General features: G+C 42.3%; 3 protein-coding genes, 1 long non-coding RNA gene and 1 pseudogene across 7 annotated transcripts in view; 2 read left to right on the top strand and 3 right to left on the bottom strand.

Moving 5' to 3' along the window:
- Positions 1-20,430: 20,430 nt before the first annotated feature.
- PATL1 (PAT1 homolog 1, processing body mRNA decay factor) lies at positions 20,431-52,214 on the bottom strand. Its single transcript, XM_060606754.3, has 19 exons — positions 51,935-52,214; positions 49,918-50,029; positions 42,569-42,786; positions 42,197-42,277; positions 41,357-41,551; positions 40,322-40,423; positions 39,061-39,150; positions 38,629-38,846; positions 36,753-36,842; positions 34,208-34,388; positions 33,030-33,153; positions 32,471-32,568; positions 31,873-31,932; positions 30,476-30,624; positions 29,038-29,197; positions 24,708-24,863; positions 22,672-22,763; positions 22,423-22,572; positions 20,431-22,107 (listed from the first exon to the last, which is right to left on the bottom strand). Exons 1-19 carry the CDS (start codon positions 51,947-51,949, stop codon positions 22,086-22,088), a joined length of 2,313 nt encoding a protein of 770 aa, XP_060462737.1. The 5' UTR covers positions 51,950-52,214; the 3' UTR covers positions 20,431-22,085.
- LOC144612970 (uncharacterized) lies at positions 51,086-86,280 on the top strand. Of its 4 annotated transcripts, none has more exons than XR_013550232.2 (6): positions 51,086-51,524; positions 58,244-58,338; positions 64,186-64,262; positions 65,167-65,252; positions 84,555-84,718; positions 84,942-86,280. It is a non-coding gene; the product is annotated as an uncharacterized LOC144612970 (long non-coding RNA). The 4 variants fall into 4 exon arrangements; XR_013550229.2 differs by having other exon boundaries at positions 51,090-51,524; positions 84,837-86,280; XR_013550231.2 differs by lacking the exon at positions 51,086-51,524 and adding an exon at positions 51,774-51,873 and having other exon boundaries at positions 84,837-86,280.
- LOC132660710 (olfactory receptor 10V1-like) lies at positions 60,915-61,641 on the bottom strand (annotated as a pseudogene).
- A 5,664-nt stretch (positions 86,281-91,944) lies between the features above and the next one.
- Positions 91,945-95,741, bottom strand: LOC132661808 (olfactory receptor 10V1). The gene has a single exon (XM_078433510.2). The coding sequence runs from the start codon at positions 93,520-93,522 to the stop codon at positions 92,593-92,595; it is 930 nt and encodes a 309-aa protein (XP_078289636.2). The 5' UTR covers positions 93,523-95,741; the 3' UTR covers positions 91,945-92,592.
- An 18,914-nt stretch (positions 95,742-114,655) lies between these two features.
- The window catches only part of LOC132661809 (olfactory receptor 10V1-like), a 5,674-nt gene continuing 3,072 nt past the window's right edge, over positions 114,656-117,257 (top strand). Inside the window, exon 1 of the mRNA XM_081790256.1 lies at positions 114,656-116,802. Coding sequence (XP_081646382.1) covers positions 114,771-115,286 — 516 coding nt within the window. The 5' untranslated portion in view covers positions 114,656-114,770 and the 3' untranslated portion in view covers positions 115,287-116,802. The remainder of the gene's footprint in view (positions 116,803-117,257) is intronic.

Genomic DNA, 117,257 nt, shown 5'->3' with positions numbered 1-117,257 from the left:
CAACTGTTAAGAGGCCTATCAACAGAAGGAGAGTGGGATATTCAGTGATCTTGAAATCATGATGATCTCGGCTCCAAGGGATCCATCCTGGGACATCAGGGTTAATTATCAGGCATCATTTCATTTAGGGTCGTCCGGAAGGCTGTCACTCTCCGGATGGCAGATGCCAGGAAGAGACGTGCGCCCTGGGACACCAGGGCTGTTGTTGGGTCATCACATGGCATGCTGGCCACAGCCATGATGACCGGGTGAATGGACAGCAGGCTGGGGATGCCCACAGTCCACTCGCCTTTGGAACTCTCTAGAAGAGTTCCCAATTGAGATCCTATTAGGTTCCAGAGAGAGAGAGCTCACTTTCCTCAGGGAAATAGTACTCCAGGCTTCTAGTAGTGGGAGGCCTGGTTTAGTTGTTCCTTTTCTAGTTAACAGAAGTCAATTCTCTCCCTGAAGACAATGGGAGATTCCACTTCCATACCCAAAGACTTTCTTCTGGGACATATTTTGAGACACTGGGATCAGTTCCCATTAGAAAGCCTAAATAGGGGCACCTGGGTGGCTCAGCAGTTAAGTGTCCAGCATCCTGCTCTGAATTTCAGCTGAGATTCTTGGATTGAGCCCTGCATGGGGCTCTGTGCCACAGTGTGGAGCCTGCTTGGGATTCTGTGTCTTCCTCTCTCTCTGCCCCTCCCCAACTCATACTCTTGTCTCTCTTCTTTCTCAAAAATAAACATTAGAAAGAAAGAAAGAAAGAAAGAAAGCCAGCCTAAGTAGGAAAATGCTCGTTTTCTTTTGTAACATTCCTTGGCCTCCATATAAGCTAGAGATCTAGTCAGAAAATGATAGTCCTAACTATAAAACTATATTGCAACTTGATCTCTCCAGTAAGAGACAAGAAAAGTGGGTAGGGATCCCTTACATCCAGGCCTTTATGGCCCTCAGGGATGACCCTGAGAAATGTAAAACATGCACAGTGGGAAGGGGTCATTTACATGTTTGGCCCCAAGAAAGAAATTCTCCCTGCAGTAGCTCCCCTCAGTAACTCCCCCTCGAAACAACCCAAGACCAGATTAACACCCCAACAGCCATTGGCTCCTCAGCCTAAGCAACTAATCTCCCACCCTATCAATCCATCTACCCTCCATTACCAGACTCAGGCCAAAAGAAAGAGCTTCTTTGCCCCCTCCAGGAGATGGCAGGTGGACCTTAGGGGACCACAAGAGTGTATGTTCCTCTTTTTGTTTGGTTTTAATGTTTATTTTTGAGAGGGAGAGTGCATGCTTGAGTGGGAGAGGGGCAGAGAGAGAGGGAGACAGGATCCAAGGCAGGCTCTGTGTTGACAGCAGAGAGCCCAATGTGGGGCTAGAACTCACAAACCCTGAGATCGTGGCCTGAGCAGAAGTCCGACGCTTAACCAACTGAGCCACCAGGTGCTCCCCACCCCCTTTATTTTGTTAAAGTTTATTTATTTTGAGAGAGAGAGAGAGAGAGAGAGAGAGAGAGCATACATGCGAGCAAGCCAGGAAGGGGCAGACAGAGAATCCCAAGCAGGCTCCACTGAGCATGAAGCCTGATGTGGGCTTGATCTCATGACCGGGAGATCACAACCTGAGCCAGTATCAAGAGTCAGATGCTTAACTGACCGAGCCACCCTGGTGCCCTTCTATGTTCCCTTTTCGATGTTCGATCTCAGGCAGTGCCATGAGTGCTTAGGCCAGTTTTCTGAGGTTCCTAGCAAATTTACTGAGGAATTCTGGAGCCTGACTCTAGTCTTTTGATCTAACCTGGAAGGACCTTCTGGTCATTCTCTCTCATTGCTGCAGTACAGAGGAGCGATTCTACATCTGGGCAGATGTCCTTCATGCTACCTAGCCTAACAGATGTCCCATTAGAATGACAGCTGTCCCTCAGATAGACCCTTATCAGAATTATCAGCCCAGGTAGCAGGGACTAGCCTTCAGAGACCACATGGTACTGTGCCTCCTGGAAGGCATGAAGAGATGTATCATCAAGCTAGTAAACCATGATAAGGTGAGGGAGACCACCCAAGGACCTGATGAAAATCCTGCTCTTTTTCAGTCCCGTCTGGTACAAGGGCCACAGAAGCACCCATGTAGATCTGGATACCCTAGAGGGACAGTTGGTGCTGGGAATTCATTTTATAAGCCAGGCAGCCCCAAATACGTGTAACAAGCTCCAAAAGATGGTTTTAGGGCCCCAAACTCCCAGTAGAGGTAGCTTTACTCCTTCATGGGCCAATCCTCCCACAAAGGCCCCAATATACAAAGAGGGAAATAAACTGGGCTCAGCAGAAAGACCACCAACTACATCTGGAGGGATGGCGGACACAAGACAAAAAGGTGATGCTTCCCCAGGCATTCCAATGGAAAATCATCAAGGGACTACGTGACTCCTCTCATGTGGGAAGAGACACATTAACCTCCTTAGTTAATCGAGTCTTTTCAGGAATTAGCCTGTCATGGGTGATCAAGGAAGTTACCAGGGCCTGTAACCTAGGTCACAAGAACACCTCTGGGGGAGGGCTTAGACCACCTCCACTCCTCCAGACCATCCAAAGACAAGGCACATACCCTGGAGAAGATTAGCAGATAGACCACACTCAGATGCCCCCATCAGGGATATAAATACCTCTTGGTCTTTGTGAACACCTTCACTGGTTGGGTAGACGTTCATCCTGGTAGAACAGAAAAAGCTCAAGAGGTAATGAAAGCTCTACCAAAGGAAATCATCCCACACTTTGGGCTCCCAAAGTCTCTGTGGAGTGATAACAGCCCATTCTTTACTGCAAGAGTGACTCAACAAGTATCTTCTGCCTTGGGAGTTCATGACCACCTCCATGCTGCCTGGAGACCCCAATCCTTGGCTAATCAAACCCTTTAAAAAATCTTGGCCAAAAATCTTTCCAGGAAACCTTAGAATCCTGGACAAAACTCCTGCCCGTAGCCCTCTTGAGATTGAGAATGGCCCCAAAAAGGAACCTCCAACTCAGCCCCTTTGAAATTCCTTTCTTAACAGCAGATCTGCTACTTGATTCAGAAACCCGCGAATTTATAAGACATTTAATCAGTTAGGACCGGTCCAGTAGATCATCTTTACCTGTGCCCAACCCAAGAAAGAACCTGTCCCTACACAGATCAAGCCAGGGGACATGGTTTTATTAAAGACCTGGAAGGAGGATTTACGTTCAGCTCAATTAGACCCTGAATGGTAGTGACCCTTCCAGGTTCTTCTCAGCACCCCAACAGCAGCTAAGCTCTAAGGTATAGCTAGGTGGATTCATTTGTCGAGAATAAAATTAGTGGCTCTAGACTACCCACAAAGACTGAAGACATTCCATCCTATTCCTGTGAGCCAGTGGAAGATCTACGCTACATCTCCAAGAAGATAAGTGATTGACATCTTACTATGAATATCTGCTTTATAATGTTAGCTATTGACTGGATTTTCCTTATACTGCTTCTCCTCTTTGCAAACCTTTGTCTACTTGGACCTCTGAGTTGCTTTTCTTGCTACCTTTAAACCACCTCCCTTTAAACAAAGCAAAAGTAAACAAAACAATGACATCTTTCTGTTGGGTCTAACCCTCCGATATGACCCCAAAAGTCTTGTTTTTGGTTTGTTTTTTTTTTTTTTTCCTCATTCTCATTACTGTTCTAACCCACTCAGGTCCACAGAATGGTTCCAACATAACCTCCCAGGGAAATAACTTTTCCAATTGCTAGATTTGTCATTTATGTTCTCAGAAGGACCTTTCTTACTCCCTATTTTATCCCACTCATTCTCCTAATACAATTCTCCATCAGAAAAACTACACTGGACCACGTTCCCCTTCCCAAGAAGGGATTTTCATCTGCCCTAATGGGACCTGTGTTGACCTATCCACTCCCACCACCCATCTTAGGGATTTGGACCCCAATTATTCCTAAGCTCCAAGTCCATGCTTCCAGATAACTCCCAATAATTCAACCCATAAAAACAGATCCAGAAGATGGGTCAGCTGCCAAATAGCATCACCTCTGGGGGCAGTCTGTACAACTTTGCCAACGACCCTTGGACCAGCAGACAGTTTTCCAGTGTCTCAGTTCAAGGCTCCAAGCATGGAATGAGGCATGCCTGCTTAGGAAATCTAAATGACACAGATTATAATGCCACCCACTGGGTTGGTGTGCTAATCTCACCCTTTCAAGTAAAAACCCAATAAACCCATGTTTTGGATCATGGCCTAGCTGGACACCACTCAGCATTACTGTTTAATTTTTCCCTTCACAGCCATTACTTTCCAGTTACCTAGGATACGGAGCCATGGGGAAATCTCTATTCCCCAGCTGCACACACAGTAACTCTTGCAGGTGGGCCCAATAGCTCCAGGAGATAGGAATAGTAAATTACCCCACAAACTTTTGTGCTCCTCCCAACTGTCTCCTTATCTGTGTACGTCCTTCTCCCAACCTACAGGGACCAGTCTTTACCCAGCTTGTATTGGCCCAAGGATTTCAATGCATTGATAACCTCAAACATCAGGCAGTTGTACCCCAGGATATGTGGCTCCCCCAGGAGTCCATGTATATAATTCTGCCCACTCCCACAACCAGAACTGGAAGGACAATAGGCTTTATACTGGCTGGAAGAGTAGATACCATTGGTGCATTAGCTCTTTGGGGGGGGGGTGGGGGTAAGGGTGGGGGTGGGGGGGATTTGCATATCAAATTTGCATGTTGGAGAAATCTGATGGGAGCATCGGATAAACTAGCTTTCCCACCTCATTGTATTTCTCCAATCTCTCCAAAGTCCTTTCCATCTTTGGCCAATGTGGTTATGGCTGGCTTTAAGGTGGGGTGTGTGCTGTCATTAACAGAGCATGTTGTACCTACATCAACACCACTGGACCGGTGGAGGAAAACATCCCAAAATTCTATGATCCAGCCACACGGCTACGCCAAATGGGCAAAAGGGCTGATAGCTAATAATATTTGGGATGCTGTACACGAGACCCTTCCATCCGTAACCTGGTTCTTGCCCTTTTTAGGGCCACTAGTGGCTATATTGTTACTTTTGCTTTTTTGGACCTTGTTTGTTTAATTTTCTTGTCAAATATTTATCTCCCAGGGGTGCCTGGATGGCTCAGTTGTTGAGCGTCTGACTCTTGATTTCGGCTCAGGTCATGATCTCACACCGTGAGTCTGAGCCCCATGTCAGGCCCTGCGCTGAACACTGAGGAGCCTGCTTGGGATTCTCTCTCACTCTCCCTCCGCCCTTCACCTGCTTGCTCTCTCTCTCTCTCTCAAAAGAAATAAACTTAAAAAAATTTTTTTTTTAATTTGTCTTTTCCAGACTCCCAACAGCTTCATTAATAAGTGATGGTTGCACCAGGGATTCCAATCTATCTGCCTTGAAGATGAAACCTACCAACACCCTCTGGACCAAGCCTGCGACTTCCTTTTACTCCCCACTGCCCATCAGGTTTCCTAAAATTCAGATAGCAAGGACTTCTGGAGCCCTCAGGCAGAGTCAACATCCCACACCAAAATAAAGTATTTACAGAAGATGTACCATCGCCCATTTTCCCTGAAAAGATTTTAAGGGCCCAGAGTCCATGGTGGGGGAGGGGAATGTTAGAGTAGGCAGCTAGTTAGTTTCTAACAGGATACCTGGAGACCAAAAAAGGGGAAGTTGTGGCCAGCGCCGTTATAAGAAGGTCAGAGGTGGGTCCTGGCCCAAAACAAAGCCACAAGAAACCAGATCAAACCAAGCCGGCTGACAAAGAAGGCTGGAAAGCCCTCACCAAATAAGGAAGAAAAGGTATGAAATCCTGCTTCCAAGAAATCCCCACCTCAAGTAATATTCCACCCCTAAGTTAACAGCTGTCAATAAAAGGTAGACACCCAAACCCCACAGTGTGCAGCTCTCCCTGGAGCCCAGAGCACAGTGTCATTGTGATACACTTTCCTGCTTGTGCTCTTATCCACTGTGTCTGGTCCGTCCTTGTATTCTTTCTTATAACGGGACCAAGAGCCTCCAGGAACATCCTTGGGATGGGCTGGGCAGAGGCCTCAGGGCCCAGGGTCTCCCTAGTTCACCCGGCAACACTCCTACTTCCATCCCACGAGTTGCTGACGTTGTGGGGAGACAAATAGACTTGAGAGGACCTGACTGTGTGTGTTCCTCCTACCGGTGGGTGTCCCTATTTCTGAAAGTCACAGATTGAGTAACTCATGTAACATTTAGATGTCTCGGGGTTGCCTGGATGGCTCAGTCAATTGAGCGTCCGACTCTTGATCTCAGCTCAGATTTACTTGATCTCAGGGTCATGCGTTCAAGCCCCATGTTGGAGGTGGAGCCTACTTAAAAAAAAAAATTAGGGGCGCCTGCGTGGCTCAGTCAGTGAAGCATCTGACTTCAGCTCAAGTCATGATCTCACAGTTCACAAGTTTGAGCCCCGGGTCGGGGGTCTGTATTGACAGCTCAGCCTGGAGCCTGCTTCGGATTCTGTGTCTCCCTCTTTCCCTGCACCTCCCACACACTCTCTCTCTCAAAAGTAAATAACAAACATTTTTTAAAAATGTAAAAATTGGATGTTGTGAACTGTTGTTACAAAGGGAGCTTTGGGGAATCCTGCACCTGTTACATTTTGCTAATTTTATTTTTATTTAAAAAAATTTTTTTAACGTTTATTTATTTTTGAGACAGAGAGGGACAGAGCATGAACAGGGGAGGGGCAGAGAGAGGGAGACACAGAATCCGAAACAGGCTCCAGGCTCTGAGCTGTCAGCACAGAGCCCGACGTGGGGCTCGAACTCAGGGATCGCGAGATCATGACCTGAGCCAATGTTGGCCGTTCAACGGACTGAGCCACCCAGGTGCCCCACATTTTGCTAATTTTTTTTTTAACGTTTATTTATTTTTGAGACAGAGAGAGAGCATGAACAGGGGAGGGTCAGAGAGAGAGGGAGACACAGAATCTGAAACAGGCTCCAGGCTCTGAGCGGTCAGCACAGAGCCCGATGTGGGGCTCGAACTCACGGACTGTGAGATCGTGACCCCAGCTGAAGTCGGCCACTCAACCGACTGAGCCACCCAGGCACCCCGCATTTTGCTAATTTTAAACCCACAATAGAAACAGCTGTTAGGACAGTGTAAAACAAATTGCTTTTGCTTGGCACAGCCTCTCTGGTATCAAGTAAGTAAAGAGAAACACTTTTTCTTTTTTTTTTTTTTTTAAAGAAAATGTTGATATAGGGGCACCTGGGTAGCTCAATCGGTTGACTGAGCGTGCTTTGGCTCAGGTCTTGATCTCGTGGTTTGTGACTTCGAGACCCACATCGGGCTCACTGCTGTCAGCCTGTCAGCACACAGCCCACTTCAAACCCTCTGTGTCTCCCTCTCTTGCCCCTCTCCCACTTGTGCTCTCCCCAAGACTAAATATTAAAAAATAAGAAGAAAATGTGATACATAAAGGAGAGAAATATTTATTGAATTCTGGAGAAAGGATACACTTTGAAACAATCTGCAATTAGATGTAGGCTGTGGTTTTTTAAAAACTGAATTAAAGTGAACTCCTTTATGCTGAGTCCTGCCTCTGCTACTTATTGGCTCTGTGACTTTGGAAAAGTCCGGTAAGCACTCCCAGCCTCCGTTTTTACCTCTGATAAACAGGGATAAAACCTTACCGGGATGCTGTGGTGATGAAATGCACTTGAACATGTTTGCTAAATTAAACAGCTACGAAAATGTGAGCTGGGTGGCCAGGCACGGCCCTCAAATTACTTGCCAATCACAAAGGAGAATTACATTCTGTAAATCTGGCTGTTCCCACCTTCACCCAGTTCTCTGACTTAGCATCATTCATCCTGGGACAAAATGTGTTTTTATGAGGTTCCTGGTGTGCTGAGGCATGAAGCAGACCAGCATCCCTTAATGAAGTTTTCTTGCCATACATGTTGAAAACTCCTGAATGCAATCGAGCCCTTATGTCTAACCTTCAATTTATAGAGGCCGAGGGAGCAAGTTCAACAACACCCCCAAGGAGACCATCAGATCAATCAGGAATGTGAGGCATTCTGCAACACAACAGGTTTTATAGAAGACATAAAGATTAAGGAAATGGATGTCAATAAAAAGGGTCCAGGGTAATTGTTTTAAATTTTTAAAAACTTAGAAGACACAACCACATGCTTGATCAGATTCTGGTTCTGAAAAAAAAAATACCCCAGCTTTTTAGACATTTTGGGGTAACTGGGGAAATTAGAAAATGGCTGGTATTAGATGATGTCAGGCAGTTATATTTATTCAATGTGATGCTGGTATGATGGCTATGAAGGAAAACATTTAATATTTGGAGAAATGATTAGGAGGAAGAGTTCTAATGTCTATAATTTCCTTTGAAATGATCCAGAAAAGGAAAGAAAGTAAGCAAGCCAAGAAAAGGTAATACATACTTTGAAATATATTTATGTGTCTGTATATATATAAAAGCAATATGGCAAAATGTTAATTGTTGAATGTTGGTGAGAAGTATATGGGTGCTTTTTATACTATTACTTCTACTTTTATTGTATATCTGAAAAGAATTTTTTTAGTTTAAAAAAAATTTTTTTAATGTTTATTTTTGAGAGAGAGAGACAGAGCATGAGCAGGAGAGGGGCAGAGAGAGAGGGAGACACAGAATCCGAAGCAGGCTCCAGGCTCTGAGCTGTTAGCACAGCTCAGATGCAGGGCTCGAACTCACAAACCCAGAGATCATGACATGAGCTGAAGTTGGACACTGAACTGACTGAGCCACCCTGGGCACCCCAAGAAATTTTTTTTAACGTTTATTTTTCAGACAGAGAGAGACAGAGTGTGAGTGGGGAAGAGGCAGAGAGAGAGGAAGACAGAATTCAAAGCAGGCTCCAGGGGGCGCCTGGGTGGCTCAGTTGGTTGAGCAGCCGACTTCTGCTCAGGTCATGATCTTGCACTCCGTGAGTTCGAGCCCCACGTCGGGCTCTGTGCTGACAGCTCAGAGCCTGGAGCCTGTTTCAGATTCTGTGTCTCCCTCTCTCTCTGACCCCCCCCCGTTCATGCTCTGTCTCTCTCTGTCTCAAAAATAAGCAAACGTTAAAAAAAAAAAAAATTCAAAACAGGCTCCAGGTTCTGAGCTGTCAGCACAGAACCTGATGCCGAGCTCAAACTCACAAACTGTGAGATCATGACCTGAGTCGAAGTCGGAGGCTCAACCGACTGAGCCACCCAGGCGCCCCAAGAAATTTTTTTTTTAACGTTTTCAAAGGAGTCGTTGTTTCCCACCACTGCCTCCAGAATACAGCCCAGATTTTTTTGTTTTTTTTAACGAGGCTCCACGCCCAACGTGGGGCTTGAACTCAAGAACCTCAGATTAAAAGTCAGATGCTCTGGGGTGCCTGGGTGGCTGAGTCGGTTAAGTGTCCAACTTCAGCTCAGGTTATGATCTCACGGTTCGTGGGCTTGAGCTCTGCGTCGGGCTCTGTGCTGACAGCTCGGAGCCTGGAGCCTGCTTTGGATTCTGTGTGTCTGTCTCTCTCGCCCCTCCCTGGCTCACACTCTGTCTCTGTCTCTCTCTCTCTCTCTCAGAAATAAACATAAAAAAAATTAAAAAAAAAAGAGTCAGATGCTCTATCGACTGAGCCAGCCACGCGCCCCTACAGCCCAGATTTCTTAGCCTCACAAATCAGGTCCTTGACAATCTGGTGTCACTTTTCTTTTCCAGCCAGTCTCTTACTCTTTTGTCTTGATGTATTCCATGCTCCAATTAAATTGGCCCACACGTCTTCGTCCACATTTGCCCTGCACTTTCCCACACTAGTGGCTTCGTATATGCTTTTCCTTCTTTCATTGCCCAGCACAATATTCTCCCCCTACAGGGTCTCCTGATTTCCCTGTCTAGACGGAATGCTCCTTCCTCAGGACGTAGAATTTCCTGCGACATTAGTTGTCTCTCCTTAAGTCATTTATGTTCCTGACATATCACAGCTACCAAGGGGTGCGTTCCCCCAACGTGTGATCTGTAGCTCTGTATCTGGTTCAGCTTCGGTTCCCTCACACAGCCTAGCCTATTCACCCATGTAACAAATATTTATAAAGCATTTACGGGAGCAGCATCTCCAGGCTTGAGCCAAGTGCTGGGGACAGAGCAGTGACTGTACAGATAGGTTCTAGTTCCTCATGGAACACAGAGGACCTTGGGATGAGTATTAAACAAGAAACACATAAATGAATATATATCGTATTCGCATAGAGAAAATATGTAATTATGTACATACATACAGTAATGTGGAAGACAACCCAGGTGCTATGAAAGAGAGTAGCAGGTGTAACCCATTTCAAACACGGATGAATTCTAAAGAGATCTGGGGGCTGGGGAGGAGTTAGAGGAGGAAAGGATGGAGGTAGTCATTCTTTTTTTTAAAAGTTTATTTATTTATTTATTTGTTTGTTTGTTTGTTTGTTTGTTTTTTGAGAGAGAGGGATCATGGGGGAAGGGCAGCGAGAGAAGGGGACAGAGGATCTGAGCCTGATGTGGGGCTCGATCGCATGAACTTGAGATCATGACCTGAGCTGAAATCAAAGTCAGACGCTTAACCAACTGAGCCACCCAGGTGCCCTATCCTAATCTCTTATTGTTTTAAAATTTTTTAATGTTTATTTATTTTTGTGAGAGAGAGAGAGAGAGAGAGAGAGAGAGAGAGAGAGAGAGAGAGATGGGTAGGGGCAGAGAGGAAGACAGAATCCAAAGAAGACTGCAGGCTCTGAGCTGTCAGCATAGAGCCTGACACGGGGCTCCAACCCACGAACCATGAGATCATGACCTGAGCTGAAGTCAGATGCTTAGGATGCTTAACCGACTGAGCCACCCAGGCATCCCGCTCTTTCCTAGTCTCTTAAAAGGACAGTCATATTGGGTTAGAGCTCACCCTAATGAATTCATTTTCACTTAAACTCTTTAAAGACCCCTCTCCAAATACAGTCACATTCTGTTAGGATTCCAACATGGGAGTTTTGAGGGACACATTCAGCCACTAACAGACACAAGATGCATGATACGTAAAAGCCATGAAGCACGACAGTAAAACTAATGCGCACCAATCTACCACCCAACATAAACACAAAACAACCATTTCTTGTATCTTTATCTGAATCCCATTCCCCTAAACACTCCCAAAGGTAAGCGCTGCCCTAAATCTAATGTTAAAAAAAAGGGTCCCTCAGTCACTTTGCCTCCTCAAGGCCCAGCCTTCTCCTGCAGACCAGGAAGCGTGTTGTGAGCCCTCCCCCTAAGGGTCCCCTTCTCTTGCCTATTTCCATTTCCACACGGCAGTGATTTTCCAAAGCATAAATCAGATCGTGTTTTGTGCTTTTTTCTGAAAAATTCTTCAGAGGCTTCCCATTACAACGAGAGCAAATCCCTTTAAGGCCCTGGGTGGTCACTCCACCCCCCACTTTGTTCCAGACACATTAGCCTTCGTGGTTCCTCAAACTCCTCATTCTCCTCTCAGGGGCTTGGGGATCTTCTTTTGCCTCGCGATGCTCTTCTGAGCTCTTTGCAGGGCTGTTCTCCTTATTCATGCACCTGCTCACAAGGTACCTGCTCATCAAGGCCTTTCTGGACCGCAGCCTGAAGGGCCGATCCTGCCATCATTCTTGATACCTGTAAGTGTCCTCCTGAGACCACAGGCTGCACCAGAGCTGGGCCTTCGTTCGTCTCTGTCAGCACTGCACCTGCAGTAACACAGCGTTACAAGTGCTTGCCTGCTTTATGTTGTCAACTTGCTCCTGGCCTAAGAGATGTTGGGATGCAGCAAGTGACAATGTAGTTTGAAACAGGTCCTGCACAGGCAGATGAATTGATTACACTAAGGGGCCATACAGATGCTTGATCTTTATGTAATGCAATCGGCTCCGATAATTACAACCTGAATCACCCCCTTTTTGACACAACTGAGAGGCAACTGCTTGATTTGCCTACTGAGAATGAATGCATTAAGATCCCTTCGGGAGACTTTGTGGAAGTCTACAAGTCGAATGCTTGTAGCTTTTCAGCTGCTCCCCCATAAAGCAAGGACCTGGCGCAGGAGGCTTCTTGTGGCCAGGACACTACACGTGCAGCTTAAAACTTAAGGTTTAATGTTTATTTATTTTTGAGAGAGAGACAGAGTATGAGCGGGAGAGGGGCAGAGAGAGAGAGAGAGAGAGAGAGAGAGAATCAGAAGCAGGATCCAGGCTCTGAGCTGTCAGCACAGAGCCCAACGTGGGGCTCGAACCCACAAATTGTGAGATCGTGACCTGAGCCGAAGTCGGATGCTTAACTGACTGAGCTACCTAGGTGCCCCTAAAACCTAAGGTTTAAATCCCAGTGTGGTTAGCCCTTACCAGCCGGCAGTCCTCTGGGCTACATACGGTTTTGGTGCTGCACCATCCAAGTGCGCCATCCTGCTCCAAAAGGTCACAGAGAGGACAGATTAGGAAATGAATGTGAGTGTTCTTTGTACACTACAAAATAGCTATAAGGTGATATTGGGGGTTTATCTTTGTTCACTGTTGGATGAACAATGGTTGACATAAAGTATCTTAAGATGGAATCCTATTAGGGGCGCCTGGGTGGCTCAGTCAGTTAAGTGTCGGACTTCAGCTCTGGTCACGATCTTGCAGTTTGCGGGTTTAAGCCCTGCATTGGGCTCTGTGCTGACAGCTCAGAGCCTGGAGCCTGCTTCGGATTCTGTGTCTCCCTCTCTCTCCGTCCCTCTCCCACTCATGCTCTGTCTCTCTCAAAAATAAATAAACATTAAAAAAAAATTTTTAAAAAAGATGGAATCCTATTAGTAGGGGAGCAGTTAAATAAATTATGGTACAATAGCACACAGTGGAACAATACACAACCATTAAAAAGGCAGGGTAGCTCTTACACAGTGACAGGAAGATGTCCACGATGTACTATGGGGGGAAAAAGGTAAAAATAGTTATAATTCTAATTGTGTATGCATATGTATAGAGAAATCACTTGGAGGACAATACACTAAACTGTTAGCAGTATGTTTTCTGGGGTGTGGAATTCGAGATACTTTCCCTGCATGAGTTACATGTAGATTTCTCTGCTTCTTTAGACTGGTTTAACATCTAAGCAATTTAAGATTGTGTATTCACAGCCAAGTACACACATCACTGATTCTACCTCACTCCCTTCTGGATGTTTCCCAGCCCTCAGGTCTGATCTAGGGTAACGTCACCTTGGAGAATGAATTTGGCTGAGTTGGGAGCCTGCAGAGTCACACTGAATAACAGGCGACAAGCTCCTCAGGACAGCCTTACGTGCAACATTTGCAAAATAAAAAGCAAAGCACAGACTTCAAGCTGTATTACAAAGCTGTAATCATCAAGACAGTATGGTACTGGCACAAGAACAGACATTCAGATCAATGGAACAGAATAGAGAACCCAGAAATGGACCTACAAACGTGTGGCCAGCTAATCTTTGACAAAACAGGAAAGAATATTCAATGGAATAAAGACAGTGTCTTCAGCAAGGGGTGCTGGGAAACCTGGACGGGAACATGCAGAAAAATGATCCTGGACCACCTTCTTACACCAGACACAAAAGTAAACTCAAAATGGATGAAAGTCCTAAGTGTAAGACAGCAAGCCATCAAAATCCTTGAGGAGAAAGCAGGCAAAAACCTCTTTGACCTTGGCCGCAGCAACTTCTAACTCAACATGTCTCCAGAGGCAAGGGAAACAAAAGCAAAAGTGAACTATTGGGACCTCATCAAAATAAAAAGCTTCTGCACAGGGAAGGAAACAATCAGCAAAACTAAAAGGCAACTGACAGAATGGGAGAAGATATTTGCAAACAACACATCAGGTAAAGGGTTAGTATCCAAAATCTATAAAGAACGTATCAAACTCAACACCCAAAAAAACAAAGAATCCAGTAAAGAAATGGGCAAAAGACATGAATAGACACTTCTCCACAGAAGACACCCAGATGGTCAACCGACACATGAAAAATGCTCAACAACACTCATCATCAGGGAAATACAAATCAAAACCACAGTGAGATACCACCTCACACCTGTCAGAATGGCTAAAATTAACATCCCAGGCAACAACAGATGTTGTCGAGGATGTGGAGAAAGAGGATCTCTTTTGCACTGCTGGTGGGAATGCAAACTGGTGCAGCCACTCTGGAAAACAGTATGGAGGTTCCTCAAAAAACTAAAAAAGAAGTACCCTATGACCCAGCAATTGCACTATTAGGAATTTATCCAAGGGATACAGGTGTGCTGTTTCGAAGGGGCACATGCACCCCCATGTTTATAGCAGCACTATCAACAATAGCCAAAGTATGGAAAGAGCCCAAATGCCCATCGATGGATGAATGGGTAAAGAAGATGTGGTACACACACACACACACACACACACACACACACACTGGAGTATTACCCAGCAATCAAAAAGAATGAAATCTTGCCATCTGTGACTACGTGGATGGAACGAGATAGAGGGTATTATGTTAAGTGAAATTAGTCAAAGAAGACAAATATCATATGACTTCACTCATATGAGAACTTCAAGAGACAAAACAGATGAACATAAGAGAAGGGAAATAAAAATAATATAAAAACAGGGAGGGGGACAAAACAGAAGAGACTCATAAATATGGAGAACAAACTGAGGGTTACTGGAGGGATTGTAGGAGGGAGGATGGGCTAAATGGGTAAGGGGCACTAAGGAATCTACTCCTGAAATCATTGTTGCACTATATGCGAACTAACTTGATGTAAATTTAAAAAATAAATTAAATAACAATTAAAAAAAATAAAAAGCAAAGCAGAGGCTGTTAAAAGACCAGCAGACAATTCACAGCCGTCCTCCTGCTGGACAAAGAAAAAATGTCAAATACAATGCTGTAAGGTGGCTTTAAGATACTGATTCCTCAGATTAAAAATTTACTTCTTAAAAACCCACATGGTAGGGATGCCTGGGTGACTCAGTCGGTTAAGCGTCTGACTTCATCTCAGGTTGTGATCTTGCAGTTCATGAGTTCGAGCCCCATGTCGGGCTCTGTGCTGACAGCTCAGAGCCTGGAGCCTGCTTAGGATTCTGTGTCTCCCTCTCTCTGCCCCTCCCCTGCTTGTGCTCTCTTTCTCCCCCTCTCTCAAAGAATAGATAGATATTAAAAAAAAAAAGTTAAAAAAATCCACATGGTAGTTTCTCAAAAGTCACAACGTTAATATATTTAAAACAGAGTTGGGCAAAGAAGAAAAGTGTCCGTTGCCTTCAGCTCCCTGCTTTGACTTCTCACACAGTGGACTTCACCGCTCTCCAGACGCAGATGGTAGATGGCATCCAGTTCTCTGTATCAAATTCAGAAAGTCAAGTCTTGGCCTTTCTAATGATGGACAGGGCAATTTCAGTGCAAGCCAGCTGGCTGACACTTAGATGAAAGCAGATCCTTTTTTTAATTTTATTTTTATTTATTTTGAGAGAGAGATAGAGAGCAAGTGGGGGAGGTGCAGAGAGAGAGGAAAAGACAGAATTCCAAGCAGGCTCTGAGTTGTCAGCATACAGCCTGATGCGGGGCTCAAACTCATGAACCATGAGAGCATGCATGACCAGAGCCAAAGTCAACAGAGCCACCCTGGTGCTCCGAAAGATCTTTCTGGAGATGGAGCTGGGATCCTTCTTGATCCAGGGTAGTTTGGAAACAAATGCACTTTAGTGTAAATCTGGAAGCTTCCTGGGAAATAGAGCTTGGATTTATCAAAACTGGTTCTTGGATCCCACAATTGGCAAACCATCTTAATTACCGAGCTACGTTAATACCTGACCACATTTTTCAGGGTAACTACCCTGCTCTCACATGACTTTTTCAGACCCCTCACGCATTCATCTGCTACAAAGTCAAATGCTTTGTCTCTAAAGTCAAGCACAAGTAGATCAGATGCTTTTGCCCTCTGTAACTTATTTTCTCACTAGAAATAGAAAGCTACTACTATTTTTAGTTTAGAGAATAATCGCCCTTTTGGTTATAATAGCAATACATGCTCAATGAAGACAATTTGGAAAATATGGAAAAAGGAACAATTATTCCCACCCCCCAATGCCCCACAGTCCTCCCCTTAAAGGTCACCATTGCTAATTTGTTAGCAATGGCATTGTTTGATGGCATTGATGATGGCCATCATCAATGATGGCATGTTTTTCCTACTTTTTCCCTCCATAGAGATTGTCACATACATACATATACAGAACCTATTTTATGGTTAACATTTGTATTCTTAGTATTGATGGCATTGTTTTTCCTACTTTTTCCCTCCATAGAGATTGTCACATACATACATATACAGAACCTATTTTATGGTTAACATTTGTATTCTTAGTATTTTCCCATGTTAATTAACTAAACTCTCCCAAAGCAATTTTTCCTTAGAAATATTTCTCCTAAGAATATAAGCAATGTGTTTTCTCTATGGAAATTTGGAAAATACTGAAAAGCAAAAATAAGTTTCCCGTATTCCCACCACCTAAGAAATTTTTTTTTAATGCTTATTTTTGAGACAGAGAGAGAGAGAGAGAGAGAGAGACAGAGCGTGAGTGGGGGAGGGGCAGAGAGCGAGGGAGACAGAATCTGAAGGAGGCTTCAGGCTCTGAGCTGTCAGCACAGAGCCCAATGCGGGGCTCAAACCCATGAACCGCGAGATCATGACCTGAGCCAAAGTCAGACACTTAACCTACTGAGTCACCCAGGCGCCCCTGTATTCTCACCACCTAGAGACAGACACCAGTAACCTTTCAGAACATACCCTCCCCTCCTGTTATCTTTTTTTCATTATATATACAGTTCCTTTAAAAAATAATTTGATTTGGGGGGCCAGGGTGGCTCAGTCAGTTGAGCATCTGACTCTTGGTTTGGGCTCAGTTCATGATCCCAGGGTCATGAGTTCAAGTCCCAAGTTGGGCTCTAAGCTAAGCGTGAAGCCTACTTAACATTCTACTCTCTCTCCCTCTGCCCTTCCCCTGCTTGCATGGTCTCTCTGAAATAATAATAAAAAAAAATCTTTAAAAAAAAGAACTGGGTTTTGGGATGAGCACTGGGTGTTGTATGGAAACCAATTTGACAATAAATTTCATATATTGAAAAAATAAAAAATAAAAAATAATAAAAAGAACTGGGGAGCGGCGCCTGTGTGGCTCAGTCAGTTAAGCCTGGGTGGCTCAATTGGTTGAGTGTCTGACTTCGGCTCAGGTCATGATCTTATGGTTCATGGGTTCGAGCCCTGCATCAGGCTTTGTGCTGACAGCTCAGAGCCTGGAGCCTGCTTCGGATTCTGTGTCTCCCTCTCTCTTTGCCAATCCCCCACTCATGCTCTGTCTCTCTCTCTCTCTCTCTCAAAAAAGTAAACAAACCAAAAGAGAACTGGGGTGAGGGGCGGCCGGTGGCATCTGGGTGGCTCAGTCAGTTAAATGTCTGACTTCAGCTCAGGTCATGATCTCGTGGCTTGAGTTCGAGCCCTGCATCAGGCTGTATGCTGACAGCTCAGAGTCTGGATCCTGCTTCAGATTCTGTGTTTCCCTCTCTCTCTGCCCCTACCCCACTCACATGCTGTCTCTCTCAAAAGTAAATATTAAAAAAAAAAAAAAAAAAAAAAAAAAAAAAAAGAGCTACCAGGGTGGCTCAATTGGTCGAGTGTCTGACTTCAGCTCAGGTGATGATCTCACAGTTCATGAGTTCAAGCCCCACATCAGGCTCAATGCTGTCAGTGGAGTCTGCTGGAGATCCTCTGTCCCCCTCTCTCTGCCCTTCCTCGGTCATGCTCTCTCTCAAAAATAACAATAAAAAAATGAATTAAAAATTGCGTTCAAAGCATATATATTTTGTTTTCCCATATCTTTCCGTGATTAAATATTCTGCTTTTCTAATTGTCTGCGACACATGGATGATTATTGACCTAACCATCATTGTGAGACTGGATGTTTAGGTTATTTCTAATTTTTTTATTATAAATAATGCGTTAGTATCATTCCTTTGGAATCTTTCCTTAGATTTCTAGAGCCCAGTGAATTAGTCAGAGGCTATGAATACTTCTGAAGCTCTTCACATTGCCAAAGCACTTCTAGAAATGTAGTTTAGCCTAGCAGTATGGGTGGCTGCCTCAAATTCTCACTAGCATTATTTTTAAAGATTTTGCTACCTTGATAGGTAAAAAAGTATTTTGTTATCTATGACAAGTGGAGGTGAACTTAATATTACTTGCATTTTCTTTTGTAAAAATTATTTTTTAAATTTTTATTTTTCAGACAGAGACAGAGCATAGGTGGGGGAGGGGCAGAGAGAGAGGGAGGCAGGGAATCCGAAGCAGGCTCCAGGCTCTGAGCTGTCTGCACAGAGCCCGACTGCGGGCCTTGAACTCATGAACCATGAGATCATGACCTGAGCCGAAGTCAGACGCTTAACTGACTGGGCCACCCACGCGCCCCTTCTTTTGTAAAAATTATTGTTCACAAGTGTGTGATCTATTACTTAACACGTTTTGTTTACTTTTGAGAGAGTGCAAGCAGGGGAAGGACAGAGAGGGGGGAACAGAAGATCTGAAGTGGGCTCTGTGCTGACAGGCTGACAGCAGCAAGCCGGGCGTGGGGCTCGAACTCACCAACCGCAAGATCATGACCTGAGTTAAGGTCCATCGCTCAATCGACTGAGTCACCCAGGTGCTCCCAGGGTCTTCTTTTCCTTACAGGATTACATGCACCAATGTCAGCTTTTAGCTCTGTGCCCCATTGTCATAAATTATTTCAGTGCATCATGTAATCTGATTATTGTTGACATACATTAACACGGAGGTTAAGACCTGCTTTTACTGGTTACTCTTGAGTCTTAAAAATGACTTTCTAAGCACCTAGAACAATCTCTCTCACATACACTATGACTTAAAAGTCAGGAGTTACTGTAAGCTATTGTTCCATTCGTAAAGTAGGAGCACATTTCTTAAACTCAAGTCTTTCTCTCAAGAAATGCAATGTCTTTTCTGGAGAAGAGCCTGCATCTCTGACTGGGGACTGTAATCTGGAGAGGAACAGGCAGCATACAAGCCTGAGCTCCTTTCTTGGCTTTTCCACTAACTGCGGGGGCTCGGAGGCAAGTCCCTGCCACCTGGGGGCTTCAGCTGCGGGCACGTGGGCCACAAGCTCCCTCAAGCCTCCCTTCCCACATTCTGGGTTGTCTTCTGGAACGCGAGGGTGCCCAGCCTGTAACACCGCGGCACCATCAGATGAGGCCTCAACGTTCTCTTCGTAAGACGGGAGAGGAGGTGCTCCCAGGAAGACAGCCTTAGTCGGTCCCGGCAGCCAGAACATCCCAAGTCCCCTGCTCCGCGGCACACAGGCGACATCGGCACAGGCAAGCTCGTTCCCCTCGAGGAGCCTGTCTTGTCTGCTGGTCAGGAAACATTTTCATGCAAGTAGGTGCCCAACAAAGCTAAAGATCTCCCTCTTTATCCTTTAAAATTGTTATCCTTTTAAATGTCTTTCTTGTTTGCTGAGGTCTTCCCCGCAAATGAAAGGTTTCTAGTTATTGCCGAACCAGGCAGCTAAGCGCAGAAGCATAGAGACAAAGAGAAAAATCATTTGCCCGGGAAGACATGTGCAGCCGTCCAGATGGTGGTCGTGGTTTCAGCCTGGTGCCGCACGCACGCATGCACGCACGCGCAGGCCGCCTCCCTGCAGGTCCTCGAGGCCTCGGCCTGGTTCTCCGACGGCTCCTGGAGCTGCACGTGCTTTTGCTACCAGTTCTCACACGAACACAACAGGGACTGGAACGATTCTGCTCTTGGTTTGGGCCAGAAATCGCTTGATCCTTAAAGTTTTGTGAGAAGATACGGTGAGGGAGAGTCTAGCGCTCACACCACGAGGAGGGGAGAGAGGGGTGACAGTGGCCTCTCATCCGGGGCATGTTAGGGTAAAAAGAACACCCGAGCCTGAAATAATTAACACAGATTTACTACAAAGAATCGTCGACTCTTCTCCATCTCTGTTGAGCAGGCGAACTGTGCGATGTAAGAGCTAACGGCTGCAGCAGCTTTAGGCCAAACTTGTCTACACGGAGCCTCCAGAAGTCACAGGACGCAGACGGGCTGGTGTGCCTGCTGGTGTGCCTACTACAGCGCAGAACCTTGGCTTGTAGTGAAAGGGTGCGCGGGGGAGGACTCAAAGCACCTAGGTTTTTCAAGATAAGTTACCACGTAAACATAAGCTCTTTGCTCTGTGTCCCTTACAACATTTAACAGGGAAAATCCTCACCGGTCCCCAACACCGAGAGCTTTGCCAGTCCATCTCAATGGGCCGGAGACACAGGTGATATACAAATTCAGACAAGAAGTAAAACGAAGCAGAAATGCAGGCACACGGTTTTTCAAGTATACAATTTGTTTTTATTTACAATACCCTATAAAAATGTAAATTTAGAAACTTTAATTTTTATTAATTAGAACCAAACAAAAAAGAGAAAGCACAGAAAGGAAGAAATAATAGTCAAGTATTCACTTGATCAGTTGTGAGGGGAAGGGAGGAGAGGCGCATGGTGGAAACAGTCAGTAGGTGAGGGCAGAGGGAAGCTAGGTCATGTCACCGCGGAGCAGCTGGTGGGGCCGGGGCTACGGAACGGGGACAGACAGATGGAGAGTGAGGACAGCCGGTTACAACGGAGGGCTTTCTGGTTGTACAATACATGTATGTGCAAAATGTTGATTCTCTTTAAATATCATAACCCGTCCCCTCACTAACATTTGAAAAGGTGAGAAGAGCAAAAAGTGTATCAGGACAGTCATGAGAAATGGACTCTGATTTAACTGCCTTGAGGGCTGAGATCACTCGGGATCAAACCCCTCATCCTGTGTGGCTGCTGCGCGGGACAGGGACAGGTGCAAAGGACCGCGGGGGGCTGTCCCTGCCGGGACGCAGAGCCAGGCCCCTGGCTGCCTGGGAGCGGGGGCCTGGAGGTGAAGGGGGAAGGACAGCAGGTGTGTCCGTGGCGTGGAGGAGCCCGCAGAGCAAAGCAAGCCGAACTCTGCTTCCGTGGCTACCGCTGGAGGTTGCTACCCACGACACCAAATCAGAATGGGGACGAGGGAAGTAAAAGCATGGCTTACTGAAATTGTCTCAGGAAGACAGAGCGAGTGTGCAAACGCTACGCTGCGGAAGCAGGCTCTCGTCCGGTTCATCGGGGGCAACCCTGCAGGTCATAGAGGGGACAGGCCCCGGGGCGCTGCCGTTGTAGCCGGAAAAGGGCTTAACCGTGTACGTTTTCACTGAGGTGGACAGACACCGAGGAAGTACAGCGGGGACGAGAGACAGGACTTCTCAGCCTAGAGCTGGGTGTCAGCCAATTAAGAGTTCTGATTTTATTAACGTGCTGCATACCCTGCGTTTATATTAAAACAAGTAGAACCCACCAAATTAATTACAGGATGGACTAGAAACAGATTAAAAATACATCAGCTGGTTTGTTTTTAGAGGAGGGACGTGTCAACTACGTATTTCTCAACCTAAAACTCTTTCTTTACGGATCCTCTGGAGACCACACGAACGCGTGCAGAGGGGGCGTGCGCGCATATACGTATATATTGGTTTCTACTTAATTGGTTCTCCTATAGTCGTATTAATATGGGGCAACGAAAGAAGACTTTGATAGGATGAGGGAAGGAACCCTCTGGCAGGCTACAGTCTACTGTGACCTGGAGCGGTGGTGGTGGGACAAAGGGAGAGATTATATTTGTGTCTCTAGGGCAAAGAAAATGCACAATTGAGAAGACTTGAGGGACAGCAGGACATGCAGAATTGTAACACAGAAGGTAAGAAGAAACCAGAAGGGTCACCCAGCCAAATTTCACAGAGCAGTGGGGAAATACCTGGCATTCAGAGACGACCCCTGCCAACAGGAATCAGTCCCACAAGACGCTTTGGGGAATAAGCTACCTTCCCTCCCTCATTTAAAAACACTCCATTGTGATGGCGGCAGTGCAGGTGGCAGCCAAAAGGAGGTACAGGACACATTTGGAGATCTTTTATCGTATCCCCTGAACTAGCCTATGGGTATAAAGAAAGAGAAAAAGGAAACTTGTGTAAATGAGTTAAAACAGAAGGCAATCTTTTGCATCAAAGTCACACCTTTGTTAGAATTCTCGTAACAGAACACCCACAACCTCTCTCTACCCTTATTTAGTGATCTCTGAGGGTGCTGCTGCTCCCGGTACGGGGCCTGGTCTCTGGCAGATGCTTAGAGATTTGATACGAGTCTCTACTGTCTTCCACTACATTCAGTCCTCGGCCCCTGACCTCCTCCTCGGGACTTCTAAAGTGCCAACTTTAGAAAGATGCGGAACTCTCCTGTTTCAAACTTACTGCAGCTTTGTTTCCAGCAAGTTCAGTTTCTGTCGGTCAACATAGCGAGAAAAGAGGGATACCAGGTTTGTCGGTATTGAGATTGGCTTGGCCAGGGCTGCTTGGGGAATCCGCAGAAGTTCTCGGGTCGCCATGAACATCACCTCTGTCCTGAAAGGTAACCCGGTGAGAACCGATAAGGACAGTATAAGAAAAAGAATAAAAGATTATTCTGAAAAGACTGAAAGGAGAAACCCAACCCCGACTGACCACTGGTTGTTCTGTGTGGGTTCTGTAGCAGGCTCTGAACTCTGTAGGTCTTCCCCACGGCTCAGGATGACGAGGAGCAGTGACAGGCCAAACTACAAGAGGAGACAGAGGGACTCAAAATCAGCACCGCATCCATCCTCCACCACCACCGAAGAGATCCCAGTACTAGATGGGGATCGGCACCAGATCAAAAGGACCCCACCGCAGTGCTGCGAAACAGGGCAAACGTCAGACAACCGTGAACTGGGAGGCCGAGTCCTCCCGACTCTACTTCCGGCAGAGCAGCAACAGGCATGCTCCACGAGAGGGGAAGTCCCTCTCTGCTCGCCCACCCCACCGTGACAGGAGAAGCTAGTTTCCCTGCCACGGAAAATGTGCAGTTAGATTTTCTCCTGTTCGCTACAACGGAAACGGATTAAAGAAGAAAACCAAAGACAAACTTGGATACAGAAAATTAAAGTTCACAGCAAACGTAAGGAAAAACACTACACAGATTACGAGATTTTGAACTCAGAAAAAAAGATGTTACGACCGGTGGGAAAATGTACAAAGAAAGGTAACTGAAATGATCAGGATATGAAGGGATTTCCTTAAATCTCTGTAAAAACTTTCCTTAACAAAGGATACACCTACTGGACATATAAAGGCTTAGACGAGACGTTAAAAACAGAAAAAGGATACACGATACATCCATGTTTCTAATCTAACAACGTGCTTTGAGGTTAAAGATTTGTTTCATTAATTTGTTTTACCCGGTGGACGTGTGGTCTGAAGAGGCACAGAAGGAAATACAAACGGGGACGAGTGGTACAAGGTTAAATGTAGAAGTCATAGCTATACTGGATCTGAAGGGAATCTCACCTTTCTGAGTTCACCTCACAGAGGACAACCTTTGTGTCACCATCAGGAAAACGACACTGGGCTACACATATAACCTCGTCTGACTTCATGGTTTTCTATCGCCTTTATCAACGTTACAACTCATAGACTGAATAACGTGGAAGGCCCATAAGCTATCCCTCCAGAATCCCCATCTTCTGGCCCCCGAAGCACTGTCACCTCTCGGCCCCGGATGTACCGCCCTCAGTCACTCTTTGGCGGGTTTTCAGGTGCGAGGGAGATAGAGGCCTTGACACTACTTTCTCTCTCTGCCAGCACACGTGCCCACTGTGGAAAGGCATGACACTGAAGGTCACAGCGGTGCACTCATCTGAGTAACAGGACAGCCCTGGAATCGACCTCGTCACTTCCACTTCCAGGTCAGGAAATGGGCTCGGCAAAGCAAAATTATCTGTTCGGTTCACAAGCCTAGAAAATGGCAGGCAAGGAATGGAAACCTGCTGAGAGCTCGCGTCTTCTCTTCTGTTATGCTTCCTTTGCACGTCTCTGGATCGTCAAACTGATGTAAATGAAATATGAAATGGGATGTCTTCTACTATTTAGTCTCACGACCGAGAGTGTGGATTACTGACCCAGTACATTCTCGTCCTCATGTGAGAACTCTGATTTTATCTGAGGTCACACCACTGTGAACTGAGAGATGTTTTCCAGCCTTCTCTGCAGTGACGTGTGGCAGGTGAGTTGAACCTGGCCACTGAGGTTAAGCTGCTGGTTAGAACTCCTGGAACAGGTCCAGACAAGGCAGACAGACGGCAGATATCCACCGTTTGGCCCCTCTGCACGCACCTCTCTTCCTGATGCAAAGTGGAGCCTTGAATTCAACAACCGGCACGGAGTCTGAGGGTCACCGGCACGGCAGCCACTGCTAAGGCTGCAGAGAAGGCAAACCAAAGGAGCCTGTGTCCCTGAGGGCAACGTGGACACCACACGAGAGCTGTTCCACGTGAGATACAGAAAACCCTATTTTGCTGAAACCTTCGTCCTTCCTAGTCTCTGTCACTAGGAGCTCAATGTAACTTCTGACTGAAAGAAGCCTTTCTTTTACAAGTTGCCACAGCTACAGCAGCCACTATTTGTATCTACAACTCAAACCTAGAAGGCTGGCAAAGTTCAGGGACACAGGAGGGCAAGAGCACCTTGTTCTGGAGCACAGCAGCGAGGTGAGGGTTAGAGGGCGCTGGCGTGGCCGCGCTCTGAGGTAGGTTCATTAGCTGTTGCAGAAGGCTGGTGACAGTCACTGATGGAAGGTGATAGAGCAGGAGGGAGAAGGGACTCAGTAAGCATGGCAGCACCTACAGAAAACAGAGAAAAGCATTACATCCTGGCCACTGGGGTGTCAGTGGGCGCAGACCAGATGGGGGTGCTCAGCTGTGCACTGAAACGGCCTCAGGCAAGTTGTAACAAAAAAGGGTTGGCGAGTCTAGCAGGTACTGCTGGGTCTTAACAATGGATTCGGAGGTGTCTACTGAGAACTTTTTAAAACTCAATTTGTGCAGGAAACATGACTTGTGTGAACCAAGGGTGTAAAATCACTTCTCAAAGAGCAAGATTCATGAGAAGACATCAGTGTTTTAATTCACTCCACAAATACTGACTGAAATGCCTATGGTGTGTCTGGCCGCGTGGGTTAAAATGAAATGGTAAACAGGACAGACCTTCAGGGAGCTAAGGCTCAGTGGGGAGTCACAAGTATACAGGCACTTTCATTATACCCTGAGAAGCACTGGGAGACAGGGAGATCCCGAGTCCTCAGAACTACTCAGAAGTACTTTCAGACTTCACTGGATCTTGATCTTTATAAAAGCTCAGTGAGGAAATGGAGAAATGATAATCCAATTTTCACAGATTAGACAAGCTAAATGAAAAGGGCCTCGGTGTGACAAAAAAAAAAAAGGCGGGGGGGGGGGGGCTCGGTGTTCAGAGTGACATAGCTAACAGAGAGAACCAGAATCCAAGGCCGTTGAGTCGTTCCCTCCGTTCCGCCCCAAGGCCCAGACTGGAAGGTGAAAATACAGTGCTACCAATAAAACTAGGTTCTAACACAGGTAAGGAAATCAAGGGTGCTCCCAGCACTCAGTGTCCACGGTATAAAAAATGATGGCTGTTGTTACTTCAGACGGCATTCAAGGGTGGACTTCAAGAGTAGACTATCTGTGGGGCGCCTGGGTGGCTCAGTTGGTTGAGCATCTGACTTCAGCTCAGGTCACGATTTCACTGTCCGTGAGTTCGAGCCCCGCGTTGGTCTCTGTGCTGACAGCTCAGAGCCTGGAGCCTGCTTCGGATTCTGTGTCTCTCTCTCGCTCTGCCCCTCCCCCACTCACACTCTGTCTCAAAAATAAATAAAAACATTAAAAAAAAAAAAGTAGACAATTTGTGATCTACTAGTCTAAATAAACACAGCTTTAACAATGAAAGCAGCTTTAATCATACATAAAAGTGAACAAGTGTATGATGATGTCTGTGTACCCATCACCCAGTTTCAACAATAAATCATCAGCATCCTGCCACTCTATGTTTCTCCTAAATCATTTCATCCGTAAATACTCTACTTTGGATCTCTAACAAGACCTCTTGCTGTATTACGGCACCTAACAAAATTAAATCTCCTCCAAATTCAAATTTCTTCACTTGTCTCAAAAATGTCTTTTAGCAGTTGACTTATTCTAATCATGATTCCAACAAGACCCACACATTGCATCTGGCTGGTAAGGCTTTTAAAATCTGTGAACGGGGGGCACCTTGATGGCTCAGGAGGGTCTGACTATTGATTTTGGCTCAGGTCATGATCTCATGGGCTCTTGAGTTTGAGCCCTCAATCGGGCTCTGTGCCCCCTCCATTGCTTGTGTTCTCAAAAGAAGGAAAGGGGAAGGAAAGGAAAAGGAAAGGGAAAGGAAAGGGAAAGAAAAGGAAAAGAAAAGGAAAAGAAAAGGAAAAGAAAAGGAAAAGAAAAGAAAAGAAAAGAAAAGAAAAGAAAAGAAAAGAAAAGAAAAGAAAAGAAAAATAAATCTGTGAATAGGTCCTTTGCCCACTGCCCATCTCGTCTTGTTATTTAGTTGTTGAAGACACTGAGTTATCTGTCCCATAGTTTGGATTTGGCTACTTGTACCTCTGTGAGGTCACTTAACAGCTTCTACTAGCCTCTGTCTTTCCGATAAAAACCAATGGTTAGAATCAGAGGTTTGATTAAATCAGGTTTAAGTTCCCTGGAGGGGGGTGGGAAGACGAGGGCAAGAAAACGTGTGTGCCTTCTCCTGCATCATGTTAAGAAGCACAGTGTGTGGGTGCCCCCCCCCCCCCTTAGTGATCAGATGTCTGCTCCTGCCCCAACCACTGTAAAGTTTCCCATCCACCTGTTATCTAATGCCTTTTGCACCAGTAGGCACTGCTGTCCAGACTGACTGGCTATGTTGTTAGGGGTTGTAAAGCGGTGATCTTCTAATTTCATCATTTCTTTTGCATTTATTAGCTGAGATTCTTCTATGAAGAACCTTCTGTTATCAACTTTCTGGTTACCGTGATACTTGGTTGTGATGGAAAGGCAAGATAAAGGTTTGATTCTCTTTCAAAGTTTACCCATTCTCAGAATAATGAGTTCTGGATGGCCTAGCAATCTCTGAAGGTGATTAATATATTTTTTGGTATCATTATGAACTCATTGAATGAAAAATCTTTAATATATTTCAATCCATTGCCGTACTTTCTCTTTCTGATGCAAATTATCCCATTTTTGGCCAACAGGAGCCCCTTCGGTTTGGTTTGTGCAATTTTACATGGGACCCCAGTAATCTTTTAGCTTCCTTACTTTCTGGCATGAGATATTCCAGGATTACCTTGTATATTTTGTGCTGCGGACCTGCTAGTTATTACTTCAAGAAATGGTATTTGGAAAAGTGGCCTAGGACTCTAGTGCATATAGGTAAAAACTCTACCTCTGCAGTTAACCAAGTTTTCCTGCTCAGCAGGTACCTCCACTCAAGCAAGCATCTTTGAATTCCTAGCTCCCAGCACCTAGCTCTAGGTGCTGTATTTCTGGGACCTAAAATAGTGCCTGGTTCACACAGGCGTTCAATATTTACTGAATGAATAAAGCTCTCCCAAACTTGTCTCCACTGATGAGTTCCTCTAAGACTGAGTGCCCGCCTCACGGCCTAGAACAATCTATCAGCTGTCAAGGGAGCTGTTGCTTTAGTCTTGCTTTTTCGAAGATAAACCTCAACTCCTTAAACTTCACTCCATTTTTCCTTCTTGAAATCCTTAAAAAATGTGTCTGTCTCATCCCACTTCACTGTTCTTGATGATGAAGGCTCCACTTGGCATTACTTTCTTCTGCAGGTGCTACAACTTCACAAGGAATTTTTCAACTCAGAAGGAGTTATTATTATTACTTCAGGAGAAGTAATGTTCAACTCTTTCATGCCATACCACTTACAGGGTATCCTGGCATCATGTTTTCTGTGGACCAACACCAGATTGTTCTTAATCAACTCACAGTCTATTGTAACAGGCTCACTCTCATAAATTCTAACATTCTGAACCTCACACTTGGTAATGATTTCCCTTTATGCTGCCTTTATCAATTTCTTGCTCTGAACTTAAGACTATTCTAAATATTGTTAATCTTTCGAGTGTTACGACAAGAACAAGAAAGAGCAATTCTTTCTTACCAACAGTTAGCTTCTAAACTTCAAAATCATGTTTCAAATTCCAGCCTAGTTTAAATTTGTAATGTTCGTTCATTTTTTGACGGAGAGAGACAGTGCGAGCGGGGGGAGGGGCAGAGAGAGAAGGAGACAATCTGAAGCAGGGTCCAGGCTCTGAGCCATCAGTACAGAGCCTAACACAGGGCTTGAACCCATGAACCGCGAGATCATGACCTGAGCTGAAGTCGGATGCTTAACCGACTGAGCCACCCAAGTGCTGCAAATTCCAGCCTAGTTTAGATCGTGACAATTATTAGTTATAAGCACTGGCTTGATTCCTGTGGGATACCATTCAACTAAGGCTACAGGCGAACGTTCAGTCTTGATAACAGCCAATGAGTGATACTTTATATCCAGCAAAGTAACCAAGACTGTAAGTGCAAATTTCATGAGCATCAGATTTACCTGGGGACTCTCGTTATAGATACAAAAGCCCTGATCTTTCTTCTGTAAATTCTGGTTCAGCATGTTTGAAGTAGAGCTAAATTATCTGCTTCCTAAGAAATTCTGATACGCAACACAGTTTTGCAACTGCATCAAATAAAATGGGATTTTTTGCTTTCCTCAGTTTAGAACTTGCTCTGTTGGAGGAAAAAAAATCAAGAATATAGGCCTGGAGTAAAGTTTTGCTTTAAATAATCAAATCCTACTGCCAAAGGTTAGACAAAACTACAGAAAAGGGGAGAGGAGAAGCAATTTGGATTCTAGAGCTCTTATCAACTGTGAAGACCCAAAGGAAAGAAGTCCCACATGGGGGATCATCACCTCATCTTGGGCATCCTTCTTGATAAGGAAAGGGAGATTCCTGGCTGTTGTCATGAGAATGTCAGCTGCTTGCTCTGTGGAGAGGAAAGGAAGAATACGGGCAACCATTCTCTTCCCTTTTCGGATACACATGATCTGTACAAAGTGGTCATCACTTGGCCTGCAGGGGAAGGAAATGCTAACTTAGGTCAGCAAGAACAGTGCGAGACACCCTTCTTCTCCGCTTACATGTTACTGAACAAATTTACTGTACTCATTTTTACCCTACAATGAACTGTGCCACAAAACAGAATTACTTCTCCAACTCTCAACCAAATAATAAGAAGTACTTTTTCAAGTTTCACAAGCATAGAAAATCATCACTACACAAATGTATGTTAAAAAGATGTGGACGAACTACAGGCATTAATTTCCTTTACGTTTATGTAACTTTACAAACAACATAATACAGCAAAATCTGAAAACCTACGTAAGCAAAAAGGATATCAAAGCATTCATTTCAGAGTTAATTTTATTAGTACTGTTATCATTTTTTAAGAACCTTTTTGCTGTATATTTTTTCATTAAAAAAATGACTCCATAGAATTCATATGACTTTGTTACTTTTTTCACTCAACAAATTCTTGTGACATTTTTCCATGTCAATAAATATACTTCAGTTACATCGATTTGATGACTGCCTAACATTCCCAACTATGGACAAACCCACATTTATTCAACCAGTTGCTTGTCAACACAACTCCAGAAAAGGTGTGTTGAAAAGAAGGTACTTATTCTTATGTTCTGGTTTGTGTATGTCCTGGCTTAGAAGAATCATCAATTCTCTTCAATGAGCAAAGGGAAATGGAGTTATCAGGACAGAGTCCTCTTGCATTCATCAAACACACACTTAGGGTTTATAAAACAGTTACTGTTAGCAAGATCCTGGGCAGAAGAGACAGATACAGAAAAATAGATAGATATATTAAGGAGCTTAGTCCCCACTGGAAGACTGACTGCCTTCCATAGCATGTGCATATTCTATGGAAATCCCAAGGAAGTATAAATATAAACGTCTATACTTCTCATCTCAGTAGAAAAAATAATACACAAAGATTACAAGCATGAACATGCTAAAATAAAGCATAAAGCAAGTACAATTCGTAGGCTCATAGAAACCAAACCATGTTCCCCACTACGTCTCCAGTGCCCAGCAGACAGTGAATAGATGGGTGTTGAATATATGAATCCAGAATAAAGAGATTTTCTTTTTCCTGGCTGGGAAGGATTATGAAATGCTTTATATGACATGGCATTTGAGTCAGGCTGGAAGGATACACTCTGAGCTTCCTGAGATGGTAAGGAAGGTCAGCCAAAATACAGAAATGTGGAAAGCTCAGGTCAGCCGAGTGAGGACTCCAGCTGGCCTCATGTGTCCCTCCAAGTGTACAATTCTTACCTCTCTTGTCCAGGCAATTTCCCCCTTAAGTTGTCATACATGCAACAAATTTTGTGCTTTCTTTCATCCGCCAGGGCAGGTCGCTCTTCTTCTAGACTTAGGAGATACCGCCTTTCATAATCCTCCACATCAAGGAGTAAACTATAGGTCTGAGTGAAACACAAAGCAGGCCACAGCATGCTGGGTCAGGATCAGAGTATTAGATAAACAGTTTCACAGTTTAGGACCCCCATGTAAAGACAGAAGACTGAAAACTAATTGTAGTAAGACTGAGAGGAAAAAAGTGCTCTTTTAAATCCAGAAAAACATAGTGCAGTAACTTAAAGAAGTCCTGTCTGCTGTCCCTCCTTTAGTTTTTTTTTTAATTTTTTTTTTTTTTTAACGTTTATTTATTTTTGAGACAGAGAGAGAGACAGAGCATGAACGGGGGAGGGTCAGAGAGAGGGAGACACAGAATCTGAAACAGGCTCCAGGCTCTGAGCTGTCAGCACAGAGACCGACTCGGGGCTCGAACTCACGGACCGTGAAATCACGACCTGAGCTGAAGTCGGCCGCTTAACCGACTGAGCCACCCAGGCGCCCCTCTGCTGTCCCTCCGTGACCTCTAACCCAGGAGGTATCCATAGTGAATGACTGCACACTTTGCCAATGTTACAGCAGCAAGAACGGCATTCTAACTAACATAAATGATGTTTATCACTGCTCCAAGTGATGCCCCATATTAATAAACACAGCAATCACTTTACTACTGGATACCAGGCACTGTGCTAGGCACTTTGCATGTACTCATTCACCAAATATTCTCCACAGCCCAGTGAGAGAGAGACTATTACCAGCTCCATTTGTATAGATGAAGAAAACGAGCACAGCACAGAAAGGTTAAGCAGCTTGCCTCAAGTCACAGGCTCAGCTAGAAATGGAGAAGATGTGAATCGCAGGCCGGTTATGCCATGGTGTTGCAACAGGGTGTTTACGCTTAACGACTTAATTGCCTACACGGTTCTACTTACTCTGTTCTTAGCATCCAGCCCAGTGCCCAGCACCCAGGGCGTACCCAGTAAATACATGTGGACTGACTTAATTAACTACATTGATTCACAGGTGGAACCACATAATTTTTATTCCCATTTTCTTAGAAGGTGACCTAACTAAAACACTCAGCGGTTAACTGAACAAGTGTGAACAAATCCCGGTACTTCTGATTGTAGCAGTGTTCTTTCTGTGAGGTGCAGCACACTCTTTTCTAGTGCGCTCGGGTACACAGCAGGTGTGTAAGAAGAATATATTCATTAACTGCAATCACAGGACACCACTCCCTACTTTTCACTTCTCGCGAACACATACATTTGCGAGTTCCGTATTTGAAACGAACGACAGCAACAGATTTTAAAACTTACTTTCTCAATTATGACCAGGGTTTTTCGTCTCTTGTCCCGAACCTGTTTTTCTTTTGTCTCCTAAAAAAAGACAAGACAGTGTGAACTGTTTACCTCTGTTAAAAACAACCTCCTAAGTGTGTACATATAGTTCCATTTGTGACAATACCGTAAGAGAATCCTAACTCTTCCAAAGTTAATAATCTAAAACAACACTAACTGGACAAAGGTCACAGAACTGAATGAACTAACCCACACAAATGATTAAACTGAATTTACAGACGGGCAAAAGGTAAGGGTAGGATACAGTAAAGATGAAGATAATCCCAGGAAAATCTTAAGAGCACATAGAAAATGGTAATCTTAAGAACTGCACTAGATAGCTGATGCTGTTTGCAGCCAGTTACCCAGGTTAAAGACTCCTGCCGCCCCCGTCCTGCCTGGCTGCCTTAGAGGTGAAGGTGTTAGATCTCAGCCCCTGTGCAGGAAACCAGAAAGCCAGGACATGCCAGGTAGGACGCTCCTAGTTAGACAACAACCGACTCCATTATGCATGAGTCCATTCCACAATGACCTCCAGAACAGTAGGGACGACCCGCACAATTCTGCTGACACTTACGTCATCCTCACTCCGAGATGTCACAACAGCATCGATCATCTTTCGGGGATTATTCACACTAGAGACAGTGAGCTTTCCCAGAGAGCCCTCAAACTGCACTGCAAAGACAAAACATTTCCAAAAAGGAAGTCAGCGGTGCAGGTGGGCTGCTTTCCAAAGACCTTTATGTTCTCTGGTCTTTCCTCACAGCCTAACAATTCGATACAAAAACCTACATATCTAACGTGATTTCTTATTAAAATCGATCTTTTCCCATTTTGGGGTTGTTAATAAAAATGACACTCTGAAGTATTTCCCTTTTATTATATAGGGATACCAGAAATTATAACACATCTGAAAAAGTTACGCAATCTCAAGTCTTAAAGGATCTACAAGTGCATCTGCTGAACCACTCATGCCATGCTGCAGAAAAGGCTGCCCTCTGCACGTAAGGACAACAGTCCTTGATGAATGAGTTTCGAACAGCCCTATATCCAGCCGTCTACACGGCTGTTTATATTTTATCGTATCAGCAGCATGTCAAATGTCTTCTAATACGGACCGAGGGATAAGGACTTACCTGGCTTATAGGCGTGCTCCAGTTTGGCCACCTGAGGGGTAATGAGCTTGGTACGCTCCTTTTTAGGGCCTTCACCTTGCACTTCTTCAGCAGCTGACAGTTTCTCCAGTTTTTCAAAGTAATTCTATCACACGAGAAGGTGATTTCAGTCGCAACATAAGCCCAGAGTATGGCTGCTCTTTACATAATTATGCCAGCGGCAGTTAACAACCTGAACTCTTTAGGTGTATTGATTTTTAATTTTTGCTAGACCGCTAGATGTTTCCTTCTCAAAAAGTCCCAGCCTTCAGAAAAGCTAATTATCAATGGAAATATCTTTAGACCTCCAATACCTTCTTTATAAAGTTTGATTTAACTTTATTTAGTTTTTAATGTTTTGAGAGAGAGAGGGAGGGAGAAAGCAGGGGAGAGTAGTAGAGGGGGAGAGAGAGATCTTAAGCAGGCTCCAAACTCAGTGCAGAGCCCCACGTAGGGCTTGTTCCCATGACCCTGGGATCATGAGCTGAAATCAAGAGTCAGACACTCAACCAACTGAGCTGCTCAGGCACCGCAGGCTGCCAAAATTCTTGTTTTTTAGGTTTATTTATTTTTGAGAGAGAAAGGGAGGCAGAAAATCACAAGGAGGCTCCGTGCTGTCAGTGCAGAGCCCTGACATGGGGCTTAATCCCAAGACCCTGGGATCATGACCTGAGCTGAAATCAAGAGCCTGATGCTTAGGGACGCCTGGGTGGCTCAGTCGGTTGTGCATCCAACTTCAGCTCAGATCACGACCTCGCAGTTTGTGGGTTCAAGCCCCACGTCGGGCTCTCTGTTGTCAGCACAGAGCCTGCTTTGGATCCTCTGTCTCCCTCTCTCTCTCAAATTAAACATTGGAAAAAAAGAAAAAGAGTCAGATGCTTAACCAACTAAGCCATCCAGGCGTCCAGACTGCCAATATCCTTAACTGAAAGAACTATTTCAAGACACTGGGTGTGAAAGCCTCTGTAAGAAATTAAAAGCATATACAGGAACCTTTTAGTGAATAGTGAGAGGCTCTCCTGCTTGAAAAGAGGACAGAATATGTTTAGGTAGTTCCTAACCCCCTGAAAACTACCTCCAAAGAAAAATTTGTCAGTATTTAAGTCTACCAGACTTCCACGAGTGCCTTCGTCAGAGTGAGGGACTGGTCGGTCACTTACCTGGTAATAAAAATCGTCCAGGTAGGGGTCAGTGCTCTGTAGCTGCATCATCTGGATTTTAGAGACCCAGTCTTTCTCTCGCTGCAGCATGAGGTTGGCGTAGGGGTCCTTTCGGAGATGGTCCTGATGGCTGCTCCGGTGACTTCCTCTATCTCCCGCACCGTTAAGACTCCGATGCTGACTGAAAAACAAACACAGGGCTCATTCACTCCAAGTCAGGGCATTCCTTGGGTCTCATAACAATATGGGAACAAACCAGGCCAAGTTAAAAAAAAAAGATGCCACTTTGCTTTTGTTAAAAAAGGAGAACTGAGTCTTGCCGGAATCTGAGAAGAAAGAGCTACGCAACACACACTGAGGGAAGTAACGGAGATCGGAGTGCCTCACCATGTGCTAAGCCCTCTCACCTGTGGCCTTCTGCTTAAGCCCTACAAGAACCCTAACAAGTGGGGAGTTTTATTTTCTCCACTGAAGACAACAAACTGAGGCTGAGGAGATGTGAAACACAGGCCAACTGACTCCCAGTCTATACACTTCTTTTTTAACTTGTTGAAAATCATGAAATACTTCAAATATAGAGAAAAGCCCACAATAAACATTCACTTATCCACCACCAAGACTTAGTGGGAAAAAAAAAATTGCCCAAACTTGCATATATAGAAACCTTTTAGTGAATAGTGAGAGGCTCTCCCGGTTGAAAAGGGGACAGACCGTGCTTAGTTCTAACTAAGAAGCTCTATAGAGTTTTACGCAGGAACATTTAAGTAACATACTGTCACAACATTCACAGTTGAAGGCCCTCTTGAACCCCGTCTGGACCCTGGTTTCCAGCTTCCCTCCCTTCCCAGAGGAACCACCATCCTGACGTGGTGAGAACTCTCCCTGAAATGTTTTTAAGACTTACTGCTTGTGTGTCCATCCTTAAATATTATACGGTATTATTCTCTGTGCCTTTAAGTTTTACATAAATGGTACTGGATAAGTTTCTTCTAATTCAACATCACCTTCTTCATCCATGTCGACAGCATACCCAGGTGTATACCAAAAAGGAGAACTGCTAGGTTGTAGTGTATCCACATTTTCAACCTTATTATTTACTACCAAATTCTCTCACAAGAGGCTGTAAAACCAACATTCTTGCCAACAACGAGTGTTGAGACATTTCAAATTTTGCTTATCTGATGATGTAAAATGGTTATCTAATTTTAATCTGTATTTTCCTGATTATAAGTGGGCTTGAAATCTTTTGTTTTTGACTTTCAGGTGTCTGATACGATGTTCAACAGTTCCACATGTTACTCTGTGCTCGTCACGACAAGTGCTCTCCTTAATCCCCATCCTCTACTTCCCCCAGCCCCCTGCCCACCTCCCCTCTGGACACCACCAGTCTGTTTTCTAGAATTCTGAGTCTGTCTCTTTTTTCCTCTGTTCGTTTGTTTTGTTTCTTAAATTCCACATATGAGTGAAATCATATCAGCTTTACTAAGGTATGACTGATACACAACTGTGCGTATTTAACATCTATAATTTTGTACATCTGGACACGCACGAACCCTTTCGACACCATCACCACACGTGGGGTAACAGATGTATCCGATACCCACCAGGGTTTCTGGATCTCCCACTGTTTTTTTTTTTGTTGTTGTTGTTGTTGTTGTTGTTTTTTGGTGGCAAGACATTCCACATGAATGAGATCCACCCTCTTAACAAATCTCAAGCATGTAAAACCATACTGTTAACTACAGGCACTACAAGTTTCATATTTTCACACAGCCAAATGTATTAATCTTTTCCTTTAAGGTGTGCCCTTTTCATGTCTTATTTTAAGAGCCTCTATTGTTTTCCCCTGCTGAAAGTATCCTAGAGCTTCTTTGAAAGTGAGAAGGAATTACACAAACAGAACCACAAAACTGAAGGTTAAAGAAACCTCAAAGTTATGTTTACTTTTCTTATTTTCTGTATATGAATGATCATAGAGCACCAGGTCTGTGAAGTCAGGACTCTGACATGTCCTGTTTTTCTTTTAATCCTCAAAACCTACCACAGTGTCTGCTCTATAGCCAGGGCTGCCTATATAAATACACAGTTATATTTGTGAGTGAGATTAAATTACAGGCAAAAATAGAGTGACTTGGTTTTACTGAAGACTGAAGTTAAGGCTAGCCATTATGTTTCAAAGTTACCTCTGAGCTGAGATTATAAACAAAAGGTAGTTAAGAGTATGGTAAGAACTTGGTAAGGAGTATAAAATGACTAAAAAAAAAAAATCAGATCTAAATTGTGTTTCTGATGGGGATGCCTGGGTGGCTTGGTTGGTTAAGCGACCAATTTCGGCTCAGGTCATGATCTCATGGTTTGTGGGTTCCACCCTACAGTGGGCTCCATGCTGGACGTGGACAGCCTGCTTGGGATTCTCTCTCCCTCCCTCCCTCCCTTTCTCTGTCCCTCCTCCACTCGTTCTAAAATAAATAAACATAAAATTAGTAGCACTGTCAAAACTACAAGCTGAGTTAAAAAACCACAAAGGAGCAGGATGAGTACTTACTTTCTGTTCTGCTGCTGCCTCTGATGCAAGAGCCGACGGTGCTGGGGATGGAGGTGAGTTGTGTCTGGTCTAAACATCGGGGCCTGAGACCTGAGAAAAAAGGGTAAGGTTTCCAATTCTACTGTTCTGATGACTTGAAATTTTAGAGAATGTTGTCAGTACAGGGTAACTTCATACATGTCCACCCAAGGGAATGTTCAAGTCTATTCTCAGATCTTTCAGAAGGAAAAGACAACTGTGTTCTTACATGTCTTCTACAGAGATTAATTCTCAACTCCTAAGAAGAGGATCATAAAATTTGAGTGAATTAGCAGTAAATAGTGTAACTATTTTTCTTCTCCCTCCTGTTAACAGAAGTCTCTTAAAAGATTTAACGTGCTTATTTTCAAATCTTTGGGAGAGACATTGAAAATATATGTGATTAAGGAAGACACTTGCTGGAATGAGCACTGGATATTAAACACAGGGGATGAACCACTGGAATCTACTCCTGAAATCATTATTGTACTATATGCTAACTTGGATGTAAACTAAAAAATAAATTAAATTAAAAAAATAAAATAACCCCCCAGCATTCCACACCAAAAATAAACAAATAATTGCTGCCAAAAAAAAAAAAAAAAAAAAGAAAGAAAGAAAGAAAGAAAAAAGAAGAAAATATATGCGTGACTATCAATTTATGTCAACTTGGCTACAGGCTATGGTACCCAGCTGTTTTCTGGTCACACACTAATCTAGATGCTGCTATGAAAGTATTTTGTAGACGTGATTAATTAAGAATTAATCAACAGGGGGCGTCTGAGTGGCTTAGTTGGTTAAGCATCCGACTTGATTTCAGCTCCAATCACAATATTGCAGTTCTGTGGGTCGAACCCCATGTTGGGCTCTGCACTGTCAGTGTGGAGCTGGCTTGGGTTTATCTCTCTCCTTCTCTCTCTTTCCCTACCCTGCTCACACATTCTCTCAAAATAGTTAAAAATCTTAATTAAGAAAAAAGATGACCTTTGAAAATGTGGGTGGGCCTCCCCTAACCAGTTGAAGGCATTAAGAGCAAAACTGGTATTTCCCAGACAAGAAGGAATTTTGCCTCAAGACTGGAACACAGAAGTCCTGCCTGAGTTTTTGTTTTTTAATTTTTTAATTATATTTAAATCTAAGTTAAATCTAAGTTAGTGAACTGCCTGAGTTTCTAACCTGCCAGCCTGTCCTACAAATTTCAGACTCAACTGCAAATTCAACTCTTATCTGAATTTCCACTCTGCTAGCCTGCTCTATGGATTTCCTTAGCCATTCCTTAAAATAAATCTTTTCTTTATGAAGATATACACGCATATACATATATATACATATATATATACATGCGTGTGTGTGTATATATATCTTAAAGATTGTTTCTCTGAGGAATCCTGATATGATACAGTATGTAATAAAACATAATTTCCCTAGAAGCAGGAACTTGAACCCCTGTTATAAAACCAGAGCAGAAGCGAGCTAGCTAGAACCTAGCTAGCACGCAGATTAGCATCTGTATTATATCTCTGTTCTCTAACATACGGGAATTCTTGTTAAGCCATAAGCACTTTGTGCGTATGTCCGAGTGTTTGTAAAATGGATATAAAGTGAGACCTGAGGCAGGTTAGAAGAAATAAAAGAGGTGATTAACCAGCAAGGTGCAAATATACATAGGAAGCATGTGACTTTAGGGAAATGCTAATTTGGAAGAATGCCTGGAGGCTGTCAAACATTTCTGTGTTTGGCAAGTTGAGGACACAAGAACATCTCAAAACCCACCCCTTGCAAACATCATGAGCCCTCTGTATTGTAACACTAAGCCTCAATGACTATGACAGATCAACAGTGGCCTGTGTTTGCACACCTTAGGTTTTGCAGGTGAGGCCCTGGGCCGGGGGAGTGCTGCTGGGGAGGCGGTGGGGCGGGGGGTGCAGCACTAAAGAAGGCACGGAAGCCCGGCGCTGGGGGCAGCACCTGCCCCACCCGCCCTTGCAGCAACTTGGGATTCATGGCGGCAAGCGGACTACCAACAAATCCAGGGACCCGTGCAAACTGGCTGGGAGACATCCGTCCAGGCGGCAGCTAGAAAGAGGGACAAGATCTCAGATTTAGTTCATCAGCAAGTCCTCTTGCTTTTACAAAAGTGAATACGATTTCCATCAATAACTTTGTTTGAGTAAAGTGTAGGGAAAATTGGGAGGCAGTAGAGACTGATTAATGGCAAAGAGGGACATCATCTAGTGAATGTCAAGAAAGTAAGAGAGCTCTTCGTGAGCTGGGCTAATCATTGCCTTACCTGTGCTCCTCCCAGAAGCTGTGCTCTCTGGAGGGGGCTGAGGACAGGAGGAACACTAGGAGGGAAAGGGTGACCCAGCAGGGAAGAGTTCTAAGGGGGAAAAAAAAAGACAAAAAGTTATATGCTTTCTGCGAAACAGGTAAATCAATATAACAAAGAATTCGGCAGGAATGCTGAATAAACTTGGATATAAAAATGCTCAAACTGTATAGTCAAGCTACCCATGGAAGGAATACAAAAGAGAGCAATGCTAGAAATCAGAAAGCACGATGGGGCAGCTGGGTGGCTCAGCTGGTCAAGCATCCGACTTCAGCTCAGGTCATGATCTTGCAATACATGAGTTGGAACCCCAGGTGGGGCTCTGTGCTGACACCCAGAGCCTGGAGCCGCTTCGGATTCTGTGTCTCCCTCTCTCTCTCTGCCCCTCCCCCACTCATGCTCTGTCTCTCTCAAAAATAAACAAACATTAGGGGCGCCTGGATGGCTCAGTCGGGTGAGCGTCCGACTTCAGCTCAGGTCATGATCTCACAGTTCGTGGGCTCGAGCCCCGCATCAGGCTCCGTGCTGACCGCTTGCTCAGAGCCTAGAGCCTGCTTCAGATTCTGTGTCTCCTTCTCTCTCTGCCCCTCCCCCGCTCACGCTTTTGTCTGTTTCTCAAAAATAAATAAATGTAAAAAAATAAAAATAAAAAAATAAACAAACATTAAAAATAAAAATAAAGGGGCGCCTGGTGGCTCAGTTGGTTGGGCATCCGACTTTGGCTCAGGTCATGATCTCACGGTCCGTGAGTTCGAGCCCTGCATCGGGCTCTCTGCTGACAGCTCAGAGCCTGGAGCCTGCTTTGGATTCTGTGAATTTGTGATTCTGCTTTGGATTCTGCTCCTCCCCTGCTCATGCTCTGTCTCAAAAAAAAAAAAAAAAAAAAAAAAAAAAAATTAAAAAAAATTTATAAAAAAAATAAAAATAAAAATAAAAAGAAATCACGAAGCACGACACTCATGTAACTTGAAAAAGGAAGTGACTTTGAAAAAGGATAGGGACTGAAATAGCAGGCCAGGCCAAGTTTGGACTTTCAAAGATACAAAAAAGTTCAGGTAGGAAACAACGCGATGAACCAGGTCTACTTACCTGGGGACCGTAAGATCTAGAAATTCAAGCACGGAGATTATGAAAAGCGTGCATTATTTAGGAGCTACCTATATATGAGTAGCGCTCAGAAACTACATGCTGCGTGCTTTCACGAGATTGTAGAAGGACATACCGGGACACTGCAGAGCTGGTTTGGGGACGCCCTCTCACTGTAGGGAGCAGGATAGCGCGGTGGCATCGGGGGCCGGACATGGACAGGCTTCGGACACAGGATCTATCAGGACAAACATATACACAACTACACTCAATGAAGTCAGTTTTTCCTCCACCTACACCCCCTCCCCTCAAGTACCGGTAGACACGCGAACTTAATGCAAAGCCCTACTTCTAAGCAAATTGCTATGGCTGTGGGTTCACAGAAGAACCTTTGGTTACTTCCTCTCATAAACATCAAGCAACGTGCCACTTGCAACTGAAGATTTAGCTAATTCTCCAGTTATCCCCACCCTTCCATGCTATCTGAGGGAGGTACCAGCAGATATTCTGACTTGCAAATTCTCTGCAAGAGGATATATTTTGGTAGCAGCGAGGGAGAAGGAATGATAAGAAAGCTGGAGGATTAACTAAGTCCTATTCTGAAGCCCCTGTGATATGGCCGCCATGCTCAGCTCTTTTGTGATACATTGTGACTCCACCGTTTCATAGGATACTGAGCCTAACTAGGCCATACCAACACCACCCTCCCCCCATACCTTCCAAATTGGCCTTCCTTTTCAGCTGCTGGTTTCAGGTGGAGGAAAGTCTATGGAACAGGACTGCACAGGCTCTAGGGAAAGCAGGGATATCTTAAAGGTAAAAAGGGATGTGGACAATGCTGTGTGTTCCCACTCCCCCCAGCTTTCAGTTACCTCTCTGCCAATGTTTTGGGCAGCCAGCAAAACACTCTGAAAAGGATATAGATGCTAAATGTGCTTAACTACCCTTTTTCTCCCCCACTTAATAGGCAGCAGCACCAGGAGCAGCACCAGGAAAGGGCATTAGGGAATGTGTCTCTTGTTTGTACTAACTTCTCCTCTAATTGGCTACTTCTCTTTCTACTCTAATGCCTACCCCAAACGTCCACCCTCCTCCCGGCATCGCCATTTTCCCAAATAATTTTGCCCAGATTCCCAATATCCTGGGCTGAGTGCCTGTTAATGAGAGGTACCTGTTGGCTGAAGCTGGGTACAGCCATCTGCTTAGGTGGGGTGCCTATGGGGACGGCTCTAACAGGAGGGCTCCCGATGACAGGTGACGTGGACCGCCGCGGCAAAGCACGCTCAGAAAGGTCCCGATCATCTTCTGGGCCCTGTGGGGGCCTCTGAGGCAGGGCATATTCTAATACAGACACTGTAGGCATTTCCTAATTAAGGAAATAGTTAAAAAAAAAAAAAAAAAAAAAAGAGCGAGAGAGAGAGAGAGAAGAGAAAATTAGCTGATAGCCAACTTAAAATGTTTTAATAATCCATACAGATGCCAAAAACATCTTGAGAAATTATTTTTAAGTTTGATTTCTATTTCACATCCAGTAACATTCACTCTTTGGTATACAGTCAGTCCTCTGAATTTTGAGAAATGCACGGAGTCATGGATCTACCACCACAATCACGAAGCACAGTAGTTTTGTCACCCCCAAACTTCTGTTGTATTGTCCCTTAGTTGATCCCTCCCAACACCCCCAACCACTGGCAAACACTGATCTGTTCTCCCATCCCCACAGTTTTGCCTAGAAATGACTGAAGTAATCGAATCATAAGCTAACAAATTTGAGTTCTAATGGCTCCCTTTCAACCTTTTCAAACTAAAGCACGGTAAAGTGAGCACAGCCACGGAGGCTGAGAAGTGTATGATCAACAGAGACAGCTCCGAGTGCTAGGTTGAGTAATCAGCATCATAACAGCACAGGACACACATCTGTACGTTGTTTCGGTAAGGAAAGGGTGACAACAGGAGCCAACCTGGAATCTGCAGATGCTAGGAATTTGTGTAAAGAGAAAACGCTTAATACCTGAGTTAGCAGTGGTCCTCGGATTCGCCTCAGAACTTCAGATCCATCCCAGATGCTGGAATTGAGACTCCCTGGTTGGGGCTAACAAAAAAGGAAAACACATACACAAAGTCTGGAATGGTGTGGGCTTTCTGGGCATTTAACTGCTTTTGGTGAACAAGGTCCCAAGAGAGTCTCAACTGCTTGAGGATACGAAATCACAGCGTTCCAGAATATACATTATTCCCTACCTTCGACTGCTACGGTCAGGAACCACGTTACCAATTTTTAAGATACAGGTAAGTCTCTTGGGATGAAACAATATGGCAAAGCTCAATACTTCACCTCAATCACCAGTCTGCTATAGTTCTCAAATCACAGTAGCTTACTCACTTGCAGGACTGGCCTGGTCTGCACTGCCCTCATGATAGCTGGATCTTCTAGCTCATTCTCAATCACCATCTTACTGAGCCTTTCTGCCAGATTCTCCTCATGGTCACCCAGCAAGTCCATCTCATCCCTTTCTCCATTGCCCGTTTGTTCATTAACTGCCGCTGGGAGCTTCTCTTCCAGTTCAGCCAGGCGCTCATGTGCTTCCTGCCAGTCATCATCTAGAAGGAAATCGTAAGGAAGAAACACAGTTCGTACTGGGACTAAAAAGTTTCATGAAATTCTTCTGGGAAACAAATGAACAATTCTAACTTCAGAAGACAGTAAATGTCCACTTAGAGACATGAACTACGGTTTAAACTGAGAGGTACATAAGAGTGGGCTTTTCACTAAGGACAAATAACATCATACCAGCAACAAAGTTCGAGCACTTAGAGTAATAGTTGAATACGTTATCAGTGGCATCCAAACTCTATTCCGAAAACAATTTCTAAACTGGTGATAGGGATGTACATGACATCCTGCTGGTTTTGATGTTCTATGACGTTTCAGGCAAAAAAGGAAAGTTAAAACTCACTGCATTAGCCTATGCTTTCTTTTAGGTTATAACTGCCATCCTCTTTACAAGCTCTCAAATCCATTCATTTCATTCCATTAATATTCATTGAGCACCTATTAATGCGGTTAAGTACGGTTTTAGGCACATGGGACAGATCAGTGTATAAAACAAAGACCCAGCCCTCCTGCAGCACTCCTTCAGGGAGGGAAGAGACAGAACAGACAATAAATGTATTGATTAAGTACATTCAACACTATATCAGAAAATGAAGCCCTGTAGGAGTGTAGAGGAAAAGCAGCAGTTTGAAAACATTAAAGAGGGTAGTCACAGGTACCTGTCATTGTGAGAGTGACGTCTGAGCAAAGATTCAAGAGTAAGGTAGTTAGCCATATGGATAGCTGGGAGAAGAGTGTTCCAGACAGAGGGACAGTCCGTAGGAAGGACTTAAGATGACTGATGATTCTGAGAGACAGCAAGGACTGTGTTTGGATTAGAATGATCAAGGGGAAAGAGCTGAGAGGAAAAAAATGAGGCCAGATAGGCAGCAGGAGGGAGCTCCTTCTGGGCCTTTTGGGCCACTCTGACTGAAAGGGGGGAGGGGGGACCCTGGAGGTTTTGATGTGGCTTGACTTTTTGAAAGAGATACTCTGGCTGCTGTACTGAGAACACATTGGGGATTTGGGGGGTGGGCGGGGAAAGGAGCGGAAATATTGGAAGCCTGGAGGCCTACCAGGTGACTACTGCACACGTCAGGGCAAAGGTGATGGTGACTTGGACCTGGGTCCCGTCCTCTTCCATTTTAACAACGTCTCTGCTATTCCTGGACACTATACAGTCTGTGGCACTGGCACTAGGTTTTCTTCTCTTTTTATGCCCACACAGCATTATTTTTGAGTCCTGCTGCAGCACAGACACAAATTTTCAGAACCCTTCACCCTTCTCTATAAACTAGACCCTGTTTCCATCACTCGGTCTCCAATGCTCCTCAACCTCATCCCTCCATTCTGCTTCCACCGTAAAAGCTCTATTCACTATTATGTTCTTTTCAGTACTAAAATTCAGGTTATCTTTCCCCTCCTCATGGAAGCTTTCCCTAAACAATCTTTTCGTCTTAATGCTGCCTTCACCTCATCTAAACATGGAAGACTTTCAAACACAAAAAACTCACGTATTCATATACATCTTCTTACTTTAGTTTTTGTTTTTATGTCCCATAAAATTCAACAGAAAGGGTAACAGGTAATTCTCTTTATAACTAACATTAGAAACACAGGATTCTGCAAGTGTCCTCCATGGCAATCCTTCCACATGACTTTTCTTTACACCTCATTAAAAGAAAGAGGGAAGGAAGAACTAAAGGCACTATAACAAGAAAAAACAAAGGTGCCTGATATACAATAAGGGTATAATAAATGGTAGCCACTTAAAAAAAAAAAGATTTAGTTAGATTTACTGATAATTTTCTGAGGGGCTCATGTTAAAATTATCTTTTTTTTCCCTCTGCTTACAAAGAAAATACATGTTTATTAAAAAATTTAAACATTGGGGCGCCTGGGTCATTGGGATGCCTGGATGGCTCAGTCAGTTAAGTGTCTGACTTCGGCTCAGGTCATGATGTTGCGGTCTATGAGTTCGAGCCTCGCATCGGGATCTGGGTTGACAGTTCAGAGCCTGGAGCCTGCTTCAGATTCTGTGTCTCCCCCTCTCTCTGCCTCTCCCCACTCACACTCTGTCTCTCTCTCTCTCTCTCTCAAAAATGAATAAAGATCTAAAGTAAATAAATAATTGAAACATCACACAAATCTGTTACTTTTATAGAGTTCCCCAGAACTCTACAGGTACGTTAAGTTTTTTAGATGCAAACTATAAAGTTTAACTTGTTTCTTTGTATTTTTTTTATTAAAAATTTGTTTTAATGTTTATTTATCTTTGAGATAGAGACAGAGAGAGAGAGAGAGAGAGAGAGAGAGAGACAGAGCATGAGCAGGGGACGGGCAGAGAGAGAGGGAGACACAGAATCCCAAGCAGGCTCCAAGCACTAAGCTGTCAGCACAGAGACCAACACGGGGCCCAAACTCACAAGCCATGAGATCACGACCGGGGCCAAAGTTGGATGCTTAACGGACTGAGCCACCCAGGTGCCCCTTGTTTCTTTGTATTTAAGCAATACATCCTGTACAGCTTTTCATGCACACACACATGTATATGACTACTGATAATATTAGCTCATTCTTTTTAACACCTGTATAAGACTCTATCCTATTGATATACTAATGTAATTGACTGCTTACTGATGGAAATTTGGATTATTTGCAAATTTTCAATGTAACAATTAACACTGTAATGAGTGTTACACAGATCTTAATATCTTAGTATACGTGCTGCTGAAGGGGGCACCACAGATCTTAACGTCTTATGCAAATATTTACTAAGTCGGCAGCAAAGTCCCTTGTAGGGTCAGATTATAAACATTTAAAATTTGCTATTTTTATTATATAACAATGCATCACCTAACACTAGTGATGCAAAAAGCAAGGGAAGGGAGACTTCCAGATGTACAATTTGGTATGATCAGAACCACTGTCTAGCCTTTGAGCACTGTGGTATATCTGAATATACTACTTGTGGTAAAGAAAAAAATTCACTTTAGATGAAAATTATAGTATTATCAGTTACCCAGAAAAATATTCTTAAAGATGAATGTAATTAAAAATCAGTTGCGACATTAATATTTGTGTCATCTTTGCTAAGGAAGAGTAAGCTGAGCAAGTTTTTAAAGGATTGTTTTTTGCAATGTTACTAACTCGGGGATGCCAAAAGATGAGGACTCTATACAATCCTCAGTTGGGGGATTTTTTTTAACATTTATCTCCCCAGTTTAAGAAGCTAATTTGTTAGCAGACAGATCCTAATGCAGAAGAATTCTAACTTGAGTTGTTTTCATTCACCACCTCCCATACTCATGTTTACTAGGATTACCAGATCCTACCAAAGACAAACAGTGTATTTGTCCTTAATAATACATTTTAAAAGCACTGGTTAAATAGCCATATTCTGTGAGAATGGCTTTGTTGTGAATGGACTGTCACTGTTTCAAACATGTAAATAAAGAAATCTATGCCACAGAATACTGTCATCTTTATTTTGGATCTTCCTTGCTCTTGTGAAAAGTCAAGTGAAGCAATATGTCAAGAGATCACATGCCCTTACTAGAAGAGGATACCTCACTCATATCTTTTTCAAATGACCTAAAAATAAAGTTACGTATATATGCCAACACTTGACCTCAATCTACAATGGTCAAAATCATAAAGGCTAGGCAAAAGAATACCAGAGAAATGAAGAAAAAAGAAGTATCTGTTTTCTGTTAACTAATTAATCTATACCCAGATGTGGGTTACTGAATTCCGGGCTGCCGTCTGTCTCTGGAATATTTTTGAATAAAAACAAAATGAAAAGGAAATACAGGTGAGTTAATGTTAAGGCAACTTAAGTCCCTAAAGATTTTAACAGCTATCAATTAAAGGGAAGTGGAAAGAATGGGGAGCCTTTCCAAGTAGAGGCAGGAGATTCCCAAAGATTCCTCACCAACTTTAAACCTAACTGGTAGTTTACACTGATTGCATTTATAGTTACTTAACCTCTCTCACACTTTGCTTCCTCATTTGTTCAAATGAACAAGGTTCTTGTGAGGATTAATAATATATATACACAACATTTATAGTGGTGCCCAGCAGACAATAAGTACTTTGTAAGTGTCAACTTTTATTTTTAGAGGATGAGTTAAGATTACTGTGGCCATTTACTGCTTTAAGATGATGTAAATATTTTTCCATGCAGAAGACAAGCACTAGTTTCTTAGGGAAAGGTGACATCAGAGCATTTGCAGCCAGTGACTTAAAATAACTACTGTACTAACAAGTATCATTCAAGACACTCACTCCTTGAGTTAAAAACCATCAACCCATAACATATGTCAGAGGTCTGACATTTTACCTCCTGGTTTAAATTCTTAAATTTTTTTTCTTAATTTTTATTTAGTTTACAGGGAGAGAGATTGATTGATTGAGACAGAACGTGAACAGGGGAGGGGCAAAGAGAAGGAGACATAGAATCCATAACAGGCTGCAGGCTCTGAGCTGTCAGTACAGAGCCCCATGCAGGGCTCGAACCACTAGCAGTGAGATCATGACCTGAGCCAAAGTTGGATGCTTAACTGACTGAGCCACCCAGGCGCCCCTCCTAGTTTAAATTCTTTATACCACCTGTACAAGTGTATTAAACAAATCACAGGTTGACTTAGCAATTTTTTAAAATAAATCTGTGTAATATTTATATCAAGATATCATAAAGAATTATGATTTTAACTTTAATACAAATATATCATACTCCTACAGGAGAGGGCTCATATTTGGAAATCTCTTTTTCTAATGTTTATTTTGAGAGAGAGAGAGCGAGCGAGCACGCATGCATGCAAGCAGGGGAGGGGCGTAGAGAGAGAATCCCAAGCAAGCTCCGTGCCATCAGCACAGAGCCTGATGGGAGAGGTTTGCACTCACAAATTGTTGGATCATGACCTGGGCCGGAGTCAACAGTCAGATGCTAAACTGACTGGGCCACCCAAGCACCCCTAGAAATCTCTTCTCCATTATAAACTTTGATGAACAAGGAAAGTCTTTCTTAATCACTTATGCCCTCAGGTACAAACTGGGCTAACCATATGTTGCTATTTCCCTGCCTTTACTTTTTACTACCCGTTCTTTTACTGTGTAACCCTAGGGGCTTTTTCAACATGTGTGTGCTTTTCTTTTTTTCCATCATACAAAAAAATACAGTTCTGCACACTAAGGAAACATTTCCCTCAACTTGTGAGGAACGGAGAAGCAGAAAAAGATTGCCCACAGCACGCTGGAAGTCAACGAGAAGAGGCAAGATTATTTCTCTTCTGTCGGGGTTCAAAACTGAGGGCTTATTACTATGCTGTTTCATCTTAATGTAACATCTGTCAGTCAATTCCATCAACTTCATTTAATAGTGACGAATTTGCTGAAAAATGGTAACAATCAGTACAATACTTTAAAAGAAAAGGAGTTCCAGAAACAAGCACACAATGCTTGTAACTTCTATTGTGTTCTATAGGTTATACACTAAAGGAACTTCCACATACAATTTGCAATTCACATCAGTTCATTTGCAATTCTATCCTACCTCTCTTCTTCGGTGATCTCCATGGAGAGAGAACAGCATCTTTGACATTGTCCTTCTCTTGGCCGATCTCATCTCCTAAACTATGGCTATAATCCAAATGGTCTTTGGTTTCCTTCTGTAATCCGTCTTGCTTCTACCTTAGACACTTCTCTTGCTGCTCCTGATAGTGGCAGTTGTATATCTCTACTGAATTCTGTAAGCCTCGACTAACGAGCAAACTTTGTTATTTTTGCCAGTTAATTCAACGTAGTCTAAGTTTTAATCAACTCAAGCTCCTTAGGTCACTGCAGAATGAGTCACCATTATCACACCTCTAAGATCTCTTATTTGTTTTTGATATTCAACATTTTAAGATTAGTCACTATTGCATAATTTCCTCTTGCTACTTAACTTTGAACAATGTTTGTTGCATTGACAGAAATGCTGATTCCAAAGAAATCACATATAGTTACACATCCCAACAGAAACACTGTTATTGCTACTTTTCAACACCAACAGTTAAAGTAAAAATATTTGCACTCTTATTTATTTATTTTTAAAGTATATTTTATTAGTACACTTGTTCTGAGATCTCTAATTCTCGAACTTTATCATATAAGCTTGCTCCCTAAGTCTCCCATTTTAGTAATTATAACTCTGAGCTATGTTACGTTTAGTTTGGCTCTTTAGTTTTTTACCCTTTTCCAATTCCTAAAATATATGTTCATATCCAGGGATGAGAAAATTTCATCTGTGCACAGCACTCTTCTAACTTATGAAGACTTCCTATCACCACAATTCTTGGAATAAAATGCTTCCTATTTTACTGAAGATACTATAAGGCAATAGCAGGGTCATGCAATATACCACTGGTTAATTGAATTTCATTGTATTTATTTTTAAAAGTTTATTTCTTTATTCTGAGAGGGAGAGCAGGCATGGGAGGGGCGGAAAGAAAGGGGGGGGAGGATAGGGAGAAGAGAGAGGGGGAGGAGGGGGAGCGGGAGAAAGAGAGAGAGAAAAAATCCCAAGCAGGCTCACACTGCCAGCACAGAGACTGATGCAGGGCTTGAACCCACGAAACGTGAGATCATGACCTGAGCTGAAATCATGAGTTGGACACCTAACTGCTGAGCCACCCAGGAGCCCCATGAATTTTAAAACATACACACTCAAGTCCAAGTTTTCTCTTAGTTAACTGGTTTTCCAAAAGTTACATGTTCCACAAATAAAAATTTCCTTCTTGTAGGATTATTTTAGATCTTCAGAAAATGCCTACTTGTCTAACCATTTGCATTCCTTTTAGCATCCAACCTACAGCTACAGGTAACGTAGCCAGAAGGGACAGGGCTCAGAGAACATCTGGTTTTATATATGAGGAAAAAAAAGAGGCCCAGGGAGTGGGGTAGATGCTTCCAGTGAGGACTGAACTATTCTGAGACCGAGAATGCAATATTTTGCCCAATTTGTGAAGGCAGTTACTCCTACTAAGATAAAGCACTTAAAAGAGAACATTTGAAAAGAGCAAGAGAGTGCTCGCTTCGGCAGCACATATACTGAAAAGAGCAAGAGACCAAGATGACATTCTAAGAACATTGTCACTTACCAACTGCACCTGACCCAAACGTATCATCATTGAATTGATCAATCTCTTCATCTTCCTCTCCCAAGCCCTGAAAGGCATCTTCATCTTCGTCCAGAGGACAATCCTCTAAAGACTAAAAAAAGAGAAGAGATTAACTATTCATGAAATTCACACTCATGAGTAACAATTTGAAAAAGTCATTGAAAAAAAATGTTCATTTTATCTTCCCCATCATCAGAATAGCTTCATTATGACCTCTTGTAGAGACAGCATTTTTTCTATGCCCAATTTCCTTGACATTGGAAGATGTCAGCATCTTCTTTCAGTTTCTCTTGGCCCAAACACTCCGTTTCTCCATCAAGAATCTAGTAACGGTATTTCTTCGCATAACTAAGGAATTAGGCCCCCAACTTTCTTCACATCACTGGTTAGAGTAGTAATGACTGCTGAAGATGCACACTTCATTATTATTTTGCTTGAGTTTTACAAATATTTTTCAACATTAAGTATCAGGTTTCCCATATTCACGTCAAATTTGCAACCATATTTCATTATGCCCTTTTAAGGTTTTCTGTTCATTTTCCATCCTGTTTTCTGTAGGCCCAAACTCTGGTGATCAAACAGAAAGCTAAATTTTCAACCCCAATCAAGAGAACTCTGGAAAAGCTGTGATACGGTGAGTTCAAGTTCTGGCTCCATTCGTACAAGTGGTGCAAACTTGGGCAAGTCATATTCTAGTTAACGCAGTACATACCTCTAAAGTACCTATTGTGTCTCAGGCTCTGTGTTAGGCTCTAGGTGGTAACAAAGGGACAACACCTCAGTGAGGATAAAATGGGGCAGAGATTTGGCAAAGACTCTGGACTGCTCCACAGTGCTAGATATTCCCACAACCATGTAGGTCCGTTCCCTTTTAAATATTTCCCCCCTCTGCTACCGTTTTCAACGGACTTATTTTCCAAGTTTTCTTTTCTTTTGACAACTCTGCCTCCTGCATCTCAGCATCTCTCTCCATGTTTACATCAAGTCAGTTCATCTTGAACCCTTCCTATTGTGTATGTGTCCCCCAATGTCCAAAGACTCAGGATCACAGCACCACCTATCAACAGGCAGGTCTGTGACATACCTTGCCAGGCTACTTCTTCGCTAGGCTGTCCCCGAAGGAAAGGTTAGGCCAAAGGGCCATTCCACCCATCTTAAGCCCTCCCAAACTTACACAAAGCAGGCATACAACTGCCTCCACGTCACAAGCAACTCCCAGCTGCACGCCCTTCAAAATCACAAAGATCCACTTAGCCAAATCACTGCTTTTTTCAATTGTAGAGGCTCTCAGGGATCACCTAGAGCAGCCCTTTCAGTCTACAAATCTAGAAACTTTATGTCCAGAGACTGGGAGTTGCTCAAGGTCATACAGTGAGTTAGCGGTCGGGTTAGACTGTCGCTAACTTGACTGTCGCTACATTCCCGGGATGGTCACCAAACCCACGTCTCCCCCCACTCGCCCAGAAGGAACTTCTGCTGGACACGCCCCCTCCCAACTCGGGGAGCCCTCTTTGGTAAACAGTCTTCGGCCCCAGAAAAGGGCAAGTCCGGGCACCCCCTGACCCGCTGGTTGCCAGTGCGCACGGGTATGTAACTGGAGGGGAGGTGGTTCCGGGTCCAGGGCGGGAAACGTGTTTCTAGGCTTTCCCGGGAGACTCTTCCTCAAGCCGGTGGGTGCGACGCTCTCCCCTCCGCGGCTCCTTTAGGGGTGGGGGTTGGGGAATGGTCTGGATACAGTACTTAACGGGCCCTCGCCACCCCAAAACAGAGGCCAACTCTCCCGGCGGCAACGGATAGGACAGTCCCGCCCCCTGGAGCCTGCTCACCACCCTCGGATTAAACCCGCGACCCCAGGCCCCAAGCGCTCTACTCGGTCCCGGCTGTCCCGCCGCCAGCCCCCTCCTCCTCCAGGGGCGCGGGACGGACGCGCAGGGGGTGAGAGACGAAAAGGGGCGCAGGAGGGAGGGAGGGGTTACTTCCGGTCGCAAGAGCTCACCTCGTAGCGGAACATTCTTGGGGAGGGGGGGAGGGAGCGGGGAGGGGAGTGGGGGAGGGAGGGAAGAGGCGCTGACTCGCCGGGCTCCTCCGCGCGCGGGTCCTCCACCGGCTCGCGACCCCTGGCCGCCGCCGTACGCCGGAGCGTGCGTGGGAACGTGCACAGGCGCGCCTCGGGGAGGCCGGCCGCCCCGCTCGGCGCCCGGCGCGGCGGCTGCGCGGGGACAGATTTGGCGTCCCGCTTCCTAGTCTCAGCGGCGGGAAGGAGGTCCCGTGGAGAGCGACTGCGCACGCGCCGCCCGTCGGGGGCTTCCTCGCGAGCCGGGCTCGCAGCTCCGCCCCCGGCTGCCTTCCGCCCGCCCCGCGCTCAAGTCCGAGTCACGAGTTTTCCGTCACCGACGGGGCGGAGAAAACCCCTGTGATTGTCACAGGATATGGCTTTGAAGAGTCCCCGGTTTAGCCCGAGCTGGGAGAAATGGAGGTTCCCGGGCTGTTTTTCTAACGACCAGCACGATCTTCGGGGCTAGGGTGGGGCGGGCGGTCCTCGCGATATGCCCTGTGCGCGGAGCGGAGGAGGAAAAGACCGAAAAGCCCGGGTCATCGAAGGGGGCTGAATTCGTCGCTGCTTTGAGGGCCCCGTCACCCGCTGCCTCCGCAGCAGGTCAGGGCTGTGATTTATGAGTCTCGAGGTGATGACGGCGGCCGGTTTTTAAAAAGCGAAGGCATGTACCGGGTGGTTGAACCGGGGTGATATTTTTAGGCGCCAGGCGCCCCGGGCACGTGGAACGGGGGAGCCAGAAAGGGCAGCGGGGCCGTGGGTAGCAAGGTCACCGGGGCCGAGGAGCACCAGCCCGGCTGCGCCGCCCAGGGACACCACCTCCTGCGCGGATCGAGCCCAAAAAGGAGTTTTGTCCAGATCATAAGCCGCGACACCCTGGTTCCCGGAGTCTGGTGGCTTGCCGCCTCTGCTGGCACCGCCCGGGCCCTGTCGGCCCGCCCGTTGACCCGTTGAGCTCGCGGAACTCTCTCGTTTCCCGTAAGGACTAAACTTGAACCGCGAAGAATTAATCCCTGTGCATTCCGCAACTCCTTTCTCCGCGTGTCTGACAATGCAGCCTCGCCTAAGGAATGGCATACGGTCAATTAATTCCTCACTTGTTAGGGTGATTGGATTAATCAGAGCCTGAGTCCTGGACGCTTTGGATTTGGAGACAAGAAGCTCTGGGTGGGAATCGGTGCTTTGTCACTCACTGGCTATCAGATTTAGGGCAAGTTACCTAAACATCTTTGAGCCTTAATTTCTTTGTAAAATGGGTTTAATGATACCTACCCCACTCGATAGTGGTTCGATGGCATGATGATGTTAATGCTACTGATAATGATTGAAATCTGTCTGGCACTCTGCTAGGTGCCATATATGGATTATCTCGTTAAATCCTTCCTATGCCAACCCCATGAGGTATTTATTATTAATTATTATTATTATTTTCTCTATCTTACAAGTGAGGAACTTGAGGATTAGAGATGTTAAATAATTTGCCCCAAATCACCCAATGGCAAGTGGCAAAGCTGGCAGCTGGGGTCTCTCTGATTCCAAAAACCCAGTGTCTGAATCACCGTGATAATTTAACAAAAGCAAATGCTTACATGGGGCAGGCCTGAACCTTAAGGAAAAGGAGCAGACGGAGGATAGGATGATAAGTGGGTTTCAGGCACGCACTGAACATTGCTACAACACAGTACTAGGTAACAGCAAGTCTTAACGGTGACCAAAAGGAGTTGGTACTCTATAGACCAGGGGTTGGAAATGACTCTCTTGGCTGAACCAGGCCAGTTATCTACTGTTGTAAGTAAAGTTTTGTTGGAATAGTCACTTTCATTTATTTACATACTGTCTTTGGTTGCTTTAGGGCAACAAAGGCGGAGATGAGTACTTACAGTGGAGACCCATTTGGCCCGCAAAGCCTGCACGGTTTACTAACTGGCTCTATACAGAAAAGGTTGGCTGATCCTTGACGATGCAGATCATGTTTTCTGATCATTATGTTAGAAATCAGACATCAAGGGGTACTGGGGTGGCTCAGCTGGTTAAGCATCTGACTCGATTTACGAGCAGGTCACGATCTCACAGTATCCATTTCATGAGTTAAGCCCCCACATGGGCTCTGCGCTGACAGCGTTGAGCTTGCTTGAGATTGTCCCTCTTTCTCTGCCTCGCCCATGCTCACATTCTCTCTGTCTCTTTCAAAATAAATAAACTTGAAAAAAAATCAGACTTTAAAAATAATACACCTCGGGGCGCGTGGGTGGCTCAGTCAGTTAAACATCTGACTCTTGATTTCGGCTCAGGTCATGATCTCACGGTTCTTGAGTTCGAGCCCGCATGGGGCTCTGTGCTGACAGTGCAGAGCTTGCTTAGGATCCTCGCTCTCTCTCAAAATAAATAGACTCAAAAAAATTAAAAATATACCTCTAATTCATTCACTACTTAAGAAAATATGACAAGCAGAAAATATTTAGAACTTAATGATAAACATATAGCTTATCATGACTTTCAGGATATAGCTAAAGCAGTTTATATAAGAAAATAGGAAAGCCTGAATATAAATGAATCGGGTAAGCTCAAAGAAAGTAGAAAAATAAGCAGTAATTAAAGAAACAGAAGACAAGGTGTCACTGAGATGGTTACCAAAATTACCCATTTTTTTCCCTCACATAACACCTATTTGTGAGGGGGATTAATGAGAGTTCCTTTAAGGGAATAATGCAATTTTTTTAGTTGTGTAATCCATTATTTTTTTTAAATAAAAAATTGTCTTAATGTTTTTATTTTTGAGAGAGAGAGAGAGAGAGAGAGAGAGAGAGAATATGAGTGGGGGAGGGGCAGAAAGAGAGGGAGACACAGAATTTGAAGCTGGCTCCAGGGTCCGAGCCATCAGCAAGAGCCCAGTGTGGGGCTCGAACTCACAAATTGTGACATCATGACCTGAAATTGGACACTTAACTGGCTGAGCCACCCAGGTGCCCCTAGATCCATTGTTAAGATGGGAGGGATACAAGTTCCTTTCACAAGTGATTCTTAAGAAATAAGGTGTGATGCCTCTAGAGAGTATCCCATAAGTGGATGAAAGAGAAGTCTCTCTTGCATGCTAGGTGGGTACAAGAGGCTTTGACAGGAGAGAGAGGACATCAATTAGACAAAGCCACAGAGTTTTCTTTAGCATTGTCTGTCCTCTCTCCAAAAGCTACAAATGACACATTGTGGTATTTATAGGCCCTATATATTCTTTTTAAAAAAATTATGGCAAAACAAAGTTTACTTTCTTGTGAGACTAGTTTTAGATGGTTTCAATTTTCATTAAGTAACGCGCAACTCTAAATCAGTGGTTCTCCGCGTCCCGAAGAGGGCTTGTTAAAAAACGCCGACTGCTGGGCCTCATCCCCAAAGTTTCCGATCCAGTAGGTCTGAAGTAGGACTGGAGAATTAATAGCATTTATAGCAAGTTCCCAGGTGATGCTGATGTCACTGGTTCGACTTTGAGAACCATGGCTTTAAGACATTAAACCTGAGTGCTTGGAAAGTGTCTCGTAGAGAAGGAGAAAGTCATGGGCTGCCCAGAGGGTCATTGTTCATGTAGCCCACAAACTTGCAGTACTATATTCCTTCTGGAGTGTTAGGAGAGAATCTGTTTACTGTTTTCAGCTTCTAGACGTTGTTTGCATTCCTTGGCTTGTTGCCTGTCTTCCGTTTTCAAAGCTGGCAGCCGAGCGTCTTTCAGACTCTCCCTCACACCCTCTCCGTCTGTTGTTACGTTTTTCTCTCCCACCCTCCTGCTTCCCTCGTACAAAGACTCCATGATAACAGTGGGGGCACCTGGATAATCCAGGATAGTGTCCCCATCTGCAAAATCCCCTTTACCGCATAAAGTCAGACTGACAGGTTCTGGGCATCAGGACATGGACATCTCAGGGGGAGACGGGGCATTTTACAGCCTACCCCATGTGGTATGTGTGAGCCATTGGAGTTATCGAAAATGATTTTGGGGTAGCACAATGAGAAAACATTAACATTTAAGTATGTCATACACTGCTGAAAGGTGAAAAATAGGAAGTTTCACTAGGTGAGAGCATGAAAGATCATGAAAAGAAGTATCAAGAATGAGAGAGAAAGCGCAGGCCCACCCTCCTGCCGTGGGTCCCCGCGGTGGCAGTCGGGGCGGGGGGCGGGAGACGGCTTAATGCTGACCAGGTCTTGACACTAAGGATGTGTTGTAGGCATATCCATCAGGTATTAGTAGTGATTGGCTGTCATGTAGAGATGGGGAAATATGGTAGCGTTCTGGGGTAGACCATGCCATTGGAAGATAAAAGCAGAAAGTCCGTTTTCTTGCACATTTGTCTGTTACTGAAGTGCTAAGAGATGTGTGAGCTTACAGTTGCTTCCATCGTTTTCTTTTGATTCTTTGAGCATTGCAGGCCAGGGACGGGGGCACGGGCAACTATTCCCCTTGTCACTTATGTACACAGCTCAGGAAAGGGATGACGAGTCCCTCCTTCCTGGGCCCTTAGCGAGAATAAGTGACAGAAGGCAGAAACGATGTATTTCCCATTCAGCATTTTATTCTTACCACATCATTTACTTCAGCACTTAATAGTAATTGTTCAAACATTCTGAGTTCTTTCAATCATAAACCAATATAAAGTAAAGGATTCGCAGGGCCCCTGGGTGACTCAGTCCGTTAAGCGTCCGACTCTTGGTTTCAGCTCAGGTCATGATCTCACGGTTCGTGGGTTCGAGCCCCACATCAGGCTCTGCGCTGACAATGCGGTGCCTGCTTGGGATTCTCTCTCTTCCTCTCTCTTTGTTCCTCCTCTGTTTGTGCTGTCTCTCTCTGTCAAAATGAATGAATGAATGAATGGACAAAGTGAAAAATTGACTCTAGCTATTGGTTCATAGGAGATGTCTTCACACATTATACCTTGAAGGTCTTCAAGTACCCTTTATAATCCCCTTGCCTTGGTTTCTTGTAGTTCTCATAGGGTCACCAGAACAGGGTTGGATGGCAACATCCCATTCAGAATATATCCTTGCCCATTTTACTAGTAACAGCTGGTGCTAAGGAATGGGGGCAGGGTGGAAGAGGACTAAGAGGGAGGGTAGGGAGGAAGAGCGGAAACCCCATGAAAGCTTAAAAAGCCTCTACAGCCCAACTCCCTGTCCAATACCTTGGTGTTCCCTGGTGCGCCTAAGGCTCACTGGGAGTCAGCTTCTGGCATTGGCTGGACTTCCATATTTCGCCATATCTAAGTGAGAGAGGATAAGTGAGGTTCTGGTTTCTGGCCTTTTCCCGGGGCCGTTGGGAAAAAGATTCAGGCTGTTCCCTGAGACTGCTGTACTGGAGGGACCTTGGCTGTATCTTCCTTTGGGCAAACCTTGCAGAAGGGAGAGAGGTTTGTTCAACAAAGTATAAAAATTAGTCAAATTCCATGAACACCATTAAGTCTTGAGGCATTAGGGGGCGCCTGGGTGGCTCAGTTGGTTGAGCATCCGACTTCAGCTCAGGTCACGATCCAGGTTGAGTTTGAGCCTTGCATCGGGCTGTCTGCTGTCAGCAGAGAACCTGCTTTGGATCCTCTGTCCCCTTCTCTCTCTGCCCCTCCTCTGTTTGTGCTCTCTCTCTCTCTCTTTCAAAAATAAACATTAAAGAAAAGGTCTTGGGGGCACCTGGGTGGCTCCGTCAGTTAAGCATCTGACTTCGGCTCAGGTCATGATCTCACGGTTCGTGGGTTTGAGCGCCGCGCCCGGCTCTATGCTGACAGCTCAGAGCTTGGAGCCTGCTTCGGATTCTGTGTCTCCCTCTCTCTCTGCCCCTTCCCCACTCAGGCTCTGTCTTTCATTCTCAAAAATAAATAACCATAAAAAAATGAAAAACAAAGGTCTTGAGGCATTTTATTAATTATACCCAAGGCTGATGTAAAATTCAATGATGTTTAAGAACTCAGGCATGCTTTGGGTGCCTGGGTGGGTGGCTCAGTCAGTTAAGCATCTGACTCTTGATTTCACCTCAGGCCATGATCTCCTGGTTCGTGGGATTGAGCCCTTTACCCGGCTGTGCTGCTGACGGCACAAAGCCTGTTTGGGAGTCTCTCCCCTTCTCTCTGTACCACTCCCCGCCCCCCACCCCCATGAAACAAATAAATAAACTATAAAAAGAACTCAGGCACACTTGCTTCCCTCACCTATGAGCTGACAGTTTTGATGGAAGAGGTGGATTATGTGTTTAACATAATAATTATTCTATCTCAATAGGAAAAGAAAACCCAAAAGAATACCATCCACTTTATAAAGAAAGAATATCAAAGAACTGGTGGATGTTTTTCGAAACCACCACAACCTGTTTGAAGGTAAACTCCAAACCTTTTAATTGTAGCAAATTTCTGGAAAGATAAACAGATTCTAATGTTATTATGTAAATGATCATAAAATACCAGTGGTACAAATAAGGTAGTATCAGTACAGGAATACACAGACTAATTTATGGAACAGAGTAAGTGGCTGAGAAAAAGAACATACATGTGTGTTTACTGTGTGATAAAGATAATAATTCACTGGGTTAAGGAAACATGATTTGAATTACACTGAAGCAATTGGTTATTTATTTTGAGATAAAAGTTAAAGCCTTATAGCACAGCATACAACAGCATACATTCCACAATGATAAGTTCTATGTAAAATTTCATTTTATTTTTTATATTTTATTTTTTATTTTATTTATTATTTATTTTATTTTATTTATTTTAATTTTATTATAAATAAATTTTATTTATTTTTATTCAGCTTTCAACCAGTTGAGAGTTTTATTTTTATTTTTATTTTTTTTGTAATGTAAAATTTTAAACATAAAGCAGCAAGAACAAAATATGGGTGAATATTTGTATGATTTCAGGATAGAATTTCAGAATTTATTTACTAAAAAAGTGGAAAAATCACAAAGCAAAAATGAATACTGAATTTTATAATAACATATATACATACAGTATGTATGTAAAGAGTACACATAATATACATATAAAATCATTAATAAACTTTCAAAATATTGTATTACTTTCACATATTATAGGGAAAGCATTGACATAAAGCACAAAGACTAAGAAATAGATCTTAGGGGTCTGGGTGGCTCAGTCGGTTAAGTATCCTACATTGGCTCAGGTCATAATCTCATGGTTCATGGGTTCGAGCCCCACGTTGGGCTCTGTGCTGACAGTGTGGAGCCTGCTTGGAATTCTCTGTCTCCCTCTCTCTGCCTGTCCCCTAATTGTGCTCTCTCTCTCTCAAAGTAAATAAATAAACTTAAAAAAATAGGAGAGTTTTCTTTAAAAAGGATCTTAAAATTCTTTAAGCATCTTAGAAAACCCACAAAAATTTAAATAGATATAAAGTATATAAAAAGGTCAATTTAATTAATAAATATAAACAAGATTAATTGTAAAACTACCAATTGACAATAGGAAGGGGCACCTGGGTGGCTCAGTCAGTTAAGCGTCTGACTTCGGCTCAGGTTCTGATCTCATGGTTCATGAGTTCTAGCACCACATCGGGCTCTGTACTGACAGCTCAGAGCCTGGAGCCTGCTTCCGTTCTGTGTCTCCCCCTCTCTCAGGTTTCTTTTAATTGGTGGCACTAGAAATGATTTTTAACTTTTTTCTACTTTTATATGTTTTTCAGTTTTTATAAAATGGATGTGTATTATATTTAAAAATGGAAACATGTAATTTTAAAAGTAGAACCATAATGGGGTGCCTGGGTGGCTCAGTAGGTTAAGCATCCAACTCTTGATTTTGGCTTAGGTCATGATCTCACGGTTTGTGAGTTGGAGCCCCGTGTCGGGTTCTGCACTGATAGAGCAGAACCTGCTTGGGATTTTCTGTCTCCCTCTCTCTCTGCCCCTCCCCTGCTCATTCTCTCTCTCTCTCTCTCTCTCTCTCTCTCTCTCAAAACATAAATAAACAAATAAACAAAAAAGTAGAACCATAACAAGACAGACTGGTAAGAACAGAGAAAAGAAGTTCTCATACTAGTTCTGCCAAATCACCATTAGTGCCTTGGCCCCTTCTTGAAATTTCCCATTCTGAATGGGGAGAAGATATTATTTGTAATTTTGAAATATCACCAATTATACTTTTTAAAATGGCAATACATTCCAGATATTTATGTATTCTATTTTTATAACTTCTCAACACTGATGAGTCTCACAATAAACATTACCCGAGGGATGCCTGGGTGGCTCAGCTGGTTACGCATCTGGACTCTTAATTTCGGCTCAGTCATGATCTCAGGGTTCGTGAGTTTGAGCCCTGCACTGACAGTACAGAGCCTGCTTGGGATTTTCTCTTTCTGCCCTTCCCCCCACCCGCGCTCACACTCTCTCAAAATAAATAAATAAACTTAAAAAAAAATTTCTCAACACTCAGACAATAGAAAGGAGAAAAATAAGACTTTATGAGTGGAAACTTGAAGAATTATTAGTGTTTTTAGAGGCAACCTCTGTTATTCTACAAGTATTTATGGAATGCTGGTATATGCAAATCTCAGTATATAGCTTTGTGCAGGTAATAACAAAGAACTAAGAATATTCTTTGCCATCACTTGAAGGAATTCACCAGTTCAATAAATATGTACTGAGTATCTACTTTAGCTGTTTTAGGCACTGGGGATGGACCAGTGAACAAAAAACAAAACAAAACAAAACAAAACAAAAAAACTACTCTCTCTTATTTAAATGATAATGTCTTACTTTCACCAACTTACACTATAGTTGGGAGCTAGGAAAAGGAACTGGGTCCTGAGGAAGTAGGTAAATCAGTTCCCCAAATGTTTAGTCATCTAGTCCCCGAGTTTATCGTTCTCTGAATAATTATTTCCTGTTGTTTATATGAGCCCAGAAACTCCCACATTTCCTAGTTCAGTAAATGTCTTTTCACTACTTAGTGCCTTTCAGCAACTTGTTCCTCCTACTGTAGATCAAGGCATTCAAGACAGGGGTGACAAAGGTGTAGACAACAGACACCCATTTCTGGGTTATAGCTAGAGCTGGGGCATAAATACATAAAGCTATAGCAGCCATACTGGAGGAGGGCCATGGTCAGATGAGAGGAGAAGGTGGAGAAGGCCTTGCACCATCCCTCTGCAGAGCAGATCTTCAAAATAGCACCCACAATGAAGATGTATGAGATAGAGATCAGGGAACAGGGAATGGTAAGGATGATGACACTGACAATGAAGATCATGGCTTCTTGTATTCGAGTGTCTCCACAGGCCAACTGTAAGATCGGAGTACATCACAGTAGAAGTGAGTGATTCTGTTGTGGCCACAAAATGGCAGGGGGGGAAATCAGAGCTGTTGGTTGTATGGCTAGAGTGAAACAAGGACCAGGGCTCCCATAGCCAATTAGGCACACAGCTGCCATCTCATGCTGAGGGTGTAATGCAGGGAATCCTGAATAGCTACAAACCGATCATAAGCCATGATCCCCAAGAGGAAACAGTCAGCACTGCCCAGGAAGACAAAGAAGAACATCTATGTGCCACAGTCAGTGAAAGAGATGGGCATTCTCCCCATGGTCAGGAGGTTGACCAAAGGGAGAGGGGCAACAAGTGGAAGAGTAAAAGATCTCCAGAACTGCCAGATTAGCCAGAAAGAAAGACATGGGAATGTGGAGTGAACGTTCCACCCAGATAGTGAGAAAGACTGTGGTGTTACCAATGAGACTGCCAATATACATTAGCAGGAAAGTTACAAAAACATTTGTATCTCCAGGATGGGTGAAAATGGGTGAAAGTGGAACTGGATCTCTGTGGTTTAGTTTTCATCCCCCATAAAAGTGGCACATCAGGTTTTCTAGGACAAAAGAAAAATTATGTTAGGAAAGAAAGTGCTTTGTGCTTTAGGATCAAGGTAATGATGCTGGGTTAGCACCTATAGCTTTAATAATCTTGAAGATAGGTTTATGCTGGGCGGTCGCTCTCTGTCTATTCTTGTTTGTGTTTGCCAGCTCACATTTTAAAGACTTGGCTCAGGTTAACTATAAAACTTATCACTATGAATAAGAGCCGAGTTAGTTTGCCCCATGTGGCATCTGGGCTCAGGACTTTGACTTCACTTTTGTTTTGCAAGAAGCAGCTGAATTAATAACCCCTGAGCCTCTGAACATACATGTCGCCTAGCAAGAATATGCTGGCCATCAAATATGAAGTCATTATGATCTTGAGTCCAAGTCCTACAATATACCTTGGGATCACATTGTCCCATATAAAGGATGCTCCATTGTCCTCTAAAGGGTTATCTTCCTAGATAGAAAAAGAGGTCAGCGTGTGCCAATTCAGTAGCAATAAGCATGATGGCTCCATCACTGGTTTGTGGTTGCAGAAAAAACTCAGCCTCTTAGTGCGCTGGCCCTTAACTGTACACCCCCATGCCTTTTATAAACTCTGTGTTTTTAACCAAGAACCAAGAGAAGCACAGCAGTTTTAGAAACAGGATCAATATGGACATCTCGCTTTGGAAAGTTTATAACAATTCTTCCCCCATGACAATTGGACAATGGCCATGTTCTTGCAAAAGGTAGAGAAAGTATCAAGCACAATATCTTGTATACCTTTCTAAAACAAACTTTTATTCTATTTGTATGATAATTTGTTTTATGAATGTCGTATTTATCATAGATATAAACTCTTTGGCTGGATAAGGGCTATACCTTATTCCTTCCCCTCTAATGCGTCATATGGTGACCAATAAATGTTTGTTGAATGGATAAACAAGTGAATAAGTTTTTCACAACCTGGGTAGGTTTTCATTTAGGCAGAGCACATAGTCTTGTAAAGAGATGGAGAATACCCATCTCTTTCACTGACTGTGGCACATAGATGTTCTTCTTTGTCTTCCTGGGCAGTGCTGACTGTTTCCTCTTGGGGATCATGGCTTATGATCAGTTTGTAGCTATTCAGGATTCCCTGCATTACACCCTCAGCATGCGATGGTAGCTGTGTCCCTAATTGGCTATGGGAGTCCTGGTCCTTGGTTTCACTCTAGCCTTACAACCAACAGCTCTGATTTCCCCCCTGCCATTTTGTGGCCACAACAGAACCACTCACTTCTTAAGTGTTCATGGAAGGAAAGCATTCCTCTTACAAGCCTGGTACAGCTTAGTTGCTTCATGTTTAGAAAACATGGTCACTGAAAATTTGCCCATCGTATTAGTACTTATATTTTGACTTCAAATAATTCAGTGCTCAAATCTCAAAACTGTTTTCCTGTATGAGGGAAAGAATCTTCTCTCTCTATCTCCCTGAATCTCTCTTTGAAGATTAGGCTGATGTGCATTTCTGGTCTGGGCATTGCCCTGCCCTGGGGCTCACCACAAAGCGTGACTAAGCACTGAAGGTAGAGTTTCCTCTAGACTGTTGGGAGTAGATTGGGCTAGAATAGACTTTCAAAAAGAAACTAGAACATTTAAAACAGCTGGGGTCTTGTTTCAGCTGCTTTGGAGCTACTCCCACACCCGTAGACACACCCTCTACTCAATAGTCACCACCCACAGTCACCCAAACTCCCAGGGTTTTGTAAATTACTGCTTGGATCTGGGTCAGGCTCATTCCTCCAGGAAAGAAGGTTAGACATTTACCAAAGGGGTAAGATTTGAAGGGCCTTATAAAGACCCATATTCATAAAATGAATTTTTTCCTTGTAAAATGAAAAATTAACCCAGCTGAAATGAAAACGTGAGATAAGATGGATGAGGATGGGTAAATTAAGAGGGCCAGTTAGAACACTGTTGCATCAGTCTAGCACCTTACCTGATTTTATTTGCCGGCATTGGCTCAACTTCCCTTTCAGGCCCTGGAGGGGAGGAACACTTTAGAGCACTGTGCATGTGGGAGGAGAAGAGTGACGTAACCCGGGCATAAGACTTAAAGAATGACGAGATGTCTTATAGCAACTCAGGGACAATTTGTTATAGCCTACTCTATGCTTTTTCAATGTATTTATGTTCCACTGTCTCACTTAATTGCCTTAAAATGTTCAGCAGGTAGGAAGGTAGCTATTAATACCTCCATCTTCAGGCTGAGACACTGAAAGGGTAATTAACTGATCCATTATCCTGCAGTGATTTAGAGATGGAAGACAGGTTAGCATTTAGATCTCCTTGTACCTATCAATGATTACATAAATCTTAGCTTGATTCTTGTCACAGGACCATGAACCAGCTGTGATCTTGCCCCTGACACTCCCAGTGAACTCAGAACAAATCAGCAAATGGCTTTTCACAGGGTAAGGCTTATGTGTGTGTGTGTGTATATATATATATATATATATATATATATATAAATGACCTTAAGGACAAGATAAAGAGAATCCTGTTCAGGACTTCTAGCTAATTCCATGAATCTACAAGATGTCTGTGGTTGGGGTACTTTAAAAATACCACTAATTCAAACAAAACTTGGTGAGACTCGGCTTAGCCTCTAAGGAGGTCAGATTATCAGAATTAAAGCTGTGGTTACAGGCACCAAAAGCATCAACCTCTGGTTCCTAAAAACACAGTCATACTGATTGGTCCACAGAGTTGGCAATGAAGCCTAGCAGAGTTAAGAATTTGAATACTGGACTTGAGCAGACCGGGGACTATCAACCCGCCTCTGCTCTTTACCATCTATGTGACCTTGAAAAGCTTATCTCTGTGCACCTCACTTCCTTTGTCTTCAAAGTGCAAATAATATTAACATCTATTCCAGGGGCATCTCAGTGGCTCAGTCGATGAACTTCTGACTCTTGATTTTGGCTCAGGTCATGGGTTCGAGGGGATTCTCTCACTCTCTTCCTCTCTCCCTCTGACCCACTTGTGGGTGCATTCTCTCTCTCTCTCTCACAAAAAAAGCTAATTAAAAAAATTTTAAAAATATATTAACATCTATTCCAGACAGTTATTGTACAGATAAGATGGGGGAATGAATAAAGTGATTGTACAGTATCTGGTGGAGGTGTCATTCTAGGCTAGCTATTACCATAATTGATTTTTGAACAGTTGTACTAATGACCCTGTCTGAATCTTGCCATAGACAACACGAGTTCTTATTCTGATATAATAGTATATAAAATCTTTGATGATAGTTTTTTCCTGCTTTTAGTTCTCTGTGAACAATACATATCTTCCTGTATCTGATTACCTCCACAGGACAAAGTATGTTGCTGTGACATTGTTATTATTACAGTTTGACCCAGTACAGTCTAGTCCTGTGAGGGAATCCACCGACTCTAAAGGTATTTTTTTTTCTTTAAAATTTATTTGAGCAAAAGAGAGAAAGAGAGAGAAGAGGAGAGGGGTGGGGGGGAGACGGAGAGGAAGAGAGAGAGAGAGAGAGAGAGAGAGAGAGAGAGAGAGAGAGAATCCTAACCAGGCAACATGCTCAGCACAGAGCCTGATGGAGGGTTCAATCCCAGGACCCTGGGATCATGACCTGAGCCAAAATCAAGAATTGGGTGCTCAACCAACTAAGCCGCCCAGGTGCCCCAATATAAAGGTATTTCTAATTTCATCTGAATTTTCCAGTGTATCTTGACCTTTCTGGATTTTAATGATTATAATCGGTGACTTAGGCTGTTAATATTATATTTTCTCTTATTTCACATTACCAAGAAGAAGGGGTTTATGGCTCTTCTATCTCATGCATACCATTGTACATCCAGCACCTATCATGGTACCAGAATACAGGAGATAATGTAACACTGAAGGCAAGCATGAATGAATGAAGGATTTCTTACTTGTATATATGAGAGAAAGGGAGAACATCTAGCTTAGTCTGGGATATTTTGAGGTTCTTGTAAGGAGCAGCTCAATGTAGAGCCTTATTATAATTCTCCTAAAATGAGGATAAAATTTAAAAAATAGTAGGAAATTTACCTAGAATATTTTGAATCTTGGAGCCAGAATCCAAAGAATTTCCACCTGATTCCTTAGGACCGTATAGATTTGTGTTTAATAATGGGATAAGGAGTTAGACTATTTACCCACAACATGGTCATTGCCACTCTTTTTTTTTTTTTTTTTTAAGTTTATTCATTTATTATTTCTGAGGGAGAGCGCAAGCATGCACACACCAGTCGGGGGGGGGGGGGGGGGGAAGAGAGAGAGAGAGAGAGAGAGAGAGAGAGAGAGAAATTGATAGAATCCAAAGCAGGCTCCAGGCTCTGAGCTGTCAGCACAGAGCTCAACGCAAGGCTTGAACCCACAAATCGTGAGATCATGACCTGAGCTGAGGTCACACTCAACCCACTGAGCCACCCAGGTGCCCCTAGTCATCGCCATTCTTGTGACTAGATGCATAGCCCCTCAGTTCTCTTCATTTTGAAGTCGATGAGGTTTTTTGGGGGTGGTAGTGGCGTTCATGGGGTCCAGAGTCGTCGCCCAAGAAAGAATTCTTGAAGACATCTTTGGTGCAAAAAGGTGATTTTATTGAAGCACAGGGACAGGACCTGTGGGCAGGAAGAGCTGCCCCGGGACCTTGAGGAAAGACTGGTTATATACTATGGGATTGGGGGAGGTAAAGTCCTGGGGAAGTTGCCAGGGAGATTTTCATATGCTAAAGAAGGCTCCCAGGATTTAGGAGGCCTAGCTATTGTCAAGCTAAGGTTGTTTTTCCCTCTAGCAAAGCATTAGCATTAAGACAGGAGTTTCAGGAGAAACCTTTTACTCTGCCAGCCTCAAGTATTTGTCAATGTGCTGCAGGTGATATGGAAATTGGGAAATTGAGTTGTATCTGCCATTTCCTTCCGCCTTTGTTTCCCCCATCACTATGGAGAGATGATGGAGACTTAGGTCCTGCAGGACTCTGATCTCTATCATTTAACCATTTGTTTACCCCTTTCCTTTGTTCTTGGGCAGCTGGCAGCCCGGAGTGCCCGAGGAATACCACACATATCCCACCTGGTGGAGGGTGGAAGGGTGGGGACGGTCAGCTGGCCTTATGCTCCCTCATCAGTTGTCAGATGTTTTTCTGCTCTGAACCCAAAACGGAAATTGTCCAATGCATGGTAAAACTGTTTTGGTCCCCTCCGTCAGTCTTCACTTGGACTAAATTGTGAGAACAACGATCCATGACAAATAGTAGGTCTGAAAGGAACAGCTTTGAATCCAAATGACAGCCCTGCCTTAGTTTAAAGCTAGGTTCTCTTTTCTGCTTATTATGGATCTTTGATAAGAAATACAATTGCTGAGAAGTCTGTTTTGCTTGCTGTTTGCTATGAGCATTGTGAGACCTTTCCTGATTGTAACCCGCTGTGTAGTAGAATGGGCTGTAAAACTTCCTAAATGTAGTCTGATATGTAATGGAATGAGTGATTGTATATAAACTAACCGGCATTTCTCGCTTCTGTAAACCTGCTTGCTTAGCACATTCCTCACCTACCCCCTTCCCCCTTTCTTCCTCCCGCCACAAGTAAAAACCTCCCCTGTGCTATTCGTCTCTGTCTATAAAAACGCTATACCAACGCTGATCGTGGCCTCTTGCGTCACTGGCGACGAGTGCGCAGAGGACCAGGTTCGAACCTGCAATAAACGACCCTTGCCGCTTGGCTTTGACTTACGACTCTGGTGGTCTTTTGTGGGAAGTTTTGGAACTTCAGGCATTACAGGTCTACAAGCCACTGGTTATCTTGGAAGAAAGTCAAAAGTTAGGTCAGAATTTTCCTGGTGCTGCCAGTCTTCCTGTATATACGAGGCTTTTGCAGATGTTATGAAAGCTAGAGCCAGAGCCAGAATATTTATTATTCTAAGGGATAATTAGAATTGTTTTGTTATTATCAAGAACTCTGGAGGCGTATCTCCTTTACTATAAAAAGTATCTTCACAGTTGGCACAGAGGTAGGGAATCTGACGCCCTACAAGGCAGCTAAGGGAGATGTTGCAGTTGGCTGAGAACTTACCTTCCTCTGTGAAGGAAGAGCTATCTTCAAATCCAAGTGTTATTTCTGAAGACTTCCCTCAATCCTCAAGCCTTTACAACTTCTGCAGAGGTCTCTGGGACCAACGTCCTGGGTGTCCCTATATCTCTGCCCACAAACAAGTGCCAGCTCCTGGAACACACCTTGTCACTGCTGCTCCTTTCCAGAAGTCAGACTCACCTCCAGGGTTTTTTGTCGTGGCACAGTGCCTCTTTAGCAGTCTCTCATCTTGCCATGTTTTTCGTTGAAATGAGGCATTCATGGAGACCGGTTCCTAGGACGATTTCACAGTCCCTGAGTAAAGTTTCATCTCCAACAATGCTTTATAGCCCTTGGAAACAAAGCAAGAAAAACAAACAACCTTTATCAGCCACTGTTTAGTAGCTTTTCAAGAGTAGATTTACATTTCATTGGTAGTTTGCCTGGATGAAGACATCTCCTTACTCTGTTGTTTTAAAAATAGTTCCTGGATGGGGGTGCCTGGGTGGTTCAGTCAGTTAAGCATCTGACTTCCAGCTCAGGTCATGATCTCAGAATTTGAACCCCTGCATCTCTGCTGTCAGCAGGGAGCCAGCTTGGGGTCCTCTGCCTCCCTCTTTCCCAGCCCCTCCCCCCTCTCAAAAATAAACATCAAAGAAAGTAGTTCTTGGATGTTATTTTAATGATAGTGTCATTAAGCCAAAAAACAACAGTCAGAATAGTCTTTCTTCTGGAGTAAGATCACTGGTGTTATTTTCATAAAGATAAGAAGTCTAGATCAAGAGTTGAGAAATTGAGTCAAACATCTGATTATTATTATTTTGTATTGAACTATAATTAACAAACAGCGTTACGTCAGTTTCAGGGGTACAACATATTGATTCGACAATTCTGTACATTACTCAGTGCTCGCTACAGTAAGGACAGCTACCATCTGTCACCATGCAACATTGTTACAGTATTATTGACTATATTCTCTATGCCGTACTTTTCATCTCTGAAACACTTGATTATTTTGAAGCAAGCGCCTTGAAAGTTTGTAAGGTGAAGGTGAAATCTTGGATTAACAGCATATTTCATTGCTGTTCATATATTCTGACTCTGTGTAGGCATACCTCTAGGCTTTATCTTTAAACTTCTGAAATCAGTAATATTTCTTCTCTCGAAAATTGGTTTGGTATCACTACCACCATAAGGGGATAGCACCATTATTATTATTTTTTATAGTTTTATATTTTGCATTAAAAATTTTTTTTTAACATTTATTTATTTTTGAGACAGAGAGTGAACAGGGGGAGGGTCAGAGAGAGGGAGACACAGAATCTGAAACAGGCTCCAGGCTCTGAGCTGTCAACACAGAGCCCGACGCAGGGCTCGAACTCACGGACCGTGAGATCATGACCTGAGCCGAAGTCAGACGCTTAACTGGCTGAGCCACCCAGGTGCCCCGATAGCACCATTATTTTCAAGAGACTTGAAATTTTTCTTTACTAAAGACAGGGAAAGTTGGAGAAAAAGAGGTAGATTTGAAAACATACTCATTTAAAAATAATGTAAAGTATATGTAAACTATGCATATAGCACAATATGTAATGTTGTAAGTGCTCTTGCATTATTACCCTTTTATTCTTACACTGTCTTGTGAGGTTGAGATGATCATTCTATTTCCCATTTTACAGATGGGTCAGTAGAAGCTCACCCAGGCTAAGTAATGGTTAGTGCTTGAGCTATGGCTAAAATCCAGAGATCATGGTGTAAAGTCCTTTTTCTTTTATTATATTAGGCTGACTTTAGTCTGCATTCTTGTGGCTAGGATGATTGTTACTACTAGTTATTAATGAAGCTTTTGGTTTAATTTTATTAGAACTTCTTTCTAGTAACCTTTTCTTTTTCTACCCTTTGCCTTTTTAAAATTTTATTTCTGTTGATCTTATAACCTTTAGAAAAAGATCATTTTCATGGTCACTTGGCTTATAAAGCTTCTTTGAATTACAAAAAAAGTGTTTCTTTTTCAAGTTAATAACTTAAGCTCAGCACATTATTTGTTTTTCAGTCACAATTAGAACAAACATGAATTCTGTATAAAGTATACAGGTCAGGGGCACCTGGGTGGCTCAGTTGGTTGAGGGACCGACTTCAGCTCAGGTCATGATCTCATGGTTTGTGAGTCCAAGCCCCACGTCAGGCTCTGTGCTGACAGCTCAGAGCCTGGAGCCTGCTTCGGATTCTGTGTCTCCCTCTCTCTCTGCCCCTCCCCCACTCATGCTCTGTCTCTCTGTGTCTCAGAAAAAAAAAAAAATTAAAAAAATTTTTAAAAAAGTATACAGGTCAAAGTATTGAAGTTAAATAACAGAAAAACTGAATCTTTTTTTATAAAGTTTATTTATTTATTTTGACAGAGACAGAGCACGGGAGAAGGGGAGCGGCAGAGAGAGGAGAGAAAGAAAGAGTCCCAAGTAGGCTCCACACTGCACTGTCAGCACGGAGCCCGATGCAGGGCTCGAACTCACAAACCATAAGATCATGACCTGAGCCTATATCAAGGTCGGATGCTTAACCGACTGAGCCACCCAGGCACCCCTGGAAAAACTGAATTTTTAATTACAGTAAATAGGAACTGAAAGTTACAGTAAATAGGAACTGAAAGTTAGTAAATTTAACTGAAAGTTAAATAGGAACTGAAAAACTGAATTTTTAATTACAGTAAATAGGAACTGAATTTTTAATTACAGTAAATAGGAACTGAACTAATTTTTGAATTGTTAATTAAGTAATTAATTTTAATTGGAGTGTAGTTGACATATATTAGTTTCAGGTGTGGGATGTAATGATTTGATTGTTACATATGTTACAAAATGCTTATCATGATAAGTGTCACCGTACAAATTTATTGCAATATTATTGACTGTATTTCCTATGTTGTGCTTTTCATCCCCATGACTTACTTATTTTATAATTGAAGTTTGTACCTCTTAATACCCTTTACCTATTTTGTCTATCCCCCCCACCTCCACTCTCCTCTGGTAACTACCAGTCTGTCCTCTGTATTTATGAGGCCGTTCCTCTTGTTGTTGTTGTCTGTGTGTTCATTTGTTTTGTTTTTTAGTTCTAGATATAAGTGAAATCATATTTAATTTGTCTTAATAATTTCTTACAAAATATGCATACATCTTGCTTTCATGGAAGTGAAATTTTTATGAGTATTTTGAGCCTACCTAGTTCTAATATCTTTTTTTTTTATAGAAGCCATCGCTAGATTTGATGGTCATGTTTCTCATGCCATTGTTGACCTTAAGTTTTTCATAAATATTCACTTTGGGAAGCTATGTTCTCCACTACAACTGATATTGGCAAATTTAAAAATGAGAGTTAAAAAATCCTGAGAAATAGATAGTATTTGAAAATGTGCCTAGTAAATTATTAGTGTAAATATATTGTACAATTAAAACCGGAATCTCGTTCCAGAGCTTAGAAGACTATTTAAGGGTTTTTTTTGGTATAGTTTTTCTAATGTTTTTTATTTATTTTTGAGAGAGAGAGAGAGAGACAGACAGACAGACAGACTGAACACAAGTGGGGGAGGGGCAGAGATAGAGGGAGACACAGAATCAGAACCAGGCTCCAGGCTCTGAGCTGTCAGCACAGAGCCCGACACAGGGCTTATGAACTGCAAGATCTGATCTGAACTGTAGTTGGACACTTAACCGATTGAGCCACCCAGGTGCCCCTTGTATAGTTTTGTTTTGTTTTGTTTTTTTAATTTATTTTGAGAGAGGGGGTTTGGGGAAGGACTGGAGAGGGTCTCCATTATCAGCGCAGAGCCCCACTTGGGACTCAAACTCATAAACTGTGAGATCCTGACCTGAGCCGAAACCAAGAATGGAAGGCTTAACCAACTGAGCCACTCAGGCACCCCATTTAAGGTTTTTAAGTCTTCATTCCCTGAGTTTATATCAACAGCACATTCCGTATCGTGTCCATCACTGAATTTCAACAATAAAGTTTTACATACGACTACAGTAGCTCACTTTCTTCATAATTCTTTAAATTACACATGTCAACTAGGATACTGAAAAGACCACAAAATTCTCTTAGTAGTTAAACCTTTCTTTGAAAGATAATATTACTGTTTTCAATAGAGAAAAACAATAAGCTAATTTGAAAGTACATTTTAGATAAGAGATGAGCTGATTGGGGGATTCACAATTCACAGTTGAAATGAATGTTCCTCCTGGTTTCTTTTGTTTTGTTTTGTTTTGTTTTTCTTTTAATTATCTGGGTTGGAGAAGTTGCCATCATGTTCAGAGACTGAAAAATATACTTGGCATCAATATATATATATATATTTTGTAAATGTCACTGGTTGCTTTTTTTTTTTTGTTTTAAACAATTTATTGTTCTCTTTGTTTCCAAGGGCATTATGTACAATGAATATTGGTGCCCACATTATATTGCTTAAAAGGTTAATTTATATAAAATATTATGCCAGATTATAACTTGGAAAAGTGAATTTAAAAGATATTTTCTAAAGTATATCTTTGGCTTGCATTCTAGAAACTGTATCCTTTTTTCTATCATCAGCAATTTTGTTTCTTTTCTAAAAAAATTATTTATTTAAATTCAAGTTAGTTAAATTTTTTTAATGTTTATTTATTTTGAGAGAGAGCAGGGGAGGGAGAATCCCAAGCAGGTTCTATGAGGAGCTCAAACTCACGAACTGTGAGATCACAACCTGAGTAAAATCAAGAGTCAGATGCTTAACTGACTGAGCCACCCAGGCGCTCTAATCAGCAGTTTTCTAAAGCACATGATATGCTCTGTTTTTGGATGCATGACAGCAAACTTAACTTTTCTATTCTATATTTGACAATAGCTCCAAATTTATACTTGGTAAATATGTCTTAAATTTGTTTAAGGATTTTGTTTGGATTGAAAAACTGTTGTATATCTCTTGGATGATATGAAACCTCACTGGTGGGGTTCCTGTGTGGCTCAGTTGGTGAAGCGTCCTACTTCAGCTCAGCTCATGATCTCGCAGTTTGTGAGTTCAAGTCCTGCATTGGGCTCCATGCTGACAGCGCAGAGCCTGCTTCTGATTCTGTGTCTCCCTCTCTGTCTGCCCCTCCCTTGCTAGTGCTCTCTCTGTCTCTCTCTCTCTCAAAAATAAATAAACATAAAAAAAAATTTTTTTAAAAAAGCTCACTGGCATCAAAAGTGAATTTTGCTACTTTGTTCACAATAAAATGGTCTAGAATGTTCTAGAGGATCTTCTGTTTCAATCTGTTTTGTATTCTGTACAAATTGATACCACTGTCATGTGTCTTATTCACTCAAATTATTTGTATCTGGATTAAGCTCTTTTTGGCAGACAAAAAAAAGCTAATGTCTACGTAATGCTTATGGCACAATGTCTGTTATATGGTAGGTCCTTAAAAAACAGTGTCTTGGGGTGCCTGGGTGACTCAGTAGGTTAAGCATCTGACTTCGGCTGAGGTCATGATCTCGTAGTTCATGAGTTCAAGCCCCACAGGGGGCTGTGTGCTGACAGCTCAGAGCCTGGAGCCTGCTTCAGATTCTGTGTCTCCCTCTCTCTCTGCCCCTCCTCCTCTTGCAGGCTCTCTCTCTCTCTCTCTCTCTCAAAAATAAATATTAAAAAAATTCTTTTAAATAAAAAAATAGAAAAATAATTTTAAAAGGGTCTCTAATTGTCCAATATGAAATCTCTCCATGTTTTGATTTATTTTATATATTATATATATATTCATATATAATATATATATTCATATATAATATATATATGAATATATATGTATGTGTATATATGTGTGTGTGTGTGTGTGTGTATATATATATATATATATATATATATATATATATATATATATATGAAGCTTATTTATTTTTGAAAGAGAGAGTACACAGGGGAGGGACAGAGAGAGAGAATCCCAAACAGGCTCCACACTGTCAGCTTGGAGCCCGATGTGGGACTCCAACCCACAAACTGTGAGATCATGATCTCAGCCGAAGTTGGTCATTTAACTGACTGAGCCACCCAGGTGACTTGCTTTATTATATATTAAAAACTGTTCGTGTTATTTTTCTGCTCTGTGGCCCACTTTATACTATTGTTTGAAAACAAAATCCCTGTTTGCCATTCATGACCTTCTCTCTGGACATTTTTTTCTTCTTAAATTCCATTAGGTTTTCCAGCAGTATCTCAATTTTACTCTGAACGCTAATCAGACCATTTCCCACCTCTGTGCCTCTGCTCATCTTATGTCACTGTACTAGACATCTTAGGGTATCTTGCTGTCAAACTCCAACCTTTCCTAAAATTCTACTTAAAGAAGTATTTTCTCCATGAATCCTCCCCTAACAGCATCTTTAGGAACAGGCTCTTTAAACTTTCCTAGTTCTTTATGGAAACCTTGTTTATGATATTGTCTTACAGGTAATTGTGTATTTAAAAAATTATTAGACTACATATCTGATTAAGGGCAGATACAATGGTGAATTTATTTTTATTTATTTATTATTATTATTTTTATTCTCAAGTTGGTTAACATACAGCGTAGTCTGGGCTTCGGGAGTGGATCCCAGTGATTCATCTCTTACATATGACACCCAGTGCTCATCCGGAAAAGTGCCCTTCATAATGCCCATCACCCATTTAACTCCCCACCCCCATCCACCCCCAGTTTGTTCTCTGTATTTAAGGGTCTCTTATGATTTGCCTCTGTCTCTGCTTTTATCTTACTTTTCCTTCCCTTCCCCTATGTTCATCTGTTAAGTTTCTCAAATTCTGCATATGAATGAAATGATATGATATCTGTCTTTCTCTGACTGACTTATTTCACTTAGCATAATACCCTCCAGTTCCATCCACATTGTTAAAAATGGCAAGATTTCATTCTTTTACATCACTGAGTAGTATTCCATTGTGTGTGTGTATATATATCTTCTTAATCCATTCATCAGCTGATGAACATTTGGGCTCTTTCCATACTTTAGCTATTGTTGATAATGCTGCTATTAACATTGGGATGCATGTGCTCCTTCAAATCAGCGTTTTTGTATCCTTTGGATAAATTCCTAGTAGTGCAATTGCTGGGTTATAGGATAATTTTTAATTTTTTGAGGAAACTCCACACTGTTTTCCAGAGTGGCTGTACCAGTTGGTGAATTTATTTATTTTTTATTCTTTTTTTAATTTTTAAAAGTGTTTTTATTTTATTTTTGAGAGAAAGAGACAGAGTATGAGCAGGAGAAGGGCAGAGAGAGAGGGAGACACAGGATCAAAAGCAGGTTCCAGACTCTGAGCTGTCAGCACAGAGCCTGACACGGGACTCGAACTCATGAGCTGTGAGATCACGACCTGAGCCGAAGCTAGACACTCAACCAGTTGGGCCACCCAGACACCTCTGGTAAATTTATTTTTTAAAAATTCTACACATGTAGCTAGTTATTCAACAGATATTTGTTAACGTAAATCAATCTTCTTGGGCACATAAATGATGAGACATCAAAGATCTGGCGATATGAGAAGAACTACTTTAGGCTGGAAAGCCTTGCTCATTCATGGGACTCACAATCAATTTTTGTTCAACAAGGATTTGTTTTGAGTGTTTTCTTTGTGCCAGAAGATGTATTAGCATTTAAGTTTGCAATTGACCTGGGAAGAGGAAACAATAAAAAGGAACCTACAGGAACTGTCCCCAAAGGAGAATTTTGAAACAGAATGAAGACTGCTCTTAGTAAGACAGATTTTAAAAGAAACTCCCAGGAAAAAGGCATTAGTTAATGAAAGCGTAAGAGACAATCGGAAAATCTTGGAAGACCAGGTATAAATGCTGTAGAAGAGACAAAGACGAACGTGTCACAGTATAGTAAGGGTTAGAACAACCTAAAAATTGGAAAGTAACTATGTTTTAGGCAAATTGGACAGATCAGGGTTAAGAATTAGACTCCCTGGATCCCAGAACCGCTGAAGCTGCCAGGAGAAAGAAAAGTTTAGGCTACTGTAGAATTGCCAAAAGCCGTAAAGAATGACTAGTATGTTTTTCTCCAGGAGACCAGGGACCAGGGAACAGCTGTTGCAGAACTTAGGTGAAGACTGAGTCCACCATAGATGGCCCTGGAGTTCATCTCTGAACCAAAATAAGACACATTTTGGGGGGAGTGGCTAAGAGTGTCTCCAAATGTAAGCATCCTGCCAATCCTGATATATCTCATGATAGAGAAGAAACTTCGTGCAAGTCTATTTTTTGACTTCCAAAGGAGATTAAAAAAAGCAACTGAACTTGGAAACTCCACAAGTTGTATCTACCAAGTCAATATGTGGCTAGAGTTTATTTACCATAATATAAGAAACATAAACTCTATAAAACCTCTACCCTTTTTATTTTAGCTTTGAGAACAGGAAACTTGAAGATACAGGGACCTTTAGGAGAACAACAACAACAACAACAACAACAACAAAAGCTTTGTTTTGTGAGATCCCAGGATGTAAAACAAAAACCAGCAAGAAGAAGTTATGGAGAGAGAGCTTTTAGTTCTATAAAAAAGGAATATCTTCGTTGGTTCTGGCTCTGGGTAAAATGGAGTCAGCATAATCTATCCTGTCCCTCCCACTGAATGCAGCTCTAAAACATGGACAGAAAGCAAGGAACAGCCAATTGAGGTCTCTGAAAAGCAAATAGTAACAAGTAGTTTGGGAAAGAAGGCCAGAATTAGAAGTACAATTGAACTGGTAGTTGGTTTGCCTCTTTTTGTTCCTTCTCCTGCACCTCCTGGCCTGGACTCAAGGCAGCCTGAAACCCAGAAGTGGGCATTGGCATGGATAGAAAAGGCTCTAAGAAGAACCATCTAGTTCAGACTGAGAAAGGGATCTCCTGCTGGTGACAATGGCAGCAGTGAGACCCACAGGCACCTAAAACTCAGGGGTAAGTTACCTTGTCTCCAGTCAAAGAACTTGTTGTCTCTAAAAGGTAGGGTGAACCCCTGTTGGGTTTTTTCTCTCCTGTGTTCCTGCTATTTGGGCTCAGACCTGGGTGCAGCCCAGAGAAACTCCCTTCAGAGTAGGTAAATAAAGCCTCAGCCTTCTGACCAAACAGAAGAACACAGGGAACTGGAAAGTACCAGGCAGATTTTGCAGAGGGAGGAGCTCTGGAAAGTGACCTGATAAAGTTGTTTATGAATTCCTGGGCTCACCCCTGAGTCAGAAATGGGTGGAAAGGATTCCAAACAGCATACTAAAGACTTTGAGAGCAGAACTAAGAGATAAACCACTTTCCAAGTGCCAGACTGGCCACTGGGTAGAACACATGTGGAATATATCTGAATATCACATCAGAGGCTTTGAAAATGGAACTGACATTGAAATCACAACATAAAAAGGGAGTGGTGGTTGTGGTAAAAGAGTTTCCAACACGTTGAATCCAACAACCAGAGAAATTACTGAGACCAGTGTTGATAGTAACCCTGTCAACTCTAGTATCCTATAGAGAACGAGGGTGGGGAATAGATGGTAAAGATTTGGGGACCACTGTGAAATGTTGATCCCTTCCCAACTGGACTACTTTCTAGAGCAGTGGATCTTAAGCTTTATTACGTATGGGAATCACATGGAAGGCTTGTTAAAAACTCAGATTGCTGGACCCCACCTTCTCCTACTTCTGGTTACATAGATCTGGGGTAGGGCCTGAGAATCTGCCTTTGTAATGGGTTCGTAGATGCGGATGCTCCTGGTCCTGGGACCTGCACTTTGAGGCTCACTGTCATAAAGTAGCATGGCAGTGGAGCTAACTTGGTTTCAAGTGCATACGATTAATTGGAATAACTGAGAAGCTAGCCAGGAACCTCTGTGACTTCACATTTTTGTCTAGCAATTGTGTGTTAGCTCATTCTTTTTTCTTCTCTTTCTGTAGCAACTATTGTGTTAGCTATTAAAAAAAAAAAAACACGTAATTTTCCTGGCCTCCAGGAACAACAAGAGCTCCTCTTTATTTGCTTTGCCCTCCCTCTTCCTCTTTCCCTTTCTTCTCCTCCCTCTCTCCCTACTTTTGCTCCCTCCTTGTTTTGGCTACAATAACAAAACATGGTTGGAATTTTCATCAGAACAATGAGAATTCTCATCAGAATGATGACTCAGAAGAAGCCCCAGAATTTTTCCTTCAGTTGTTCCTCACAAGTTATTGCCACATTGGACACTGGATTCCATTGCTCATAGATACTCTAATGCCTTTTGGCTCATTTTGTGGTTGGCCACCTATTCCTGAGTTTTCCAGGTGAATAATGGATTTACCAATGGGATTCAATGCTTCATTTACAATCTTGGTGAACTGAATATGCAGGGTATATACATAAAGATAGAGCAATCTCTAGAAAATAAAACTAAAAGCCTTTTTATTTGCAATGAAGCCCACCGCCTTAACACTGGATGTTCCTACTGTAATTTTATGGTCTTTGGGATTTGCGCAGAAACAGACAGAACCCAAGAAAGGTAACAGAGTAACCAGTTTTACCAAGCCCTGGAAAAATAGGAAAGGATCTTTTTGAATGTCAAGAGAGAAAACAAAAACTGTATTTACAGTCTTTCGGATATCAAGAAATGAAGAATGAATTTGTTTTAATTCTTTTCATAATTTTCCTTTTTAGAAAAATATCCACAAATAAAACTGTTCAGTCTCCCTATATAAACAGCATCATACCACTATAACTGAATTTAATGATCCGAAGTAGTAGAGAAGCTTTATGTCCAAAAAAAAAGTCCTTTATTTGTATTATTGAAAAACTGGAAATATCTAAAATGTTCAATTTGGGGGGGAATTGTTTGACTCTCTGTATTAAATAGCTATTGCTGCAAAAATGTCGTATAACAAATGAATTCCAAACCTAGCGACTTACAAGTTTTTAATTATTGTCTTGTAGTTTTACTTGCTTATACAGGGATTGTGTGTCAGCTGTGACAGCTCTGCTTCGGGCTGCAGGTTGGCTAAGTGTGGATCCAGGCTTTAGACTGTGTTCAGGTCCACCACACATGTCTTGTTTTGGGATTGAAGGGTCAACTGCTTCCTGGGGCATGCTGTTCCCACTGTGATACAGGAAGGTGAGGAGATTAGTCAAACTAAGCAGTCAGGTCTGAAATCTATGCACTATCATGCCCACTAAAATTTCATTGGTCAGAGAGAGTCATGTGACCAAGGCCAATGTCAATGGAGCCAGCCAATTTACTCTGCCACTGCAAGGTTATGTGGCAGAGGGAGAGAGGAAAGAATTGGAAACAACAGTCTGAACCTACCACACTATTGCAGTCACATGATGAGATGTTTTTCTTTTTTAAAAAACTTGGTATTGTGGATAATGTCAAAATACTAAAGTATCTAGAACGGTACAGTGAACCCCCATGTGTATCTGTTATTCAGCTTCAACAATTATTGACCTAGCTACCTTTCTTTCATTTATATTTCCATTCACCCTCTTGATTGGAATATTTTACCTCCTGGATATCATACACTTTAGGACCTATCTCTGAGATAATTTTTTAAAAAAACATAGCCACAATCCCTTGAACAAATAATTTTTAAGAACATGATAGAAATAAAAATCCTAGAAGAGAGCATAGGCAGTAATTTCTCTGACATTGGCTGTAGTTAGCATTTTTCTAGATATGTCTCCTAAGGCAAGGGAAACAAAGGCAAAAATAAACTATTGGGACTACATCAAAATAAAAAACTTCTGCACAGAAAAGGAAACAATCAACAAAACAAAAAGGCAACCTACTGAATGGGAGAAGATATTTGCAAATGACATATCCCATAAGGGGTTAGTATCCAAAATATAAAGAACTTATACAGCTCAACACACACACACACACACACACACACACACACACACACACACACACACACAAACAATTAAAAATGAGCAGAAGACATGAACAGACATTTCCCCAAAGAAAACATACAGACAGCCAAAAGACACGAAAAGATGCTCAACATCACTCATCATCAGGCAAATGCAAATCAAAACTGCAATGAGGTATCACCTCACACCTGTCAGAATGGCTAAAATCAGAAATAAGAAACAAGTCTTGGCCAGGATGTAGAGAAAAAAGAACTCTTGTGTATCTTGGTGGGAATGCAAACTGGAGCAGCCACTCTGGAAAATCGCAGGGAAGTTCCGAAAAAAATTAAAAATAAAATTAACATATCATCCAGTAATTCCACTACTGGGTATTTACCCAAAGAATATGAAAAGACTAATTCAAAAAGATATATGCACCCCTATGTTTATTGAAGCATTATATACAATTGCCAAATTATGAAAGCAGCCTGAGTGTCCTTCAATAAATGAATGGATAAAGAAGATGTGGTGTATATACAATGGAACAGTACTCAGCCATAAAGAAGAATGAAATCTTGCCATTTGCAACAACATGAATGGATTGAGAGGGTGTAATGCTAATTATAAGTCAGTCAGAGAAAGACAAATACCATATGTTTTCACTTATATGTGGAATTTAAGAAACAAATGAACAAAGGAAAAAGACAAAAACAGTCTCCTAAATAAAAAAAAAAAAAGAACATGTTAGAATCTTATAAAAAATCTTATCAAAAACTATATCTACAAAAGGACATAGGAAATGAATATGACTTTTAGTGAAAAAAGATAATGTATAATTACAAATATGTTAAAGATATGCTGTACAAGAGACCAAATGGAAATTTAGCAAAATGTAAATGACAGTTGTTTAGTGCTGGGAATACAGTTGATTTTTTTTAAGAACATTTTATTTTTATCCATTTAAACACTGTCTGTAATAACTCTGGATGACTTTTATAATGACAATAAGGTCACACTTAAATTTAAGCATGAACTTAGGTTGCTGGGCAAGTCAGATGAACTTGTTTGGATATGCAGTCCTCCCTGATAGCCCTATTATTAGTTTACTGAAAAAGAAGCATAAAAAATTAAAAAGAGCAGTATGCTTGCCATCAGAAGACTGTGGGCAAATCACTCAAACTCTGGTGAGCTCTTCATTTGCCAAACGAAGGTAATATAATGACAAACTGGGAACATTTTGGTCTTGAGGATCAAGTACATGTAAAGATATTCTGTGAGTGGAAATTCACTATACAATTGAAAAATATTAGGGGTGCCTGAGTGACTCAGTCAGTTGAGCATCCGACTCTTGACTTTGGCTCAGGTCATGATCCCAGGGTTGTGGGGTCAAGCCCTGCTTCAGGGGCTGAGTGTGGAGCCTGCTTAAGATCCCCTCTCTCTCTCTCTCTCTCTCCTCCCGCCCTCTCCTCTCCTCCACTTATGCACACTTTCTCTCTCTCTCTCTCTCTCTAAAAGAAAAAAAGAAAGAAAAATATGATTATTTCTGAGACCAAATTCCTAGCTAGAACATGAAGGTTGATAACCATAATAGTGTGTTCTAGACAGCAGGCTGTGGGAAACTGTTGTATTCTTTTTTTTTTTTTTTTTATGTTCATTTATTTTTGAGAGAGTGAGCATGAGCAGGGGAGGTACAGAGAGAGAGGGGAACAGAGGATCCAAAGCAGGCTTGACTTGGATCTGACAACAGAGAGCCTGATGTGAGACTTGAACTCACGAAGAACTGAGAACTGGGAGATCCTGACCTGAGCCAAGGTCAGACACTTGACTGACTGAGCCACCCAAGTGCCCCAGGAAATTTTGCATTCTTTAGTTCCATGTGGTCCGTCAGAAAGAGTACTTGGCTGAGAACCAGGTTGGTCTGGGTTCTAGGTCCGGTGTTTCCACTGCTGGCGTGATAACCTTCCGAGTGTCCTTACTACTTTTTTTTTCTTCTCTTTTCTTTTCTTTTTTTTTTTTGCAAAAATTAGGAGATCGTGTTGGATGATCTTTAAGGGTCCTCAATATATCACAAATAATTGGTGGCAAAATGACTCATACAAAACTTTGGAACTGAAAAGTAATTTTTCACAGAAGGCATAATGCCCGCATTTGCTTGCAGTCATTAGGTTGATTTGTTTAACTGTCTCCCCAGGCGGATATTCTGTACTATGTACAGATTTGGTGAGAGGAAATGGACCCATTACAATGTGGAAGCCAAGGTTTCATAAAGCCAATGACAAAGTAGATCATGGAGTTTCCTATTTAGAGCCATGCAGTATATCCATACAGTTTAGTCTGGGAACTTTTATGTGCCTTCAGTGTGAGCTGGGCTTAATCAGAACATTTAAGTTGCAGTGGGCTGGACTTAATCAGAATATTTAAGCGCAAGTGTTGCTTCTGTCCCTTACTAGCTGGGTGACCAGGGCAAATGCCTTAACTGTCTTCATGCTCTATTTCTCAATCTCACAGTTGTAGATTATGTCAGTTTAGTAGGGATTCTGTTAAAAGGACAAACATGGTAATATTCTTAGAATAGCTTTATATATGAAAAAGTGTTTTATACAGCAAGGACTCTGACGTTCAAAAGGTAAGTCATCTGGAAGTATAGCATTGTCTGTTTTTACCCATCTTAATGAAGGAAGCTGGTAAACGAAATAATCAAAGCCCATGGGTATTGAAAAAAAAAATAAGGGAAAAAAAAGAAATAATTGGCTTTAAAACCTGGACAAGAACCAGAAATGGAAGTTGTTGGAGTTTTGAATGTTGACACTTGCAGCAAGAGATTTGTCAGGAGACCAGGGCTTCAGCTTGGTAATTATCTGGTCCCCAGATTCAATACCCTGGGCCTTAATAAATGAAGTTAGGACCTTTAGGGATATGCATGTGGGCATGGTCGAATAATTCTCAAATGACGCTGTGTGACCTTAAGGCATAATCATCACACTCAAGAATAAAGTTGAGTTTGTGTTAAATTAACTCTAGCAAAGAGAACTCAGATAAGAACAGGAAAGAAAGACTCAGCACACATCTCAATAAAGGATACCAGTTCCCCAATACTGGGGTTTAGAGATATTTTCTTGTTTCGTGCATTGGCGCAACTCATGTTTCAGAATGCACAGTTTTAGTTTCTTTTTCCTCTTTCTCATGTCTTACAAAGCCATAGTATCTGATTAATTTAATCTTCAGATTCTTGATACCTTGGAAAAATATATATGCTATCTTTCCTAATGGTAAAATAATTCTATTAGCTCCTCGTGGCAGTCCTGGTGTTCTTCTCCAGTTCTTATCCTAGGAAATTCTAGCTCACCTCCTCACATGCTCCAGTGCCACACCTGGGAAGGCTGGGTCCTTTACCCCAGGTTGTAATCCACTCCCCCCAAGTCCCTCACAGCACATATATCACTGTTAGCCTTTGTTGCATCAGATCGTGGTGGTTTGTTAGTATGTTTGCTGCCCCTTCTAGACTGTGAGCTACTTAGAGAGAACAACATGTCTTTTCCATCTTTAGGTTCCAAGATCTCATATACTCCCTGATGGTGGGTATGGGATGAAATTAGAAGAGAGGTGGGAGGTACTCGGTGCCTGAATTCCTGATCCAGATTTTGAGCCACCTCTCTTTTCTGAATTGCATGTTTGTTTATTTTTAAATCTTTTTTAAATTTTTTGCAAATATCTTCTCAGTGTCTTTACACAGTAGATGTATGTTTAAAAGACTGAGCCAAGAAAAGTAAGTCTTATGATGATTATTCATTTCTTCTCTTCGCTTGCTTCCTATCTTTCTCCACTGCTCCATTCCTTCATTTCTCTCATCTTTCATCTCTTATCTGTAGTAAATAAAAATATTCATAGTCTTAAAAACGCAGCAATGAATTATAATCTATTCCTGATTATATGCTGGCATAAATATGTATTATGTAAAATGGTACAAATATGTAAAATATGTAGACAAATCTCCCATATGATACAATTCCAAATAATTTATGTGGATACTCCCACACAGTTGGGGGAGCATGACTCCCTACTCTTTACGTGTGGGCTGACTGTGGTGACTGCCTTCCAAAGAATACGGTATGGAAAGGGAGAACAGAGAGTAAGTTTATATTGGAGAAACCTGACCAATACTATCCCTGCCACGAGATGGAAGTCAACATCAATAGCGAAGTCATGTTGATAGTATGTACCCCTGATGTGATGTGATGTGATGACAATGACACTTTGTGTCTTTCTTTAAAAAAAACCCATAACTCCTTGTCTAAGCATCAAATTCAATTTGAAGGACATTCTACAAAATACCTGACCAGGACATCTCAAACTGCCACGGTTATCAAAAATAAGGAAAGTGTAAGAAACTCACAGCCAAGAAGGACCTAAAGAGACATGATGGTTGAATGTAGTATGGTATCCTTGATGGAATCCTTGAACAGAAAAAAGGACATGATGTTAAAGAAAAAAGAAGGCAATCCGAATAAAGCATGAGCTTTAGCTAGTAATAAGGTGTCAATGTTGGTTATTGAGTTACGACAAATGTACTATAGTAATGTTAACAATGGGGGAAATTGAGTGCACACATTCAGTCTTACCTAATGTACATATTCCCCAGTTACTTCCTATTGTGTTACCATGGCTACTGCCTTCATAGCAATGACTGCAGTCTGTCATGGTCTTTTTTGTTTACTGGCTGTCTCTCCCATTAGATTGTAAACTTCACGAGGGCAAAGATCTTCTCTGCTCACTCACTGTTGCATTCCCACTATGTTGCAGGTTGCCACACATAGCAGATGTTCAGTAAACAGCCATGGAATGAATGAAGGGAAGAATTATTGACAGGTCTTCCCAAGACTCGAAGGATCATTACAACTGGAGCAGAACTAACTCATTACATTACATTATAAATAAATCATACTCCATGCTTTCTCTAAAGAGAGGTAATAGGGGAAGCACCTTGATATCCAGGCTCCATTTCTCTCTCCCTCTCCCCATTTTCCTTTTCTTTCCTTCTTTCTTTCTTTCTTTCTTTCTTTCTTTCTTTCTTTCTTTCAATAGAAAGAATAGCCTGGAGTTTCTTCTTGGAAGGTGGGTAAGTAAGGGTGCTGACATACATTTGTTCCTGCTGGAAAGTTCGTCACTTCTTTTCATCTCTTAATTAAGTCAACTGGAAGAAATGCAAATGATCACAGATGTATACCAAAGGAGACTCAGACTTTCTCTACCGAGAGGTCACTGAAGCAGAAGAACCTAACTACCAAGGTCAAAGAATGTCTTTGTGCACAGCTGGTGGCTTCCCCCTTCCTGGGATCCCTGAAAGCAAGGACAGGACACAGAGGCTGGGAAATCTGAAAAGTCAGTCATGAAAGAATAGTTGAATGGTAGGCTCTGGGTGTACTGTGTGATCCCACATGTTTCATGAAAAGCAGTGGTGGATGTCCTTAGTCATCCACTGAGGACAGTACTTTACATGGTCGGTGTTAGTCTTTGGAGTATTTCTGTGCTTTGATTGGTGTGTTCAGTTTCTTCCAATAGGCTATTTACCCTGTAGTTCTCCACATAATTAAAACAAATGTTTATTTATTTATTTTTGAGAGAGAGAGGGAGAGAGAGAGCAGAGGAGAGGTAGAGAGAGAGGGAGACAGAGGATCCGAAGCTGCCTCCATGCTGTCAGTGCAGAGAGCCTGATTTAGGGCTTGAATTCATGAACCTTGAGATCATGACCTGAGCTGAGTTGGACACTTAACTGACTGAGCCACCCAGGTGCTCCTCTAGATAATTTTTTTTGAGTGCCACCCATTCACTGTGGCAAGTCTTGTGAGATATTAGAAGACATAAGGGGCATAGTGTCTGCCATCAATGAGGTCAGCATCTGACTTGGGAGATAAAACACAAGGACGTGAAATGTGAGTCAGGTCCAATGTGAGACTGACCTTTGAAAGGGATGTTATCATAAAGGAGGGAGGGACAAGAAGAGTCACATAAAGCTTCACAGTGGAGGCAAAGACTTAGCTGGCCCTGAAAGGATGACTGTAAATTAATGATTAATAAATTTATTCAATATTTTCGGGATTTCTAGGCACCAAGGGAACAGAGATAGTTTCTTCCTCCAAAGAGGTCACAGTGTACTTGAGGAAGAGCAATAAGGGTGCTACAGGGTTACAGATGTTGTGATGGAGTTATACACAAGGTACAAAAAGAACGAGGGGGACAGTGTGGTCACTTGTCCTGGTGTGTGGGGTGGTGGTGGTCAGGAAAGCCATTTTAGGTGAAGTGTTGCTGAGCAGAACAGCTCAACACAAAACACATCTCTTTTAAAGATATGTCGGGGGGGCGCCTGGGTGGCTCAGTCGGTTAAGTGTCCGACTTCGGCTCAGGTCATGATCTCGAGGTTTATGAGTTCAAGCCCCGCGTCGGGCTCTGTGCTGACAGCTCAGAGCCTGGAGCCTGTTTCAGATTCTGTGTCTCCCTCTCTCTCTGACCCTCCTCCGTTCATGCTCTGTCTCTCTCTGTCTCAAAAGTAAATAAACGTTAAAAAAATAAAAAAAAAAAGCTGCAAAAAAAAGATATGTCAGGGGTGTCTGGGTGGCTCGGTTGAGCATCTGACTTCGTCTCAGGCCATGATCTCCTAGTTTGTGGGTTCAAGCCCCATATCAGACTCGGTGCTGACAGCTCAGAGCTTCAGATTCTGTGTCTCCCTCTCTCTGCCCCTTCCCCCCACCTCTCTCTGTCTCAAAAATAAATAAAACATAAAAAAAAATTAAAGAGAATAAATAAAAGATATGTCCTAGAAAAGAATGGTGGTATACCACTTAGGTATTTTTTTTATGCTTATTTATTTATTTTGGGGAGAGAGCACGAGCAGGGAGGGGCAGAGAGAGAGAGGGAGAGAGAGAATCCCAGGCGGGCTCCATACTATCCACACAGAGTCCGACTTGGGGCCTGATCTCACGAACCATGAGATCATGACTTGAGCTGAAATTAAGAGTTAGATGCTCAACCTACTGAGCCACCCAGGTGCTCCTGGGTTATTCAGTCTTAATTCATTTCTTGAGGGAGTGCATCTGATTGGTGGAAACTAAATACATCATCCTACGTTGCTAGAGAGTCTGGGAGTTTTTAGCTTTTTAGGTCCTGAACTATGTGAAGACTCACCAGATGGTGGTTGAAACAGATTGTGTGTATACCATGTTGCCAAATTCTCCATTAGCTGCACACTGACTTTGAATGGCAAAGGCTTAGTACATGCATACCCTGGTTAGGAGGGCTGTCTAACTGGACTGGCAAATTAAAGATCAGAAAGTTGTCCCACACTAGTCAAACACAAGATTCAAGTTTGTAGTTTATAATTAACACACACACACACACACACACACACACACACACACACACACAACGTAGCCAGTTATCTGCTGTCCTACTGCTATCATGCTCATATCTTTTGTTTTATTTTTTTTACATATTTATTTTTTATTGAGATACAATTGACATATAATGTCATATTAGTGTCAGGTGTACAACATAATATTTGATGTTTGTATGTATTGCAAAATGATCACCACAACAAGCCTAGTTAACATCCGTCACCATGGTTACAATTTTTTTTCTTGGGATGGGACCTTTTCAGATCTTGTCTCTTAGCGACTATCAAATGTACAACACAGTATTGTTAACTATGGTCGCCACGTTGCACACTACATCCCCAAGATTTATTTATTTCATAAGTGGAAGTTTGTACCTTTTGACCCCCTTCACCCATTTTGCCCATCCCCATCCTCTACCCCTGGCAACAACTAATATGTTCTCTGTATCTGTGAGTTCAGTCTTTTATTTGTAAAACTCTGGAACTCTTCATGAATTTGCACACCATCCTCGTGCCGGCTCCTTGCCCATCTCAGTATTGTTCTGTTTTAACACACGTGCCGTGAAGCGAGCACTCATTTCTTTTAAATAATAAGAAAGTCACATGGCAACGTCTGAGTTTTGAAACCACATTTGGGAGGGTGTGTTTCTCAAGTCAGAGGCCCACAGAATCCCAGCATTCAGACTTTCTGTCCTGCTTGGGAGAAGACAAGGGTTAACTGCTGTCCCATTTGGTCATGCCCACATTGTTCATTTTCACATGCTGATTGAGAAGCAGCTAAAAATCGATTACCATTGGGGTAGGAAAGTGGCCTGTCCAAAGTGAGCAGAAATGGCCTGAGTATTGATAGACATGAACAGAAAGTGGGAAAATTAAGGAATCAAAGTTAGTGCTTGTAGATATCCTAGTCTTAACTAATTTAATCCTTTCATTTTCTAGATACTGAGACCAAAGCTTGCGGGATGAAAGTGACTTTCCCAGTTTATAGCTCCTAGAACCATGTCTCCATGTTTCCTGGATCTCAGTCCCATGATCCTCCTTCCAGAGGAGCATGGTAGATAATCTGGTGCCCCATCCACTCCCTGCTGCCCGTTGTGATAACTCCTGACTCCTCTCATCTTTTCATGGCCCCACAGTTTCCTCAGATATCCTGCTTTCCTCTGTCAGCACTATCCCCATGTTTTCTAGTGTCTTGTGACTCAACTTTTCTTCATTACCCTCCTTCCTCTGTTCTGAACAGTGCAACACTGTAAAAGGAGGACAAGAAAAATGAGGGTCTGTTTGGGATTTTCTTCCAGGTGTAATTGCAAAGGATGCCTGTCCATTTGGCTCTTTATTGGAATAAAGAGGATATGCATCAATACCATCCACTCTGCAGCAAGTGAAAGTTATAGATTCTCAAAATTTTCTATGAGTGATGAAAGTTTAAAAATACCCTTGCTAAAACTGGGTTAAATATAGCAATATATATGATCTTTTTTTTTAAGTTTATTTATTTATTTTGAGAGAGAGAGAGAGAGAGAGAGAGAGAGAGAGAGAGAGAATCCCAAGCAGGCTCTGTACTGCCACCATAGAGCCCCATGCAGGGTTCAAACTCATGAACTGTGAGATCATGTTCTGAGCCAAAATCAAGAGTCAGACGTTCAACTGACTGAGCCACTCAGGTGCCCCATGATCTTCTTTTAATAGGCAATAATAATTTCTACTTACTTCTCTCAGATGGGTATTTTGTAGTTCCCATTTTTATTTTTTATTATCTGCAAGTCTTAGGGAATATAGGATTTATAGATATAGAATCAAATAAGGCATTCAAAAATAAGTATTAGCAATAAATGTTTCAAAAAAGTTTATAATAAGAATATATAAGGGCACCTGGGTAGCTCAGTTGTCCAGCTCTTGATTTCAGCTCAGGTCATGATCTCATGGTCCATGGGACTGAGCTCTGCATTGGGCTCTGTGCTGACAGTGTGGAGCCTGCTTGGGATTCTCTCTCTCCCTCTCTCTCTCTCTCTCTGCCTCTTCCCTGCTTGTGTATGCGTGCTCTCTCTCTCTCTCTCTCTCTCTCTCTCTCTCTCTCTCTCTCAAAATAAACATAAAAAAAGAATGTGCATTTATCAGTAACATTTTAAAAAATCTGAAAACCAGAGGGGCGTCTGGCTGGCTCAGTCAGTTAAGCATCTGACTTCAGCTCAGGTCATGATCTCACAGTCCGTGAGTTCGAGCCCCACGTCGGGCTCTGTGCTGACAGCTCAGAGCCTGGAAAGTGCTTCAAATTCTGTGTCTCCCTCTCTCTCTGCCCCTCCCCTGCTCATGCTCTGTTTCTCTCTGTCTCAAAAATAAATAAAAATATTTTTAAAAAATCTGAAAACCAGAAAAAAAAGATCTCCAAAAGAAGTCCTGTTCAATTCCACAAATATTTATGGAGTACCATCACTGTGAAGGGAGCAGTGAAGGATACAAATGGTAGAAAAAGGCTAGAACACAATCCCTTTGTATAAAGAACATACAGTTTTTATGAGCGGTAACCACCCTCCCTAGATGTAATTTATCTCTTGATAGTAAATCAGCTGAGTCTAATAAATGCTATCCACTCTACTAGATGCTGGGAATTCAAGATTAAAGGCATATTCTCCATCCCCAAGGCACTCACAACTACTGAAATGTTTCTTTTCCCATTCAGATGAAGCTACAGAAATAAAAAAATTTATAAACTACCAGTGGATTTCAAAACAATAAGATAACCATCTCATTGCGAATCCCTAGTAAAATTCTGGAAATGCATGATTGATTAGATAATCTGTAGGCGTGAAAAGCCTGGTGATGTAAAGGCCCATATGCAGTGACCCAAGATAAATCATGCCAAATGCACATCATTTTTAACATAAGGCGTCTAAATGTTTAGATTTTTACCAGTGCTGTAGTGTATTTTGATTGTATGAAGAGATTTGATAGGCTTCCCATGATATCTTTCTTGAAGATATAGTTTATTATAGACCGGATGGTGAATTGGTTATTTTTTTTAAGAATTTTTAAAAATTTTTAAAATTTATTTTGAGAGAGGGAGAAGAGTGTAAGTGGGGGAGGGGCAGAGAGAGGGAGAGAGAGAGAATCCCAAGCGGGCTGTGTGCTGTCAGCAGAGCCTGATGCAAGGCTTGATCTCAATCTGTGAGATCATGACCTGAGTCGAGATCAAGAGTTGGACACTCAACCAACTGAGCCACACAGATGTCCCTGAATCGGTTATTTTTTGATGCAAAATATATCATTTCAAACTCAACGACTTAAAATTATCAATCATTTTATTTGCCCGTATTTCTGTGGGTCAGCATTTTAAGCCAGTTCAGCTGGGCAGTTCTTCTGCTGGGGTCCAATAACATGACTGCAGTCATCTGGTGGATCCACTGGGGTTGGTCTAGGGAACCTCCTTGGTGGCTTATCTCTGGGTGTCATCCTAGCCCTGACTTCTTCATGTGTCAGGTTCAGGTCAGAAAGGGAAGACAGACATCAAAGGGCAAGTGTAAGCCTCTGTTTGCAATATATTTGCTGATGTCCCATTGGCTAAAGCAAGTCACATAGCCATAGGGGCACGAGGGCCTCTCAGGGGCATGGATTCAGGGAGGGGAGATCCACTAGGAGGGTCATAACTGTGACAATGTGCCACTGATGGTATTAACTGAGCATATTTCTATCCAGTTGGACAACAATTCCCAAAGAGGAGGACTACCATAGGTGCTTATTTATCATGTTCTATTCTAGATATTGGTTAATGATTTCAACAAAGAAAATGAAATATAATTGTAATTTTGACCATGACATAAAACTAGATGAATAATATAATTCCTGAAGATAACTTTGGTAGTTTGGATCTCTTGGACTAAACCAATAAAAAAATCAATATATTAGTGTTAAATGAGAAGTCCTACACATATGTTAGTAAAATAAATTGTGGTCAGGCAGTACTGAGAGGCATATGAAACAATATGGAGGTTTTATTTGATACCACATTTATGAGAGGTTACAGTGATCAGGAGCAATTGATAGAAACATAGTTCACAGGTCATGGAAAATAACAGTTCCGCAGAACAAAATATTCTCAGTGGATTGTGTTCATTTCTGGGTGAAAATTTGTAGAAGGACATGGAACGAGGGAAAATTAGAAGGTGACTGGTGTGAGAGCATACAAATATGATCTCCCGGAGAGAAAACTGATGGAGTATTTGCTCTACAGAGAAGAGAGCTAAAGACTTAAAAGAAGACACAAAATCCATCCTAATACTTAGAAGAACTGTCAAGGAGAAGAAAGCTCTAGAGGGTAAAAACAGGATCAGTGGGAGGAAGTTGTTTGTAGATGGACTTTAGCTCAAACGAATGTGTGGTACTGTAACAAACAAGTTGTCCAACAAGAATGTGGTGTCTTACAAGTTAATGATCTCTCTCCTTGGAAGCTCAAGCAGAGTCTGGAACACTGAGATGCTATAGAAGGATTCTGGTGGAGTCCGAGATTCAACGAGGCTCACTTTCTCCCTTTCCCATATTTTCACTTATTAAATTAAATAGCATTTTCCTTCATTACTATCCTTTTTATTGCTGGGGTGCTCTTTAAAAGTTATGAGAGTTATGAGTTTTCTTTTTGGTTAATACAACAAAACCATATTAAAAAAAAAGTCCCCCTTCCTTTGGCCAACTGCAAAACCTCCTCTTTTCTTTTCTTTTCTTTTCTTTTCTTTTCTTTTCTTTTCTCTTCTTTTTCTTTTCTTTCTTTCTTTTTTTTTTTTTTTTTTTTTTTTTTTTTTTTTTTTTGCATTCAGGGCCTGCTTGGCCAATATTGTGTGAAGATAGCTTAGTCTTTAGATTTCTATTAACAATTTTTTTAAAATTTTTAATTCTTTAGAGAGAGAGAGAGAGTAGAAGCAGGGGAAAGGAGCAGAGGGAGAAAGAGAGAATCTGAAGCAGGCTCTATGCTCAGCATGGAGCCCGATGCAGGGCTCAATCCCATGACCCTGGGATCATGACCTGAGCTGAAGTCGAGAGTCAGAGGCTCAACCAACTGAGCCACTCAGCCAGGCGGCCTGTCTTTAGATTTTTTAAATACCTGTGTTCTCATCCTAGGTATGTCTTTTGTTAGCCATTTTGGTTTCCTTTTCTAAAAAAATGAGGACAGTGGTACTTACTATGGGCTAAGTGAGATAACCCATGTAAAGTGCCTAGTATATAAAGTCCAATAAATGTTGATGTTCCTCCATCAATGCCCAGGACATGCTGCCCTCCATGACACAGCTTTATTTCAATTACACGGTAGTATTCTTCTCCTCTGGTGATCCTAGAATAGTGGGCCATATCTCAGTTTGCAAGGACATTCTTGGCTCATGCATGCTGTCACAGCATAATTATTAATAGCATCCCGTTTTGCCCTCAAGTGTCCAATTTTGACAAGTCATGGGATCATCCTACCTAGAACTTCCTCAGCGCCTTCTGTAGGGCATCTTTCAGTTCCTTGTTCCGCATACTGTAGATCAAAGGGTTTAAAATGGGAGTGATGAAGGTGTAGACCACGGACACCACCCGGCCCATCTCAGGAGAGTAGCTGGAACTGGGAGACAAGTATATGAAGCTGGTGCAGCCATACTGCAGGAGGACCACTAAGATGTGCGAGGAGCAGGTGGAGAAGGCTCGGTGGCACCCTTCTGCTGACCGGATCCGTAAAATGGCTGCCACGATGAAGACGTAGGAGATGGAGATTAATGAGAGTGGGACGCTTAGGACGATGAAGCTGACGATGTACAGGGCAGTCTTGTGAATGTGTGTGTCTGCACAGGCCAGGCGCATGACAGCAGGCATGTCACAGTAGAAGTGGTAGATCTCATTGTTGTTGCAGAATGGGAGACGGAAGATCAAAATAGTCAGTGGCAGCGACAGCAGGAACCCCAGCACCAGGGACCCTACCACCAGCTCCACACACAAGGGCCAGCTCATGACGTGGGTGTATCGTAGAGGGTAACAGATTGCTACAAACCGGTCATAAGCCATGACCGCAAGCAGGACACAATCAGCTCCACCCAGGAAGACAAAGAAAAACATTTGGGTCCCACAGCCAGGGATGGAAACAGGAGTCCTGCCCATTGAAAGAAGGTTCGCCAAGGCCAGTGGGGCAATGGAAGATGTATAGAAGATTTCCAGAACTGCCAGGTTCGCCAGGAAAAAGTACATGGGGATGTGGAGGGAGTGGTTGATCTGGACAATGACTGCAATTGTGGTGTTTCCGCTGAGGCTGATCAGGTACATCGTCAGGAAGGCCACAAAAATCCCTACTTGTACCTTAGGGTCAGCTGAAAATGGACGAAAGAAGAATTGTATCTTTGCAGTTTTATTTATTTCTTCCATGGGTAGTGTGCTGGATCTAGAAAAAGGAAAGATGACATGTGTCTCTAGGTACCTCCCATTTAATGTGACACAGTCACATTCCCCTGTTTAATGTTAGAGCACTTTCTGAGGTACCTCAGTGGTTATGGGCACCCTTTCATTTCAGAGCAAATCGTGGAATATTATAATTTACACATATGCTACTCCTCTCATTTCCTCCTCTACCCTGAAGAGGAGGACTGAGAAATCCTCCATGGTGGCGATCTTGATGCTCTTTGCTTTGATTCTGGTGCCTAGCACCATGTCCAATACAGGAAGCTTTCCAAGAAGTATTTACTGAATGAATGAATGAATAAAGTCAGCTTAAAGTTCAAAGTTACAAAATGGATAAAACAGGGTATTAACTCATCATGGGAAACTCAAAGCAAAAACGTTTTCGGAAAGTTTAATTGGATGTAGGTTATAATTTAAAGAGACTTGTGGTCCTGGTGTGCTGTGATATTATAGCACACACTGTAATTTAGCTCGACACCTAGAAACATTGATTCAGCCTGCTTTCTCTCCTTTCTTCAATTTGTTCCTAAATGCTGATAGTTTGTCCTTCAAAAATTTCTCATATCTATTGCTTTGGTCCTTTTCCACCGCCCCAGTCATTTCTATCCATTGTTATCTTACATTTGGGTTCTTGCGATAGCCTCCTGTGTAATCTCCCATTTTCCTTCCTCTTCCCGTTATCATCCATCCTGTTCTCCATTATCACATTACCCACCTACTTAGTCATTTTCAGTGCCTTCCCATTGCCTAAATGACCTTCATGCTCCTCTGCTGATGATTCCAGTGTCTCTTGGACTTGACTGTTTTAGGCTAATCCCACCATGGCCTCAATTATCCCTGTCGTGTACTATGGAGTCTACTCATTGGCCTCTTCTCCATCATTCTTCTTTGTGCTTCACATACTTCTGTTCTCCTTCCAGTTAGAAATCTCATCATCTCTCTTTTGCCTAATCAAAATCCTGTTCAACTTTCAAATTCTAAGTCATGTTCTTCTTTTCATGGTCTTCCTAGGTCACTCCAGTTAAAAAAAAGTCCCTCTCTCCTTTCCCTGAAATTCTATGTTTCTCTGAGTGTTATGATTTTAGTGCTAGTACATGGTCTTTTATTATATCCAGTTCCAAATTATATTCTATGTTCCCTGAGGACAGAGGATGCGTCTTATGACAAATTGTCATTTATTCCATGTTAAGTGGTAGGCATGGTGGAAAATGATTTAGGTGTATTAGGTCACTTAGTCCACAAAGCCATTTTAAGAGGCCTGTACTATTACCATCCCATTTTACAGATGAAGACAGAGGCTTAAAGAGGTTAAGAAATGTTTTGAAGTCACGCAGGTAGAAAGTGAGAGAGGAAGGATTTGAATACAGTCTATTTGACCACAAAAGTCTCGTGCTTGATTTTGGCTCATACCATACTGCCTCCTTCTATACTACTTTATATTTTCTAAATGGCTTTGTTATTTGATTATATTTTCATCCATAGGTAGAACTCTAGATGGTCAATGGTAAAAAGAGCACCTAAGATCTGAGAACAAAAATGTTAGATTACAGTATTTTCAGATTTGAAAAGCATAATTACAATCTAGACTGTTGTTTTATTTAGTAAATGCTGCCCGTAACAATGTAACAAAAAGAATCTCCTTTCTTTCTCTTATGAGGAGCAGGGAGAAAGGATTTGGTTAAAAACTATGATGTTTGGGTGAAGACGGAGGAGAGTGGTTTAATTCATCCTTCACGAGAGACAACATGGAAACGAAGAGAAGGTCTTCTGTGGCCCAGGCCCCAGAGTCCTGAGTGATGTCCAAAGGGTCTCCATAGGAGCCTGAAGTTTTAATATCCTGTCTTCTGGTGGCTAAGAGTCTAGTCCCAAAACCAACACAGTAGCTTTGTATTGAACCAAACCTATTCAGGTGAATACAAATGAATAACTCAATTCATAAGAAGGACACTAGAGATGGAAATTCCAAATGGTGCCTTCTGTTCATTTGTTTTCTCAGTTACCACCTCCTTGGGCACAGGAAGTCTTGGGCATAAATCCACCTAATCTCCTCAAAGCACTTGAGTCTAAATGCAATGTATAGGCTGCATTGGCTTCATTTCATTACAAGGTCTAGAAAAGGGAACAGGAAATCAAACATAGAGAAATACTATGAAATCCAGGGTTCTGAATAAGAAATCCAAGTGCCACATTATCCAGTTTCCTATCTAACTATTCTCTTCATTTCTTTCTGCAAATTTCCCCACCCATGGTAGTCTCTTCATTGTGAGAAGATAAAGATGTAAGTTAGGTTCTATCTGGAAGCTATATGAATTGTAGGTTATATGAAGTGCTTTCGTTATTGCAAAGAAGAAACCAAGTAGACACATTTCAAAAGATGGTCTTGATATTTCTTTCAGATACTCCTTCTATATGATGCCAAAATATTGAACCAAATGTTGGGCATTGTGCAAATAAATAACTGAAAGCTTTACTGACTATTCTTTATATAAATCCTGAGGGATAGTGGTGGTTATTTGTATCTATGCATGCTTCCGAAACCATATTCCAGGTGCCTGGGTGGCTCAGTCAGTTTAGCGTCTGACTCTTGATTTCAGCTCAGGTCACTATCTCACAGTTTGTGGGTTTGAGCCCTGTGTCGGGTTCTGTGCTGGCAGCATGGAACCTGCTTGGGATTCTCTCTCTCCCCACCCCGCCCCTTCCCTCCCCTACTCATGCTTTTTCTCTCTCAAAAACAAATAAACAAACTTAAAAAAAAAATGTGTATATTCTACAATCTACAGGGTACAAAGCTATGTCCAGGACAAAAATGAAGTCCCAGAATCAAGATGGTGCAGCTTTCTTAAAAGGTCAATTTTGTTAAAAAAAATTAAAAAAAAAAAGGTCAATTTTACCTTGAAAATTTTTGCAAAATTATTTCATGTAAAAAAAAGTGGAGATAGTATACATAGAAGGAAGATCTGCATGAATTTTGGGAGATTAAAAACAAGATTTCCAGGAGATTTATTACTTGTGGCTGCTCGCCAAGTCCTTACGAATATAAATTGTCTCTCATGCTAATTAATTAGTACTTAAATAGAAAAGCTTTAGATGTACTGATTTAGACCATAGATTGGCTATTACCCAATGAAAAATAATTTTCCAGACTTCCCAAATATACAGTCTTGATTTGGAAAGTCTCCTCCCTTATTATTCAAAAGAAAACAACTCAAGTAGTAGTCACCATTTTCTAAGATAAGTGAGGCTCAGAGAAAACACTCAGGGGATAGCTAGTCTTTGGAAAGATGGTTTATCATCTCCTGAGACTGTTTACCATCAGACAATGAAGAACATGGCTCCACGAGTTCTCCACGAATTGTCCTTCATGTAATTCCTGTCCGGGTTGATTAGTGGCCATAAAAGGTCACAGATGCCCACAGAATCAGAGCTCTGGCACATTATCTGGTCCATCTCTTCCAAAGAGATTGCTCGACTTGTCCAAGCATTTTTTAATTCATCATTTAAACATGCAAGGCACTGCAGGGGATGCAAAGATGATTGGGATATCATCTGTTCTGTGCAGTCATAGGGACAAGACTGTTGGCCAGATTTCCCCTTATTCTTGTTGTGTTTAAAACACTTTTGCATCCCCTTGTCAGTTTTGCATCCCCTTGTCAGTTTCCCTCAATTAAAATTGTAGGCAACATTTAAAATAAAGGCTGAAAAGTTAGTTAAAAGGTGGTCTTTTCACTAAGTCAGTAAACTGCCTCTTTGGTTAGACAACTAGAACTTAGGAAAATGCGTATATAAAACAAGCATATAATTTGGGGGAGATGATCCTTCCAAGAAATATGTTACAGAGGAGGCTATGCTGGAATTGAATGACGTGCATTCAAATTCCAGCTTTCTACTTAATAGTTTTGTGATGTTGCTAAGTCACTTGCTCTCTCTAAGAGAGAGAATTCCATTTGCTCAGAATAACAGCTCACTTTTTTACAAGAATGTTGTGAGGTGAAAATGGAACAATGTCCATAAAAGAACCTACTGGGATGCATGGCAGTGTATAAAGTATACCGATTCATTGATTCTTTCCATTATCTATCTTGAGACTGAGAAAGATTTAAATTGCTGGGTAGAATGCCTGGCAGGTGTATCTAATATTTTTTGGGAAATCTTTTACACACCTCTGGTTCCATTTGTAGTTTCCTATGTCACCTTATATTGCATAATTCCTCTTTGAATAGAATGAGCAGTGGCCACTGTCTCAGAAATTAGTTGTTACTATTAAAAGATAGCTTATATAGAATGTCTTGACTTCAGGTTTATCTGGCCTATTTGACCTACAATGGCATATCTCTTAGCACAAAGTTGGACTCACCTACAGAGGAAGATGAACTCTTAACTTGGGAGTTTTGATCGTAGGATGAACAGAGAAGGAAGAACAATGTTATAACCATCATTCACAGGACAAAAACCCTGTTTGAAGCATAGTGTTCGTGGTTTCTGGAGATACTCATACCAGCTGGAAGATCTATTCATAATGATTCAAAGAAAATGTCCCAATGTCAGATGTACCAAACAAAAGATATATTTGTCCTTACAAGACATTATTGAATAACATTTTCTATATGTCTGAATATATGTGAATTTCATATATGAACTTATGAAGTCATAAGTATCATTCATAAAATGAAATTCAGATTTCATATCCATTTATATATCTCAAGAGATTAGACACCTAAAGAGACTCTACTCTGGAAGAGTCTTTTGTGAGAATTTTCTGGCAGCAGCATCTGGAAAGGAGAAATGCCAATGTGGTATTGCTTTACTCAAATATGTTGAATCATATGGAATTTGTTTCTGAAAACCAATAATGGTAGCATTTAGGCAATTTCACATGATTCAACATAATACTTTTACAAGCATATTTTGAATATGTCAAAGGAAATATTCAGGTATTTAACCAAAAGTTATTCTCCTACTGCATACCAATGGGCAACATTTATTGGGCACTCGTACACTGTGCTAATCATTTTTCAGGGATCATTTCACTTAAGTGATCCTTCAGTGAATATTCAACAGATACCTTTATTGTACAAACTTTTTAGATGAAGAAATTCAGGCTTCTGGGTTTGACGAACTTGCTCAGCTGTTAAATGGCAAAGTAGCACTTAATTCTTAGGTCAATCTGGAAGCAAGTCTAAGCTTCTACCATTCAAATAAACTGTACAGGGGCGCCTGGGTGGTGCAGTAGGTTAAGTGACCAACCCTTGATTTAGGCTTAGGTCATGATCTCATGGTCCGTGAGATCGAGCCCCGAATTGGGCTTCGTGTTAACAGTGCAGAGCATGCTTGGGATTCTCTCCCTCTCTCTCTCTGCCCCTCCCCATACTCTCCCCCACCTCTCTTTCACACACAATAAATAAATTACCTTTAAAAATAAAAAAGAAAATGGAACTGTACATCACTGAGCAATGCACTATATGTGTAAGGCTGAATGTTATGTGTCCTAGAGAGACAAAATTTTTAATTTTTTAAAGTTTATTTATTTTGAGAGAGAGAGAGAAAGAGAGAGAGAGAGAGAGAGAGAGAGAGAGAGAGAGAGAGAGAGAGAGAGAAATCACAAGCAGGGGAGGGGAAGAGAGAGGGAGAGAGAGAATCCCAAGCAGGCTCCATACTATCAGCATGGAGCCCAATGTGGGACTCAGTCTCACGACCACGAGATCACAACCTGAGCCAAAATCAAGACTTGGATGCTTAACCGACTGAACCACCCAGGTGCCCCCCAAATTTTTAAATTCCAATTGTCCACTGTCAACAAAACTATTTCACTGGAAAGTGATGTGTCACAAGACTTCCTCAGTTTATTACAAGTCAGTGCTCAGTCCTCTAATTTGTAATCTCTCTCTTTTCCTTTTTGCTCCTCCTTTTCTTCCTCTTCACCCACTACCCATTTAATCAACAATATTTACCTTAATAAACCCTTTAAAAAACGTTTGTTAAGGCTCTACTTTATGTAAGGCATAGCTCAGGTGTCTGGGAAAAGGAGGAAACGTGTAGAGAATGAGACAGGTCAGTGTTCAAAGAGTTCAAAATTGAATGAGAGCAGTAAAAATAGTAAAAGTCAAATTCACTTAAGTATTCTCATGAAAGGATAACATGCCGGGCACACAGGCATATCTCTGTGCAATAATGTCTTTTGAAAAATGCATGTAATTAGAATTACCTTTTAATGCATAAGGGGATTCTCAATGTGAAGGATCCTCCTTGTAATTCCTTTAATAATAGGAATGAATGTTTCCTAATTTTTTGGCTTCTGTAAGTTTGAAGTTTGGAGTGATGGATTTTTTTAAACTAGAGGAAGCCTTAAAAGTACTGACATCTGTATGTTTCAGTGCTAATTAGCGGTGAACTCTTAATCTGATCTAGAGTATGATCCCTTGATCTTTTTGGACAGAAGCTCCTTCTTGCCACTCAGCAATTTGAAGAGCATGGATTTTACGGTATGTATTCTTGAGTTCCCCTGAAACTGTCGTGTGTAAAACATTCGTTCTTCTTAGGAACTGGACTTTGACTCTTTCTCTGAAAGGCTCCGTCCTTAGCTTCTCTTCCCTGGCCAGTGTCTACCACAAGGCTTGGCTTTTACAAGCTAGGGATTTTCCTAATCTTTTCAAATCTGGTGTCTGGGAGGAGATTCTTACCTTATGCTGGACTCGTGTGAACTGTAAGCCATTGCAGATTTACTTGGATCCTTTGCCAAACACTGAGAACCCCAGGAATCTGCCCCTAGGTCCTTCTGTCCTCAGAGGATCCCCAGGCAGGTATGCTGATCACTTCTAGATTCATAGATCTGGCTGATTCAGGACACTAGGTTAAAACACTTCTCAAACTCAACCTGATTCCTATCTGATCAACTCTTAGCCTGAAGTTATGTTCCACCCTGCCTTTTTCTTCTTTGTATAAGGTAACGTCTGGGCTTTATTTACTACATCTCTGTAGTCTAAAACTTACCTTTGAAGTTCCCCTGATATTCAGACTCGAAATTATCATCCAGTAAGGACATTCATAACTAATCTGGCTAAAGCGACATTCTTGGTCCCCTGAGATGACTGAGGTGTGCCTGGGAAGCAGAAAGCAACACGATTAAATACAGTGTTCCTTAAAAATTAAAATTGCATCAGGATTATTCCACTGGTACATCTTCCCTGAGGGTCATCTTTTAGTAACTTGTTGGTAAGTTCAATGATGAAGTCAGTTGGGGAAAGAAAAATTATTATTTTCACTTGATTTACCTTGAAATCATGTTTTTAAAAAGATCACTTCTACATGCAGCATTTTCTTTTCTTTTCTTTTTTTTAGTGGGGAGGGCATATTTTGCAATATCCTCTGCTCTCTTTGCTTCTGGAAAAGCAATTTCTCCTAATTTTACTTTATAGTTCTGATTTTTAAAAATAGCTTTTTTGCTTTAAAATTTTTTAAATATTTATTTATTTTTGAGAGAGAGAGACAGAGAGAGAATGAGCGGGAGAGGGGCAGAGAGAGAAGGAGACACAGAATTAGAAGCAGGCTGCAAGCTCCAAGCTGTCGGCACAGAGCCAGACTAGGGGCTTGAACTCAAGAACTGTGAGAGCATGACCTGACCCAAAGTTGGATGCTTAACTAACTGAGCCACCCAGGCAACCCTGCTTTTTTTTTTTTTTTTTAATGTTTATTTTTTTATTTTTGTGTGAGAGAGTGCAAGGGGGGCTGGGGCCGAGAGGAAGGGGGACGGAGGACCCAAAGGAGGCTCTGTGCTGACAGCAGCGAGCCTGATGCAGAGCTTGAACCCACCAACCGTGAGATCATGACTGGAGCCGGAAGTTGGACGCTCAACAGGCTGAGCACCCAGGCGCCCCTTTATATTTCTGATTTTACTTCTTAGTCTATTTTGCTGGCTTCTTCTCTTTCCCTAACTTCCCCTCGAGGTGGGTCTTGGTCCTAGGTCCTCTTTTCTTATTTATTTTATTTTATTTTTTTTGCAAATGGTTCAGTTTCTTTAGGCTTTAAATACAGACAACAGGCTGATGACTCTCAAATGTGTTATTTCCAGCCAACCTCACCCCTGAACTCCAGACTTGTATATTCACTGTCTACTTGACATCTCTATTGCATCACTGATGAGTATCTCCTGTTTCACATATCTAAAACCAGAGCCTCCACTCACCATCTACTTGGGTGTTGAACCATTCAAATCCTGACCTTAGTCTCTCAGTAATATTTGTTGAGATTAATGAATAATGATGCTTCATTCAAATTCATCCAAAGACATGGTTTTCTTTCAGTGTCCCCTGGAGAAATGAGGGACCATCTAGAGTTCTTTTTTTATTTATTTTTATTTTTTATTTTTATTTAATTTATTTTTTTAATTTACATCCAAGTTAGTATATAGTGCAACAATGATTTCAGGAGTAGAGTCCTTAATGCCCCTTTACCCATTTAGCCCATCCTCCCCTCCCACAACCCCTCCAGCAACCCTCTGTTTGTTCTCCACTTTTAAGAGTCTTTTATGTTTTGTCCCCCTCCCTGTTTTTATATTATTTTTGCTTCCCTTCCCTTATGTTCATCTGTTTTGTATCTTAAAGTCCTCATATGAGTGAAGTCACATGCTATTTGTGTTTCTCTGGCTAATTTCGCTTGGCATAATACCCTCTAGTTCCATCCATGTAGTTGTAAATGGCAAGACTTCATTCTTTTTGATTGTTGAGTAATACTCCATTGTGTGTGTGTGTGTGTGTGTGTGTGTGTGTGTGTGTGTGTGTGTATATATGTATATATATATATATATATACATATATATATATATATATATATATACATATATATATATAGAACATGTATAGAACATGTATATATCTACTATATACTATGTACTATATCTTCTTAACCAACTGAGCCACCCAGGTGCCTCGTATACCACATCTTCTTTATTCATTCACCCATCAATAGACATCTGGGCTCTTTCCATACTTTGACTATTGTTGATAGTGCTACTATAAACATTGGGATGCATGTGCTCCTTTGAAACAGCATACCTGTATCCCTTGGATGAATACCTAGTAGTGCAATTGATGGGTTGTAGGGTAGTTCTATTTATAATTTTTTGAGGAAGCTCCATACTGTTTTCCAGAGTGGCTGCACCAGTGTGCATTCCCACCAGCAGTGCAAAAGAGATCCTCTTTCTCTGCATCCTTGCCAATGTCTGTTATTGCCTGAGTTGTTAATGTTAGCCATTCTGACAGGTATGAGGTGGTATCTCATTGTGGTTTTGATTTGTATTTACCTGAGGATGAGTGATGTGGAGCATTTTTTCATGTGTCGGTTGGCCATCTGGATGTCTTCTTTGGAGAAGTGTCTATTCATGGCTTTTGCCCATTTCTTCACTGGATTATTTGTTTTTTGGGTGTTGAGTTGGATAAGTTCTTTATAGATTTTGGATACTAACCCTTTATCTGATATGTCATTTGCAAATATCTTCTCCCATTCTGTCAGTTGCCTTTTAGTTTTGCTGATTGTTTCATTTGCTGTGCAGAAGCTTTTTATTTTGATGAGGTCCCAATAGTTCACTTTTGCTTTTGTTTCACTTGCCTCTGGAGATGTGTTGAGTAAGAAGTTGCTGTGGCCAAGGTCAAAGAGGTTTTTGCCTGCTTTCTCCTCGAGGATTTTGATGGCTTCCTGTTTTAAATTTAGGTCTTTCATCCAATTTGAGTGTATTTTTGTGTATGGTGTAAGAAAGTGGTCCAGGTTCATTCTTCTGCATGTCGCTGTCCAGTTTTCCCAAAACCCCTTGCTGAAGAGACTGTCTTCATTCCACTGAATATTCTTTCCTGTTTTGTTAAAGATTAGTTGGCCATACATTTGTGGTTCCATTTCTGGGTTCTCTATTCTGTTCCATTTATCTGAATGTCTGTTCTTGTGCCAGTACCATACTGTCTTGATGATTACAGCTTTGTAATACAGCTTGAGGTCTGTAGAGCTCTTTTTTTAAAGGTCATTTATGACATTGTGGAATGAGAAGGGATTTAGAGGACATTAAATGGTTCCATCTCTAATCCCCATATCTCAAAAGGCCTTCAAGATTATTAATGGAGGGAGTGCCTGGGTGGCTCAGCCGGTTAAGCATCAGAGTTTGGCTCAGGTCATGATCTCATGGTCCGTGGGTTCGAGTCCCACATCAAGCTCTGTGCTGACAGCTTGGAGACTGGAGCCTGTTTCAGATTCTGTGTCTCCCTCTCCCTCTACCCCTCTCCCGCTCACACTGTGTCTCTCTCTGTCTTTCTCTTTCTCTCTCTCTCTCTCAAAAATAAATAAACATTAAAAAAAGATTACTAATGGAGTTTCTAAGGTAATTTTAATATTTCAAAAGGCCTAACATGTCATACATTTTCCCGGGATAATTTTATATTATTATTATTATTATTACTGTTATTATTATTACTTGTGTTTTTGTTTATTTAGAAGATAGAGTTAGGTAGGTAGTAATTTTTAAAACATGGGGTTTGGAGGCAGTATATATAAGAATGGCTCAAAGAGTAGGTCTAAATTCACACAGATTTGGTTTCAAACCTTGGCTCAGCCAAGGGCTGGATGTGTGCCTTTGGGTAAGTGAGTTAAACTTTCTAAGCCTTACTTACCTCACCTGCAAAGTGGGAATGATAGTACTGCTTCTCGCTCATAGAGTGGTTGTGGAGATTGAATGAGATAATGCCCATGCAGTGTTTATCATGTTACCTAACCCTTTCTTAGCTTTAAAATCATGACGGTGGGGTTCATGGAGAAAACACTGTAAAATTCATGTGGTGCAGAGAATGTTGAGAGCTACTGATTTTATTCATCCTGACTTCCAGATAGCTATCCCTAATATTTTATGTCCCAGCTAAAATTGAACAATAAAAGTTGTATATATCTGAGGTATATAACGGGATGTTTTTAGACCAGGTATACCTTGTGAAATGAAAACTGCAATCAAGCCAATTCATGTATCCATCACCCCTTAGAGTCACTTTTTTCTTTTTGTGGTGAGAATACTTCATATCCACTCGCTTAGAAAAGTTCACATATACAATGCATTATTATTAGCTGTACTCACCGTGTTGTACAGGGGGTCTCCGGAACCTGTGCATCTTATAACTGGAAGCTTTGGCCAGCATCTCCCCATTTCCCACACTCCCCAACCCTTGGTAACCACCCTCTACTGGGTGTCTGTGAGTTCAATGTATTTTAGAGTCTACATAGAAGTGTTACAATTCGGCATTTGTTTTTCTCTGTTTGGCTTATTTCACTTAGCAAAATCTCTAGGTTCATCCGTGTTGTCACAAATGGCAGCATTTTCTTCTTTCTCTTGCCTAATTACTCTGGCTAGGACTTCCAGTGGTACGTTCAATAGAAATGGCAAATAATAAATTTATGTGCAGAGCTACTGAAAAGTTATTTGATGTATTTCAGCAGAGATTCTTTTTTTTAAGTTTATTTATTTATTTTGAGAGAGAGGGAGAAGGAGGGAGAGAGAGAGAGTGCATGAGTGGGGGAGGTGCTAGAGAGAGAGAGGGAGAGGATCCCAAGCAGGCTCTGTGCTGTCAGCATGGAGCCTGACACAGGGCTTGATCCCATGAATGGTGAGATCATGACCTGAGCTGACATCAAGAGTTGAACACTTAACTGATTGACCCACCCAGGTGCCCCTCAGCAGAGATTCTTTATAAAACCTATGAGTGAAATGGGAATAGAAATAAACTGCTTAAATATATTATAGTTAATTTTTATCTATTCTGTAAATATTTACTGAGTGCTTATTGTGTGCCAGAAACTGGGAGTACCATGGCAGATAAATCAGGGACGATTTCTGCTCTTGTGCTTACATCATTGAATGCTATTTTATTTTTATTTTTTAAATTTTTTTTAGCATTTATTTGTTTTTGAGAGACAGAGTGTGAGCAGAGGAGGGGCAGAGAGTGAGGGAGAGAATCCCAAGCAGGCTCCAGGCTGTCAACACAGAGTCTAACGCGGGGCTCAAACTCATGAACCGGGAGATCATGACCTGAGCTGAAGTCAGACGCTTAACCGACTGAACCACCAGGTGCCCCAAATGCTATTTCTGATGTAGGCAACTCTTCTAAGTACATCACAGGTATCACTGTGCACAATTACATCATGAAGGAGGTGCCATGATTATCCTCATTTTTCAGATAAGGAAACTGAGGACCAAGATGTTGAGTAACTTATCCAAGGTCATGTAACTAGCAAGCGACAGCTCAAAATTCAAACCTATGCTGTCCCTAAGCAGGGATCATCAAAGTAGGGTCTATAGGTCATATCCGTGGGCTGCTGGGTTTTGTAAACGATGTTTTGTTGGCGCACAGCCATCTTTATTCTTCTCCCTGTTGTCTCTGCCTGCTTTCGTGTGGCCCCAGCAAAGTTGAGCAGTTGTGACAGAGGCCGCCGCATGGCCCACAACGCCTCAAACAGATGCTCCCTGGGACTTCGCAGAAAACGCTTGCCAACTCGTGCCACAGAGGCTGCCACTTCCTATGAAAAACTGTATTGAAATCTCACAGCGGGTAGCATTATAAATGGTGGATTAAGTAAACTATGTTCACAAGGTCTCAGGTGCTAGATGGGACTCTCAGTATCACCATGGTTAATCAACACTTTGGAGGTTCTGAATAATGCAGCAAGACCAGAAAATAAAATAATTGGTCTCAGATGGTATGATTTTACCCCCGGAAACTGCAAGGAATTCTCAATTTAGAACTTCTATACGTGTAGTGGTCTGGGGTGGGACCTGAGAGTCTGTACTTGGATCAGGCTCCCAGCTGATGCTGATTCTGCTGATCCCCGTATCATACTTTGAACACCAGTGTATTTATTGCCAACACGTGGTCTAGGGTGTTGCTTTGAAGTCCTTCAAACTGGGTTCTATTCCTAGTGGTCCCTCTTTTAAGATACCTAATTTTGGTCAGATTATTTACTCTGGAAGCCCCAGTTTCATCATCTGTGAAATGGAGGTAATCGTGGGTAATAACACGTGTGACGTCCTCAGCAGAAAATCTGCCCGTAGTAAGTATCCAGTAACTGTCAGCTCTATTAATATCCCTTACAGGTCAAATTTCCTTTGGATTTCTACTTTGACAACCCATGGGAATCCAGAGGGCAGTAGGAAATTTCCAAGCTACTTATTCTTTACAAAGCCGGTCAGATAAAGTAAACAGTTGGAGAGGAGAGCCACGTATTTTTTTTCTCACATCTAGACAGACCTCCATATAATTGAGCTTTGAGGGGAGGAAGAAAGAGGGGTGCACGTAAGGAGCTGGGTGAGTTTGATTCTGGGGCCACTAGTCATTCCATTGGCAGATCCAGCCTCCTGACCATCTCCCTGCCTCTTCTCTTCTTTCTACTATGTTCTCTGCATCAGAGCTGAGTGACCTTGTTCCAATACAAGGGCCAGCGTATATCTCTCCTTAAAAGCTCTAGTGGTTTCCCATAACACTTACAATGGAATCCAGACTTCTAACTGTGGCCCTCAACCCTGTGTGATTTGTGGCCCCCTTCCTCTGACGTCCTCTTTCCTTTTTCCCCATCAATGACTCCTTTCCACCCCTCCATCCACATTGCTATTCTCGTGGTTTACTAAACCAGTCATAAAATCCCTGCCTCAGGACCCTTGCATGTGCTAATGCTTCTCCCCAGAATGCTCTTTCCCTACTGTTTATTTTGACATATTCCAGCGGCCTTGTAAAAACTATTTTATTTTACTTTTTATTGTGATAGGAATATTTAACATGAAATCTACCCTTTGAAAGATTTTTTTGTGGGGGCACCTGGGTGGCTCAGTCAGTTGAGCCTCCAACTCTTGATTTCAGCTCAGGTAATGATCTCACAGTTTGTGGGCTTGAGCCCCCCATCAGGCTCTGTGCTGACAGTGCTGAGCCTACTTGGTATTCTCTCTCTCCCTCTCTCTCTGCTCCTCCCTGCTTGTGCTCTCTCTCTCTTTCTCTCTCAAAATAAAAAAATAAACTTAAAAAAAATATTTTTTTTGTGTGTGATTTAAACAATTTGGGGGCACCTGGGTGGCTCCGTGGGTTAAGTCTCTGACTCCAGCTTAGGTCATGATTTCACGGTTCGTGAGTTTGAGTCCCACGTTGGACTCTGTGCTGACAGCTCAGAGCCTGGAGCCTGCTTCAGATTCTGCGTCTCCCTGTCTCTCTCTCTGCCCCTTTCCTGCTCAGGTGCACGTACTCTCTCTCTCTCAAAAATAAATAATCCTCAAAAAATTTAAAAAAAATTTTTAATTGAATTAAAGGTGACTTATATTATATTGGTTTCAGGTATACCACACAATGATTCGGCAATTATATGCACTGGAGAATACTCACTGTGATAAGTGTAGTTACCATCTGTCACCCTAGAAAGTTATCACAATCTTATGGACTATAATCCTCTTGCCGTACTTACATCCCTGTGACTTATTTATTTTATAACTGGAGGTTTGTACTTCAAATCCCCTTTATCTATTTAGTGTACAATATAGTATCATTAACTATAGGCATGATGTCATACAGCAGATTTCTAGAAGGTAATGATCTTGCACCTGCTTTTTTCGTTTACACTTTCAGGCCTCCATTCACGGCACTTCCCCAGAGGGGTCTTCCTCGACTCCTTTAGTGGAAGTTGCCCACCCCCACCCCACCGCTCTGCTGTATCTTCCACATGCACTTAGCATTCTCTGAAATTACATGATTAATTTTTTTTTCTCGTTTCTTGTCTGTTCTTTCTCGCGAGGATATAAACTTCATCAGGTCAAGGACGTTTCCTCTCCTGTTCACGGCTCTATCTCCACTTTCCACATCAGTGTCTGGGACCAGAGTAGGCAGGTGCTCAATAAAATAAATGTCAGCTAAATGGACTCAGTGAGGACTCCTGTGAAGGGAGGACAGGACGTGGTTAACATCAGGCTCCGGCATCCCTCAGGAGAGGTTTCGGGAGACTCCGGCAGTCCGGCCTCCCTGGCATCTGAATGATGTGGAATGTTTGCAAGCTCTGAAGGAAATAAATGCTTTAAGATCCCTCTGCTAACTTACCCTCCCAGTGATTTTCAACCCGCCTGAGGTAGGTTTTGGCTTTTGTTTAGAAAAAGTCTCTCTGGTGATGGGTTCCCTCCTTTTTATTTAGAAAACCCTTTAAAACAATTTAGGTGATTAGACAATGTACAAAAAGTTTGCGAAAACCATGCAAACATACTCATTTCTGTTAACAGCACATATTTATAACTGTCTCTGGTCTCTCTCTTTTTTTAATGTTTATTTATTTGTTTTTTGAGAGAGAGACAGACAGACAGAGCACAAGCAGGGGAGGGGCAGAGAGAACAGGAGAGGAGACATAGGATCCAAAGTAGGCTCCAGGCTCTGAGCTGACAACAGAAAACCTGATGTGGGACTCGAACTCATGAACCATGAGATCATGACCTGAGCTGAAGTCGGATGCTTAACCAACTGAGCCGCCCAGGTACCCCAGCTGTCTATGGTGTCTTATGGCTTTGGTCCAGTTATAAAGTTTCACGGTGTTGTGATTGTGGTGGATAGGGTACTTAGCCTTCTTTGTTTATATTTCAAATTCAAGTATATTCAAGTATATTCAAGTATATTCACACTTCCCATTTTTTAACACTGTCTTCTCTATTCTCAGCAAAGGCCTTCTAATCCACAGAATTCACACACCTGGATGTTTTAGTTCCTTGTGGGCTGTGCGATTTGTTGCTTTTTCATTTTATTTTCTTTTTTTAAAGTTTATCTATTTTTGAGAAAGAGACAGAGCATGAGCAGGGGAAGGGCAGAGAGAGTGGGAGACACAGAATCTGAAGCAGGCTCCAGGCTCCAAGCTGTCAGCACAGAGCCCCACTCGGGGCTCGAACTCACGAGCCGTGAGATCATGACCTGAGCCGAAGTCAGACGGATGCTTAACCATCAGAGCCGTCCAGGCGCCCCTGCTTTTTTCTTTTAGGTACAGAAACAATACCGCTACAAATAGCTTTATATGAATGCTTTTTTATTCCTTTGACTTGCTTCTTTAGAATTAGTTCCCAGCAGCGGGTGTATTAAGTACCTGAGTTGTTTTTTTTTTTTTTTAAGATTCCCAATTAGTAAATGATGGGCTGTCTCCTATAGATGGAATACAGTAAATCATTATTCTCCCACAAGTTCACATATATATTCACCATGCAGAGGTGACAGATGTGGGGAGATGCACACAGAGCAGTGGCTAAGCATGTGCAAACTTCAGCCTTTGGGTTGAAATCTGCACTTTGATTTCCTCATCTGTAAAATAAGGTCAGAATAGCACCTAGCTCAAAAAAAACAAAAAACAAAAAACAACCAATTAGCACCTACCTCATAAGTTTATTACGAGAAGTAAATGAGTTACTTGTCATAAAGTGCTAAGAATAGTCCCCGACACCCAAGAAATGTTGATTATTATTATTTGTCATGCAGGAGCCATCAGCAGGCACTCCGTACGTGTTGGCTGGTATTTTAGTCTTATTCTTCTTTCCAGTTTTCCCTGCTGTGATTCAGGATATTTGGCTTTCGTCAGGCTGGCTGAACTATTTTTAAAAAGTTGAGTTGCATTTGCCATTGGCAAATCGTGTGTGTGTGTGTGTGTGTACAAACAAAATACGAAAGCGACAAGTGTGTTGGGTAGCCAGGGGGACAGAGACATGTACACAAATAACTCAACAGTGAACGATGTAGAGTGAAGGGGATGTGTCGTCTATGCACCGAGAGCAAAGAACCAGTTTCAAGTCTCCATATCATGGAAAGTTTCCATACCCCAGGGCGGGGTATGGTGCTCTTTCGTGGCTTGGTGGCTTCGGTGGGGCTGCTTCCCTAGAACGGTTGACGTACAGGGGCTGTTCTGCATAGGCATTCAAGGAAAGCTGGCAGTCTTGGCCAGACAAACTTCCTTCGCTTCCATTCTGGCGGGGGCGGGGGGGGGGGCAGTCTGTGTGGGATTGACCATAAATTACATGGATGAAGGACTATGTGCATTCATGTAATGACACTTTTCTTACGTGGTGGCAATTGTGATGAGACAAATACTTTTCTTTTTTTCTTTTCTTTTTTTTTAAGTTTATTTATTTATTTAAGAAAAACAGAGCGAGTTGGGGAGGGGCAGTGAGAGAGGGAGAGAGAAAGAATCCCAAGCAAGCTCCGTGCTGGCAGTGCGGAGCCGACTTAGGGCTCGAACTCACAAAACCGTGAGATCACGACCTGAGCCGAAAACCAAGAGTTGGACGCTTAACCGACTGAGCCACCCAGGTGCCCCAAGACAAATACTTTTTTTTCTTTCCTTTCTTTCTTTCTTTCTTTTCTTTTCTTTTTCTGATTTTTTATTTATATTTGAGAGAGGGAGAGAGACAGACAGATTGTGAGCAGGGGAGGGGCAGAGACTGAGGGAGACACAGAATCCGAAGCAGGCTCCAGGTGCTGAGCTGTCAGCGTAGAGCTCCACACGGGGCTCAAACCCACAAACCGTGAGATCACGACCTGAGCTGAAGTCGGACGCTCAACCTACTGAGCTACTCAGGCGCCCCCAAATATTTTTCTTAAGGAAAGGCTCTGTATAAATTGGTTACTTTGCTCTAAAAATTTGCCAAATATTATACTCCGCAGTTTGAGTACCACACTGCTTGTCTCTCCTTTTATCATGTTACAAGCTTGTAATTAAAATTATAAGAGTTTGATGTTTGTTAAAGGGTATTGGAAAATACAGAATGGGAAAAATATCTTTCAGGCTCATCACTCAAAGACTGGATTTGTGTGTGTGTGTGTGTGTGTGTGTGTGTGTGTGTGGTGTAGAGATTGTAACATTTAAGATCCCATTTTGTGTGTCGTGTTATATCACAAATATTTTCACATTATTACATTGTCTTCATAAATATAAACAATTGCATAGTACTTCATCAGCTGAATTTAGTGTTCTGTATGGGGTTGTTTTCATTGTTTCCTATTAAGATTACACTGTGATTTTTGTCTTATGTATAAAACTTACTGTTGTTATGGTTGTTATATTTTAGATTAATATTCTAACTTTAGAGTCCTGAAGTGGAATAACTCAATTTAAATTCAAATGCTCTTTTTTTTATTTGGAAAATTTCAAACCTACATGAATTAAGAGGATAGTATAATAAATACTTAGGTATGCATTACCCAGCTTGGAAAATGGTCTGCATTTTGACAAAATACAAGCATTTAAAAATATTATTTTGTGGACGCTTGGGTGGCTAAGTTAGTTGAGAGTCCAGCTGTGCATCTGAGCTCAGATCTTGATCTCAGGGTTGTGAGTTCAAGACCCACATTCGGCTTCGCGCTGGGCGTGAAGCCTACTAAAAAGAAAAATATAATTTTCCCAAAGTGGTGAACCTTTTACCCCTCCACCGGTGACTTTGGCAGTGCTCATTTCTCTACAACTTTAGCAGCACTGAGGATCATTATTAAAATCCAAACCCAAAGAAAATGCAGTACTAAAACTTGGCTCACTTGTTCAACAACAAAAATAATTAATTTGCCCTACCCCTGTAGTTTAGCAGAATTTTTGACCTGGCCTGGCCTCAGGATCCCCCAAGAAGATCAATGCAAGGAGCTCTCTTATAGTTTTGGCCATTTGAATGTCATTGAAAATTCCATAAACATCATGCATGTCTATCTTGAAGTAAATTAAAACTCAATACAATGTAAGGGTCATGTGCATAAGGACCTAGCAACTTAGATCAAAGGATGTGGAAAAAAAAAAAGGAAGAAAAAAAAGTGTGTGTGGGGTGCCTGAGTGGCTCAGTTGGTTGAGCATCTGACTCTTGATTTTGGCTCAGGCCATGATCTCATGGTTTGTGAGTTTGAGCTCCAGATGGGGCTCTGTGCTGACAGTGCAGAGCTTGCTTGGGATTCTCTCGCCCTCTCTCTCTGCTTCTCCCTCACTCACACTCTCTCTCTATCTCTCAAAATAAAGAAATAAACTAAAAAAAAAAAAAAAAAGATGTGGGTGATGAGATGGGCCAGTAGGGCATGTTCATCAAGGGATTTCCTGACCTTCCAACCCCACCCCGTGAGTCATGTTAGTTTTACTTATAAAAATATCTTGTGACCTGGGCTGTAATAATTGTGTGTGATACTACAAGAATAAGAGGCTCTTTTACTTTTCTTCCTTCAGCTTCACTGAGGTGCAATTGACAAAACTGAGGTTCTTTTACATGCTAAGTTTAGAGTCAATGTGGAGTAATACAGTTTAAAAAGTGTTTAAGAGGGGTTAATCCAGGATAGACACCATAAAAATGCAGATGGCAGTGGACAAATGAAAGAAGGCAAAATAAGAGTAGGGTCCATGTTTGGCAGACAGAACAAAACAAAACAAAACAATTGGATTGTTGAGTGTTGAAGAAAAAAATACGATAACAAAATCCTGAGTTTGGGGACTGGGGAGGATAGCAGCATGAGCTATGTTTAACTTATCTGGTCTTCTACGTCCACGTGTGTAACGGCTAAAGGAAACACCTGTATTGCCTGCTTTCTGGGCTCGATACGGGTATCGCGTGCTCTTCGTATAAATGTGTATTTTTAAGATGTTGTGGTAACTGGATAATCATAGTACTAAAGAGGCATGCGAATGATCAGGAGTACTCGCTTTAAAGCAAAAAGGAAAGGGGCACCTGGGTAGCTCATTTGGTTAAGGGTCTGACTCTTGATTTAGGCTCAGGGCATGATCTCACCATTCATGGATTCTAGCCTCATGTCAGGCTCTGTGCTGACAGCGCAGAACCTGCTTGGGATTCTCTCTTTCTCACACTCTCTCTGCTTCTCTCTCTCTCTCTCTCAAAATAATTAAACTTTAAAAAATGTTTAAAAAAGGGGCACCTGGGTGGCTCAGTTGATTAAGCATCTGACTTCAGCTCAGGTCACGATCTCATGATCTGTGGGTTCGAGCCCCACGTCGGGCTCTGTGCTGACAGCTCAGAGCCTGGAACCTGCCTCGGATTCTGTGTCTCCCTCTCTCTCTGCCCCTCCCCCACTCATGCTCAGTCTCTCTCTGTCTCTCAAAAATGAATAAACATTTTTAAGAAATTTAAAAATGTTTAAAAAAAAAGAAATGAAGATCAAGGAAAGAAGGAAAACAGGAAACCCCACTGAGAACCTACTGCGTGCCTGTTGTCGGGCTTGAACAGACACAGAATCTCTGCTAATTTTCACCACGCTCCCGAGCCAGGCATTATACTCTCCCCACGTTTAAAATGACTGGGCTAGGGGCACCTATGTGGCTCAGTTGGTCAAGCATCTGACTCTTAATTTCAGCTCAGGTCATGATATCACAGTTGCGAGATCCAGCCCAACATCCAGCAGGTGTAGAGCCTGCTTGAGATTCTCTCTCTCTTCTCTCTCCACCCCTCCCCCTCTTCAAAAGAAATTTAAAATGAGTGGGCTGAAGTCTATCACTTCTCCAAGGTCATGCAGCGAGCAGGGTAAGCAGTGGGGAGGCGAGATAACATTAACCGAACTCCCAAGGAAGCCCTGAGGATAAGTACTCAGTGACTGCAGACTGTGTTTTTAACATGGCTGGGCCTGTTCCAGGCTCAAGGACACAGGAGAGTCACTTTTCCCATGACTCCTTTCCTTGTTCCAGGTCTGATGGAAGAGGAAAACCGGATGGGGGTGGTCTACTTTCACTTCCACCCCTTCTCAACAGACCCAGCAGTGGCTCCCCTCCTATTTGTGGCCTTCTTGGTGTCGTACTTAGGAAGTCTCATTGGAAACATCACCATTGGGCTCACAGTCTGGCGAGATCACTCCCTCCACACCCCGATGTACTTCTTTTTTTTTTTTTTTTTTTTAATGTTTATTTATTTTTGAGACAGAGAGAGACAGAGCATGAACGGAGGAGGGTCAGAGAGAGGGAGACACAGAATCTGAAACAGGCTTCAGGCTCCGAGCTGTCAGCCCAGAGCCCAACGTGGGGCTCGAACCCAAGGACCGCGAGATCATGACCTGAGCTGAAGTCGGCCGCTTAACCGACTGAGCCACCCAGGTGCCCCAGCGATGTACTTCTTCCTCTTCGCACTGGCCGTGCTGGCAATTGGCTACTCCACCAACATTGCTCCCCTGACTCTGGCTGGCATCCTTTCCACGGGGCACATGCTCATCTCTCTCCCTGGCTGTGGGGCCTAGATGTGCCCCTTCATTCTTCTTGGAGGGTCTGACTGTGTCTTGCTTGCTGTCATGGCCTACGACAGGTACATGGCAATCTGCCACCCAGTGCATTACCACATCATCATGAGTTGGCGGCTCTGTGGGCAGATGACTTTAGGTTCTTTGGGCCTGGGATTCCTGTTGTCACTGCCTTTGACCGTTCTGATCTGCCACCTTCCATTCGGTGGCCGCAATGAAATCTTCTGCTTCTTCTGTGACATGCCTGCCGTCATGCGCCTGGCCTGTGTGGACACCCGCATGCACGAGGCAGCTCTGTATGCCATCAGTGTGGCCACAGTGGCTGTCCCCTTCCTCCTGATCTGCCTCTCCTATGGCTACATTGTGGCCACCATCCTGAGGATGAATTCAGCTGAGGGAAAGTGCCGGGCTTTCTCCACCTGTTCCTCCCACTTCATCGTGGTTCTCCTGCAGTTTGGATGTTGCACCCTTATCTACCTTCACCCCAGCTCCAGTTCCTCTCCAGAAGAGGGCTGAGAAGTGTCCGTTGTCTACACCCTTTTTGCACCAGTGCTAAACCCCTTGATCTATAGCATAAGGAGTCAAGAGGTGACTGATGCGGGAAGAAGACTTACGGTAAAAACGTGCTGGTTCAGGAAACCAGAAATATTCCTTCCTAGAAGAAATATTCCCCAAACCAATAGAGGCATGATCTGAAGGACAGGAAGCTCCAAAGCAAAGAGTAAGGTGTGGAGAGATGACTGTCTCCATGGCCCTCTCAGCCGGGGGATGCTCATCAGTGCACATTCTTCTCTTTTTAGGAGATTCTGGTGAGGAAGCCCTGGATCGGCCCTGACTACTTAGCCAGCCTCCTCTCTCATCATAGTGCTTAGAATAAGGACTGGACAGGAGTGTCAGTGAAGAAGAGGGTGAATAAATGGATGGACAGGGTGACAGTATGACTGGGGCTTCCCCAAACAACTATCACTCTTCCTTCCTTCTTCCTTCCTTCCTTCCTTCCTTCCTTCCTTCCTTCCTTCCTTCCTCCTTTCCTTTCCTTTTCTCTTTCTTTCTTTCTTTCTTTCTTTCTTTCTTTCTTTCGTTTGTTCTTTTCTTTATTTCTTCCTCCTTTTCTTTCTTTCTTTCTTTCTTTCTTTCTTCTTCCTTTTCTTTCTTTCTTTCTTTCTTTCTTTCTTTCTTCTTCCTCCTTTCCTTTTCTTTCTTTCTTTCTTTCTTTCTTTCTTTCTTTCTTTCTTTCTTTCTTCTTCCTTTTCTTTCTTTCTTTCCCTCACACCTAATTAACTTAACCTGATGAAGATAATCTAGGAAAGCTCTTAAGGAAATACTTCTGTAAAAGACCAACACCATACCAGATAGAATGGTGGCTTGGCTGTGAATAAAATGAGTCTGTTGTGACAGAAGCCAGGCTGTGTGAAAGTACAACTCACGAGCATATTGAAAATGCAACCTGTTCACTCATGGACGTTACTGGACACAAATCCTTTTATGTATATTTTAAGATATGATTATTATTCAGGTAAGTTTGACTTAGAAATTAAAAACCTTCAAGAAAGCATAGTAAAACCCAATGACTTGATTTGTAGTGAAATACAGAGCTCACCACTTCCAGTCTTTGCTCTTAGGAAAACGATCTTCGGGACCACACAGCATTTGCCGCAGCGTCTCTCTGGTTTCTCTTTCTGGAGAGGTGAGATGTAGGTCAAGGTGAAGGTCAAGACCTCTTCTATCAACAGCAAAATTCACTGAGCCCCCTCATCTCATGGAAACATAGCACATTTGCCAACTGTGTCCAATGCGGTTTGCTGTTGCATGTGGGAGAACCAGATTGGATGTTGGGGTCAGCTGGATGCACTCAGTGACTCACTGGGGAATGTGAAGAGACCATCTGGAAAAAGGTGCATTGGTCATAGAAATCACTTCATGGCCTCCTTGGATGCAGTCGCTTTCTCTCCCAAACTCCCTGGAGTCTGATTCTAGAAGAAGGATCCAAAGATGACACCTGCCCACTTATCCTTCCTGAAACATGTTCCAGGTCAGTTAGGATTTCAAATGGTTGGTGACTGCTTTTCAGGAACTGTTTTGCATTTTTCTTTCTAGATTGCTTTGACAACTTCCTGACAAGTTCTCTCTGTCACACACATACACACCCCTGTAGTCTTCATTTTTTTTAAGTTTATTTATTTATTTTGAGAGAGAGAGAGAGAGAGAGAGAGAATCCCAAGCAGTCTCCTAGCTGTCAGTGCAGAGCCCAACATGGGGCTCAAACTCAAACTCATGAACCATGAGATTATGACCTGAGCCAAAGTCGAGAGTTGGATGCTTAACAGACTGAACCACCCAGGAGCCCCGTAGGTCTTCATTTTTAGCAATGTTCACTGAATTTTCAGTTACTGATTCTTGAAATGAAAATTTTAGGTGACACATGAATGAAAATGAGAGATTACAAGATAGAACTGGCATAATACATGTTGATAGGTAACAAAAAGT

The sequence above is a fragment of the Panthera onca genome, chromosome D1 (genome assembly GCF_046562875.1).
Source record: "Panthera onca isolate mPanOnc1 chromosome D1, mPanOnc1 haplotype 2, whole genome shotgun sequence".
In the NCBI taxonomy this organism is placed as follows: Eukaryota; Metazoa; Chordata; class Mammalia; order Carnivora; family Felidae; genus Panthera; species Panthera onca.
This window is presented reverse-complemented; position numbering and strand designations above follow the sequence as displayed.

What these genes read in the sequence shown, in the direction of transcription:
- PATL1 (XM_060606754.3), bottom strand. An exon ending in ACCAGCTCTGCAGTGTCCCG is followed by an intron (nt 39,151 to 40,321) that starts GTATGTCCTTCT and finishes TTTCCCCCTTAG; the next exon opens with AACTCTTCCCTGCTGGGTCA. An exon ending in CATCTCGGAGTGAGGATGAC is followed by an intron (nt 31,933 to 32,470) that starts GTAAGTGTCAGC and finishes GTCTTTTTTTAG; the next exon opens with GAGACAAAAGAAAAACAGGT.
- LOC132661808 (XM_078433510.2), bottom strand. Translation starts at nt 93,522, where the DNA reads ATGGAAGAAATAAATAAAACTGCAAAGATACAATTCTTCTTTCGTCCA.